General features: G+C 38.1%; 1 long non-coding RNA gene across 5 annotated transcripts; it reads left to right on the top strand.

Moving 5' to 3' along the window:
• Nucleotides 1–36,012: 36,012 nt before the first annotated feature.
• Nucleotides 36,013–126,454, top strand: LOC135416346 (uncharacterized). Of its 5 annotated transcripts, none has more exons than XR_010431560.1 (7): nt 36,013–36,622; nt 38,754–38,889; nt 46,384–46,420; nt 86,430–86,559; nt 96,746–96,820; nt 100,278–100,365; nt 104,490–108,069. It is a non-coding gene; the product is annotated as an uncharacterized LOC135416346 (long non-coding RNA). The 5 variants fall into 5 exon arrangements; XR_010431558.1 differs by having other exon boundaries at nt 38,754–39,032; XR_010431559.1 differs by lacking the exons at nt 46,384–46,420; nt 104,490–108,069 and adding an exon at nt 125,322–126,454.
• The last annotated feature ends 17,725 nt before the right edge of the window (nt 126,455–144,179 follow it).

Raw genomic sequence — 144,179 nt, 5'->3', positions numbered from 1 at the left:
TGCTGAGCAGCCTATATTAGAAACAGCATGTAGCAGTAAATATTGACTTATTATTTTTTTCTTGGGAGACTTCGGAAAGGTTTTCTGCAATTACTTTATGCGGAAAGGCAATTAATAAACTCAAGTAACCACTAATATGGTACCTCCTGTAATAAGAGTAATTCTTATATGGTTTAGTTAGTTTGAACTCAAAATAAAACCATCCAGTATTGGTACCAGGACATAATATCTAGATATCTAAACAAGAGTTGTTTACAAATTGTTAGACAGAAAATAAAATTTGCTTAAGAACACTATGTTTCATAATAAAAAAAAGAACTCTATATTATAAAACAGTACAATATATATGGGTAGAGAAAATTAAAAAAGTAAAATAAGCAATCAGAATGAATATGAATAACAACAAATATAAATAAGAAAATTACAAACTACAAACTCTTGATATCATTGCAGTGACAATTGCTTTAAGGAAAACAGAGAGGATGAAAGGGATATACCAGGGTCTGAAAAAGAGTTACAACAGCTTAAAAATAGGAAACTAGCTAATATTAGCTAATCAGTTGGTTGTTCATCCTGGAAAAAAATATGACAATATGTACTCAATAATCTGGGAATGTGAATCAGTGACATCCAAATTTTCATAGTCCCTACACAGCAGTTTCATGTCTAATCCACTGCCAATTGCCTTCCCCTTCACAGCCTTTCTTATCCCAAAGATATTACAGAGAGTTCACTGAGCAGATGCAGAATGAAAGCCGTGAATGTACTGCAGTGTGCACTAAAACCTACCATACACCCTTCATGCTGGTTGTCCAACATACACACAAGGCAGAGTGCTCTCCAGGTGCACAGTGGTGTGATGGGGAGACATCTGAGAGATTTCTGAAGCTATGGTGGCCACAAGGATGATGCATTTAGTCCCAAACTGCCCTAATAAAGTCACTGAAGCCAGGGATCAGACTGATCATCCTGGTGATGATATGCTGAACCTTGTGCACATGGAGTCAAAGGACAGAACTGGAGTTGCTAGAAATGCTGTTGGTGGATGTAAATTTTCCAGAAGATGTTTGAGTTCTGTTTTTTTTCTGAAGAGGGAAAAAAATTCAACTGATAAAAGCAACTACACTGATGTAGCACAATGTTTTCAGTAAGAAATGTTACTACGAGATTGTGACCATGTATTCCTTCACATTAAAAGTTTTCCTTTTGATATATATGTATAGAATTATGTAGGACTATTCACTGCAGGTTGATTCTTCAGCTCTGCATGGCCCATGCAATTCAATCAATTTTCTGGAAGAAAATATACTAAAAAAAAGCATATGAGATGTTTATACAAAATTTGATGATGATACTGAGACTTGTGGCTTGGTAAATTACTCAGTTTGAACTGGATAACTTGGATAACTTGGTTAACTTTGGAGCAACCAAGTAATGTGATGTATTTTAATATAAGAAGAAACAAACTAGAGACACAAATATGACTGTGTTTGCCGAAGGCTGCTTCTTCCCCATGAACAGGGCTTTGTGACATGCCTGGAACTAGTCACTCACAAAGTGGGCTTAGGGAGAAGGTGAGATCCTTTATCTTTCTCCAGTTTAACCTCGAGTTTCATCAGAATTTTGAGGTCTGAAGCAAGTTAACATTTTGTAATTTGGAGGTTTGATGCAAATAACATCTGATAAATTTCTCTCTCTTTATGCAGGTGAGTAGACAAGAAAAGAGCTGTGATAGTCTCAAAGAGCAACAGCTTCTTTTATGGCTGTAACATACATAAGATTATCAAAACTGTACCCTCTTCTAAATAACATAACCTATCAGACTTGAGTATATCACTCACATTACCTTTTCCCACCACAAACTGTGCTATAGCTCAAGCCATACAAGTTGCCACAGATATGTCAGGTGTCACAGAATATTCTGAGTTAGAAGGGACCCACAGTGATCATCAGGTCCAACTCTTGCATCAATGGCTCATCCTGGGATTGAACCCACATCCTTGGCATTATTAGCATGAAGCTCTAACTAACTGAGCTAGTTCAGTAGTTGCCATCCACTTTTTTTTTTTTTTTGACAATTGTGTAAAGTGCAAACTAATATCCATGTTTAATTGCAGGCAAACCATTTGCAGAGAATAAACACAGAATTACAGGTGCCTAATCTTGCACTGGCCAGAGTGTAGGAAATCTCTGCTTTTTCTCAATGAGTCTGTCCAGGGGCACTAAATATCTCCTGGTTCTAAAGACAGGTTTTATCAGAGAACAAAATTGCTTAACTAGAATAAGATAATTCTCTATATAGGGAGATCACGGGTCTGTCAGGTAACCCATATTAAATAAGTTCTGAAAAAAATCTCTGAATTCCTCTTTCCTGCCCATTGTATCCTTATGGGGCAAGGTCTCCCCCTCATTTGCCTTTCAGACCAGAAACAGTCAATGGCCTTTAGTTTGCTCAAATTCTTTGCTTAGGAAAGTCTTTTTCTTTCTGTCATGCCAGAGGGAGATCTGCTTCCTTCTGGACACAGGCTCCCTCCTTGTGCTAAATCCTTTCTCCCTCTGCAGACCTCCATGTCATGTCCCTCCTCCTGCTTGTGTCCTAGAAGCATTTCATGCTGGCTGTGTCCAGGAAGGGTGCTGTTTTCGTTCCTCCAGAGGGTCTCCAGAGTACAAGGACTGGGACAAATTGCTTTTCTTCCTCCTGGCAGTCCTCCTTAACAAAACATAGTAAATGGTACTCACAGAATAAATAGAATACACACTAACTACTTGCACGATTGCTCTCAATCAGGATGAGACCTTTAAATAAAATGATTCCTGGAATAATTCAGCATTTAGCACTATTTGTTGCAACAGGAAAGAGACCCTGTTCTTATACTGTATATATATATACATATATATATATATATATATATATATATATATACAGTATATTTAATAAACTTTAGTTCCCCTTTGCAGGACATGCTGCATCCTGTCTGTTTCAGAAGAAAAGATATTCTAAAGAGACTGCAGTTGCAATTTTTTCAGACATTAAACTGAAAAGGAAGAAAGGTGAAAAGTGAAAGTGCTGAGCACAATCAATCAAATAAAAAAATAAGAAGTGTTGTAAGAGAGCATAAAAAGAAAAAAAAAATAAAAAAGATTCTGCAGTATATAGATACAGGAAAATATTGCAGCCACTCTTTTAAAAGTGTTTGATGTTCTTCCTGTTCTTACTGGCTGAAAGAGTTGGCCCTGTTCAGTCTGGAGAAAGTTCCAAGGAAACCTCAGAGAACCTTCCAGTACCTAAAGGGGGCCTACCTGAAGGCTGGAGAGGTACTTTTCATAAGGGCATGGAGGCCTTGACCAATTTCATAGGTCAAGGGGGAATGGCTTCAAACTGAAAGAGGACAGGTTTGCATTAGGTGTTAGGAAGAAATTCTTTACTATAAGGTTTGTGAGGCACTGGAATGAATTGCCCAGAGAGGTTGTGGATGCCCCTTTATCTGACCCTTTACCTGGTGTTCAACACCAGGTTGGATGAGGCTTTGAGTAACCCAGTCTAGTGCAAGGCGTTCATGCCCATGGCAGGGCAGTTGGAACTAGACGATCTTTTAGGTCCCTTCCAACCCAAACCAGTCTATCATTCTATGAATTGTTCTCCACATTGCATGGAGCATTTTGTAAATGAATTCGCATTTTATTGATATTCTAAAATTTGTGTTGAACACCAGAAACACAATATATAGATTATTTGCAGAAAATAAGATTCACCATTCATAACATTTATCTTTGCCTTTTTTTGAAATATGGAGAAAGTTACATGAGAAAGGTAAATCTGTAGGGTCTCTTTAGAGTGTTTATACAAACCAGCTCCAAACCTGGCTGCTTCTTTGATGCTATGGGTAGGTCCTAAGGATACTTACCATTTTTATGGAAGGAATTACTGCTTTCTGCTGCATGCAGTCTGGTGTTCTGCAAACTATGGATGACACCTTTAGGCATTGCCCTTCTGTCACTCATTCCACTGGTTTTCAGAGTCTCATTAGTTCATGTCTGCACAGCAGCTGTAAGAGGAGAGGACCTTGCAACTTCTGCTTCTTACTTCATATCCTGCATATCATCTAGGATTATTGCACTCTATTTCTATTTTGCACTTCTGTGACTTATAATCTCCTACAAATTACTTTTGATATGTGAAATAGTTGCTACTGTTTCTTTTCAGAACAGTAAAGACCTGATAATTCAAATGTTTATTAACATTTTTCTGAAATTCATGATATTGTCTGTTCTGCTCACATTTACAGCTGATAAAAGAGTGGGATAGATTCTTACATTCTCAATGGCCATACAAGATGTGAACTTTGAATGTGGTAATCAAATATTAAACATATTTTTACCTTTAATTTGCACACACACTACATTGAGTTTAAGAATAATAGTGTTAAGGTATGGAAAACATTATTTATTCATTTTTATTTTGGTGTGTTTCTGAGCTGTGAAAAAAAACCCCCTCATTTGTGACATGAACTTCAGCTATTTCTCAGCATGGCTTTTAAACTAGTTGACAAAAGGAAAAAAAGAAATCAAAATTATCTGACTATTCATAAAATATGGATTTAATACATTAGCCATTAAATATTCTTTTAGCATTGATAGAATGCCTTGAATAATAAATACTTCTAGTTGTAAATAATGTATTTTATTTCTAAAACATCTGAACCTCTAATACCTGAAATTTAATTTGATTGGGTCTAAAAAGGCTCAGCTGGAATTCTTCTAAGTATTGTAAGGTTGATTTGTTTTCTGGCATAACTGGGAGCAAGCATGGCCTCTCTGGGTACACAAAGAGAAGATCCATCTTCCTGGGCCCTTCCTGGCTTGTTGCTGTTTAGTTTGCATCCCCACCTTTCCAGGTCCTACGGAATGAAGAGCCCAGAGCCTCCTCATAACTGCTACTAGTCTTGGAGGAGGATATTGCAGCTCCTCGAGGGTTATTCCTCTCTCTGGATATGAGCAGATGTTGCTAGAGACTAAATAAATTACAGAATGGGCCCTAACTTTGCCCATACACAATGGACAATCACAGAGGTGTCCTCCATCAGCTCACAATGGCTGCCCAAAGCAGTGGGCAACCACAGAGGTATCCCTGTTCACTTCAGTGTAGAAAGTCACTGGAAAAGCTAGTAGCCCTCACAGGTGGGAGATGGGGCATTTCTCCTGGTAGGTGGCATTTTATTTTTACCTATCAGATGGCCTGTCTTAAGTGTCACTGGATGTTTTTTTGTGGTATGACGACTCTTATGTCCTCCATAGGCAAAGGAGAGGAATGCTAGCCCCATGGATGCCAGACTCTGACAGAGATAAAGTTGGTGACAGATTGGATGGGGTGTGTGGATGCTGCCACTTTTTTGTCACAGGGAAATGGAAGGGCAGACTGGGCAGCTGCCAGCTCACAGTCAGCCCAAAGCCAGGAGCTCCTTCCTGTCCGTCTGACTACGGCAATGTAGAGCCATCTGGGGCTACAGGTAGCATGGCCATACTCAGTTTTCCAACACATCCTCCCTGCTAAAACTACCTGTATAGTCACTGGAGGAGCAGTGGTGGGTAGGATGGGTATTACATTTACATAGAAAAGTTAAAAAATATGTTTTGGGTTCCCAAAATGTTGTTGGGGAGTATAAAGCCCTTAGCCGTAATAAAGATTACTTATGGCAAAGGAGTGCAGTCTCGAAGTAGGAAAATTAACAGATAAGAATACGATTAGTTTTTACTCAGGGCCATTGAAAATGTAATGCAAAGCAAAATCACTGAAACTTTCAGCTCTTTTCGTGATGTTGACTTTGCTTAAAACCTGAATGTTAAAAGCAGACAGTAAATAATGCCTGTGTCCTGACCTTCACAGTGGTTTGGGTGAATGTTGCAGATATTATGAGGCATCAGCCATCAGAGACACTTAACAAATCCATTTGAAGTTTTTAATTTTAAACAGTGGGAGCCATGAATCAACCCTTAGCATTAACATATTGTTGTTATTTAATATAGGTCTTAATTGTTTAAAAAAGTGTGGGAAACCATTTTATTTCTAGAGATACTATCTGAATCTGAAGGCATATTTTGTGACTATTACACTCGTTTGATTGTCCATTACTGCTTTAGATACAGTGAGGTTTACTCAGAAATAGCAAATAGGCTTCATTAATCACCTCAAAGAAATGAAAAAATATTAACAAACAGTAATATCCTGGAAATATCCTGGTACAATTCAAAATCCAAGAAAATCTCCTTATCATTCTGAAATCTTTTTCTCCTTTTTGACAAATGGCATATTAGTGAGCAAAATTTTTAACTACCATCTCATGAAATCTTATTAACTGTTTTTCTTCTCACTAATGCCAAAGTGGCATATGTACAGCATCTGTAAATACTCACGAATCCCAAGTAAGTAGAAATTTATCACATCAACACTTAATCTTTCAGTAGTTTTTCTGGATGATGGCCATGTTTGAAGGGCAGGAAACAGGCCTATCTTTCTATCTTATCAACTCTTATAGCTACATTCAGAGTAATAATAATAATAATTTATTTCAGATTTAAATGTAAAGATTTTAGCTACAGTCTTGTATGAATTGAATTGTTGTGGGAAAAATAAGCAAGGATGGGATCAATGTGGCAAATTTCGTATTAGGAAAATAATACTGTGCTTCAAGGAGCATTAAAATATGTTTAGATTAATCATGGATTAACATTGTAAAAACTGAAAACCCATTGTTGCTAATCTCTTTGAACAAGACTGAGCTATTCTAAGACAACACTGAACAAAGTTTTCATGTGTGGAATGAGGTAGGAGTTTGCAACTTTCATTTTTCTAAAATCCAGACTTGAAAAAAAAATTATAGTTGATACGTTTGTGTCAGCAAAGGTTTCTTCAAGGCTTGCCTAGAGTTTTATGTGAAGAGAAACAGAAGAGAAAAGTTTTAAGCTATGGAATGATCCAGGTGAGAAACTGTACCTGGGAAATGGGCAAGAAGAATGAAATTATATGGTTTTATTCTGGGATAAAATATGGCAGGTGGTGCAATACCACACACTTAAACTGAACCTGTATCTGCAGTCTAAATTACAATAACTACAACTAAATGCAATAGAAATAGTAGTGCAGCTGATTTACAAACTATTTTTTGAATGGTGTCTATTCGCAAGGCATTTACAAATTAGAAATAATTTGCATATTTTCAAGAATCTGATATTCCACTGTTAAACAAAATTAGGTGAAAGATCAGACCAAACTGCATGCTGTAATTCTTGAAGTGCTCAGTTTTTAACTCCAACTCATTTATTTATGTAGAAAAGCCACTAAATTCAAAAGGAGAAAGATAGGAATGTAAAGATGTTTCTGTTCCCTGTCCCTTTGCTAGTGACCCTGGCCAGTAACCAGCAGGGATCCTCTGCACCTGCAAGTACTTCCAGGTTCCTACTGTATCAAAAGGAGTGCTTCAAAGCTCCTAATGTCCCACATTTCATTTTTTGTAAAAAAATTAGAGTCAGTAGTGAAATAACCATGAAGACACGCATTGCTGTGGGAAAGGATTGGCAAGCACAAATACCGGTGTTAGGAAAGTGGTTTGACAAGCCTGGAGAGTGGAAAGGGGAAGAAAAAGGCAAAATAATAATATTTTAACACTAACATACAATTAGAAACAGTGAGGGGGTTTATTTTTTTTTGTATCTTTGTTTGCTTGATTTTTGGTATCTCGCTTACTTTCTTGCCTCACTGTAGAAGGAGTTCATTAAAAGAAATTGTCCCATGTTGTTCAAAGCATACACATGCACACAGACACATAGAGAAACAGACATGTTGGAAAAGTTATTTTACTTAAAATTGAGCTACAGAAACCTGCTGTAATAGTAATTACACCTGTTTGACACACTGGGAAGTGGTCATCTTATTTGTGGATACTGAAATCTTACAGCCACTAGCTTCCCGCGAGCAGTGTCCCTAGGCTGCAGTACAGCAGTTTGCTCCAGTGCCACATATTTCTTTGCCTGTAAGCACAGGAGATAAAAGACTAACCTTAAGACGATAGTGCAAGTCAATAGTAAGGTCCTGAATGAAGTAGGAGACGCAGTGCTTACAGTCCCTGCTGGACAGCAGTCAATATCAGACATCACACTTAAACTGTCACAATTTGACCTGACAATCCTTTTTCAGAAGGACCAGAACTAGAGCTAGCCAAGTTACCTTGCATTTCTGAAGAAGGTCACGGGCAGGTCGCTGACAGATGGAAGTGTGTATTAAAGATGTCTAGTATGAGTATGAACATTTATAGCCTGCATAAACATAAATGTTAAGATGCATAAGGGATTGTTACTGTCTAGATGGAACGGGAAAGTTAAAAGATCTTTATAAGGAACAAAGAGAGATGTTTGCTCTGTTCATGTGAAAAAAGAAATTACTGGAAGAAAAAAAAAGGAGACATATAGTCAGCAATATATGTTCTAAAAATGCAATTTCCGGATTAATAACAAAGACACTGTTCTAGTTCACTAGTTCCTTTAGGACGTGTGCTTTTGACCCATGCAACATATTGTGCCCCATGGCTCTTAGCTGAACTGTGTCTTAACTGCGCCTATTTTTTTAAAAATGTGTGATGTCTATTAAAACTAGCTGGTGCTTGTACCAGGACCTCAGTGGAAATGAAAGAGATGTCTCGGTGGACTGTCCATTGGTTAAATATTAAAGGATCAAACTTTCATATTTAAGTGTGTATGTAGTATATTATATAAAACAAATTCCCATCTGAATATTTTAAGTTTTCTCTTTAATCTCGGGAAAGCCAACGTTTCCACTCCTTAACTCTAATTAAACAGATAAAACAGTATTTCAAGGATATATCTCCTATGAAAAGAGTCAGGTTTTCCTGTGATTATATATATCTTTGCTCCAAGGCACTTATTAATTTTCTTAAAAGTCCATGCATCATTTCACAGATTGTTTTAGCACTTGTCAGCTTATCAGTCCACGTCTGAGTAAGGCACACTTGAAAAAAAATGAAGTGAAAGATTAAGTATTCCAGCATGCTCTACATTATGAATATAACTGTCTTTCTTTTATAAATGAATTTCCATAAAAATGGAGCAACAGAGAAGAGTGAGAAGTGATGGAGTACAGTGAAAGATGGTGGGCCTGACAAATGCAGCTGGGGAGGGAATCAGAGGCAGGTTAGATACATCTGGAAATCTTTCATTCCCCTGCAGCTGCAATACTACTTGGCTCCACTATTTCATGTCTCACACAGCAGGGGGAAGGAGAAGCAAGTGCTCTGCAAGGGCAGCGGGTAGTGGGGGCTGAGGGTTGATGTCCTGCCCTACCCCAGCAAGGAGGTTAGAGCCACCCAATGATGGTAACTCACATTCCTCATTCCTCAACAGTCCCCATCCCCCATCATGAGGAGGCACATCCACACTCAAAGCAAGAATGTCCTGTCCTTGAAGTATCATAATAGGCTGGAAGCACAAAACAGGTTCTCCAGGTTAGTGAAATGGAGGCCCACGCACCCCCCACACCACCACCATTGAAGTGCTCAAAATCTCTGCCAAGCTACCACTGGACAGGATGGGTGTTTAAATCTTGTAGCTGGCTGACCACTGACAACCTGAGAGTTAACAGTAGCTGAGATCCCCACCTCAGCCTGCAACTGGGTTTTAGATTAGTACTAAGTCTAATTGCCAAGTCAAGGGCTTGAGTGTCACCTTCCTACATGTCAAGTGAGGTCTCTAATCATGGTCTGTCTTTTCTCTTGCAATCTACATGTAACAATTTTTAGACAGGGGATGGGCCTCAACAGGAGACCTGGTTGGTCCACAATGAATAGTTCAGCTCTGTGAACAGATGTGCAATGCCTCTGAGCAAGTTAGCTCTAAAAGTGACATACCTGCATCAGATCACCCAGGTGAACCAGCCCTGGAAGTTTGAGTCGGTGATCATTGTAGGTCCCTTCCAACTGAAAATATTCTATTCTTCTATTCTATTCTATTCTATTCTATTCTATTCTATTCTATTCTATTCTATTCTATTCTATTCTATTCTATTCTATTCTATTCTATTCTATTCTATTCTATTCCTTCCCATCCAATTCACAGAATCACACACAGAATCACAGAATCAACCAGGTTGGAAAAGACCTCTGAGATCAAGTCCAACCCATGACCTAGCACCACCATGTCAACTAGACCATGGCACTAAGTGCCACATCCAGTCTCTTCTTAAATACCTGCAGGGACGGTGAATCCACCACCTCCCTGGGCAGTCCATTCCAATATCTCATCACTCTCTCCATAAAGAATTTCTTTCTAATGTCTAACCTAAACCTCCTCTGGCATAGCTTAAGACCGGGCCCTCTTGTCCTACTGCTGGTTGCCTGGGAAAAGAGACTGACTCCCACCTCACTCCAACCTCCTTTCAGGTAGTCGTAGAGAGTGGTGAGGTCTCCCCTGAGCCTTTTCTTCCCCAGGCTAAACAGCCCCCGCTCCCTCAGCCTATCCTCATAGGGCCTCTGCTCCTTGTTGCCCTTCTTTGGACACTCTCCAGCACCTCAGTGTCCTTCCTGAACTTCCTAGAACTGGACACAGCACTCAAGATGTGGCCTAACTAGTGCTGAGTACAGGGGCAGAATCATTGCCCTGGACCTGCTGGCCACACTGTTCCTGATACAGGCCAGAATGCCATTGCCCTTCTTGACCACCTGGGCACACTGCTGCCTCATTCAGCTTCCTGTTGATTAGAAAACCTCAGGTCTTGTTAAACATGGTACCATTGGATTCAGCCCACTTATCCAGCCTGTCCAGGTCCCTCTGCAGAGCCCTCCTTCTGTCCAGCAGATCAACACTGCCCCCCAGCTTGGTGTCATCTGCAAATTTGCTGATGGTGAACTCAACCCCCTCATCCAGATCATCAATAAAGTATTAAACAGGACTGGGCCCAACACTATCCCTGGGGAATACCACTAGTGACTGGCCGCCAACTGGATGCAGCACCATTCCATTCTACCTTTTTACTTACCATTTCCTTAGGAGTCGAATTGGGCATATGTTAGCCATTGTCATACAGGTACAGCCCTTGCACACCAAAAAAATCAGAATGTAGAGACGAATGGTATTTAGGTCACTCTGAGCCTGTGCAGAGGCAGTTGACAATGTCTAGTTCCACTTCTCTGTTCTTCAGACATGGTTGATTTAGGCAGATCCTTGCTCTACTGAATTATGATTTTATTTTTTTTTACCAAAAAAAAAAAAAAAAAAAAAAAAAATCATTCTCATGATTCATTGCCTGGGAAGTTGTATTTGGGTTGAGAAATCCATGAGGTCACAGGGGGAAAAAAGTTAGCTTTGCAACATTTAAGTACCTTTGAGGATCTGGGCCCAAAGGCTTAATCCTATAGCATCAAAGTCAATAGGAACTTCCTGAAGTTAGAATGGGAAATTGAGGTAAGATTGTGAATATGTTCTTTTATCATTTCTTTCTTACTGTTACTATTGATAAAAAGCCTTGGAGTAGCAATTCTTCTTTGATGCTTCTGCTGTAAAATCAGAGTTCAAAGGGGCTGGTTTGGATCTATACAATAGTCTGACATTTTATCCCTTTTCTTCAGCTACACAATCATATAAGCAAATTAGGCAATAGAATGAATTAAAAAGAAATGCTATGAAAATGTTATTAATTTTACTGTCTGGTTGGCTTACTACAGAAACTTAGCTGAGGAATCAGAATTTGCCAGTTTGAGTGAAGAAGTAGAGGAAGTAGTTATATTATGCAGTCAGAGGAATGCAGAGGCAGAAAAGGCAAACTGGGAAAAAGAAGGAAGCAGAAAGGAAAAAATGCAATGTAAGAGCAGTTCATTTTAGTTAAGAACTTTGACCTGAAAAAGTCAAAATGAATCTTTGTGATTTTTCCTAACATAAATGAAATATGTGGATATTTCATGATTTAATATGATGCTACTTCTTTTGCTTACTATTAAATGAACCAGATTCAAGCTAATAATTTGGCATACTACCTTTTCTCTGTACTTTTTGAATGGTCAAATGGTTCATCAGGAGGTTTAGAAAGTTTTGTTATGCAAAATCATGAAATAATCTGCTGTTAGGAAAGTTTCCTCCTGGTTTGACTCTAGTAGATTAGATAATAGTCATTGAAATCTTGAACTGAAATCTGTTTGATGTAATTGGACGTTCACACCCTATGTAGAAATCACTGTATTGGTCTAAGCTCTTGGTGTCAATGTTATCTCATTCCAAGGGAAACTGCGTGTGAAATATTTTCTACACAAGAAAATATTAAGACTTAGAAATTGTTGCCTTTCAGTTTTATGGCAGTTCTATTTACTCTTGCATCGTTTTACCAGCAATTTTACCCACTTAACTACAGCTGACTTACTCTAGTGAGGGAGGGATCAGAGAGTGCTGACACTGAAACTTATCGTTTGCTGACTAAATTTGTCTGCAGGCATCTGTACCCCAAAGACATTTTGATTAAACTTTTCTGGAGGCTTTTCTAGTCTACTTTTTTTTTTTTTATATTAGTTTGAAAGGAATTTTGGTTTTGCCATGTGTCTGGACAGGAGAAATACTGAATTAGAGATCTGGAAAAAATTATTTGTCTCTGAAGGAGTAGATAGATTGGAGAGAAAGATGGAGCTGGATAGGTAGTGGAAGAAAAACATCAGATGGAGAAGAGAGGAAATGGAGAAAGCAAGGAGAATCAAGATGAAGAAGAGTAAAGGAGTCAGGATTGAGTATATTCACCCTGTGTTGAATGGAAGGCAGAGCTTCCTTGCACATCAGGGAGAAGCAGATATCCCAAAGCACTAGATAACATTGTTAATAAGGAAACTTCTAAAAATTCTTTACAGTAGGACACATTTCCCAGAAATGACACAGAGTTGTTTATTCTCATACTTAGCTGTGGGTCAGGTGCTCACATAATGTGAATGAGAAGCTGGGGAGCCATCACACTGCGAACCACAGAAATACATACTGTTGATACTCTTGAGCTTTGCCTGACTCATAGCCAAGCTTCTACACCATTTTTTTAGTGGAACAAGTTTCAAAGTAAGTGATTTTATTAAGGACTTGATACACAGTAAGAGCAATTCTTCTTGTGAAAATGCTTAAAGCTCCATATGCTTGGGAGATTATGGCTTAATTTGTGTGGCAAAAAATGCCCAGGATTTTGTGTGCTTTTCTTTTTTTCTTAGCAATGACCACGTTCTTAGAGAAGTAAAACTTTTGCAGAAAACTGGACGTGGTGGTGCTTGTATACTTCAATCCAAACCATACAGTGGTGTATATTGTAAATACTAATGGCAAGTATAAAAGGGCATAGCTCAGTCATGCTATCATCTTTAGGATTATCCTCTTAGAAGTACTGATTGGAGAAAACTCTTGTTATTAAGAGAAGATTTTAATACTTGAACTGTTCAGAGGCAGCCCCTCAACATTTATGAAAGGTCTCGTTATCTTCCAATGAGATCAGGTTGTCTCAGATATTCCCAAACTCAGTATGGACGCAATATCAGTCATTCGAAATTTTGGGGCATATTGGTTTTCCGAAGTCAGGTAGCAATCAGACCTGTAAGTATGAGACATGCTGCTTTGTCTATGAACTGAAAAGGTCCTTCCCTTAATTCAATAAAATATTGGCAATGTACTATTAATATTCAGCTTTAATGTTGCCTTCCTGGACTTGCATTAAGTTTGACATACACTAACACTGGGGATTTTAATGAGGTCTCCCAACTTCTCAACAACATGAAAAGTATCACTGGCAGCTTAATAGCTGGAATGCAGCTGGAAGTTCCCTTTGCCCGTCAGTAATTTCACTGGGATTTTTACTAATCTTTAGCAGTTTTAAACTACTATGCAGCCAATAGTATACAGTCAGAATTAGTAAAACCTATGAAGAAATTCCACACTGTGTGATACACATAATAAGCTTACACAGATTTGGCTTAGAATAAGTTGTTAATTGACAGCATATGACTGCCTAAAATCACACAGCTGCTTTGCAAACCATTCAGACAAGCAGTTCTAAATTAATACACATCTAATTCATTATTTATGTAACAAATTATCTCCTTTCACAGTTAACAATAAGGAAAAGCATTTCCAAATGGGTCATCACCGTAACTAGCCATAGACTTATGTGGGATGTGATTTTTGAGGGCTGGAGAGCTGGCAACTGCTTAGAAAAAAAATGAGTTCATATTGGGGCTGGTCCTCATCTCACATCTCAAAAGGAAAGGAGCATAAATAAATAAATATTTTTCCAACTGCTTAGCTATATTTATTTTCCACTGCCTCCCTGCCTACAGCAACGCGGATGTCCCCTGAGCTCTTGAACCTGTTTATTTCCCATCCGCTACCTGTCCAATTGAAGCAGCACTAATTATCCCAGAAGGCTTTGCTCCTGCCAGTTAAGGCAGAAAAAGCACTCAAAGCCTTCTGGAGATGCACCAGGGCCATTGCAGGCAACAGGTTGTGAAACTCCTGGTGAAACACATCTAAAACCTGGAGCCACATCCTGGAGCTGGGGAGGAGCAGGGGTAGTACTTAAGAGGCAGCAGCATTTGAGAAGCTCATTATTACAGACACATGCACTTCTGATCTAATTAAAGTCAGATTTATTTCTTTTCTGTGTATAATTTATTTTGCTTTGTTCCTGGTGTTGCTGAAAGGAGTTATCCTCCATAATTGGTATTTATCTCCCAAGATTGTTTTCTGCAGGTCCACTGATTTTCATTAGGGATTTTTTTCATAGCTCATAGGTTTTCCTTTTCTCTACAGACTCTTCCAGATTTGCAGTTTTGGAGGAGAATCCTGCAGTTCAAAAGGGATAATTCAGATGTATATGCTATGAAGTACTGACACCTCGGGGAATCCTGGCAGCCACTCCCATCCATGAGCACTCTGAGCACTAAATCAGATCATTTTATAGGACTAGGAAAAAAAAACTTCTCCCCATTTAATAATTTGTGGAAATTGTGGAAATCGTAAAAGCTATTGCACTTGCTGTCTCTGTGTTTACATAGCACCTGTATAAACCATAGCATGATGTTCAGTCAGATGTGGATGATGTGCCAGAACTTATTTTATCCATGAGAAAGGCATTAAGAAAGAACAAATCTTTCCATCTTCCCTGCTTCCCTTCAAGCACAGGTACAGGGCAAACATAAAGGAGGTATTAAAGCACTCCCAGTATAGCAGTGTCATATTTTTACCTCCTCTGGGATCTGGAAAAAAAGAGGAAGAGCAGGCATTCCTATTGGGGCAGCTACTCAGGGCCTTTGCTCTCAATCTGACAAGAGCCAAATATGGGATGAAGCGTGTGACAAACGAGAGGCACAAAAGTATTCATGCAGGAAACTTGCAACGTTCTGGGATTCACTCCCTTCATATAAATAATTCATTCTGTAGCTGGAGACTCTGTTTATGACATGTATAAGATTGGCAGTAAAAAATAAGATGGACCATGTGATTTCAACATCTAGTTGAAAAATGAGAATTCAAGTTTAGGGGAAAAAAAGAAGTGGGAGATTTTGAAATTTGTTTTCATTTCATATCGGAAAAGAACAAGAGACTTTGAAACACCTTTTTTCCTTGATGTAAAACATAAAAAAAAGCTATTCTCAGAATAGCAATACTGGAGGCACTCATGTGAAATGAAATACTTGCTCTGCAGTGAAATTCCTTCTGTGTGATACAGACAGGAACTTGCACCTGTGGCTTCCATGTCCCAGTTCAACAGCCACTTCGGGAATAGCTTCTGCTTGTCTCTCTCTCATTTGGATTAAAAATTTAATCCCAAGTCCAAGGGAAAAATGTTGCAATTAAAACACTTCTGTAAAAAAGATTTTGGGTTGATTAATTTTGTATTTTGAAATGAAAAAGTTAGAATGATTTGTTGATATGGCATGCACAGCCACACATACAATATCTTTGCTCAGTCCTCTCTTTCTAGGATAAAATTAATAATTAAGAATTTTTTGTTGGCTCCTGTTATTGGTAGTTTTTACAATGGCACCATGTTATTTTCCTTCCTCTTCTGGATGTTTTAAAAAATACTATTTCTCAGAATGAAGGTTCTTACTAAATCTGGAATACAGACTAACAGCCTTTAAGCCTTGCTTTAAATTGTTTTATTAAAGATGACTAACTGTTGGAAGGACATATGGTCTCTTCAATGGAATATTATGAATTCTTTATCATTTATAGCCCTTCTAATCAAGTTTTTTGGCATTGTCCACTCTATGATGTTGTGATTCAGTTTTAATTTTCCAATCCATAAAAAGCTGTCCTACAGACTTTCAAGAACACCTCAGCAAGAGTGCTGAATACCAAAGATGTATACAAGGAAATATTTAATGCATGACATTTAAGATGCTGTAATGCTCTCCAGTCCACTACAGACCACCCTCTTTGTCCTATACGATCTATGAAATGGGGAAATATGGTCACAGCTCAGCTGCCACCATTTACACTGAGCCTTGATACAGAGGCATCAGTGGTAAGCCTTTGGCTGTTCTCTGACTCCACTGCCTCAATGAACACCCAAAGCAGTGGGATGGACAGAAAAAAAGAGGAAGCTACCTGAAGGTGCAGGCAAAGGTGTAATAAACAAGAAATGCATTGAGTAGATCAGTAGCTGAAGGAATGACTACAGAATTCCAAATGAAGGAAAAGTTATCCTGCAGGATAAATGTATTTGTGCCAAGGGATGCCAGTCTTTCTGTAATCAAGTGATGGGAAAATACACCTCATTGCTGAATGTTAATTATTTGACTGATGCATGAGTTTGTTCTGCATTATGGTCTTGATTCACTTTTCCGCAGCCTGATAATACGTGTGTGTACTTAGATATGACCTTTTGTTACATAGAGAGGTGTATGGTGATCCACAGAGAAGTCTGTAAGGCTGTGTGTTCTTGGCTGAGCAGGCCTGTAGATTGGTTCAGTTTGCTGAAACAAACAGTTCTCTCTTGCATGAAATAAGGTAACAATGGTTGGTTAATGAGGATTTTGGACAGAAAAAAAGTGAGACCTTAACAGGCAAATAGCCCTTAAAACTTGAACAAATTTGTAATATTAGCATGGAGAGAGTTCAACAACAAAGTATACCTGTCTCCAAGACAAGGATATTTTGCATATATAATTATCTTGATATTGGGAATTATAGATGTGATTATAAAGGTAAAGCTTTTCACTCCCTCGTTGCGGAAAGAGTGAGAAACTTTTGTCAGAAATAGTGCCTGACAAACTACCACAGCTGATAAAACACTCTTCTTCCTTGACAAGCACTGAAACTCCACTGAGAATGAGAAATTAGAGAACCATTTTACTTAAGCCCAAACTAAGATGGCACAGAAACCTATATCACAAATCCGAGGCTCCCAGCACCCATATTTATCTTTGCAACCACAGACATTTGGCTAATTAGAGACAGCACCATACGTGAGACACACAATATTGTCTCCCACTGCTAGGCAGTGAGCAGTGCCAGCCAAGCAGATCCTCTTCAGTGTGAGAGAAAACCAGCTCTGTTGTCCAGGATCCTGACAGAGCATGAAATATCTTTTAGGAAGATAGGCTGTGAGTGAGGGAACTTAAAATGGAAAAAGGCCAATGAAATTTCCAAAATTCATCCTTTGTGAAGCAAGGAATTGGCAACAAGAAGCCAGCAGTTCTGCAGACATGATCCATCGCAATGTTCACAAAACTAATCTTCACATTAGCAGAAATGAGAGACAAAAAGAGGTTAGAGATAAGCTCAAGGATCTGCACTGAACCCAAACCGCTAAGCATTGTGATGGCAATAAGTTACAAAACTTTACAAATGAGTGTAGGTGGGCTACCTGATTTATTCAGGGAAAAAAAATATTTACTGTTTATTTTAAGAATAAGGTTTTCCCTGCGAACTATACAGACCAACTCTGACAACTTGCGCCACATCATTTCATAGGTACTGTTGCGCAGTTGTTTCTATGAGTAGCTCATAATGAGCTCTCTATATTATCCGTGTTATCTATGCTTTTGTGAAGAGTTATTGCCTACAGGCAATAAAAATCCTAGGAATTTTTGGATAAAGTATTTTAAAACCAATTCAACAAAATCAAACAAGGCTTTGGCAAAACATCATGTTGAAAAGCTTTCATGAGGATGAAGGCAAAGTTTCATTAAACTGATGCCTGACTTCTTAGACACTGATCGAACAAACAGCTTGTGGGTCCAAGGTGATCACTCCCTTGAGATAAGCCACCACTTCCAGACTGTACTGTTAAACCCCTTGGAGGGAAGGCAGAAAGCTTTAGAGTTTGCTGTGAATTAGAGTGTCTGCTGGGGCAGTAAAGATGCTGTACCACAGCTCTTGGGAACTTAGCCAAGGACTTCGACGTGGGAGAGCAATCCTTGTGTTTCCAGGGAACTTCCATGGCTCACCCAGCCTTGGGGATTGCCTGAGAAGCTGCCCTCAGGTTCTAGGAAAGTACAAATAGTTCCCAGGAGTTAGGATGGCTGTGCATTCTGCATTGTTCAAGAGATCAGAAAGCAAAATGTTTTAATTTTTCCTTTAGGAACAGATAATCTCTCCCTTACCCCTAACACCAGGTATTTTTCATTTGAACCCTGAACTGTAAAGTACTGTCAGTCTTGTATAAAGTACCTGGGGTGGGGAAGACCTTTCTTGTGGAAGTGCAATCCTGAGTTTTGATTGCTTTTACTCTAAGACAATATTCAGAGAATGCTTGTCTTTAAGCAGATAGCAAGAGTGCTAAATGCAAGAAAAATTAAGCCAGTAGGGCCTGAAACTGCCTCTATCAAGACCTGTTGTCTTCTGAGAGACTGATCCAGGCAGTTTAAGAGCCGCTATGGAAACGCCCATGTCAAAAGGAAGGAAGCCCATGGACTTATTAAGTTGAGCTACAATTTTGAAAATTTTATGTTGGAAGTCCTGTCCACCTCTGAGTCACCTCCACATTAATACTTGATTACAAACATTTGGAAACGCAAAGGAATGCTTAGATATTTTGCTCTTTCCAAACAGGCCCAGCTGTTCAAAGCAGCTCATGGTACAAAACCTCAAAAAAGGAGTAAGAAAGAACTGCAGGAATTGCCCTGCTGTAGAGCTGTCAACCTGTGCTTGCTAGCAAAACTCTTAACAACTATGGCAGCAAACACAATCAAAAAAGGAGCTACTGAGAGTGCTCTGGGAAGTGAAATGATGCCATCAGCTCGCCACTGGGTACAGCTTGGATGTGCAATTTATCTGAAGTCATTTATAAGTATCGTGAAGAGGCTAAGAGATTATCCAAGAGAGAATGCTGTTGACAATCCAGGTCTGTGGCACTGCTTAAGATGGGTGGAAATTCCCTAGCAAAACCTAATTTACTGAAAAATTAGAGTCACTTTTGTCTGAAACATCTCTGCTTTGACAAACATTTGCTTCCCATTGTCTTTATCAACAGCATTAGTACCAGAAGATCCGGTGGGTGCATTTCGCTTTTATTCAACTGCCTCACGTTCCTAGGAGGTCACTGTGATTGCCTCATAAGCCCAGGCATTTCTCCTTCTCTCTAAATGACCAGGTCCTAGCAGAAATGCTTTGCCTTAGTTACTAAGTGACTTGCTGTGACTCTGCACTATTGAGTTTCATCTGATTGTATTAAAATACTTCCTACAGAAAGTCCCTATTCTTCTCTTTATTTACACTTCTTCCCCATATTTTGTCATCAGTACATCTAATTAACTCACTTCTTCTTGTGACAACACAATTAACAAAAATGCTGAATAAATAGAAAACTGTCCTAGAACCAATCCATGAGAAAGCCTTACGCTAATCCTCACTCTAGCCACATACATCCTCTTTTAGTACTACTCATTGATGTCTTCCTTTTACCAACACCTTTTCTCATTTATAGTTTCTCTGGTCATCATTCTGTTTTTCCACTTAAGTAATAACTTTCCATCTTGAGCTGTACCAACCACTTTATAGCAATTTGAGTAACCTTAGTATATTTCATTCCCATTCTCTTTTTTAAAGGATCATGTTTCTGTATAAAGACTATGTGTTTGTGTGATACAGGCTACATGTGCTAAATCCATATTGCACTCTATCTCCTTTTCTATTTATTTCCATTTCATTAATTGCTTATTACTTCAAACTCTGTTCTAATGTCTTCTGTATAATGATATAATGTATGACAAGACACAGACTTATCTGAGCACTATTTTCCCCTTCATCCTCAAACATGGACATTGCACACAGTGCATGCATTGTAATTCAATCACATAGTATTATGCCAAAACTACTGCGACATTGTAAATGCCATTGTGAGTATTAATTTTATCAGAATATTGGGATGGAGATTATCAAGTTATTTTTTTTTTATTCCCCACTCTTGCCCCCATTTAAATCTTACAGTTTTTCTTCCACTCGAGATGAATTAATTTCTACTTCCGCAAACCCCATTCTCATTTACCATCCTCCTATATTGTTCATCTTCATAGTTTTTGAGAAACTAGTGTAGACTATTGATTTAGTTTGGGGGCCATATCTTAGCTATCTTTAATCTCCATCTCATTGTCACCCCATTCCTATTCCCCTTCTTCTTATTGTCTCTTGTTTTTTTGTTGACTATTTTTTTGTCATGCAGTTAGGGAATTTTGTTTTCTGACTTTCTTTGCCAAATTTAGCACACATCATATTTTTTGTCAGTGATTTTATAATTTTATCCTGATAGTTCTGACACCTAAAAGACATCTTTTTGCTTCTTGGACAGTTATTTTCTATTCTCAAAATATATTTTTAGGGGTAATTGTTCACCATTCTGCCATGAAAATCTTCCTTAGGTGTAAGATTTTACCAGTTCTGTAAGGCACAAATTCCAGGTGAATGTGTCAAACCTACTTCCTTTCCCTTGCCACTAGCAAGCAAGCCAAATGTCTCATAAAACATCACACAATTTTCAGCATCACAATTGGCATTTATTGACAGTCTCAGTGGAGATGACAATGACTAGATTGGCAAGGAAAATGAATTAATTTGTCATTCTGAGTGGATCTTCTGTAACAAGGCTAAAGGAATTTGGCAGCTCATAATTGGAAATTCTGGGGTTTTTTCTGGCACTACTCTCTCTGTACAGTGAACGATGCAAAGGTTTCAGAGTTATCGCTCTGGTGCTCACTGGTAATTAATCAGATAAAAATACTAGCCAAGAAATATCAATTCAGCTAATGAAAAACAAAAAACAGAATGTGAAACATGCTCCGACTTGGAGTTTACTGTCTCTTGAATGACTTTCTCATCTGCAGTTTGGAGACAGCCCTGTAACAGGAACAAGAGTTTTAAAATCAGCCCTTGACTTTCTCACAATCACAACGTTTGAACAAGCAGTTTTACAGGTCAGAGGGAGGTTTTGCCGAATGCACAGACTTCAGTGCTTTGTGAACAACTGCTGCACTTAGAACTGCGGCAACAGGGTTTTTCTGAGTGTCAATTAGATCTTCTATCCATGGGGTCTTGCTGAGAATGTTGTCTAACAAGCTCTGTCTATACAGCAGGCAACATGGGCAATTCCCTTTAGAGGCCATTTAGGAAAGATTGTAACAATTTTTTTTTATAGGCTGTTTACTTGCAGATTTTCTCAACCCTTACAGCACTGCTAAGCTACACACACATTTGTTCCATAGTTTCTACCAAAACCAGTGTCAGCAGATGTGAGATTTCTGTCTTAGGCTATAGCGGTAAATAGAACTGGTGATTTTATACCTGTACGACTCTACTTTATTTCTCTTACATTTTTGAAAAAAAAATTACATCCTTTAGAGTTTTGAGTGCAAAGACTGGGAATGGTTGTCCTTCAAATGAATTGCTCCTTTCCTTATCTGTATATTCTTCTACTTCTGGAGGGTGAGTTTGCTTTCTGTCTCTTGGTACTGAAGATCTTAGGGATCTGACGAACAGCTCTGTGAAAACATGGAGGCAGCAGAGTCATTCAGTAGGAGACAAAAAAAATAAAAAGAGAAAGAAGAAGAAATTGAATGTTAGGGAGTTTGTGGAAAGCAATATAAAACAGAAGAGAAGACTAACATTACTTTGCCACCGCCTGATGGTGATGAATCCCTGAGGCATGTAGAGCTTGAACACACTGTGTACTTCTAGTTGCTGCATCTCAAAAATAAGAGTCTCAGACAAGGGCAACAAGGACAATTGAAACTCTGGGACGCTTTCTGAGCTACACAGGAACCACAAAACAGACTGGAGAGATGGCTGAGCGGATACACAACAGACATCTAAATCATGAGTGCCATTAAGAGGGTAGAAGGGGAACTGCTTGTCTTCTGTTTTAATTCTCTACAAGATCTCTTCACAAGAGTGAAAACTACTAACTGATAAGCGCAAAGCAGATGACAACAGATTGTTGTTTTCGTAATGCAAAATTAAAGTGTGGAATTCTCCGATACTGAACATTGTGAGTGCTAAAAGTTCATATGGTTTGAATGGTGTTTGGACAGTATTATGGAAGAGACTGTTAAATCCCACTTTTCTTGTCCTGTACTTGCACTCTTGACTAGCAATACACCATTGGCTATTGTCAGCATCTACTGGATTAAAGTGAACACTGATCTGATCTGATGTGTCTTTAATCTAAATGATTCTGGTAATTTTTCACTATAAAAATTATTCTATTCTCAAGGAAGCAAGGGCTACAATGTTTATTTTTTTGCTTCAAAGCATGTTCATGTTTGGAAAAAAGTTTAAGTAACCAGCCAATGATGGCAACCAGAAAAGTTCTCAAAACTGGAATCCAACTTGTCAGTGCCTGTTTAGTACATCAGATTGTTTCTGGAATGGGCTGATGCTACCTGGTCCATTTCAAACTGGGTGACCTGATAGCAGGCTCGTAGCCCAGATGAAAATCAGTGAAAGAACTGCTGCCAGCTCTCCACACCAGTGGGCAGGTGAAACTGGGAACGAAGGAAAGCTGATGCTCATGCTCTTCTCTTTCATTAAGCCCTTTCCACCTGGATGGAATACCTGATATCATGGGCAGGCCTTCAACAAATATTATTACTGGGGGTAAATGGTGTATTTGACCAGTAAGTGGAAACAGGCAGATCAGAGATCTAATGGGCAAAGCTCATCAGAGATCTAATGACAAGTTCATACCTCCACATTACTGCATGGCTGGAATCTAATATTAAAGAACCTTGTCAAAGAGGAAAAGCAGCAAAAACAAGGACATGGAGGTGGAGTCCTCAGATATTATTATTTAGCACTTAAAAAACCCCCAAAAAATAATGAAACTGGGAAAAGTTAACAGATAAGTATGTCAAGACCTGATCTAGAGATTAAGCACTTCTGAAACTACTTACGAACATGAAAAATATATTGAAGAATATAAGAATGACTTATTCATCTTTAAATCAATGAGCAGATGCTGCAGTACTTAACTTTGGGACCAAAACATGGATCCTATAATGTATAACTGTGTAATTATACTGAGAAACGTTTAGCTTCCCAAATATTTGATACGACAAGATGAAGAAATACACAGTACGACTTGCTGTGAAGGTAAAATATTCTGGTTACTAATCTTTGCTTCAACAAGGACATAGTGAGCTTACACAGTTTATTCAAATGCCCTGGCAGAACCATAAAGGAGCAGTAAGTCAAAATCTCAAATCAACCAAAACATAGTGAGTCTTAATTCATATCAAGTCTTAATTATTAAAACATATTGAATCTTAATTTACAATATATCTTAGTAACATGCACCAATGAAACTCAATTTAAGTAAATTATCATGAGATAAGGTCTTACAAAAACTGTATTAAGAGTGAGCTGTGCTACTTTTCATTATTATTGCTAATCATGGAATGGTTTGGATTGGAAGGGACCTTAAAGATCATCTAGTTCCAACCTCCCTGCCATGGTCAGTGACACCTTCCACTAGATCAGGTTGCTCAAAGCCCCATCCACCCTTATCCTTGAACACTTTCAGGTATGGGACATCCACAACTTCTCTAAGAAACCTGTCCCAGTGCTTCACCACCCTCACAGTAAAGAATTTCTTCCTAATATCTAATATAAACATACTGTCTTTCAGTGTAGGTGATATTAGGCTTAGCACCAGCTACTGAAACCTTTTACAGTTTACCTCTGAAGGCATTCTCAAGTAACTGCTTTGGCTATGCACTGAAGCCAAAGAGTACATACAAAAGTGCTCCTTGTGTTTCATTGTCTCTTGCATACCTGCTTTTTTTTTTGGTCTTAGCAATACCTTGTCCGTCAATTCCCACGCTAACAGCAATGACAGATACTTTTGTTCTAGGCTATGACCAAAACACTAGAAAGTGTGAGAGTTGTGTACCAACATTAGAAGGACACTACATTTTCTACAGGATTCATCTCCCAAACAGAAATTGTACATAAATTATGTACTTGCTCATACATGCTCTTATATCAATATTTTCTGAATGAGTACATGAGGCTTCATTCACACTTGTAGTAAATGTATAAAACCATATAGCCTTGAATTATATTTCTGAGTTCATTCAAGTAAATTAAAGAAAAATAATATTAACAATTTGTAATAAACAAACAAAATAGTAAATTAGATCGTGACTGAATATCATCAAACTGATTTTTCTCTTAATGAGACCATCTGAAAGCCTGAAGTGTCTGTTAGAACCTCTTCTAACTAGAAAGGCTGACAGAAAGTTCTCTGTGAGGAGCTTCTGCTTTATAAGGTGATTTATTTCAGGACATTAGAACACAATCAAATTGACCCCTCCAATGACGCATGGCCCATTTGTTCTCTTATCCTCTACTTAGAGGAAAAATAGACATGTGGGTGTTTCTGAAAATCAAAATGCGGAGCAACTCACCATACAGAACTCAGCTAATAAGATGGATGACTTTGTAGGCTTAGGTCTATTTCTATATACCAGATTAGTGTCAAGTACCATTGAAGACAAAAAAAGGGATTTTCTATATATCTTGCAGATCTACTGCAGTTTCCAAAGACAGACTGGTTTCACACATGGTACAAGTGGTATTTAATTCTGTATTCTGACACTTTCTGTGCAATTACATGTGTCTTTTAAATAAAAAATTAAGATTCTTGCCCTACAATAAACAAAACCGTATGGTTGACCTCTTTGACATCACTGACTTAATTTGTTTGTGAAATGATGCTCATTCACCCTCCAAATTCCTTCTCACCTTTCCTCAGTACCTCCCTAATTGTCAACCATGACTGTCAATGTGCATGATATGTACCATGTTTCTTTCCATTAGCATAATTTTTTATGCATTGCCAATTCTTGAAGCTTTAAAAATGTGGCTAAAATGAGGAGGTAAAAATGAGGAAGTGAAAGTGAGCCATTTCAGGTCTTTGTCTGCCTTTCTCATTTGTAAGACACCTCTGGCTGAAATAATAATTGGCATGAAAAGAAAAGCACACCATGGTGTTGCTAAAGTTCTGTCCCATGAATAAATTATTTGGTTTCCTAATAATGTTTCACTACCTTCTTGATTCTTTGTGTTCATAAGGAATATTAGCATCCTAAATATCCTGTGGTGAGACACTGATTTTGACCACGAGATTAAGTTTTGGTGCCATGTGAGCATAGGTGTCATCATCTGGCCCCTTACTGTCCATTCTTAGAACTTCTGAATTTGGTTCTTGTTCCATTTCGTACTTTATTTAGGATGAAGGAACTCCCCTTTCTTTGGATATTTCTGAGCTTGGTTCTGAGAAGCAGTTACTTCAGATGCCACAAAATTACTTTCCTTAAACTGTGCCCCAATGTTACATTTTGCCACTTAATATGAGGATAATTTAAATCATTTGATATGAGAAACGATGTACAACTTACTGTCAGAAGGTAACACCTGGCATTAATTATGTTTCCAAGAGTCATTCATGTTCACTGACTGTGAGGCTTTGAGTGTGAAATGACTGCAGAACCAAAGGAGAAAGCACAGCAGTAGTTGCTTTCTAGCTCTTTTTTTCTTCTTTTTCTATTTTTTTTTCTTTTTGTAATTCTTGTCTCCTTGTTCTTTAAGCAATTCCTTCCACCTTCTTGAAATGTGAGCAATACCAAGAGTGAGGAGCAGGGTGTAAGGTACTGCTCTCATCCTTGTTCCTTTCCACCTTAATGGGCTGAACCATAAGGTAGGGTAGGAGGCGGTATATATAATGAGTAGTGGCCTTTTCCCATCTGACAGAATTACCTGAAAAAAAATTTCTTCCCTCTCCCCCAAGACACAATTCCTCCTTAAGATCCACCAAAGATGGGGGCAGGGATGAAGAGCACCCAGCCCAAACTATTCTTAATGGATCAACTGCAGCATATAAGCAGTTGTAAAAATACATAGATAAAATAAAGCGATGTGTAAGAAGATAGAGAGTGTTAGCGCTCCTTTTAGCTGGAAGAATGTGTGCATACACTTGGATTTTTTGGAAGATGTTCAAAGAGTTTCTCTGTTTTTAGAAACACACACATGTTGCTTCCCATTATCCAGGAATGTTTCTTTTCTTGGGCCAATTTCTTGTGTGCATGAGATGAATAAAAAAAAAAACCTCCAGGTAAGGTGTTTAAAGTAATGAAAACGTAGAACTTGAAACAATTTTTACAATGGTTTCATATATTTTTCTCCTGTTTTAATCTACTTAAGGACTAGTGTGAGTAAGAAACACTTAAAATATTTGCTTAAGACATCTTGCAAAAAATGCATCATAATGTAAAATGTTTTTTTGTGACATTTCAAGATGAGTAAGTACAAAAGTGTTCCTGTAATACATTTGCTTCTTGTTTTTTTTCACATAAAGAATAAAAGTGACTTGCAAAAACATATTTTCAGTGTAATTATGTATAATGCTTCTCCAGTATGTTTTTTTCCTGAAGGTAGATAAAAATAATCCAGCCTTATTTGACTGGCTTTTCTTTAACATACAATTCAGCCCATGGCTTTGTGTTTGCGTGTCCACCTCCACATCTCTCCTCCTCTTTCTCTTTGCTTTTCTTTTCCTTTTTTTTTGATACCTTTCCAGCTGACTCACTCCACTTTCTCCTCCAATCTCTATCTTTGACTCTTTCTCACACATCAGTATTTAACCCAGAAAAATGAAAATTTTGCTTCCTACATGCATCCATTCTTTATTGCTTTTTACTGCATCTTCCATGACCAACTTCCTCTTCCAGTAGGCATGATATATTCCTTAACAGAAAGTACTACTTCTCAACTGCTGTTGAGAATTCCCCATGTGAGTAGTGAAGCTGCTTAGTTGAGAAGTTCTCAATACATATAGAATGTTATTACGTATTTTGTAGCTTATTTTCACTTTGTATTTTCTCCACTCAGTACTCATATACACCCACTGTTTGCTTGATCTTAGCAACTATTTCTAAAAGACCAGTAAAGCCTTCATGATTTGTATCCACTTTCTTCCCTCATCTTTTCCTTAATACTTTTTTCTTACTATTATTTTCTTTATCTGTTCTGATAAACCTGTTCTCCTTTGTTTCCCAGTTTTCCTTGTTCACATTCCTGACTTTTGAATCAGATAGTGGGTGATTCATTTGACCTACTTGAGATGTGTATAGCAGAGCAAGATTAATCATCCCACAGAATTGCTTGTTTCCTTTTATTGCCATTACCTACAAAGGGCTACTGGATGACTAGTTCAGATACAAATATCTACAAAGTTAGAGGAACTCTATTACATTCTTTTGCCCAAATAAATCCACAAAGCAGAGAAAACTCAGTGTATCAGACTCCCCTCCTTCAATCTGGGCTGAATATTGAGGTACTTAAAGAATTCATCCACTCTACCCAGTGTTGAACTGGACTGGCTGGGGAGCAGAAAATAGGGTGAAATGGTTAGGAAGCAATGCCAGGTTCTCGCAAAGAAAAGCAAACACCTCACCGAGATGATAAAACATGGAAATGCCATGCCAAGATATGTAAGTAAACCTTCTGTTCCATCAACATGCTCCAAGTAATAGCAAGAGGAAAATATCCAGCCTGGGCTACTTGGAAATATCAGCTATAAGGAGAAGTTGAACAACCTGGAGTAATTTATCCTAAGGAAGAAACATCTGAAGGGGGATATGACATTAGCCTTCAAATACATAAAAGATTGATGAAAAGAGGAGAGGCACAATCTGTTCCCCCTGTCCAAGGTGCACAGGAGAAGATACAAAGAGCCTCAGTTGCAACAAGAAACATGATTTAAAGCTCATTTTTTCTATATTTCTGTAACTATCATCAGAATCAAAAATATCTTACTCTGTGCATGTGTGTGCGTGTACATATGTACATATTTTAAAAGCCTTTCACGTGAGAGCCAGCTGGTAAGTGCTAAGCTGTAAAACCGTGGCTCAGGTTTCAACTGGCTGGTGCCTAGGGAACAAGAAGAGCACTGTTTCTCTGAATCATAAAAGGGGTGTGTGCTTGTCACCATCTCTCATATCCTTTTGTCTGTAAAGAAACTGGGCACAGCTTGGGGCTATCAGCAGAGAAAACAAGCCTTTAAATCATAAGCTTCAGGTAGTTAGAATGAAAAGTATCAGTGTTTGGCTTTTTTAGAGGAGGGACAAGCACCTCCACCTTGTTGTTGTTTTAGGCTTTTATTTAATGTCATTGGCAGCTCAGATATGAGCTTTCATATGCAGTTGGTGTTTGAACACCTTCTCATCCATATGTGGCTTCCACACCATAGGGACATAAAAGTCCCACAGAAATATGAGGGAGATGGATACTATAGAGAAGTGAAAGTTTTGAAATGAGAAATGAACTTTTTCCCTTCTAACACCTTCAGCAAAGTACAGATAGAACTAGCAGGGAAGACATACTGAGGTGGATCAAAAGTGACAGAAAGACAGCTGTGCATATCTGGCACACATTTGCTGGAATAAAACAGCATCTGTATACAATAAGCCTTGCAAAATTTGGTTTTGGGAAGGATTCACTTTTCCAAGTTTTGTTGTTCATTTCTCATTGCTGGCTGTAACAAGCACTGGCTGGCAAATCAATGTATTTCTGAGTTGGCAGATGTCTTTAAAGCATATTTTTATCCTGGAGAGAACTGGACTAGGTCTTTATTTCATAAATATTATACAGTCATTTTTTTTGCATCCTCTTCAGCCTAATTCAGTGAAGCATAATTAAACGAGGCTGACAATGTGGCACAACTCACCTTGAAATAAAGAGATGGACATTTACTGACCACAGTAGGAAAAGTAATTGTTCTTTAAAATAATGAACGTAAAGGGTTGTATTCTTTGATAATGTTAATGGACATAACCCCAGTGATTCATATTATCTACTTATATGGCTGATATTCTCACCAGAGGATGGGAGAGTGTATTTTTTTAATGCAGTTTACCAAAGAGTGAAAATTGAAATTTTATTAAAACTGAAGATTCAAAAGTAGTATTTTTTATGTAGGCTCTCCATCATTATTTATGCACTATCATTGTTTATCCCTCAGCATATTTTTCACTTGAGATGGGATAAGTTTTTGGGAGCCCTTAATGGTGACAAGAGTTACTTACTGTAAAGAATGATGAAAGATATCAGCCATCTTTTGATTCCTTAACAAATTGTCTGACATAAATACACTGGTGTTCAGAATATACGTGAAAATAAATATATACACATGCATATTTTTTTCAGAATTTATGATGCTTTCCTGGTATTTCCTCCCATGGTATTATATTATTCATAGATGTAGTCTTGAAACATGCTTACCATCACCTTGACATCAAAGGAAACCGACTGTACTTACCAACTTACGGCGCAATCTTTAGTAAACAGTTTCATTTTGCAACTTAAACTGTTTGTTGCCCTGCTTCCACCATGATTTTTAGTTTCTGAATAAGAATAGGGATGCTAAGAACGAGCAGAAAAAAAGGAAAATAAATTACTAATGGATACTAAGAAGTAACAGAAGTTACATAAAATGTCAAATCAAATTTTTCCTTAGTTGACATTGATAATTTAGTTTTAATTCAAAACATTCTTTTCTCTTTACCTACTCCTATGAAATCAGTAATGGTTTATCCCTCTGCTGGCATAGGGAACCAGACTTCTTTCGATCCAATTGATTATAATGTTACATGTGGCAGAACAAGATGTTTTATTTAAATTTCCTACAGCTTCAGATGTTTCTGAATGCTGTATTAAGACATTTGTACAGTATGATTCTCTCTGCTGCGCTGCACTGACGCTGAAGAGTCATTAGGAAAGTCTGAGAAATCTGTTTATTGAAATGATGATGATGTTAAAGAGTCCATAAAGAACTGGATAGCACACTCGTGGGGAATCAGGATCCCAGTTGCTCTTTCAGTAAAGTGACTTTTTAATATAGAAATGGAACACCTACTGATGGAGTACCTGCAAGAACCCTTCATTGTTTCATCACGTGGCCTTGCTAACTATGGAAAAATGTGTGAGTACAGACTTTTTCTTTGCTCCTAATTTTTTTGAAAAAGTGACTGCTACTGTCATTTATGCAAATGTCATTCCTACTGCTGTAGTAAGTTCTGCTTTGGCCTAGAAAAATGCACTCTGAAATAATATTAGGTAGAGGGGTACAATGAGTACTCAAACTATGCAAGAGTTATGATTTGGAAAAAAAGTTGCTTTTTCAAATATACATTTTTAAACTCAAAAATCTGAAGTAGAAAAATGTCACACAATATGAGTATTTGTGTAATCAGGGAAAATGCTTTGTAGCATACTATTAGAATATTTGTAATGGAGGCTAATCACAAGACAAAGGAGAATAGACTGGCAAACAATATTAACTTCACCCAGATGACTTTGACGTAAGTTGTAAAAAGTTGAGCTGCTCTATTGGAGAAATATTTTGTGCTGAACAATTTTGGCTGAGACAGGAGAACAAACATAATAACAGTTCCACGGTGCCCTCCACCTTCCCCTGGTGTAATGAATGGCAGTAAAGCTGGGAACTCCTTAGGTAAAAAGATTGCCAATAGGACAGTGACTAAAAATTCCAGATTTACTTTATCTTTTTTAAAAATAATATTTTGTAATATACTACATATTTATTATGTATTATATGAAATTTCCATGTAAACAATACAGCAAAATTTGAAGAGAATAACACTCTTGTAGGTGTTTGTTCTGTTGTCAAAATACATGTTCAAGAGCTTTCAGCAGTATGTTAACAACTCGTCTGAAATCGGAACTATGTTTGCTCTCCTGTTGAATCTTTGTCTTGAATCTCCACTTTTAACGAAGTGCAAGGCAAAAGGATTTAAGACTGGCTGGTTGCAGAGGTCAGTAGGTGGAGAAAACAACAGAACTATAACTCACCTTCAGTCAATTTAACTGCAAGACAAACTCGGGATGATGAGAACTGTGCCAACCACGTATGTGTTGTGACATGCGGTAGAGTGTGTTTCATGATTCATCAGCTGCACCATGATTGATTGGCCCAGCATCCTGGTAGAGCCCAGAAATTTTTTACTTGTCTCCATATGTGTTCCATGATTCTTCAGGCAATCTCTGATTGACTGGCATGTGGGCTGAACCTAGATTTATTTTTTCCCCATGCTCTGAAATATTTGTTTGGTGACTCATCGTACTTACCTATTGACTGGCACATTGGCAGAGTCCAAAGTTTCTTTACAACATAAAATATTGTTTTATGATTTGTCAGATAAATTGATTGTTTCCTGCTGACACTTGTAGATAAATTCTGCTAGTGTGAACTGGAGGGAAGAATACAACCTTCGGCTTACAGGTACTTAGGGCAGTGATGGGGGAATGGGGTCATATTTTTTGGCTAGAGAGAACAACTCCTTTTACTTGAATGTATTGCACTTTTTAAACAGCTGAAAAATCCCTTACCTTGAAGAAACTGTGTTACCAAATGCAAAGTGAGGGCATTATTTTCGCACATAAATTCTTGTTAATATCAGTTTGGTAGCTATGTTGAATAGGACATCCAAGCATGACTAAAAGAAAGGAAGGCCTTATCTAAGCAAAGAGAATAGATTTTTAGTGACAATTTAAATTGTGCCATTTGCCTTGTATCACCAAATCACACCACTGTTCTCTAGCTGGCTTTTAACCATACACACATTACTTGAAAATCAAAGAAGAGATTTTAAAAGCTGTCAACAACTTTCGTGCTGGCACTTCAAAAGGGGAGTGACAACTCAGACTCTCTTTTGAATATTGTAGATAATTATTCTTAGGTCATCCTTTCCCCCACCCCACTGCCACACCTCCCCCCAGATAAATAACATTCATCCAGGGTGATGGATTCACAATTTGTAACTCAAAAAATGATTTATTTAGAATTACATGTCATTGTGTAAGAACTGACTCCGTGACAAAAATTTCTGGGAAGCTGATCTTTTCTTTTGTCTAAGAAGATGGATGCACTTTTTAAAGTTAGGTTTCCTCCCCACAGTTATTGAAACACAGAGACTGTCACCTAAAATGTATACCTTATGAACCAGGAAAACTATATACCATACATTTCTACATGGTCTGTGTATATTTCTCCAAACTCTGCCCACACTAGTGTATTTCCACATCTGCAGAAAATATTTTATAGCCTGTTTGGAGTCATTGCAGGACCTTTGTTTTCCAGGCAAAATGAAACCTGAATTGTAGTTGTAACTCTCGCTATTCCAAGAAATAAATATTAGATTTTTATGTTTGCAAGTCCTCTGCCTCATAATTAGCCTATTTTTTTATATCTACTTTAGAATTAAGGAAGGGCATAGATTGAATAAGGTGTCATGCATATCAGTTAACAAAACTGGTGTTCCCGGAATAATTGATGGAATATATGGAAAGGAAAAAGAGAAAAACAGGGCTTTTGCAAAGCAGAGAAATGGAAAAAAGGAACTTGACTCCCTTCTGAGTGGCCTGTAAAATAAAGGCGTTAAAACTTTATGTTATGAGCTGAGAAATCATAGCACCGCAATGAAAATCATGGAAGAATTGAAAAGGATGTCTTTTGATGAAAGTCACAACCTAGGTAGTATTAAGCTCTTTGCCAGGAAAAAGAGGCTAAGGGCACTTCATAACTAAGACGACTTCCTAGATTAATCCATCTAGTTTTCCTGGTTGAAGGAGAACCAGTTAATCTTCCTTCTTCTTTCTTCCCTTCCTCCTCTTTTTGTGTAGGGTTTCCTTCTCTGGGCTTGCCTTCAGGCATGTCTGTCACTGGAAAGGGCTACCTTGTTCTGCAGTTCAAATTGCAAAGAGATCAGCCAGAGAGTCAAGGTCTCTTTCCCTTGCTCCCTTTCTCCCTCCTATCCTTCCTCCCAACCTTCCTCTCTCCGAGTGAATGTTTGCATTTTCATTCCTTGTGACATCATGCAGCCGAGACATCATATGTATCATGAATTCTGCAGGTCTCTAACATTACTGTGGGGTGCCACTTTTGGTTCTTTTATAGTTTTTTTATCAAGAGAGGATTGCTATCAATACCAAGCCAAATGTTTTCTCCTAACCTTGTTTGTATCAAAGAAGTTTACCTAGGTTTTTTAAGAAAGGGGATTATTCACTATTTCCTCCTTAATTAACATACTTCTCTTTGGATTTTGGCTTACAATGACTAAACTTTTACTGACTCCTCCGTTCTAAAAAAGAGTCCTTAAATCTTAAATTCCACTGCACAAAAGATTTCATCAACTTATTTACAATTGGCTTTAAAAGTACTAGCTAAATGGAAACTGCAACTGCTTCTTTTAAATGCCTTTTTTTTTCTCTTGTAGGGAAGATCTCGAATGGTGTAAGTCTCTATTCCCCACTTCTTGGCTTATTTTAACATATAGAAATAAATTGATAAGAAATAATTAATACAATCCACATGAGAGGGAAGTTGATGGGAATGAAAGCGGAGAACTCAGTTGTGCATTTTTTAAATAACTGGGTTTCAGTTTAGTCCAAGCCATCATATTTTTTTTACCACATTAGGAACCAAAGCCTCAGATGCTATTTATGAATCTGTGGAAATTGAACAAAAAAACAGCCAGCATGTTGGGGCCCCAGGACGTGCTCATGTTGCCTACAAGAGTGGTCTAAAAAGACAATGTGTAATATCTAATGTGCACTGATTTGCATCTTGTGAAGTCACTTAAGCACTTGCCAAGAGCTAAGTACTGGTGTGTAAACACTTTAATTGTACTTGGTGTGTTTTTCTGTCATCTTGTACATTTTGTGGGCATTTATGACTGTTCAAACAGCAGAAAATTGTTTTCATAAAACCAGAGAAGATTTTGAAGCAGGACTATCGCAAAATCCAAAGTCAATAAAATTGTGGCCAATTGAGTCAGTTTAAAGATACTGTTTGCTAATAGAAGTCTCAGCAAAATTTTTCACTAAAGCCTTCTGTGAATCAGACTGACAGATGTCACCACTGAAATACTGTATTGTATATACTATTTGACTGATACAGTTTATTAAGTCTGTAGTTTAATTTTGTACTTTAGTCTTTGCCAGGTTTGAGTTAAAAAGCACAAACAGTTTAGAAATTGTGTATATTTTCATAAAATGTACTTCATACCTTTCTAAACTTCTGCATTTTAACAGAGAAGTAGAACACACAATGGAAACACATACCAAAAAAGATGTCTGTGTTTGTATGCAAAATAGAAAACAATACCAACCCCCAGCGTTATACATTACTAGTCCTGCGTATGTTCTGCTTAAAAATGGGAAAATAAAATAAGAAAATGGAAATGGAGGCAAATTAAAGCAATTTTGGGGCTTTACTTATTTCTGGTGTTGCCATAGAAGAACATTTCTTGGTTCCAGTGTACTTTCCCATCCGATGAAGAGATGGTTGTAACCTGTAACCCTCTATTTCACGAGAAGCAGCAATGGCCCCTTCAGCTGTCACTGTATGAAAGTGTCATCATGGAGACCTCCCACATTCAGTTTAGCAACTACAGTTGGGAAGGAGAAAGAGTGGCCACTCCTTCTCCAGGCACTTGCATTTCTCTACTTGCTTCTACACCTCCTGATTTCAAAGAACAGTAAGGTATCTGTGATGTGATTACATACAGATAAGGAATAACAAGTAAGATAGCTGATAACCTACAGGTCAATAATCTCCTGTTCTAGTGAAATCCAGATAAAATCATTGGTTAATTTTTAGATTCTTACAGGAATGTGGTTTGATTTGCAGTTCATTTATACCTGGCCATTCTAAGAAATATTACTCGAAAATAAACAAATCTAGCCATTTCAATGTGAAATAAAATCATGTTATTCTTATACAATAAAATGTATTGTGACATTGTGACTTGACAGCTATTGAAGAAGGATCAGACAAAATTATTTTTTGAGAGAGTCTCAGCTGTATAATACTTGGCATGCTTTGTGTTGTATGACCGCCCATGATTGATAGTCTGAGCAGTAGTGCTGGTATTTGTTTGTGTATTCACAAGCATAAAGAAAGCACAGGCCTGCAGTACTCCTCCCTTTTCTGAACCATGGATACTGTCAGGTGCATTTATGGCTTTGTGTGCCTAGAATCAGCCATTTCTGCCTCTGAGGCCTTCAGGCTGGAGTTCCTCTATTAATAACCTTCCCAAATAATTATTACTGCATTATCACAGGAACTCTGACTCCAGCCCCGCATTACACTGAACCTCCATTGAATGTAGTCTATAATTTATAGGTTAGATTTTTATGAGGAAAAAACCAGCTCTATATGCCTGCCCAGAAAGAAAATATTTCTAAACAGCAAACAAAGTAGTATTTTCGTAAAGGCAACACTTCCCAGGCCGCACACAGCAGTGTGCTTCCAGCTACATGTAATTAGTAGCAAAATCCAACAGGTGGCACAAAAGTATTTGAATTTTATATTGATTTAAATCATATGCCGTTAAATTACCAAATAAAGTGGAGAGGGTATTTTTGGTTATTAAAAAAAAAAAAAAAAGGAGGGGGGGAAAGAAGCGTTATCCCGACGATGCTCGCCTCTTCCGAGCAGCCGGGGTGAGGCCAGCGGCTCGTTGCCTCTCGGGAAGCCCCAGGCAGCCGGGCTCCGAGCCCCTCTCCCCAGCGCCCCGGGGAGGTGACATGGCACTTCCTTCGGCCCTTTCTCCCCCCGGCGGCAGCGCCTCGGCCGGCGGGACGAGGCGGAGGCGGAGGCCGTGGTCGCGGCCGGGGGGCCGGGCGCAGGATGCCCACACACCTACATAACCACCCACCCACCGTCCACGCCGCCGCCCGCGGGTCCCGGTCTCGGCTGGCGGGCGGGAAGCGGGGCGGGCGCCCTCCGCTGGCCGCCGCGGGGCCGGGAGCGGGGCCGGGAGCGGGGCCGGGAGCGGGGCCGGGAGCGGGGCCGGGAGCGGGGCCGGGAGCGGGGCCGGGAGCGGGGCCGGGAGCGGGGCCGGGAGCGGCTCCCGCCGGCGCCGCCTGCCCGCGGCAGTGCCCGGGGTAAGCGGAGAGGGGAGCGAGGGAAGCTTGCGCTGACCCGGGAGCCCACCCGCCCGCCGTGGATAAATCCACGAGTAAAAATCTTGGGCTTTCAACGCCGCCCGCCAGGCAGCACTAATGGCGGCTTTGTAGCCCTGAGAAGGTAACTGAGGTATTTTTTTTTTTTTTAGTGGACTTGTCCTCGAGATCTGTGTGGGGAGGGAGGAGACATGAAGGTTCTCGGGTACCTTTGAAAAGGAGCGTTATAAAGGCACGAGTTGCCTGGAATAGTGATATGCAGGAGTTTCAAACACAGCTCAGTTTTTCACCTTGAAGTGTAGTACACACCACTAAAAGGGGCTTAAAAAAAGAGGGAGGGTGACTTCTTACACAGTGAAATAGTGATAGGACAAGGAGGAAGAGTTTTACATTAAATATGAGGAAGAAATTCTTTACTGTGAGGGTGATGAGGCACTGGAACAAGTTGTCCAAAGAAGCTGTGGATGCCCTATGCTTTGGAGTCTTTGTGGCCAGGTCAGATGAGGCTTTGAGCAGCCTCGTTTAGTGGAAGGTGACCCAGCCCCTATTGGGAATAGGAATTGGAACTAGATGCTCTTTAAGGTCACTTCCAATGCAAGCCACTCTGTGGTTGCCACTATGAACATCAGTTATAGAAATATTAAAATGTTAGTCTGGGCCTTACGAATAGATTCACAACGTAACGTAACGTAAGTTAGGTAGTTGCTGTCTTTTTTTGCTACTAAAGGACTGTAGTGCATCAGGTGGAGCTTTACTGACATTTTTGTTTCCAAACGTGAATGTAGGAGACATATCAATGGCTTATTCTTATGCAATGGCACCCCTAAACCTGAAATTTAAGTGCAAGTGAAAGGCCAAGAAGAAGTTGGCCAAGATACTTGGCTTGCTGAATTGTCTGAGAGTGAGGCAAAGAAAAAGAGGTGAAAGAGAAGTTGGGCAATTGCCATAAACTAGAAAGGGAGCACTAGTTTTGCATAAATATTTGCAGCAAAGGTCTGTAAGAGACTTACACCTGCGATAAAAGATTTTAATTCATACCATTTTACTTTACATATTTATTCCTAATTAAACAAAGAAATTGTTTCAGCTTCTTAGTAAAAAGTTCCTCTGCAGGTGCTTGAAACAGATTCAGTTTCCAAGGAGCAAACTGATGATCTCTATTTCTGTGGGACCAAGCTGGAGCAAATCGTGATAGCAAATGGCAAATGTAGTGCCATTAAACAGAAGGGAGCTTCAATTTGAACTTAGAGAGCAATCAAGTCACACCACTAAGCAAATGAAGGAGCTACAGGCCTTAGAAGAAACTAGTTCTTAGGATGTGAGACTGGGCAAGTGCTGTGCCCAGGTTACAAAAGACACCTGTAATATCCGTGTTACTGGGTTTGCAGGCCATGAAAAGTTCAGAAAAAGATCAGCCTAGTAAAAGTTTGAGGAAAATATCCCATTTTGAAAGAAAGTCAGAACAAGTGAATGTAAAGACTGGAGCTGGAAAAATTAGGTGTTTTCCTATCAAATAGCTTGTCCAGCCGAGCAGATCATAACCTTTGAAAGGTAGTGGGCTACCCAGATCTTGTAAAAGTCTGTGAGGTACCCTTCTGAAACAGGCCCAAGAAAAGCATGACCAAGTACTGTTGCTGATGTTTTTGTAGTAATGAAAAATCAAGGGGAACGCCCCAGATTCAGTTATTTGGTCTTTATGTGGAAAACAAAACAAAAAAGAAAATTATCTGGACACAAAAAACATGCCTATAAATTTGGGTAGAGCTGACAATCACAAGTCATGACTTTTCAGATATGAAAAGTCATTCAGTTGTTGGAGAAATTGAAAGATATAAAATAGAAGCAGCAAATAAACTGCAAGAGCAACCCTAAAATTTTAGTTTTGGTCTGGCCAGCTGGAGAGCAGTAACAGAGGTCTGACTGTGAAGTGCACTGGCGTGGTGACTCTAGTCAAGGAAAACTGTTAATAGATGTTGTAAAAATAAAATCCAAGGAGTAAACATGTAGGTAATAAATAGATACTGCAAAATATCAGGTCTCTGAGAGCACCAATAGGCTTTAACTGCTCTAACCAGCCTCACATGGGGGCTCTGTCCACAACCCTGCCCATAGACCCAGAAGCGCCATTTCAGCTCCAGCTTAGGACTTCTGGTGTGCCTCTAACTCCTGGAGAGACCTCAGACCTGGGTTATAGGTAGCTTGTGTTCTTTAGATGTACTTTATTGCCTGTCTTCTGCTTTGTCTTTGTTTTCTAGGTTGATTTTGGACCTGTGTTGTAACCTTATTTCCTTCTCCTTTTGTTCCTGGCTGGAGAGCCTATGTGATCTCTGGACCTAGCTCATCATTTTGCCTTCTCTGGGACTATTGGAGGGCCCTGTTACCAGACTACCAGTAAGTAGTGTGATCTATGTACTGTGTTCAGATGTGGGACTGTGCCTTGGTCAGCACAGGCACTGCCTGCACTGAGTCATCCTCGGCCTGTGGCTTTCCCTCCCTTAGGGGAGCAGCTGGCCCTTACTGCTTCTTGGCACAAGGTAAATCCTTCCAACTCATTAAAATCAACTGGGTTGTGGTTGATAATGTGCATTTATCCAAAAGTGAGGTGACTGAGCAGGGGTATTTGACCTCTGAAATTTGACAAAGAAAGCTGGAAAGAAAAAATAAAAGGGTTGAAATAATAGTTGGCTTGGATTCCTATATGATAAATAACATTTAATAAGTGTCAGGGAAAACATCCTCAAATTTTATCCATCTAAGTTCCTCATGCAGGTGTGGGCTAGGTGAGGCAAATTGCAAGAAAGCAGTAAACTTTCACAGTTGTTTTTTTTAGTGAACTGTTTCCTGGCTCCAGGGATAGAAACCGTAATGGCAACTAGATATAATGAGTAGGAACTCACTGAAGAGGAGGGATTTGTTGAGTCTTGTCTTGAAACTTTCTTAATGGGATGAAATTAGCAGAATTCCTTGAAACTGAAACAACTCCCTGACAGTTTTGCCAAATAACCCTCAAAACCAGCAAATACTCAACAAAGGGGAGGGTTGCTTCATAGCATGAAACCATGGACCTGTTAGAAGTGCGACTAGAAAAAAAGCATAAAGGGGAATGAGAAACTCTTGTTCTAGAGCATTGCTAGAATTTTTTAAAAGAACAAAAAAACCATAATAGATGTAATGGATGGGAGTAGCATAAGCTGTTTTCTGAAGAACACTGAACCGCTTGGTAGTCATCTGACCAAGTAACCCCATCAGAGAAGAGAGAGTTATTGGAGGTTATTGAAAATCTATCAAGAAGTGTGAATGTTCACTGTCCCTGACTACTCACTGCAGTTTGTTTCTTTAGCAAGAGCTGAAACAGGTAGGATAATAAAGAATACAGTGTGGCATATGTCTCTGTATTTGTAGCATGGTATGATGATTGTGTTTCATAGTAGAAACATCCAGAACTGAAACATTAGTAATAATCTGTGATAAGGATATGGCAAAAAGCCTGAAATTAAGCCCAAATAAACCAGAGCTACTTCAAAAAGAAGTTGTATTCTTTTGGCCTGTGGTCAAGGAAGAGGGAATTCCTGCTAGTGATGTCAATATATACTATATAGGGATTACTAGTACTGTAAGAGTTCCCAGATGTGTGCAGTTTTACAGTTTTTAAAAATAGCTGCTTTTGTGCATGGAGGAGGAAATCCATTTGAATGTGACTTGACATTGACACGGTTAAAAACAGCTGTGTTGGCCTCCTCGGGTTTCAAAACGGATTCTTGCATGCTTGAGCTTGGATGGTCTTGAAACAAACAAAAAGACTTACAAGATCAATGGCTTATACAGAAAATCTGAGCTTCATAAAAATAGAAGAAAATGCGTCACTGAGTGTTGGGTAAGTCTAAGAAGTATTTTCACTTTTTAGGGCTATAAGGAATCTCTGTGACTTAAGACACTGTCTGTATTTGGCAGGTTGCTCAGAGAAGCTGTGGATCCCTCATCTCTGAAAGTGTTCAAGGCTGGGTTGGATGGGACTATGGCAGGAGGGTTGGAACTCGGTGATCTTTAAGGTTCCTTCCAACCCAAACCATTCTGTGAGATATGTTCTCAGTTTTGGGAGGCAATCTGTTCAAATTACAGTCCGGGGCATGTGTTGTCTCTTTAGATCCCAAGTCAGATACAATACTTAAAGATTTCTGAGATTCATTGAGGCCATACAGTGTGACCCACCTATGTAGCTATGTGTGCTAGAAATGCTCCTGAATGGATCAAAAGTGACTCTTGGCATTTAAGAGTAGAGTGAGTGAATTAGGTTTTCCAATTAAAGTTCACGCCAACACAGATATCCTGGGGATAATCCTATGGTCACAGAATGGACAATTTCATGACCATAGGATAGAACACTCCTAAGGAAAAATGGAAAATGTGTGTTGTTACCATTGAACTTACTACTTCACTAATGTAGTAATAAGATAGTTTTCTATAAAACTGAAGGATGATAAAGAAAGCCTAATCTCATATATAGCAGTCTTGGATTAGGACAAGAGCTAGAAGGTACAGGGTTATTCAAGACTGTGTAGATGGTTGGCTCAGTCTGATGGAACTCTTGTATGACCATGATAAAAAGGAATAAGCGAAAGAAAATGTGAAGTCTTAATACGTGTTCAAAATAATGATTTAGTGGAAACAGAAGAGAGTGACATGATGTGACATGATGGAGAAATTAATAGGGAGTTTTGTCTGGTGAAACAGGAATCATCATCATGGCTAGATTTGGGAAGGGCTTTACCCACGTTTGTTACAAGCGCGCTGGTGGCTAAAACGGCTAATACGAGACAGGCATGTCCGATTGCAAAAGGCACAGCAGAAAGACTCCTTAGGAGGTACATTCTGCAAGGCACGAATCTTTCTGCGTTGTCTTTTCTCCTCGAGAGTGATCCTGCGTGCTTTCTCAAAAGCATCAGCAGCGTTATAGATGGTGTGTCTCCAGACCTCCCGATTGGAGGCCAGAGTAGACCAGTTATGTTGATCAATATGGCCAAGGCTGAGATGTTGTTTCAGGGAGTCCTTGTATCTTCTCTTCGGGGCTCCTCTCATGTGGCAGCTGGTGGCGAGTTCACCATAAAGCAAGAACTTAGGGAGGTGGTGGTCCTTCATCCTTGAGACGTGCCCTGCCCAGCGCAGCTGTGTTCCCAGCAACATGGCCTCAATACTTGTGATTGCTGCTTGTTCTAGAACAGATGTATTGGTCACATAATCTGACCAGTGGATGTTTAGGATTGTACGGAGGCAGCGTTGATGGAAGCGTTCTAAGAGTCGCAGGTGGTGGCGGCAGATGACCCATGATTCAGATCCCTGTAAGAGAGTAGACAGCACAATGGCTCTGTAAACACTGATCTTTGTACTTTTCTTCAAGTGTTTATTTCACCAAACTCTTTTATGAAGCTTTCCGAAGGCACTGTATGTCTTTGCTAACCTGTTGTCTATCTCTCCGTCAATCTTACCATCCGAGGAGATGAGGCTCCCTAGGAAATTAAACTGCTGGACTGATCTGAGGTCTGATTGGCCAATGGTGATATGGGGATGATGGAAGACTTCCTGAGGTGCCAGTTGATAGAGAACTTCTGCCTTCTTTAAGCTGACTCCCAGCCCAAAGAGCTCAGCAGCATCTGCAAAGCAGGATGTTAAATGCTGCAGAGCTGCTTCTGCGTGGGTGACAAGGGCGGCGTCATCAGCATAAAGCAGCTCCCGGACAAGATGGTTTTAGGTCTTGGTGTGGGCCTTCAGTTGCCTTAGGTTGAAAAGGCTTCCATCAGTACGGTATCGAATGTAGATACCATCCTGATCATTGAGGTCTGCCGTGACCCTTTGGAACATCATGCTAAAAAAGACTGTGAATAGGGTTGGTGCGAGAACGCAGCCTTGTTTCACACCATTGGTTATTGGAAAGGGGTCAGAAAGTGCATTGCCATATCTGACTTGGCCGTGTTGATCCTCATGGAGTGAGATGATCATTTTAAGGAGCTTGAGGGGACAACCTAAGCATTCCAAAATCTGCCATAGACCTTTTCTGCTCACAGTATCGAAAGCCTTGGTGAGGTCAACAAAGGTTACATAGAGACCTTTGTTCTGTTCCCTACACTTCTCTTACAGTTGTCTGAGAACAAACACGATGTCTGTGGTGCTCCTGTTGGCTCTGAAACCACACTGACTTTCAGGAAGGATTCCTTCTGCTATAGTGGGTATTAGTCTGTTCAAGAGTATTCTTGCCAGGATTTTGCCAGCAATGGAGAACAGAGTGATACCACGGTAATTTGAACAGTCTGATTTAATTCCTTTCTTCTTATATAAGGTGATGATGACTGCATCACAAAGGTCTGATGGTAGTTCGCCTAGTTCCCAACAGCGCACCACAAACTTGTGAAATTTAGCGTGGAGTGCCAGGCCCCCATGTTTCCAGACTTTGGGTGGAATTCCATCAACCCCAGCTACCTTGCCGATTTTCACCTGCTGTATGGCCTCAAGGGTTTCTCCTAAAGTGGGGGCAGTATCCAATTCATACTTCACTGGTTGTTGTGTGATGGACTGAATTGCTGAGTCTTGAACTACACGACTAGTACTGAAGAGAGTCTGAAAGTGTTCAGACCAACGATTCAGAATGGAGGTTTTATCTGTCAGAAGTGTTTGACCATCAGCGCTGAGTAGAGGACTTTGGGCTTGGTATGTAGGCCCGTATGCTGTTTTCAGGGCTTCGTAGGATCCTCTGTGATCACCCGTGTCTGCTTGTGTTTTTTCAGCTAGATTGATCCACCACTTGTTCTGGATGTCACAGAGTTTCTGTTGGAGCTTGCTGCATGCAAGGCGAAAAGCTGTTTTTCTTGCATGACAGGAAGGCAGTGCAAGGTGTGCTTGGTGGGCGGTTCTCTTCTTCCTCAACAATTCCTGGATCTCTTGATTGTTTTCATCGAACCAGTCCTTGTTCTTCTTGAGGGAGAACCCTAAAAATTCTTCAGAGAACTGCAGGATGCCGTTTTCAATATGGTGCCAAAGTGTTTTAGGAGAGGTATCTGTAGAATCCATGGAATGGTTTTCGAGCCTAGTTTGAAGATTAACCTGGAATTTGTTTCTCACTGGCTGATTGGAGATTGTTAACTTGGAGTCTCCTCCTTGGGATACTACCCCTTTTAGGTTTGAATTTAAGATTAAATTTACAGTGCACCAGTCGATGGCCTGTTTGGCATTCTGCACTGGGCATCACACGAGTGTGGTGGACATCGGGGACATCTCTCCGTCGCACCAAGACATAATCGATGAGGTGCCAATGCTTGGATCTGGGATGCATCCAGGTTGTCTTCAGACTATTTTTCTGCTGAAAGATAGTGTTAGTAATGGTGAGCTGTTGTTCCACACAGAATTCTAGCAGAAGTCGACCATTATCGTTGCAGCTTCCAACACCATGCTTGCCTAACATTCCTTTCCAGGCTTCGAAATTCTTTCCTACTCTGGCATTGAAATCACCGAGGATAATGATCTTATCATCTGCAGGAACCTTTTGGGTAAGGCAGTGCAGGTCAGTGTAAAATTTATCTTTTTCAGCAGGGTCAGCTTGGAGAGTTGGGGCATATATACTAAAGAGGACAACGTGTTGGTTGTTGTGTAGTGGAAGGCGTAGGGAGATAATGCGGTCAGAATGACCTGTCGGCAGATTTTTGAGTTTAGGAACAATAGAGTTTTTGATCATGAAGCCGACTCCTGAGAGATGCTTTTCGGTTCTGGGTTTACCTGACCAAAGGAGTGTGTAACTGGCACCATATTCTCTGAGGCTGCCTTACTCGTGAAGGCGACCTTCACTGAGAGCAGCAATGTCAATGTTGAGACGAGCCAGTTCATGGGCAGTCAGGGCAGACCGACGCTCAGGACATCCGCTGTCTGCAGAATCGAGCATGGTTCTGATGTTCCAGCATGCTAGAGTTAATTTGGGTACACCTTTGGAGGCAGGTGTATATGCCTTTGTCTTTTGATCCTTGTGTGACTACATTTGTAGAAGATGTTACTACGGGGCTTTGCAAATGTGGGTAAAGCCTTCAAGCCTGTGCAATGGATTTTTTAGGTGAGACACAGTGTGCGCGGAACCGAACCCACCCTTTAATCCTAAGGTTCATCTGCCAGGGCAGATGGCAGCGAGGTGGCAGCGAGGTCCTCAGGACATAGGTTTAATTAGGGTGACCTTCTCTTAGATGGATGGCCTTACAGCTCCTTTACGAGCTCCCTCTGCCCAGGTTTAGAGTTGTCTTTCTCCTCTGTGTGCTCTGGGGCTCCCCCTCTCATCTCCCACGAGGGCACAGTCCGCGCTGGCGAAGCTCCCCCTCTGTCTCTCCTTTCCGTGCCTGGGGCCGGGCGACGCCGAGCGCCCGGGGCCAGGCAGGGGCCGTGCCGAGCACCCACGTGCCAAGCTCCCACGTGCCAGGCTGGGGGAAACAGGAGTACAAATATTAAAAACTCCCATTTAAGCCCACTCAGATTTTCTTAGTGATGGGGTGGGGGGGAACTAAAGACCACTATAATAATGAGAGTTTATGACAAGCTACCAAACCAGGATGATCAGCTGCATGGGGCTTTTTGCTAGTGAATTGCAGAATGATGCCATGTAGAATCTGCCAAAGGGGGGCAGATATTCCATAAATACTTGAGTAGTAAGGACATGCATAATTTTCCATTCTGCATGAAAGATAAGAAACAGTAAGATAGCAGCTTTTTGAAATTGTTCTTCATTTACTACAGGTGAAAGAAGGGCATAGAAAGGAAGAGAAAAGATCAGGTTACTCTGTTCTGAGAAGCACAGCAAAACTGGGAAGATAATGGCACAAAATAGAAACAAGTTGCACAGGTAGCAGGAAATAATTGTCTGCATGCTCTAGCATTAAGAGGAAAGTCAAATTGCCATTCTGTGGAGAGGCAAATTTGGTTAGTTTGGACAAATAACACCTAGGAGGTGGATGTCATTAATGTGTTTTTTGTTATTGGTCTTCAATAAAATGACCATCTGCAAGAGGTAGCTAATTCAATGCAGTCCAGTGAGAAAGAAATGGGAATCTCAGCGTGGAATGAGACACAGTTTAGAGACAGTTAAGATAAGGTAGATACTGCCAAATTGGCTGAGCCCGAGGTACCTCCTCCCAGGGTAACTGCAGAATTACCTGCTGTAATCAACAGCCAGACCTGGGATGGGATGATTACTCGTGGCGTTGTAGCGTGTGAACTCTGTGTTGGCAACTGAAGTGAAATTTGTATTGATATTTGAAGTCATTTTGTCTTCTGCTGTTCTGTCACTGGAGAGTGACATAGCTTCCTGTCCTACAAAGTTATTCCAGTTTCCCACCTGTAATTAAATTCTGTGAAGCTTGCTCTCCTGCCTCTAAAGATATACAGCTGCCACACCAGACGATTTTAGACTGCAGGAGGCGAGGGTGTGCATGCAGGGATGGCAAGGGTTTATGAAGGCTTTTGCTGTTTCTACCTGGGGAAGAAAAATAAAATAATTCTTACAGTGGGGGCGAAAAGGGATGTGGATATTCAAGTAAATTCTTGAGCCATTTTATGCAGCCTGTTTCCACCAACATGTTATTTTTCTGAGTTTACATGTGCATTGATTTAAATAAGGTATCTCTTGATAAGTTTGCTTCTAATAGTTGCTGGTCTAAATAATAGTTATTGAGTTATAGGCTTTACTTGGGCTGTTTGTTTAACTTGCATCCTTGAAAGCTAGGCAAAATGTCAGCGTCTGTAAATTCACTCCTGTACTAGGCTTAGGGCAATACAGTAATTCTAATTCTAGTCTGAAACTGCTGATCTGTTTAGTTAAAATCATATCAAATGTAGTAGTCAATAATCTTTTTTTTTTTCTAGGCAACGTTGCCCACTATTGTTACCACCCACCCCGAAGGTGAGAGTAACTGAAGTTCTTGTTAATAGGTCCCTTGGGGTGGATTAGAGTGAAACGACACTGAATGACTGGTGTGTGTGTGTGGGGGGTGTGTGTGTGTATATATACGCACATATATATATATATATATACAGTTTATTTTAGCACAGTCTGGTTGTAATGGAAACGAGGTATGTAGCTGTTTCGGTTATTATGAACTATAGTAATATAGCAATATAAACGTATAAATATATCACTTAAGAAAGTATATAAGGAAAAGAAAGAAAGATAAATAAAGGATAAGATTAGATAGTGGAGAGGAAAGTTGTCACCACCCATGAACCCAGCGACGAGACCTGGTTGGACAAAATGATCCATCAGGGGTTGGGGAAGCCCCAAAACACAGAATTCAATGGGTTCAATATACATTCAGTTCAGGTGTGAATGCCCAGATACCTCTCCTGGGGGGAAGTTTTACGTTGGGTGTTGCAACACTGTAGATCATGCGCAGTCCTCTGTTGATAGGCCCTAGAAATGAGTCTGGGACCGCTTCGAGGGTCTTTGATGGTTTATGACCCCTTCTAAGATATAACAGCTGCCTCTCACTTCAGCATAGTTGAGCCAGTTATGCCTCATCAGAAGTGATGAATACCTTCAGGCCTATGTGTGAATGTCCTGGTACTTCTCTGTGTGGGGGGCAGTTTGACTCCTGAGCCAGTAGTGTAAAGGAGAACATTGGCATGATAAAAATCATTATCCCACCTATCAGGATTTGCTTCTTATAGGTCTTCTCCCTTGTCTGGCTCAAAATAAAGCTTGTTGCTTAAACAAAGGTTGGTTTGTTGTGGTCATTCTCCAGTGGTGAGCGTGCACCACTGCTGTCCTATGCAAATCAGAGGTTTGTGTTACTCTAACTGGTGATACAGATAAAAAAGTCACTCTGAAAACTGACTGCAGAAATGGTCATTCTCTCTTTCAGGATAAAATATAACTCAAATAAATATTTATCACTGACTGATGTGCCTGTTTTACCTGGTTTGTCTTCCTGGCAGAATCAAGATCTAAAACAAAAAAAACACATCATTGTAAGTAATTTGTAACATACCCATCATACATAAAAATCAAACATACTACTTTTAAAGAGCTGCCTGAAGATCACTGCTAAGTGATAGTGCAGATTGTAGTAAATTAATTTCTCAGCAATCTGACTTAGATTTGAAGCATGCATGGATCAAAGCATGAGTGAAAGGTGACACTGAAAGCTGCTGAATTCTCAAGATCCCCAGGATTTTCACGCCCCTCTTTTCATGTGGTGGTGGAGAGACGAAGCTAGCGTGGGCTGGCATGTCCCATTCCTCTTTGAGTTTATGGAATGGCAAAAAAAGCTGTCAGAACTATCTTCATGCAAAGACAAGGATCTGAGAAACTCTGCTGCCTTGAAAGTCAAAGATCAACCTCTTGAGTCTTTTTCCAACTTTTTCTTGTGCATTGTCAACAATATTGTCCTCTGATGAGGAAACGAGGGGAGAGGTTGCAGTCTCCTTATTATCATATTTGCTGGTAACACTGGAAAGAAGTTTTACTCTTTCTCATTTAAGAGTACATAGTGATTTGAATTTTTGGTACTTCTACCTCATTTGTGATAGTTTCTGTTCTGTGTTCCTCTTGTTATCCATGCTGATTTTCATACTTAGTCATCAAAGTCTGTTTGAAAACAGATGCAAAAGTCCTAATTCAGCTTCTGACCCAGTTTAGACCATCGTTCTTTGTTCAAACTCACCAAATCTTACCTTTATTAATTAATTAGTTAATTTTTTATTTTTGGCTCTGTTTTGTTGTACTGTGCCAGGAAAAAACTTGGTAAGTTCCATTCAATTTCCATGTTGTTGTTGAGGTTAAATGACCCTCATAATCCTTGCTGCACTTTTTTGCTCTTCACTTGTAGGTAGTAGCCTACTTTGTGACATTTCTTAATTGAATCAGACCTGGAGTCTGCTCCAGATGTCTGGAATTCAGTTTCCTAGATGTGCTACTGTCTTTGATGTAAAGACATTCTAGTCTCTGAATTCCTTCATTTGGGTCCCTTGAAGTTTATGCTTATGATGTTGATAATTGAGTTATGAAAACATTATTCCAGTTCTTTGTTTTAATTTATATTGACTCAGCTTTCAATGTTAAACTATTTAAGTCTTCATTACATGGCAGAATAAAATTTAAATGATGCAAGTTTTTGTTAGCTCTGGATATTTGCTATGCAGGTTTGTTGGCTGTAACATGCTTGCACCTATATCACTAGCTGTTGTTACTATAGTTAGTTGTAATATTTGTCAGGAAGTTTGTGTCCTGTCACAATAGATACTGTCACAATAGCCAATAGTATTTCTCTTTCCAATGATGTTGCAGTGATCAATATCCCAGTTTATATCTTATCATGGATCTCATAAACTTTCATCTTGATTCCAGTGGAAACTCTTTAAACATGGGCTTTTATAAAAAAAGGTATGCATAATAACTTGTTGCATATCCCAGTACTGTCATCTTTAGAATTATATTTCCGGAGTGGTATTTGTTCTTCCCTATCTATACTCCAGTTTTGAATTTTATGTTATCAAACTTCTGTTTTCTCCTTAACATTAATTTTCACATCCTATAAATGTAATTCAAGATCTTCCATTGTACTGAGAAAGCTCTTGAGAGTTGTTTACACATCAGAGTTGTTTCCTACTCTGTTGCTTATATGGAGCAGACTCAGGCATGTCATCTTCTGTTACCTGATTGCTGTTCACAGTCTTAATTCTTTTTATTTGCCATATGTTCTCCTGCTACCGCAGGTATTTTTAATCCATGTCTGGATTCTTATTTACTCTATGTTTTGTCTTTCCACTTGTGTTTGGAGATCTATAATTTTTCAGTTTAAAGCTGTTCTTATCTGTTATGTCAGCTTTGATCCTAGGTAGCTATTCTCTCGGGCGTTCAAGTCAAATTTACCTCTTGAAAAATGACGTCCTTCAATAAATGTACCTCAACAGGCAAATACTACAGAGACTTCTTACACCACTCATCATTTAGGTATTGCTTAGTCTATTCTCTTATTAGTCGTTTTACTCCTTCTCTGGTGACTTGATGTCCTTGAAGTTCATACAAATATCTACTCATTTGCAAGTATTCCCTGAAACAGTTAGTCCTTGATATTTTTTTTTTCTGGCGGGAATTGAGCAGTATTGGTTTTGGGGGGTTGTAATTGTTTTTCAGCTTCCTTGTGATGTTTCTCAATTCTAGGTCCACCTGCCAGTTGCACCTAACAGACATGATTCCATTTTGGATTTTTTGATCCCCTTTCATGAGTAGACTGTCAGTAACTAGTAAGGAGCTGTGGTCACATAGACATGATGCTGTGAATCTCCAGCCTTTTCTTATGAGTGCCATTTTTGTTTCTGTCTGGAACTCTGTCCCTTCTATTTTTTTTCAGCGTTTCTGTGTACTTCCTTGGTTCTCCTTCAGTTTCCAGTGCCTGATATTCTTGTTGTCTTATTTCAGAGCTAGCATCCATTTTCGTCCTTCCTGCTACCCTTATTTTTTACTTTTTTTTCTTCTCTGGGGCATCAAACCTCCCCTCCCTCTCTATTCTGTTTCATCTTCAAAAGTTAGTCTAGTCCTTTGATTTCACCTTGTCTTTTTCTTTTGTGGGCAGATATGCTCAGCTAGCAGTTTTCCACCTTCTCTTGTTGTACCATACAACTGAAAGTTTCATAGAGAGGCTACTCTCTTTTCCTCTGTTACAAACGACAAGTTGGCTCTAACATCATCAATTGAATTCTGAGCCTTTATGAGCCCATTGCACGTACATTTACCAGGTATCCACTAAAGGATAATGGAGATCCCAGTGTTTCATAACCTTGTATCCTTACCCTAGTACACTTCAGGGATAACCATCATCCTTTGTTGAAATATAATTGCCTTTACCTAACCATCCCTTCTTGGAGTTGTGACCAGAAGACTTGGTCACTCATCTGGCACGCACTCTTTTTTTTTTTTTTTTTTTTTTTAAACGTTTGTTTATTGAACTACTTGATTAGGTTGAATTGACCCCAACTTATTTGCTGTTCTCAAAGATGACATAGTCATTGCCCTGTATGTTACTAGTTGCGCCTTGAAACTTCATAATGCCTCTTGGTAAAGATACTACATATTGCGTATGCTGTTGTACTATTAAATGAGGTAGGGACAAGTTGTGTTGGTCTTGCTGTACGAGATTTTTTGTTTAATACATATATGACTACATGGTAATGTATTTAAAAACTCAAAACATATTGATAACTTGGAGCAAATGCATATTGCCTGTATGTGTTGCAGAGGGAAGTTATTGAATACCAAAAGAAGGATGCCGTGGGTAAAGAACCTGAGTAAAAAAAAAAAAAAAAAAAAAGAAAAAAATGTGTTCAGGAAAGAATTGAAAGCATAGACATGAATAACAAATAATTTTTCTGTGTGTGTTCAAAAAGTAAGCGTTCTGGAGAACTGTAAGTCCAAGAGGTGATTAACTTATGAAAAAGGAGACAATGTAGCTGAAAAATTAAACTTTTTTTGTAATTCTTTTGAATGTATGTACATTTAAGAAGAACTGGGGGAGATTTTTCAAATGGTAAAGCTTTTTGAGGGGGGAAAATGTTAGAGGATCTTTATCACATCTATTTCTTGATGTATCTTTCTCAAATCTAGTTATTGATGGATGAGGTCTCTGAGCAAATGGACCAAAAGGACAAGAACAAATCTACAGACAGAGATGACATGCACTCAGGAGCTCTGAAGAAACTTGGAGATGAAACAGCTCAAACATTACTATATGCCAGTAAATGCAGTGTTAGATGAGCTAGAACAAACTTTTTTGAAGAATATCAGTATTAGATGGACAAGTAGAAAACATATCCTTGTGATAAGCCTTCATCTTCTGTTTAACAAAAAAAAAAAAAAAATCAAGTCTGTCAGTGTTTTCTGGATTTAGTAAATGTATTTCCCAAAACAATATATCAAGGTTTCTTGCGAAAATCTAAGAATTAAGAGACCATGGGATAACAGGGAAGATTCTCATATGGACTAATAGTGGCTTACAAACTAGGATAAAGGATGGCATGGGTAAAACATAATCTGTCACAGTGGAAGGAATTCGCCAACGTAGTCTACTATTCTGTGCTGCAATATGCTCTTTAGCATATTAATAAATTATCAGAAAAAGGAAGAATACTTAGGCAACAAAGTTTGCTGATGATACCATCTACTGATGATAAAGAGCTGCAAAGCAATCCAAGAATGCTATGATAAAACAGCTGATTAAATTCAATGTAGATTAATAGATAATAATGCCCTTGGTGGGGGGGGGGGCAAGGAAAGAATGGTCCTAATTTTACATATTCTTGGATGGGTTGTGAGTTGACGATTACAACCCTAAATCTCATTCTAAATGGTAATAGATAGCCTTATGGAAAGAGGAGAGCAGCGCTGACTGGCAGTCAAAAATCAGATGGAATATTATGAATTATTGTGAAAGGAACAGAGAACAAATCAGAACCTCATTATACCACTTTGCGAATTCATCATGTACAATCATTGTGAATATAGTATGGAATGCTCGTTTTTCAAATTAAAAAGAATATTATCAAATGAGAAAAAGCATTTGAAAGGAAGAAAAAAGGAGATAGGGATGATGTAAGAATGAAGTAGCTGAGTTTCATTTTTGAACAGAAAATAAAAGAAAATAAAAAAATATGAACTTGTTTGCCCATATGATGTGGCTGAAGAGCCATTCTCCTCTCCTCCCCTCTTCCTCTTCCTCGTCCTCTTCCTCCCCTCCTCACCTCTCCTCTTTGTTATGGTAAAATAATGGCAAACCCTTTTCAACAGGAGAGGGCAATTGCTGGAAGAATGAGGGAATTTGAAGAAATATTTGAGGATTTCATCCTGGAGAAAGAAAGGAAGTTGCAGAAATAGCTACATTCCCTCAATTCTTTCATAATTTGTGTCAAGCAGCAGGTTGTGATATGCCTGTTGCTCTGCGGGGCTTGGGGAAGTGATCCGTAGAGTGGATGCAGTTGCTGTTCTCAGTAAGGGTGGAAAAAAATCCCTCACACAATAAAATGTTTTTTGAATTCATACATCCTTAATAAGTATTTATGTAAAAAGAGGAACATTTTCAGTACTGCTGGTGAGCATGGGGGGGGGGGGGGGGGGAATATCCCATGCAGTAAAGTGAACAGAGTTGCTTGCCTTGACTGCCCATCTGTTCTTTCACTCCTCTGAGAAAGTGCTCCCCGAACATGCTGTCACTAAAAAGGTCACCATAATCAAATCCATTTGGGCTAGCCCTTGTTTAATTTAATAATAGTTTCTATTGGGAGATTAGGCTGTTTGAAGTGTGGGTACAGCTATTCCACCATAGGGTTGTGAAGATAGTAAAGCCCCTCCTTGAGCTGAAGAGGAACTCAGGGTCTAATCAACAGTATTCCAGCTAAAGATGGACAAAGTAAAGCTTGGTTTGCTGTCTGCTAGCATCTTTTTGTTTAGCTCAGAAAACTGAAAATATGCATGTCTGCAGAGTTAGAAAGCTATAATCCAACTGCAGATGTATATAGGCAGAGCAAAATGAAATCCTCACTATTTTGGTGTTCAGGAGAGACCCATAATTCATAAAAACAGTGCTGTGCTATGATGGTAAAGACCTGAATGATTCAACTAGTAGTGGAGAAACGGAAATAATCTGAAATATTGTGTTGGAAAAGATAGCATTTCCTATATATCTGCATGTACCACAGAGAATTTGATGTTATCTGCTATGCATTCAATAGGAGATGAATTAGTGGTCACTCAACCAGCCATTTTGATCAACAAAAATGTTAGAAATTAACTGTAGTGGGTAGGGTGTTTTTGGGGTAAGGATGGACCTGCTGGTTAGAAACAAGTCTTATAGACTACAACTATTTTGAAGTGTCATTTTCCGAAAATGAAATGGAACAATGACTTACCACTGTGTGATATCGCAGGAAATCTCAGACTGTTAGGTAGTGGGTTATTTAATTTTTTTATTGGGAAATGAAGATACAGGAAAAATACTTCAAAGTGCCTTTGCAAAAGGGATTTGGAAATGGTTGTTGGATAGCTTTAGAAACCCATGTAAGCTATAGCCAATCAGTTAGATCTCATACATTAAATGAAACATGCTTTTGCCAGGCTGCTCAGAACATTAGAAACGGAAGATACAGAATGCTTTTCTCTCATTGTCCCAATGAATATTTCAGATCGGAATAGCTTAAACAGAAAAAGTTACAGAGCATCTCAGCAGAATTACCAAGGACTTTGTGTTGCAGGAATTCTGCAAGGAGTGGTTCGTGAGTTCAGATCTCCTCAGGTGGAGAGCTATTAAGTAGGCTTGTGCATGTAATGAGTTGGCTTTTGTAAATCCAGGGTTTCTGTAGAAAAAAGAGTCATCTCCTTGGTTTTGTGCCTAACTCTAGCTCTCTGATCCATTGCTTTGCTGCTTTAGCAACTCTTGTGGTAAAAATAAAATGTTTCTTGTCAGAGAAAATGAAATATTTTATTTTGTCCCAAAATGAAACTAGCTTTGCTTTCCCATATTATTGAGGAGAAAACAAACATGTTCCTATCTGCTACTGTCATGATGACTTTTTCATTTTGCTTGGTCAGGTTTTTATATTCATTCTTCAAGCAGAAATCCGTTGTTCTCACAGCCCTGCTCTTTGTCTCTTAGTGATCAGCTGGTCCCCACTCGTTTGCAGAATGAGGGGCTGAGCTTTAATATGCGCCCTTAGCTCTTACATGCCAGGGGGGAAGGGACTGTGGCCATCTGCATGCTGCTGAACTCAGTGCACTGTAAAACAGTGTCTACCTCTGCACAGACACTTTCGTATACTAGAGACAAGGTAGAGCGTAAAAGTAATTACGTGGTACTTTCACTGAAATGTAATTAGACCTGCTAAATTGGAATAAGAAACATATAAATTGAAATAAGTGTATTGATGGGATTTTTATTACTAGTTAATAGCATTAATGTCTTTGTTAAAATTGCATGATTCTGATTGGAATCAGAGTCTATAAATGTTCTTCAGATCAGTAAAACTGCAAAATGTATATTAGCAAATTCTGACTGAGCAGTCAGGAAAGGTAGAAAAAATACAGAAAAAGTTTTATACTACAATAGATGGCTGGTCAGTATTCAGCTTCTGTCAGCAGATATGCCTTAAAATGTGGCTACTGAAACATGGGGATACTGATTACCTGCTTTTTTTTTTCCTCAGATTTAACCTATGTCGCACAGGTGACTTCAGAATGAACCTAAGCTTTGACATTGCACTTTAATTAAATGTGACTGTTTTGATATTTCCGCCAAGTAATTGATTTTGTGTTAGAAAGGACCATTAGATCATTTAGTTCAAGATAGCAAGGTAGCACAACCCTTAGATCATTACATGTATAGAGCTTAACAACTCATAATTTATTATACTCTTTCAGAAGTGTAGGCAACCTACATTTCAAATCTGTAAGAGGTGATTCAATATTTTATCTTGTTAAAAAATGATGACTTAATTCTATTTGAATTTATTTAGAGTTAGCGATCACTTATGGGTTCTGCTTTTACTCTTCTGCACTAAACAGCCTTTTAAAGAGTTTGTTTTACTTCATATAGTTGTTCACCCTAATGAAATCACTACTTAATCTTCTTTCAGTAAACTAAACCGATGGAGCTTCTGAATTAATTTAATGTGATTCTTAGTTCAGTCTAAATCACTTTTGCTTTTCCTATGTATATATATAATAATCTATATATTATTTCATAGACTAGAATTATAGTATCTTCATTGTAGTTCTCATCAAGGACACAAAGAGGTAAAGTGTATCTTGGTATTCTTACATACTGCTATTCTGTTGGCATATATTCACAGTAGCCTTTTTTGTGGCAGAACTGAGCTATGTGACAGTTATTTAGGTGTCATAAAGGATGAAGTCACTGTTTTCCTGAATACAGTCTTTGTGTCAGGTGATCAGCAGGGTATTCCTTGCTTCTATATCCATGAACATGCATTTGACTCTATTAAGGTATGTGCTATAAGAATGGGCTTAAATTTACTAAATTAATTTTCAGATCACTCTGCACAATTGCCCTCTCTACCTTATTTAATATTCTGCAGACTTTGGTGGATTTACAAATCCAATAATGAATCAGTTTTTACTTAATTCCAGATCATTCGCAAAATATTGAAAGGTATCAAGCTGTATAACATACAAAATCATTACCGCTTGATGGTTATTAGTTACTACTTAAGTCACTAAATAGTTACTATTAAAACTCCATTAGTTATTCAGATCTTTATACCTTAATGTGATTTTGAGTGGCAGAACAGAATGCTAGATCCTTTTACCCCTTTGAAAAAAATATTTTAGAGATCTCTCTGGATTCCCAAGACCCCTCAAAAATCATCGAGAGGTTTTGCTATGACATCAGTCAGCTCCTTGATGATTCTTGATGAGTCCCATCAGGCCCCATAGATTTGTAGGGATGCAGCTGGAGCAGCAGATCCTGTACAAGTTCAACTGATCATCCTTGGAGTCATGTTCCTCCAGCTCAGGGCACTGAGACCCCCTTGTTCTGTCATCCATGTTGAAGCCAGAGACAAAGAAAGCATTAAACACTACTGCCATGTCTCTATTACTGTTTGTGAGGTGACCATCCTCATCCTTGGATGGGCTGATGTTATTTCTAGATTGTCTTTTGCCATTAATATATTTGAAAAAACTCTTTTTACTGTCCCTCACATTTCAGTGAAGTTTGAGGTGATATTAGTACCTTTTCCCATGTCTATTGTTACCAGGTTCCCTGCCTCATTCAGTGTCAGGCCTACTTTTTTCCCCTTCTACTTCTTTTGCTGTTGCTAGGCCTGTGGAACCCTCCTTACTGCCCTTCATGTCCCTCAGTAGATTTGACCTTAGGTGGCCTTTGTCTTTCCGAATCACATCCTCGTGTACTCAGTACTTATATATTTCTCCTGTATGATCTGACCCCGCATCCCTCTCTTGCACATTTCCTTTTTATATTTAAGTTTAGTCAGGAGCTCCTTGTTTATCTGCATGGGTCTCCTGCCACATTTGCCTGACTTCCTGCAAGTGGGGATGGACCGTTCTTCAAACTGGAAGTTATGATATGTTCCTTGAAGGACAACGAAAAGCATTTGTAAATTTGGTTGCAAACAATAAAGGAGAGACTTGGAACTGCAAATAGTGGAGGATTAGAACTGTTTTAAAGTTAGGTGTTGTCAATTTTTGGGTTAAGGGTAAATACAACAGAATTATTATTTCCTTTCGGTTCTGTGTGCACATAGAAATATAGAGGTATGTGGAAAAACATAAACTGAAAGAATTTGGAGAAGCAGATCCAAATTTGTCTGTGAAGTTTTGTCTTTGAACAAAGAGCATGAAAGTAGGGTAGCTGGAAATTTAAATGTACTGTAGAAAATAATCTTTGATCTTACTGAATTTCTCTAGGTATGATGTAATTCCTGACAGGCCTCCAGGTCAATTAATATGCTTTCAACTCCAAAAAATGCAGCTATCTAAAATACAAGATAACTTCCATGTTGTATAATAACATAGTTGATTCTTCTGATTGCCATTGTCCCCATCAAGCAATCATTTCCTGTTTTGCAGATCTATATAAGACAGCATGCAAAACTGCATTTCACTTTGCATTAATAGGAAAGATAACACATTTTACATGTTGTTGCATTTTCAGAGATAGCAAGGGAAGAATAACCTTTAACATTTTGCCTTCCTATGATGGTCCTCAGTGCTCAGCTGCTAAAGTTTGGGAAGGGAGATTTTCTATAATTTTTCTTTTTTAAAATTAGGCTGCACTATACTTTGACATTAGTTCCACGGAGACAGATTAGAAGTATCAAATATTCCAGTCCAGTAAAACAGCAAGGGTAAAAAAGAGCGCTTGTTGAAGGAAAAAAAAAAGTACACCTTTTATGTTAGGATTTCATTTTAATAAGTAATTAATTCAGTAAAGAAACTTGAAAATTGAAAACCTTCTGTAAGTGTATTTTAGATACTGTATAGCTGAGAAGTGTGTATGCTTCAGTGAAAATGTTAGGACTTTAGAGAAAGTTGCATGAGAAAGTTCGTTTTGGATGTGCTGTTTCAGCTCAGGCTCCCTCTTTGGTTAAAGGTTTATGCTTATTCAAGATATTTTCTATTTCTCTTTTCCATTTAATTCCATTCTTGTAAGTGCATTTGCTTTATAATAGCGATGGCTAGAATACAGCCAACTCTATCATTATTCAAATATGAAAATTCCATGAGGAGACCAGAATATGCCAGTAAGAGGAGGTAATGGTCTGTTTTGTTTTATCTGATTGTTTTAGCACCTTGCAATTTACTCAGCCATCAGACTAGCCAAAAAAAATGTGAGTCTGAAAATCAAAAAGAGGGGGAAGTAATTTGATGCTGTTGGTCTTACATATTTTGGCAACCGACTGTGAAAATGTGAAAGAATGTTTGCAAGTGGTTTGAATGAGTATGTGGAAAGATGAGGATCTGAGGTACCTTTTTAAAAGGAAAATAAAACACTCTTAACACAAGGAGAGCTTCTTATTTTTTCCTGGTGTTAAAATTATTAGCAGCTCCAGGCAGTCCTCATCTGGGAATTTGGAACCTACTGTCTGGTCTTTCAATCAGATTAGTTGGTGATATTAGAAGGAACAAATGATACTTGGAGGAACTGTGTGCAGCTTATGACAACAAAAGGCTGAACTGGCAACATGTGGCTAACAGCTCGTAGGCATCTGGTATAAGCTGTTTTCCTGAGGAATTAATTTTTATTGAATATATATTCCAAATCTTTCCTTCTCCAATGTAGACACTTGCTAGAAATTAAATAAGGAAAAAATAAATACTGTATCAAAGTTTCAGCGTTAACTTGACAGGAAAGGAAAAATTCTAGGTTTCACCTTTTTAATTTTTCTTTTGTAATGTCTTAAGAGGGACTGATGATCTGTGGGTTCTGGGTTTTTTATGGGGCCAGCAGAGATGAGAAGGATTAAATTTTTTTCCTATACTATTTTTATCCTTAAAGTATTGGGTATATTGTGGCATGGTTAATTGATGGCTGTGATCCAGTGGGTTTGTGTTGCTCCTGGGGAATGAAACACCTCTAAGTATGGTAAAAAATAAATAAGTAAAAATCCTGGTGGACAATTTTCCATGCGTAGTGGATTTCTTCAGTGGTGTGGAGCTGACAGAGTATTTCCAGTTTTGACTTCTTTCCAACCAGGGCTTGAAGAAGTGAATATGAATAGACAGAATGTAGGTGCAGGCATTGACTATTGCAACTCATGAAGAAAGCTGAAAATTATAGTGTATTGAATTTCACTTCTCTCCTTTGTTTTCCTAGTGCTCACTCTACAAGGAAGTGATATGGGAGGCTGGTTTTTTTTTCCAATCTGTAATTGAATGGATGAGAAAGAATTTTGTTTTGTGTACCAGTAGTAGACTTGTTCTTACTGAGCAACTGTGTTCAATTTGTATGTAGCTCAAAAATTGATGCTTCAATTTCAGGTTGTCTGTTTGACAGGTTTTTTTGACTTTGAAATCATCGTATGGTGTAAGAAATAATACAATTTCTTATGTATTTTACCTTTAATATTGATTATTCCACAAATACACAAATGAGAAATAGTTTTGAGACAACCTAGATAATATATTAGAACCTACCCACATGTCCCTTTTTGGCTACAGTTGTGCTAACCCAACTGTTCTTTCAGCAAGTGACCATTCACCAGGGAAGAAACTGTGAGATTGCATGGGCCACCTAGGAGTTATATGTGCAGTTTCCGTTTGGAGTGCAGCCTGGTGTTTGTTTTGTCCATGCCATTACCAAGGTTTCTAAAGCATACTGTTCTTGCCTTCCTGATAAAAGCAGTTCTCTCTTGATATATATTCAGTATTACAAAGTGCCTACTCAAAATATGGTGTCACATATCTTTTTAATCCTTCTAAGTGTTTAATATGGTATTACCTTAGCAACTTGCATTATGTTGTTGTTCCACTGTGAAATGAGTAGGTTAGGCTCCTAGCTGGTGATGTTTCATTTGAAGAAGTATTGGGCAGGAACCAGCTGCCCAAACATGAGCATTGCCAGTTCTGATGCCTTTACAGCTGCACTGGTCTCCAGACAGGTACAGATCTCTTCCAGTCCCTGGGCCATATCTACCATGCTGATGTCTCAGGTACCTAAGGTGTTTGAAACAGCACTTGTTGCCTCTGTTCAGCAGCAGACATTCACCTCTAATGTCAGTGACTTCAAATCTAGTTGGTAATCTCAATTTTCAATAAAATGGATGTCCTGAACAAGGAAAAGGACTTTAGGAATATCTTCTTGAGAGTCTGAAGTAATTTATTTATGTTTACTTCAATGCAATGTAGGAATGAACTAATATTATTGTAGAAAGTAAGTAATAAAATAAGACAAGAAAAGAAAAATTGAAATGGGCAAAGAATGTAAGTAAAAGATTGAAGAAAATTTAAAAGATCATTCATAAACTTTAAGGCAAACCCCAATTCTGCAGGAGTTCTATTATCAATCAGTAAAATGATTAAATTAATGAAGACTCATCAATTACTTAAATTTGGAAACTTTTTAAAACTCTCCCTTTTATAAGAAAAATAAAAAGCAATCCTCAGAAATTTGTTACTTGAGGTTTTCTTTGGAGAATAACATTAATATTATTCAAACAAGCAGAAGATAGACTGTACAATTTTAACTGACCTTTTCTATCTCTTAATTCTATAGCCTTTTGATTAGAAAATAATTGATAAAGGGCAAGACAATGCCAGGAGGTATATACGTGTATAATCTGCTGCTCTAGATACTCATCTTAAAGAGTTAGAATTTAAAACTTATCACATAATCCTCTGACAGTTATTTGGGAAGCCCTGCAAACTACAGATACACTGCCTCTGTTTTCGGTGTAATGATAGTCTTTAGGAGAGTGCCATCCCCAGGAATCTCATCAGTGGTGTCGAAAATGCTGAGGCTTGCACAGCTACAGCAAACTGTTCAGACATCTCTGGTTCCCACAGATGGTCCATTATAGAGGATGTAGCTGGCTTGTAGCCTGTGCTGCTGCAGAGAGCCATCCCCGTTCACGCCTTCCACACCGCTTGTCTCCCCCTCAGTGTAGACAGGGACACCATTGTTTGCAGGCAGTTACAGAAGCAGAGAACACCAAAGACATGGGACTGATCTCCTTCGCTGGAGACAGGGACTCACCGTGGCAGAAACTACCCAAGAGCACTGATGTGAGGTAGTAGTGATCTGCAGCAGGTTTAAAAGTCTGCACTGGTAGAGAGCTGCTCTGGGGACTCGAAGGTGTTTCTGTCTTGGATTTCAGGAGTTCCAGGAGATGTGAGGTAATGTTTACAGTGGTAAATGGACTGAAAGCAATATTGAAGTAAAACTGCAAAACATGTAATTGCCAGGGTCAGGGAACACAAAAATCTGTTTTGCTGCTTCCTGGTTAGTGATACTGTGCAGCTTCAGATATTGCAGGCACGTGTGTAGCTTCTTCAGAATGCTCACTGGCATCTTGTGAGCTCTTTTACAGAGATTCCATATTTTTCACTTTGAAGTTGCATTTCTTGATGCTTCTTTAGGAGTTGGCAGGTCCAACTTCACAGCCCATTCTCCTGTATTGTTACCATGATTCATGATTTCTTCCTGGTAGCAAAATTTCAGCTCAGCTCCCTGAAGATGTTTATCAAGCCTGCAGTCTCCACCATTCCACAGACTGCTTTGGTTTACCATTTGACATGGTTATAAATTTTTTTGTTTGTTTGTTGTTGCGTTTTGGTGTTTTTTTTGTTAATAAATTGTATTAGTCAACTCATCAGAAGGCTGCTTTGCAGCCCACAGGCTGGGGTTTTACACCAAGCCAACAAAGGGATATTCTGTTTTTATGGAGTATTTTTGGGTTCATGAAGGTGCAAGAACAATCCTGAAAGACCATCTTAGATACAGCATTGTAATGTAACATAGTTCATAATCATATTGTCTGTGTCTCTTATGGATCTCTGTCTTTCAAGGGAACAGTTCAGTTTATTCCACATTGGAGCTGAGGAATAAATTATTTTGTGTGTGTTAAAGTTGCTCATGGGATTAGGCCAGTCCAACAAACCAGGGAGTGAACCAAACTGACAGACTTTGTTAAGCTTACCTGTGAACTTCTGTCTATTTTTGCATAAATGACAAGGGCAACAGTTCCCCTGCTGTCCATGATGTACACGGAAATAGGATTAAAGGGAAGAAAAGAAACTCGCTCCTTTGACAATGAATTAAGGATGCTGATTAACTCCATTTTGTACAAAAGCTGAGCACTCTAAATGTAATGATGTGATGATGAGTTTTGAAAGTGATAGATTCTCCTATGTTTATATAGAAAAATGTTTCTTGGGCAATATAAAAGTAAACTCCATCACAAGTCTACATTATGATGCATGATTTTTATGGATTATAACACATTTTTAGTTTTGTGGAATCGATCTTTAATTACTGTCTTCTACAGCAAACAATTAAATGGGAGATGTCAAGCAGCATTCTTTCTAAATATTATAATTTTATGGGAGCCCTTATAAAATATTTTTGAGAACAATTGTTACTTAAGAACTTAATGGGAAAGGTAAATAGCAGAGATAAATAGCTTCAGCAGGGATGTGTAAATGTGCACTTGCAATTAGGCTGATCAGTGTCTGTTATTAATGAGCATATAAGTAAGCAAACAACTTCTGTGGCTTTATATAATGTGACCATAGAGAGCAAAAGTAACTAAAACTAATTTTCAACCTTATCTGTGTAGAAAGTAATTGGTCTGAAATTGCAGTGCTTATGGTAATCGCACCCTTCCCCAATGATGTTTGTGCTTTTATCTTCATGAACATTGGTTTGGTTTTTTTTTCCATTTGAATAAACAAAGGAAACAAGATGAAAAATGTCACTACCTAATCCATTGAGTTTGTTTGTCTACTAACAAGTGCTTCTTCTAGAAAGAACTTCGTATGAAGGGATAACACGAATCAGTTACTCTTGCAATCTATCCAATGTCTCTTTTCCTGTCTTTGAGGGGATTTTTTGTTTTCTTTAGTGGCCTACTGTACTTATTCAAAGTCTGTGAGCTTTTATGTGCCAAGGATGTATGTGTGATGTGTGCGTGTCAGTGCCTGACAGTGTGAGTCAAGAGTTTACAGCTAGGGGAGTGGACAATAGTAGCAGAAACAAATAGTGCCGAGTGGTTGGTTGGCCTAGATGATCTTGAAGGTCTCTTCAAATGCTGATGATTCTGTGATTCTCTATCATGAAGCTTGAAATATTTTTTTATTTATGCTGATTTCACAAGATGACCTAAAAATCTCATTTGTTCCCACCAAGTAAGACTAATAGGTCATCACATTCTTTGCAAAAGCTCCTGATCATTAGAGGTGTAACTACAAGGATGTACGCTGTCCAGGGATCGTAAGCATATCATCACTAATCTCATCCTTGTCTATGTTGTGCTATGTGAAATGCGTACCTGTCTCGCCAATTCTTCTCTTTCTCTGTGTGTGTGTGTGGTGTGTTACATGCATGGGTGAACTAGCTATTTCTCTCTCACTCTGCATTTATCTCAGCAAAATAGTACAGGATCCAAGGGTTGCTGGCCTTTCCTATACAATACACTAAAAGTGATGCAAGCAATTGCTGCATTAACTGTCTGGCTAAAGTTATTAAGAATCAGCCTTAGGATGAGAAAAATACATATAAACTATAATGTACTTTACATGTGATAAAATTGCAGCTACAGCTTAATAAAATTCTCATGTTTTGAATAGTTCCTGACCTGAGAGCATAACACAACAATTAGGTGCTAGAGCCGTGCTGGCGGAAGCATATGCAGCTAACCAGACAAAAACATTTCAGCAGAATGTAAATACAACCTTAGTACTAACAAGGATAGAATGGAAAGAGCTCATGGTGATATAAATACAGCCTACAGATGATATATTTAAAAAAAAAAAAGAGAAAAAAAAAAGTTATGCCTTCGGAAGGCTAAGCCATCAATACAAATGCTTTGCACACTCACCAAAAGCCTGTGCAAAATCTGGTTGCAATAACTTCAATGAGGAGAAGCAGGGAGCGACTTTTAAGCAATTGAAGGGAAGTAAAAACTTAACTGAAATTATTTTCTTATATTTTGGAAAAAATCAAGCAACAGTTGAATGAATGACTTTCTGCCTTTTTCTCATTCAGATAACTAGATAAAATGACCATTCATTCCTTAGTTCTTGAGCAGTTTTGCACTTGAAGTTTTACACCTCTACGGAAAAAAAATATCCTGCTTGAAAAATAGACGAGAATGTCATTCAATCCGAGTCTAAATTTCCAATAAATAATTAAAAAATAAAATGTTTGGAATCTGTTAAGTACCCAGAATATGATTTTGACTGTGTTTCAGTATCCCACAGTTCATAAAAATACAGAATCCTGTAACTTTTTTTTTTTCAAAATTTAAATGTTTAATAAAAAAAATAAAATAATTTTTAGTATTGTCATTTAAAAATGCAGCATTAAGAAGAAATACTCCTGAAGAAAAATGTCACTGTTTAATAATATGTCACATCTGGACTTTAATGAAATATTAATGCTAAGTTATGATAGGAAGAGTACCTCTTTTCCATCTTTCTTTTATCTAAATTGTTTAATATTTAATACTTTATAATAGAGAGATAGAGTAGACCAAAGTAGAGTTTGATACTGTTTTATTATGTATGATTTTATTACCAGATAAGAGTATTTAAAAATGTTTAGAATATTATAGGATGAGATACAGAATATTTAAAGCTATATAATGCATTCTGTTACAGATGCAGAAATCCGTGATGGTCCTTGCCAAAGGAGACTGGACATTTAGACTCAAAATGTGTAGAAATGTCTATATCGATGGTCCTTATGGGTCCCTTCTAACTTGAAATATTCTTTGATTCTATTTCATTGTTGCCAGAAATATAGCAAGGTAGTTTTCTTTTTCTTTTGATTTTTTTTAGGAAAAGTGGTGCATTGAATAACGTGTCAGATACAGAGTATAGCATAAAGAAGCCTTAAGTTAAGCCTTATCAAAATGTTAGAAGAACATAGTATCTAAAACTGGATGAAGGGTATGATTGACAGTTGCATAGAGACAGCTTTACATGTGGAGTGATCTTACTAACTATACTGTCAACTGAAAAGAGTAATCAAATACTGAGACAAAAAGTTTATTTAGTTGATGCTATATAATTTCATTTTAATGATGTATCCTGTTGGACTTTGCTGACTTTATTCTTCACTGCAAAACAAAACTGCGTAACTTCTAATCAAGGGCAGTACTAAAATATCACAGAGGGGTTATGTAGACATTGTTTTCCACATCAAATGGAGATTTAGAGATTTTGAAAAATAGTGAGAGAGAACACAGCTTGGAAACGAGCTTGAAAATATGTCAGGTGGCCACAGGCACACATCAAGGAAACAGAAAAGTTCTTCTGAATTAGATCACTAAATGGAATCTAGCCACTGAATGCTTGGCAGTTTCTCTTCCAACATATTTTAAGTACTCCGACACAACGTCAGGTAGTAGTATGCAAATCTATGAACTTTTAAGTTCTTGGAATAGGAATCAAAAGTAATCATGCAAAGCCAAATTGTAGTCATGTGAAAGCAAATTTATGATAAACCAGTGACCTCATGGTCACCTTTGAATTAGTGGAGGATACATAACTTGCATACAGTTTGGACACTGCAGATCCTTGATAAAAGCAAGTATTTCTTTTACTTAGTTCACATCTGCCTTTCCACACTGTTTTGTGGTTTAACTCTGATATATCACACAAACCAATATTTTATTGTCTTCCTGTATTTCTCTGTGTATCTAATCCCTCTGTTTTCTGCTGCTGAGTCTTAAATTGTATCCTTTTGGGACCATGGACCATCTTCTTGTTCTGGCTTTAGTCCATGTTTGAAGCACATCAGCAATATCTGACATAAGAGTTGACAGTGATTTGGGCTCAAAACCCCACCAATTCCCACTTTAAGTGAATCTTCAGAGCTGAGATGCGTGTTCTGTGCTTGCAGTGAAGTAATTTCTCTAAATAGAGAGTCATTTTTAAAACCAGAAAGAGGCAGAAGTACACTTCAGTTAACACCTTAAAAGTATGGTTTTTCTGTTACCAAAACCAAATGTTGCAAGTCTGAAACTGAATTGGGGAAAGATTCTGTCCATGTGTTACTTACATCAATAAAATTATGCGATAAAACCATTTTTATAAGTGGATTCTAGTAACTCTACTGACAAATTATTTCAAGTTACTGTTTTCTCCAAGGTACCTATTCATTAAACACATAATGAAGCCCAGTCACCTGTACACTTCATTAAAAGACAGATTTAAAACACCAAAAAATATATTTCGTAGATGGATAAATGCCTAGTGAGACTTTTCAGAAGTGCTAAAACAGGATGCTTGAAACATCTTGAGTCATCTGGATAACCCTACTGTACAACCAGAGGTGAATAGGTAATTGAGAATAGAGTTAGAGAAACTCAAGACTGTAAGCTTAATAGTATTTTAACAGAAAATTTTACTGATGTAGTCAGAAGAATAGCTAAGAAATCCACCATCTTGCAAGGATTAGCATTAAATGGTGTGAATGAGTCTAGAATTTCTGTTATGATCAAAAGAAAATGACAACTTCTTTGGATAAAAGGAGGAAGAACCTTTTAGCTATTTCCTAAGCTAGTATTTCTGCCCTTATTTTAAACATTTGGTTTCCGCAGTCTAAGATCTTACTCTCTGGGCAGCCTTAAGCTCCCTGAGAAGCCAGAAATGGCTAAACGTGCTCTGAGCATACCTCAACCGCTCCCACAACTACCTTGAGTTTAGCAACAAGGGAACAAAAAAACACCCTTAAGCTGACATTAACTTTTGCTATGCCTGCTGAGTAATAAAGTGCCTTTCTCAGAAGAAGAAAGGGTTCTGTTATTCTCAGCTTGTGGGAGTTTGAATTCGGTGGTGAGACTGATACTGATTTTAATAGTGAAAAATACCTAAATGTATTATACAATTTCTAGTAAAAATATATCTAAATGGGCGGTAGGTTTGCTTTGGTGCATTTTTTTTGTGGTGGTTGTTGTTAGTGTTGTTGTGTTTTTTTTTCTCAGTAATGTTTCATAGTCAAGAATTGCTATTTAAATAGTCTTGACCTAATGTGCCTACCAAATAAAGAACCAGAAATCCTTAAGAAAAAGCAGCCTGACTACAATGCTAAAACCCGAGACCTCAGAATTTTAGTGTTAAGGAAGCAGGCAATGGAGGAGAGGAAAATCATTGCTTCCTTGCAGCAGGTTGCAGTGTTGGGTCATTCAGTAATCAATAATGAAATGGGTAGCACCCTCAATTGCACATATTTCATTCTTAGTGTAAGCTCTGTTGTCCTCCTTAGGGATTAATAGTTGTACGGAGTGGCTCCTTCAGCAGTCAAGTGCTTTTTCACATGAACCTTTCCTCTGCCGCCTTCTGGCTGATTTAAGTTTTCGGGAGCTGGACACAGGAAAAGAACTTATTCCACTAAAGACTAAAATCCTTAAGTTATTCTTTGTCTTTAATACAGAGTTTTTCTGGTGTATATATCCAAGATTAATATCTTTCTAGTGATTTGACCATTTCCAAGTCTGTATGGTAGTCCTACTAGAATAAGTATTACTTGAAACCATAACAGGATGTAACATTCTGAAAGATTAAATATTTATCTTCTTATGGAAATAAAGATGTATGTAAAACATTGAAAGGCTGTGACTGAAAGAAAGACTTGCATTCCCTCCTGTGTATGCTTTCATCTCCTAGCTTCTGTATCTCCAGTTAATTCTGGGCTGGGATATTGGAAGAGGAATGTGATATTTTTGACATTCATATTATAGGTGAAAATTTTTAGCTATAAACTGTGTCATACAGGAACAGTAACAGCATTTTTGCAGCATTTTTTTCAACTACTGAATTTGGTGCTATGCTGACAAAATGGCTAATGTGATCCTTAGGCACGAGCACAGAGGATCAATAAGTAGGTGATTTTTACCTCTTTAAACCAAGTCAGTGAGACAGATATTGAGAAGCTAAATATGGTTCTGTTCCTCACAGTCTGACTGTGGTCATATTTTAAAAGTGGGGCCAGGGCGTAAATGAGCTGCGAAAATGATGTAATGGCTTTTGGAGGGCAGACCTAGAAACCTCCAGCTGTTCAGCTGAGAGAAGGGAAAACAAAAGGTTGCAGTAACTTGATTACTGCATGTAAGTATTTCTGAGGTGAAAAAAATGCTGGCTGTTGAACAGATCATCATTCTGGCTGGAAAGGCACAATTAGAGTGACTCCCTGGGAGCTGCTCCGTGCAGTGAGAGGGGGTAAGCCCTGAAATGTACTACAGGTTGGACAGGGTTCTTCACCTCATGCATCTTGGCAAGTCCTAGGGCAAATAACTCTACAATTGTTGGGCAAAGGTTACTTTAGCCAAGATGAAGTTTTTCAGTTCAGCATAGGATAGCTGGAAGATACATAGTGCATGTTAAAATAAGTCAGGCTGAGTGGTTAAGAGATCCCTTCAGGGCGTAAACTCTCTGATTATTTCTTTGAGAACATTTTAAATTTAAGATTCACCCTTGGCTCCTCAAAAGACAGTCACAGATCCTGGTTCTATTTCTGTCTTTACCTTTTATCAGTAGTTTAAGAAGTGGAGGTTATTGCCTTTAGATCCAGGATACCCTATTTATTTCTTTATATTTTTTGAAGATATGTTTTCCTAAAATACCCCTTTGAGATCAACGTTCCTATCCTTTGCTCATTTGACTGTGAAAGGAAGGTCATTCTTCTTTATACTACTGTTTTCTGCTTTTGCGACATAGAATCTTTTTCATAGAGAAGTGCACGCTTTTGTTTAGCAGACTCTGCTGAGGCATCTTTCTCTTCTTAAAATAATCCCATATATACCACTGTTCTTTTGCTCAATGATTTTATGATGAAATGAAATGAAAAAATGTGGAATATGTTTTATTGGTTAGGTTGTCATATCTTATGATTAAGAGATTTAGAATAATGGAAAGCAATTGTCCTAGAAGTTGGAAAACTTTTACCAAAATTCTAGAATGGATAGTTGAAACTGAAAGAGAAGCCCTGCTTGGAGAGAGAGAGAGAGAGAGAGACTTGTTTTATAAAGCTTGTGGGATTTAAAGAAGTCTAACATGATGATGGGACTTTTTAAAAGAACAGCCTTGCAGAGGAAAGTGTCCAGAACAGTTCTATCAGGAATGTTTGACAGTGCTAAGACCATTTATTTTCTTTCAACCAGTTCTTGAACCCTCTGGAGAAGTAAGAAGTCTCACCTCTGTAGGGCAGAATGGCTGAGCCTGGAACCTAAAATTGTGAGCCTCTCCCTAAGGGGTCACCTCTAAAGGCTGTGCAGATGTTGTGCACTACACAGTGGCAGAAATAAAAGTCTCTCACTGACTTTCAGCAGTAGCTATTGCATCTTACAACTGGGAAGAGCAAAAGGAAAACATGAAATAAATGGATAATTGTCAGGTATTACCAAACAGTATTGTCTTTGTCAATCACTGCTGCCAGTAGGTGACAGTGATACAGTCTTTTACCTATCAGCCTTCTCTCCCCTTACAGTTGACTTTCTCCAATTCCTGACTCCTGACCTTTCACCTCAGTCCATGGTTAGTGCAGATGATGGATGAGCCTTGTTATGCACATAAGATGTGATGGTGCAAAGGAAAAATGCCAGCAGGCATGTTGTGTTCTTCTTAGATTTTCATAAGAATAACTTGTCTTTAAAACAGACAAATAGCTTAGCTGCACAGGCTGAGCAAAATAAGTTTGTCATGAATGTTTTGGTCCTTGCCACTCAATACTGATGTCATATCAGCAGATAGGGAAAAGCGAGCAAGGCAGGAGACTCTGAAGGAGGGAAGTATTGGATGAGTTGGAATAGGCACTCAGTTTTACTGCCAGAATCTGAGCTCGGGAAATATAGAACAGCCTGATTTAACCCCAGCTGGCAACTAAGCCCCACGCAGCCACTTGCTCACTTCCCCCCCATGGGAAGGGGGAGAGAATTGGAAAAGTGAGAAAACTCATGGGTTGAGATAAGGACAGTTTAACAGGTAAAGCAAGAGGAATGCGTGTAAGCAGAGCAAAACGCAGCCACTTGCTCACTTCCCCCCCATGGGAAGGGGGAGAGAATTGGAAAAGTGAGAAAACTCATGGGTTGAGATAAGGACAGTTTAACAGGTAAAGCAAGAGGAATGCGTGTAAGCAGAGCAAAACAAGGAATTAATTCTCTGCTTCCCATGGGGCAGGCAGGTATTCCTCAGGAAAGCCAGGCTCCATCAAACGTAACAGTAACTTGGGAAGACATATGGCATCCCTCCAAATGTGTCCCCCCTTCCTTCTTCTCCCCCCCAACTCTATATGCTGAGCATGACACCATATGATATGGAATATCCCTTTGCTTAGCTGTCTTTGGGGTCAACTGTCTCAGCTGTGTCTCTCCTAAACTTCCTGTGCCCCTCTCAGCCTCCTCTCACCTCCTGGTGAGGTGGGGTGAGAAGCAGAAAAGGTCTTGAATTAGTGTAAGCACTTCTTAGCAAAACTAAAACATCATAGTGTTATCAGCATTATTTTAATTCTAAGTCCAAAACACAGAACTGCACCAGCTACTGGGAAGAAAATTAACACTATCCCAGCAGAAACCAGGACATTCAGGAAGAGAATAAAGATTTAGTCCCCAGTGAAATATTCTGTATAGCCTCCCACATTGTGAATCACACACTTGAAATTGAAAAATAAAGCATTAAAATGATGAAACCAGTATAGTGTGATTTTTTTTCCAAGGCGTTTGAACATAAATTTAATTTTAAATTGTTTTGGGTTAGACAAGTCATATGAAGTTGTCATATAAAAAACTTGAATTACACCTACATGGTTGAGGCTTTTCTACCTCTTTAAGATTGATTAGGGATTTTTTATTTGGGTTTTGTTCAAAGAGAATTCTTTTAATTTTTGCAGGAAAGTAGAATAAAGGAAAGCATTCACTTTAATCATTAGATAAGAGAGTGGGAAAGAGATTTCTAAGGAAAGAGTAATAGGAAGGACAATTTCTTGCTAAAATACTAGATATGACTTTTATTTATGTCTAAGAAGTATGGTTCCATGAGATGTTTTCATAAAAATACATAGATAAGTACAATGAATCCAGTGTTAGAGATCTTGGCGGAATTTTTGCAAGACTCCATAGGCTTGAACTGTGGGCTAGAATTCAGAAGTCCAGATAGTAAATAGCCCATAAAATATTCAAATAAACAAATTTTTTTTCCCTAATATTTGACAGGCCTGATGAACAAGAAAAAAACGGTGTATTTTGGAAAAAGGATATTTTTTGGCAGTAATTGTTATTTTCTGTTTGTAATCATTTATCACATGTAGGTGTTTATACATAAGTGTTTCTCTCTTAATCCAGTGGCTTTTATTTCTCCTGATCATGGTACATTTAGCACTATCACCCTTTTTCCTAAAGGTTCTAGTGAGTTTCAGTGTGTTTAAGTTGCTACTTTAATAGCCCTCACTTCAACTTGGCTCAAAAACTATTAACAGGAAAGACACATTCTGCTTCTGAAATTTTGTTTACCACTGACTGCTGTTTTGTGAAGAGATCAGGGAAAGGCAGTTGCTTTCATTCTGTGATTCTGTGCCAAGCAAACAAAATTAGCTGTAAGCCTTCTCAAATACTGGCATTTTTATCAGCCGATGTTTCAAATGGTGTGCTGTGTCCTCGTCATGAAGAGGTTCTAATTGAGTGGTGGGACCAGTGACTGTCCATGCTATGTGAAGAATTCACAGCACAGAGAGCTGCTTCACTGTGCTGAAAGCTATGAAAACTTTGGATATGATGCACTTCACTTTTCTTTAGTAATTGGAAGTGTCCCTATGAGAAGGGAACCTCAGGGACAAGTGTTTTAATGTGTGTCTAATGGCATGTGTGTGTTTTAAATTTGGGAAGCTTGCAAAGGGGAAAACTACTGTCAGAAAAGGATTTTCATTACAGCCACTGTTTGAATAGGTTTGTTGACTATGCAGAGATATAGTATCAAATACCTGGGGATAAATTAAATTTTAAATATTTTTGTGCATTACATTTCTGGGTTTGGAATAACCATTTCAGAGACTGAAAAGATGGGAAAAGAAAACAAAAATCCCATCACAGAAAAGAATATAAATATAAAATGCAAGAATATTTGAAAGATAATAATTCTTTTAGCATGTTGGCAACTGGTAAAGAGGAGGTGTTGAAAATCAAGAACTGGTCTGCTACTTCTACAATACTTTCTTCCCTAAACAATATTTTTGTGGCCATCCTGCAAAGATGAAACACGAAGTTTACTGTCTACTTTTTTAGCATTGCTTCTCATTTAATGGAAATAAAAGCACGGTAATAAAAGCAAGGCGAAGCAAATGAAAACATCGTGTCCAATTTAAAGAGTATCAACAGTTGCTAAAGTATAGTGATTTTACAGTGCCTTGATTTGTGGTTCAGTATTAGTTCATACCTTGCACACGTTCAGTGACATGTAGCCATCAGTATGGCTGGTACCTTACTGGCGGTAGCATGAAAGGAGCTGAATTCCTGAGTCCTGCAGCTCCAGAATTGCAAGGGATTAGAAGGGCTGAGCAAAGAAACCACAAAAATAACTTTTGTGCTGAGAAATATGAGTTATAATGAGAGTGTTAAAAAATTCAATCTATACATTTTTCTAAAAAGAAGATTTACAAGTGCTATGATTATAATGCCCAAATACCTTCAAGTTGAGAAAATCTTGCCTCAGTAGTTTAAGAGAGAAAAGATTAATGGCAGGAAGTTAAAGGCATACAAATTTTAATAAGAAATTAGTTGTAATTTGTAACAGTGAAGGCACTGAAATATTAGCACAGATTCCCAGTGGAACTGATGATTTCTACACCTTATAAAGTCTTCAAATCAGTGTTGAATGTATTTCTAAAATAATTCATTTAGTCAAACAGGTTTTGTGAATACAAATAAGAGGAACTGCATGAAATTTAAGGACTTCTGATCCACAGGACACAATCATTGAAGTAATTGTCCTTTTGACCTTAGTTTCTCTGAATTTATTACAGATAAGTGCTAGATAGCAAATGAATCACTGTTCTGAACTGCTAGTTATTTCTATTCTTGGCATTTCATACAACTACTTTTTTTCTATGCTCCTCAGTGAAAGAATCAAAGTTTATGATGTCATCTAGTATATTTATTTTAACAGGTTATATAATTTTAATACTTCACTTCTTCAGTGGAATAGAATATAAATGTTTTCTCTTTCCAATACAGTCTTGCCTGCTTGACCTCCCCTGACCAATCCCCTATTATCCAGGAGCATAACATGGCCATTTCAGAAAGAAAGCTCCTCTAAGTCGCTGAAGAGAAGCAAGATAATTTGCTGTCACCTGGGGAGGTGGTGACCAGTAAGTCACCTCCCTTAGGTGAGGAGTGAAGCATCATTTGTTCACTGGGCCAGAGGCACTTTCCTTTTGCAGTGGACTCCCCTTCTGCTTGACTCTACTTAGATGTCTTATTGTAAAATCAGCATGGGACTGCTAAATACAGATCATATAAATATTTTCTTTAAGTTTTCTGAGTATGATAAAATACATTCATCTTCCTGATAAACATCACTATGCACACATTCTCGCATTTTGTAGGTAGTGGAGTTGTTTTTCTCTTAATATTAGTGTGTTTGATTCTGTGGGTTTTGACATCTCTATTCTTTTGTCTGACAAATCTGTGCGCTGACTTGTAAAAAAAAATCAATATTGTTTTCCCTGGCACTTTCTCTGCAGTTGAGTTGATTTATTATCACAGTTCCCTTTCCCCTCTTTTATCAGTGTGTTTCTATTGCTTTAGGGTTGAGTACCTGATAACATCACAGGGTAGAAGACACACAGAGAGTTTCCGTGACCTTATCCCCTCTGTGATCTTGTCCAGTGTGACGGTGAACCATGGCTATAAAGTGAACAATGACATTATCCAAGCTGTGTGATCAGATTTATATTCTATTACATTGGAAATAGAGATGAATTAGAACCAATGAACAAAATTTAGATTTATGTTTAAACTGTACTTGTCCAGGATCTCAGTGGCTAAAGGAAGAGTAGACATCCAATGAGCAAAACTTAATTCATCTGCAAAGTGGTACATGCTGGAAGAGTCATACAGCCCATAGTACTTGAGGGTTTTAAACCAACCATAATGGTGAGCTAGTTGTTGCTCCTTAGAAATACAGTCTTACTACTACTGTTTCTGTTAGTCACTTATGTCAAGGTAGTGTTTAAGAACTTCTTTAAAAGATCAGAGTTAGCTTGCCCTAGACAGTGTGTGGACACGTGAGAAAAGACAAAATTCACAGGAAATATTTCAGAACAGATGCAACTGAAGGCTGCAATAGCTAAGGTGCCATGAGCACATTGACAAGCATGAGCGTGGTAATGCAGGCAGGGACCATGTTCACACAGGGTTTTCAGGGAAAATTAGTCAACTAAGTTTATTAAACCTGTGCCTAATGTGGCTACGGTGTATTAAAGCCACTATATTCTTGGAAGAGACTATTCTTGTGCAATGACTTCTGCCTGTTGACTTTCTTTCTCTGGTAACCTCCTTAGTAATCTCAGACCACTCCTTGCCATGCTGCTGGGGACTGCTGTTTATCTGCAGGCACTGTGAGAGAAATGAGCTTGAAGGTAGGCTGCAAAGCAGGATTTTGTGAAGGGTTTTTTCTTGTTGGCAGGAAGCAGCAATGATGCTTGGCAGAGAGGTGTGTGTGTATATATGTGTGTGTATGTGTGTCTCTGCTTGGGGCTGAAGGTTTTGGGAGTGAAACTGAATGAATAGGTCTCTCTGCTACCTTTGCACCTCAGATCTCCCGAGGAAGTTATGATGTGGGAAAAAGTATTACATGACTGTGTATCAAAAGGAAGATCCTTCCTGTCTTCCACAGGAATATGACATTTTCCAGTTCCTTCTGAGATACCTCAGTGAGAATGGGGACAACTGGAGGCCATGTGCCATCAGAGAATCACAGAATATGCTGAGTCTGAAGGGATCCACAAGGATCATTAAGTCCAGCCCTTAGCTCTGAACAGGACCATGCCCAAGAGCCACACCATGTGACTGAGAGTATCATTCAAATGCTTCTTAACTTTGGCAGGATAGGTGCTGTGACCACTTCTCTGGGGAGTGTGTTCCAGTGCCTGACCACTCTCTGAGTGAAGAATCTTTTCCTAATATCCAACCTAAACCTCCCCTGACACAACTTCAGGCCAGCCCCTCGGGTCGTGTCACTGGTCACCACAGAGAAGATCAGTGCCTGCCCCTCCTTTTCCCCTCACGAGGAAGTTGTAGACTGCAATGAGGTCTCCCCTCAGTCTCCTCCAGGCTGAACAGACCAAGTGACCTCAGCTGCTCCTCATATGGCTTCCCCTCAAAGCCCTTCACCATTTTTGTTGCCCTCATTTGAACACTCTCTAAGAGTCTAATATCTTTCTTATATTGCAGTGCCTGAAACTGCACATAATATTCATGGTGAGGATGCACCAGTGCAGACCAGAGTGGACAATCTCCTCCCTCGACTGGCTGGCAATGCTTTGCCTGATGCCCCCCAGGACACGGTTGGCCCTCCTGGCTGCCAGGGGGCACTGCTGACTCATACTCAACCTGCCATCAACCTGGATCCTCAAGTCCCTTTCTGTGGCACTGCTCTCCAGCATCTCATTCCCCAGTCTGTACGAACATCTGTGGTTGTCCCATCCCAGTGCAGAATATAGCACTTTCCCATGTTGAACTTCATGTGGTTGGTGATTGCCCAGTCCTCTAATTTTTTGAGGTCTCTCTGCAGGGTCTCCCTACCTTTGAGGGAGTCAACAGCTCCTCCCAGTTTTGTGTCATCTGCAAACTTTCTTAGTATCCCTTCCAGTCCTGCATTCAAGTAATTTACAAAGACGTTGAAGAGCACAGGGCCTGTGGAACCCCCACTAGTGACAGGTCGCCAGTCTGATGTTCGCTATTACCCTCTGTGCTCGACCCATGAGCCAATTGCTCACCCACCACACAATGTGTTTATCCAGCTGTGTGCTGGACATTTTGTCCAGAAGGATCTTGTGACAAACAGTATCCAAAGCTTTACTGAAATGTGCCATGTTTGAAATCTGAGCCAGGAGGGAGGCAAGGATTGTCACCTATGTCAGCTCTATTACACACTCTTGTTAACCCATGTATCCCATCCATTATTTACAGATGTGGCTGAGATAGATAGTTGAGGCAACATCAGAAGGGGCTGTAAACATTCATGTTGTTGCTTGGCAGGCTGTCAGCTTTTTCCTGAGGGGTGAAAGCAGAAGATGGTGGTTTTTACATGTGTCTCGTTCTTTGGGAGGCAGCATGAGTTGCACAGAACAAGAAGAAGGTAAGCCTGTAACCAGAGGGCTGCTGGGTATAAAAGCCCTCTACAAGTTATGAAGATGAGAGACCATGCAAAACCTAAGGTCATAACTACCTTTTCCGGGAGATGATTGCAGAGAACCTTCCCGTAGGTTTTACTTAATACATGATTGTGTCTCTGTGTATGCTGGGCAGGGATACTGCTTGTCTGGATTTATCTATCCAAACAAGAAGAGTTATTGATAATAATCTGAAGTCTTGTTTAATATTAGGAGCTACATTGCCCAGTAGTTTAGATCACTGATATTGGTTGAATTAAGATGCTACTCAGTCTGATTTCGTATGTCCATGTGTATGCCTTAGCATTATTAGGATAATGTGAACACTCTGTCTTTGCAGTTTTAAATACCAATACTTTAGTTTGTTCACAAGTAGGTGTAATTTTTTTAGTTTGATTTGATACTAAACAAAATAAATCTAAACACATGGCTTAATTGGTGAATGTAAGTGACAGCTGCAAAACCATAAGAATGTGCGACAATTTTCATGCTTTTCTGAAAACAAACACAACTTTTGACTGTGCAATTGAAATCTGGGGGTGTCATTTACCTTTCATTGTCACAACTTTCCTCTCCTGCAAGAATGAAAATAAATATCTTCCTCTTTTATAGCCTACAAAAGATGAATTCTTGTCTGCTCTTGCCGGTGCTATAATTTTTCAGATAGCTTCACTGATTGAAGTCTTGAGTGTATGAATAGAAAATTCAAATTGTTTAGTTGAAAGAGAGTCCTAGGAAATTTGCAAGCATGCAGCAAAAGCAGACTGTGGAGATAAAAATAAGATCAATTTCGGTTATAATAAATGCCAAATCTAATAAAGGAAGAAACAAAACCAGACCATCCTGAACCTGCAAGGCTTTCACAAACAGACTGTTCCAAATTTTGAGAACATCACAAAAGATATAGTTTTGTAACACTTCTGATGTTTTTCCAAAAAATCTGCTCTGACTACTGACTTATAATAAATCTGCCAGATTGCTTCTGTCACATTTGAAACTCATACTACAAGATCTTTTACAAGATCTCTTTGTTCTTACTGATTTTTTTTTCCCATACAGACAAATACAATAATATTTTCAAATAAAAAGACAAAGATTTTAATTACTGCTGTCCATCTGAGGGTGAAGAACTCTTTTTTTAAATTGGACTTGGTCTTTTCCAATCTAAGTGATCCTATGTTTCTATGAAACACTCCCAGTGTCTTCTAGGTAGTGATTTTCTGTCCTGTTTGTGTAAATAAGGTCATCATTATGATTTTTTAGTTTGGCTTTGTATGCATTTTGTGACAATGGATTCTCAATTTTCTTAATAAATCTGGAAGTTGAGATAATGTACCGTTTTGTGAAAGAGTGATGTTAGGTAAAAGGTTCAGACTTTGTCTGAGTTTTATCTGAGTTCAGTTTATAAAATTTAAAAGAGCAGTATATTTGTTACAAAAGTGATTTTAATTTTAAGTAACTACTGATGTTATGGGCTGCTCTGCAGTACCATTCCTTTCAAGTACTTTGGTGGAGAAGCTGTCAGCTGAATAGTATGGTTACATTAGGACCTATGGGTGCACATTGGTGGCATGTCCCTTTCTCCTGAAATAGGGTTTGTCTCTACACTGAGTGTGCCTGAGGTCAAAAAGGACACTCAGAGAATAAAGTGGTAACCAGCAGCTGTATGTGTTTGAGAACTGAGCTTTCAGTATTTACCTGATCTGGGTTTTGTAGCTTGTACTGAGACACAATTGTCCATTAGTTGATCATACCATGAGAAAATTATTTAGTTTAGCAATGAATTTATTTAAAGTTTTAATTCTCAGAGATGAGTGATTATGTTATCCTCTTAGTTTTCATTCAGAAATGTGAGAATCTCTTCAGTCTTTCTAGTGCTGGAAAGAAGTTTAGAACAGTTTGAGTGCACCAAATCAAAAAGTCAAATTAAAAGACCCTAGTATTTCCTTATTTTTTCTATCTTTATATATTTCATTTGTTTATTTGGTTGGTGGGTTTTTTTGTTGTTGTTTTTTAGCAGCCTCATGATGTTTTGGGGTCACAGCAATGATTTCTTGTTTAATGTTTGATGTTAGCCCCACTGCACACTCAGCAAATGTTAAGTTGCTATGAGTACTAAGCAAGCTCCTGGATATCACCCCCAACTTCCCCAGTCTATTGAAAGGTAACACCTAGCAACTGTTTTCTGCTAATTACTCATATGTGTTCTTAAAATAAAATTTCAAATTAGATGCTTATTAGTATTGCACTTATGTTTTAGCAAAACTGTTGATGAGCCATGAGTGAGCTATAAGCCACACAACTCTTCTATACATTATATAATGTATTGCTGCCTTTATTGCTACTTCTTGGGTAGTCTTGGTGACAGAGAGAGATGCAATGAAAAGAGAACTCGTTACAGCTGTATCAAAAATAAAAGGCAAGCCAGACCATATTTTCTAGTTTGATTTTAATTTTTTATATTTGCTTTTTGTGCTAAACATTGAGAACGAAGGTTAAAAGTACTAGGTAAAGGGTTGTTGTTGTGAATTGCTACTGGGAATAACCCTTTTAAAATACGACTCTTTGGAATATAACTTTTTGGAATAACTAACATTATTGCCTTTTGGTCTTTAATTACAAGATCAATTGCCTGAGATTCTGTATGTTCAACTGACAGCCCATGTATTTAGAGGTAGCTCTTGCAATAGGGCTTTTCTCTAGCATCCCATCCTAAAGGTTTCCACATGCAGTGGCAGAAGCGAAGGGAGGATGAACTAGACATGGGTAATAGGTTAGATATTTGAATGTCCCTTAAGTGTGAATGCAAGCCTAGGCGTGATTACAGATCTCTTGTAGTGTCAGTGTGTTTATTTGCTACTGGTGTCATGAGCTTCTTTGCAAGAGGGATCCATATAGACAGTAACAGAGATGATAGCTGAAGTAGAAGACAGTGGTGATGTGGGAGAAATTGATTTTAAACCTTCTGAGACACCCTGCAAGGCCAAAGGATAAAGCTTGACATAATAAAAATTATCCTAAGTGCTCTGTACTGAAATATCATGAAATTTGAATGCAGTGCCTCTGTGTGCTTTACCATCTGTGCTTTGGTCTGTGGGACTGACCAAAGCAAAGAGAGGGTCTGACCTGAGGAAGAGGGATGTTTTGCCTGTGAATCAAGACAAGAGAAAAGTCTATCTGGGAAATTTCTGAAGGCTGGAAAAATTGCATTGTCAGGAAACAAGACTGATTTTTTTTTCCTTTTGCAAGCAGAGGGACTAAACCTCTCAAGTCATTGCTAATTAACATTTTTCATGTGAGCAGTGTGCATCCTGTGTAGATCAGCCAGGATTGAAAGGGGACCCATCTAGTGAAGACTTAGTAGCTACACCATGAAATGAGTTTAATGAGTCTCTGCTCTTTCCCTCATGACATTGATTATAATGCATCTCTCCCTAGGGCTGTTCACAATACCCAACACACAGAACCATGACTTTTCTGGGTCCTTCGAACTCTTGTTTTGATTGTGGACTGCAATCAACAGTCCTAGCAACAGGTTTTTAAAAGCTCTCAAAGCTCACTATATCACAGGGATGTTGAGGGAATTCTTAGAAAGTCTGATGATAGTGAATAATTGAGACTTAACATTTACCAAAAAAAAAAAAAAGACATTTCTCATAATCTCATGACTTTTGACTTCGGAACTTTTTCTCTGGAAGTACTCTGAAGATACTTAATTTTACATAGTTCTGCATGTACTTTATATTCCATAGTTTTCCATATCTTTTTTTTTAAGAAGTGGGGGTGAGGGAAATGAACAATGTTACTTTTTTATTTATGCCATGTATTCAACAATGATGGTTTGTGTCATTCCTGAAATTTCATGATGAAACTCTGGTAAAAGTGCAACGTGGTGGCTGTGATATAAAATAGGACCTCCATTCTATTAATTAAATTTGTATTAGTAAATATGCTAGCACAAGCTAAAATACTTTTTGATAAAAGATCACAAATACTGTGTGATTCATTTTCCATTTCTGTTGTGATTCAGAGATGCAGTCTTAAAGTGGGCTATTGAGACTATCCATTCTATCCTCTGGAATAAAGCATTTATAGCCAGAGTGTGGTATTCTATACTTAAATGGATTTAGAAACAATAACACGTTTTATATTTAACAGAAATAAGGGTTCTTGAATGAACAGAGTAGGTACAAGAAACCAGAGATGTAATCAACTGTACTCTATGGGCTCATAAGAAAATGAAGAAGCAAACCCCCATGATTCGTAAAAAAACCCAACTCCTGAACATATAAAGGTTGCTGGATGATTTAAGGCCAGATTAACAAATCACTGCAATGCAATTTATGGCTTTAGATAATGGGAGGTCAAACGTGTATTACCAGCTGACTTAAATTTGATTTGACTGAAAGATAAAACTCCACTACATGAACCATATTAACTGAAAGCCTCTGCTTTACATTTCTCACTGATGGCACCCTGGGGAGGCAACTTTCTTGGCGTTTCACATCCAATTTAAGCACATCATTGATGAAAAGATGGCTAAATTGGTGCGTCATTTTGTAATAAAATATCTCACGAATTGTTTATCTGATCAATGGAGAATGCAGTCTCAAGCCGTTCAGGGCTAATGTGCTCATTGCACTAAAATAGTAAGTTATTGACTGTCAGAGGGACCTGGGAATTCCTAAACTCAGTTCAGATTTCCTGAATGAGAGCAACATATTGCATCAGAATAGTAGGTTGTAAGAGATTAACTCTTCTAGCTGAACTCTCACTGAAACCAAATAGATGTGAGCAGAGGGCATCAAGCGCTTAGAGGGAAATGTTCAGCTTCTCATATGATCAGGCTGTAGAGGGCAGAAAGGAGTCTTATTTTTACCTTAATTATGCAGACTTTACATCACTGTAATTCCACTAACTTTATTTGGCAAAGTCCTGCAGCATAAGTGGAGTTATGCCATATGTGTATGATATATGAAATGTTATTTTCAGAGCTGTAGTGAGATATTTTGGTGCCTGGGGTAGGATGGGACCACTCCTTCCAGACAGGAAGCATCTGGGGCCTCCTCAGGACCAGCCACTGGAGAGTCCCTGGGGAAATGCCTTCTCTTCAGACATGGGCTGAGCTAGCCCTGAAGGGAGCTGGGTGGACGTGGTGTAGAGGGAACAAGGTAGGAAGATAAGGCAGATATTCCTTTACCGCTTCATAGTCTGATATCTATTTTCCCTGGAGCTGATGCCCACTTTCCATTATAAGGATGGGGAAACACCACCCTGACAGTCCCCATATTCAGCTGGACTCAGTCCTGGCTTCACAGGAATGCAGAGTTATATTACTTATGCACCCTTCCTAGCCTCCCATTTGTCATGCTTTGTTATTTCTTTTTTTCGCTATCATTTTCTCACAAAATGAAGGGGACAGGAATGATTAAGAATGGTTTTCACTAGAAGCAAACCCCAGGAGTTCTGTGTTTAACAAGCAAGCATCCTGATTCCTCAAGGCTGGCCTCGTTCTGTGTGGATAAGGGAGAGAATGACTTATGTGATATAAGTTCATTATTTATTTATTTATTTTCTTAGAAATGTTTAGTCCACCATAGAAATGATTCACAGACAGAAGGAAACAAAACACTGCAGTGGTTGGTGGATATTTTTAGCAGAAGGAAAGTGTTCTTTTCCCAAGGTTGAGGGAGAAAAAAACTTCTTTCTTTGCAGCCCATGGACGTAGGACCCTGCAAAGCTGGGCATATATATTCCTTCTGCATAGGAGTTGGTAAAAGAGTGGAAAAGAGGTGTAAAGTGCATGTAATAGGAAATCACCTTCACTGGTGGTATGTAGGATATTTCAAGGTGAGTGCTCCCTGGTCCCTTGTTGAAGCTGCTCTGCTGTGCACAATAGATTTCAACATTGTTATGCCTACAGGGGAGCGCAGCACTGCAGGCTGCTGACTTATGTGTTTATCTGAGAGAAAGAAACAAGAGGTTCCCTTACCCTTCCCCCCAGTAACTACTATAATTAAGTAATAGAAAATTATTGTGATTAGTTTATTCAACCAAAATACTAGATTCTATTCTATATTGTGATTTCATTTTGTTTGACTGAAACTGGTAATTTTGTTAATGGAATAGAAATCATACTTCCATGAGGAGATAGAGTGCTCTTATGCTAAAAGCAGGTATCAATGACATAGAAAGCTCAATTTGGTCACCACCAATGATCTGCAGTACTGCAGAAGCCAGCTGGCCAAACTGCAGTCCTATTTTCTTTTCTGTCTTCTGGAAGTTAAAAAGTCCTAGGCTGCTCAGTCCTTGAATGAGATACTGAGGAAATCACAGAAAGCAGAGGAACAAACTAAAGAGTATTGCTTTGTTGCTTAGATCAAAGACTCTGAACAAGGAGATGGACTTAATTTTGACACCCTACTATGGCTTGTGGAAAGCTGGTGGGGAGAGAGGTGTTGCCTAAGTACTGACTCTAATTCTAAGCATGTCTTCCAAATCGTTTTTTTTGGGAAGAATTTATCACTAATTTTATCCTCCTCTACACCTCCCCTGCCCCCTCCACGATGGTGTTTATCTTCAGGAGAACATGGGGGTTTAGAAGTCTGAAGGGCTTCTGATTGTGTCTGAACACCAATGGTTTCTTTGAGATCACAGTTGTCAAAGCTAGTAGGCAAACAAATGTTAGAAAATGTATTTGAGGAACTTGCTCTCTGGAAATATCTGACTTAAAAAAATGTGTTAAAGGAATGCCTTTTTCTTAAAATAAGAAACAACAGTGGTTTCGATTTATTTCTTTCTTGATCTCAGAGATTGTTAGCATGATGAGTCTTATTGGCATTTACTGTCAGCAGAGAAATTATATTAATGAAAAATTGCAATAGGTGAAATAGAACAAGGACAATGAAAGAAAATACTCCTGATGAGCAAACTCTTTGTTTGTTCTGTGCTGTTATAATAATGCTTGAAGTAATAATCTCCTATTGTTTAAAAAAATGTATAGATTTGTAAATAATGGCAAAAGCAGCAGAAACCTGAGTTTACCAGTTTTTACTTAAAAATAATTTCTTTGTGTCCTGGTGTGTTCCTGACATTTGCTCATTTTAGTTTTGTGCAAATGAAGATAGAGATCTTTTTATGTTACACAAAATTATTCTAATGTCATATTAATATTGTGAGTTGAGTTGTTCATGTGAAGTGACTCCTAAGAACTCTCGAGCATTCATTACCAGTATTACAGGCTTTATTTAAAATACTATTTTTACATGCACAAGCAAGAATACCAATTTTTTACCTAAGTGATAGTAAATGACTAATTAATATTACTGCTACATTTCAATCAGTGTGTTAATCATGTCCTCATAATCAGGTGAAGGAATGTGCCTGTAAGAAATAAAATATTTCTTATGTTTTACTAGACTGTAGAAAAAGAACCCCCACATTCTTAAAAATACATAGATCCAGAGCAGTATTTTCTCATTCAGCAACCAGGAAGTTTTGCCAGTCTGACAGATGACATCTTCAGTCTTTTCCTCCCCCAGAGTAATTAAAGCAAAGCCTAAAACACATGCATGGGGTAGATCAGAGGACTGATGATTGTGTCACTGTCATTATTACAAGACAAGGTAGTGCCCAAATGCCCAACCAGTTCATGAATCCCTTATCTGATTCCTTTCTTGTCCTAGTTAGGATGCTTTTCCTGTCCATTAGCAAAGTCATTACCAGGCAGACGTGGAGTTAACAAGTGGGACAGCAGTGACTCTTGAACTACCACTCTGTCCTTCCCAAATATTATATCTGTTTTTTTTAGTTATAAAGCATAGTAAGTGATAACAAAAATATTCGATCTTATCACCAAAAGAAGGCCATGAGGATGATCAAAGGGCTGTAAAACACCAGAGAAGAAAACACCTGGAGAAGAAAAGGCTCACCAGGACTTCATCATCATCTTCCAGTACTTAAAGGGTGGCTTTGGAGGACGGAGGCTTTCTCTTCATGAGGAGCCACATGGAGATAACAAAGGACAACAGGTACAAATTGTACCATGATGGGTTTCATCTTGATATGAGAAAGAAAATTTTCAAAGTGAGATCAATCACTGAAACAACTTCCCTAAGAATGGGATAAGAGTCCCCATCACTGAAGGTTTTCAAGACACAATTAGACAGGGTACTAGCAAATCTCATCTTTTCCACAAAAGGTCGAACCAGGTGATCTTTCAAAGACCTGAGCTGTCATATGGTTTCATTTCACACAGTAACAGTTTTTCGCTATGTCTGCTTTTATAGAGTTGTTGAGAGACAATCTGGTACTCCACACGCCTTCACAGTTTGATATCTTCCTAAACCCATTCAATAAACATGCCTTTTCAGTAAGTTTCCTTAGAGGTATTAACAGACATCCTGGTTTGGTGGTGTCTTCAGCCCAGCTCATGCTATTCTATGTTCTGCTTTAAAGAACCCTTCAACCCACATTTACTAGAAAGAAAACTGATTTTTAATTCAGCTTTTCTTCAGAATTTATTTCTAATGAGATAAGAGAGAATGTGTGTATGGTAGGTAGCAGTTTTGTGGTCAGCTTTTGGATCTGATCTTTAATCACAGGTTACCATGGCTACATTGTTTGATTCCTTCTTTTCCTGGCAAATGTCTTTTCTGAGTTGTGGACATATTCAATTTGTGAAATGCTTCATATCTTAGTGCATGTAGATTAGATTGAGTATGAATTTGTAAAAGAGTAAAACAGTTCTTTCAAAAATATCTCGGCGCATATGCTATTCTCATGAAAGTTAGTGGAAATGCTGGCACTGGTATTGAAATAACACCAACCAGCCAACTGGCACTGAACATCTATTTGTTCCATTTGTACAGTCGAGTCATAGTGAATATTTATAAATTAAAAAAACCCTAAATTACTCAATAAGACTTGACTGAACAGACTTCATAATGAGATAATGTAGACCTTCAGGTAAACTACTAGAGGTGCAGTGTTATCTCATTACAACACACGTTTACTAAAGAATAGCATGCTCCAAGGCATGTATATATACTGCAATACATTCCTGCCTCAGGCCACTTTTGAGGTATAAGGTGGAAGGACAAGTAGCTTAAAAACTTGAAAAGTAGATGCCTTTTGCTCTAGTTGCATATATAACAGACAGCTGTATTCAGTGGTTTATTGAGTGTGTTAATTGTGAGCAATAAGGCTGAAAAATGTGTGTTCTAATGAATAGCTTCCCCTGCAGTTCAAAATATTTTCAGAAAGCAGGCAAAAACTCCAAAGAAAGAAATTCAAAATTATGTTGTTCTAAAGTTGCTGCTATAGTAGTAATAGTATTACGGGATACTCATTTGGTCAGAGCAGCAGCTTAAATGTTGCTACCTTTCTGCTAGTGACATGAGAGCTTAGAAAATAAAAGTGCCCAATCTATTTCATCTCCACTAAGGAGATGTGGCAAAGGAAGAGTCTCTTCTACAAATAACCATTTTATTGATAGTTCTTTGCTTCTAGTGTAGTGTAAATCTAGAGAGACCCAGTAAAATTATTGGAGTGACATCAGTAAAATCAAGTGCTGTGACAGAGCATCAGATCTGCATCATGGAACTCTCTCGCCATTGAAATCAAGGAGAATTAGAGAATGATTTTGGTGCTGGAGTGATTTCATCCCCAGATATGTTGCTAGAAATTATAATGGACTGCAATGATGTGATATATAGAAGTAACTTTCAAAGTCAGTGATCAGGGATTCGTGGTGCTCCATCGATCAGAAAAAATAACAGAATAATTTCCAGACTTTAAATGGTGTAAAGAAGGTAAATAATAATAATATAAAAAAGAGTGACTAATAGTGGTTCAGAGAAATGAAATCTGATAGAAAGGGGATGGAAAACTAAAGATAATTTGTTATTATTTTATGCTTGTATTACACTGACATGGAGTGTCCCAAAAAATGTTGGAAGAAAAAGTTTCGTGTCCTAAGGAACTTCAGGCCAACACTAAAAAGGTCTGGTTGGAGGCCTGACAAACTAATTAATGAGGACAGATGCATGGGAGAAATCACAATACCAATTTTGCAATTGCTGTATTGGGCTTCCTATGTGTCAGCTCTGTGTAGTTCATGGCTGGCCTGACCACAGAGCACTTACTTGGAGCCAGATCCAGATTGCTCTTAATTGTTGTGTCAATATCATTGTTATCAGACTTTACTTTTCGTTTATGTGGCTGAAAAGTCTTTTGCTATTTGTTCTCATTATTCTTGCAGGATATTGCTAATTTTGCAAGTTCTAGGGAAACTCCTTTTGATCTGTGAGACACATTGACCAATTATCTTTTTCTCTTTCCTTACAGACTTTCCATAGTGGACAAATAATGAACGCCAAAAACCAGTGAAATCATCAAGGCTGATGCTCATCCCTCAGAAGGATACTGGGAGGAACGTGAATGTCAGAGAACAGCATGACAAGCCATAACAATCACAGTTAAGTTGCTGTTGGCATTCTTCCACTATTAAAAATAAACTGTCATGAAGAAAAGAGAAAACCAACAGAGGGTGGTTGGAAAAATTATTTATTTGAATTGGGAAAAAGGGGATATGTCACACTTCTCTTTTAGTCTTTTTCAAAGCAAAATTCCAATCAAGGTATATTCAGTTCAAATTTTGAAATTTAAGGTTATTATCACAGAAGCGAAGAATCACAGAATGGGTCAGGTTGGAAGGGACCACAGGAGGTCATCTGGTCCAACCTCCCTGCTCAAGCAGGGTCATCCTAGAGCACATGGCACAGGATTGTTTCCAGATGGTTCTTGAATGCCTCCAGTGAGGGAGACTCCACAACATCTCTGGACAACCTGTTCCAGGGTGCGGTCACCCACACAGTAAAGAAGTTCCTGCTTATATTCAGGTGGAACTTCCTGTGCATCAGTTTCTGCCTATTACCTCTTGTCCTCTTGTTTGGCACCACTGAGAAGAGCCTGGGTCCATCCTCTTGGCACGGTCCTTTCAGGTACTTGTAGACATTGGTGAGGTTCCCTCTCAGTCATCTCTTCTCGAGGCTGAACAGGGCCAGCTCCCTGAGCCTTTCATCGTAAGAGAGGTGCTCCAGTCCCTCAATCTTCTTTGTCACCCACCAGAACTGGACACAGCACTCCAGATGCAGCCTCACCAGGCCTGAGTAGAGGGGCAGGATCATCTCCCTCAACCCACTGGCAACGCTCTTCCTAATGCCTTCCAAGGTACTGTTGACCTTCTTTGCCCCAAGGTCAAACTGCTGGCTCATGGACAGCTTGACCTTCAGGTCCTTCTGTGCAGATCTGTGTTCCAGCAAGTCAGCCCCCAGCTTGTACTGGTGCCTGGGGTTTCCATTATAAGAAAAGATATTAGTTGTCGAATTCAAAACTTTCTAATTTACACAGCATTTTTTCCTTAAAATTTTTAGCTTCCTACATTGCCTGTATTTTGACCTTTTCCCTCATTTTCAATGCATTCTGTCACTGGTTCCAGATATTAAGCCTCTACTTTCTTCCAGCTGGAAGGAGTGAGTGGAAGAAAAAGTGGATGGAAAATATGATGTCAAGGTTTCTTTAATTCACAGGTTTTCTCTCACAGAATATTTTCTGTTACTGCACCAAATAGCAGGAATCTAAGTTTTAAGATAGATGCCTGGAGAAAAAAAAAGAAAAAAAGAAATGAGAAAATTGAAATTATTGTTTTTTGTCAATCTTGGTGAAAAATGGGGTAATTGAGAAAAAATCTAACAGACTGAACAGTCTTGATGGTCTTATTTTTGTGGAAGAGTCTCTTATATTGACTTAATGATATCTGCTGGAATTGAAACAACAGTGTCTACACAAGGGACTTATCCTGTTTAATTGCATCAGTTGAAAGTGATTCAATTTTTTTGGCAGAAACAAGCATAGGGAGATGGAAAAAATAAATGGCTATTTTTTTATAGTGAAATAAAGGGGAGGAAGCAAAGCAAACAACTTATGGCCCTGAAATACCATTATTATATCTAGGAAACCATGACCAAAAGATGCTAATTTGTTTCAACTCACTCACCGTGAGGGCTCCCTTTGATCCTCCTGCCTTTCTTAGAGTGTGATATTCTCACATTGTAATGCAGTATCATTTGACATTGAGATGCAGGGAAAATTGTCCAGTAAACAGCTTTCTTGTACTGATTTGGAGCTTGTGGGAAAGATTATAGTATGAGTTGGAGCCTGCCACAAGAGAAATGGATTATTACTCTGGGAACACTTACATCAAGGAGGACCCTTTTACAGCTGAAAGAGGCAACCTTTTACAAAGAGCTGTGTTCAGTGAACTCCTTGTCAGCTTGCTGAAAGTGCTAACTCACAGCATACAGGTCATTCCTTCCCAGAAACATGAGAGAAAAGCTTTAGCATGCTATTTGTGACTTTTTCTCCTTGAATGTAATGGTGTTTTTTACAAAATGACACCACATAAAAGAAAAAAACTAAAAATCAGATTTAATGAGACAGATGGTTTAGAGAGGAAGGAGAAAAGGAGTGCCTTAAAAGACGTCAATGCTCTGTTCACAGCGGCGTAAGCTTTCGACAAACCAGCCTGTGTGCTTCGGATAAAAATAGGGGTGGAGGTATTTTCTAAACAAAATCTACTTGTAATAAAACTCAGAGCTGGGTAACAAAGTCTCCCTGAGTTTCCCTACCCCTGAAATTCTGCTTTTCTTCCTATCAGTTTCAGTGTTACAATAAAATTAGAAGCCTCACAAGGGAAGATTTTTAATTTTGTTTTTGAAAGACTTTTTTTTTTTAGTCAAAGAGAACTATAGAATAAATTATTACAAGGACATTAAAAGGATTTCATTTCCTTGAGCATACATATGCATTCTGCTGCACCATGTCCTCTCCCTCCCAGTGTAGCCATTGATCCACAGCTTTTATAATGAACTCTAATAACAACTCTATTACTGTGAGGCTTCCGATTGGCTCAGGCACCCACAAAATTAGCTACAAAGAAGCCAGCTTGTCAATATTAATTCCACCACAGAGATTACTTGTTATGGTAGAACAAAGGTGTTTTGGCTTGAGCTGAACGACTTAACTCCTTGTCTCATAAAATTTAAGCTGCTATTGATCTCCTTCTTCTATTGTGCTGAAAGAATAAAAAAAAAAGGGCTGTGCGCGCGCAGACACACAGACAGACTGGTGTGCTGAATCACTCCGATGCATTCTCCTAAACCACAGCCGCCCCCTTCCTTCCTTCCCTTCTTCCCTTCCCTTTCCATCCCCTCCCTGTCTGCTAAGAATCATTCAGTAACATGAAGCAAATTAAATCAATGAATTCATCCTAGCAGATGGGTGCTTTAACAGTCAGTTAGCCTTTAGATAATTGAGGCGTTGACTCCGGAATCATAAAATGGATGGCTCGTTTGTACATTTTACTGAAATAGATCACCGAGGTTAAATAAATGAAATCCCATTTGTCAGGCGGTAATAAATGGCCTCCCCTTCTGCAAACAGCTCTGTTTGGCCTAATAAATACAGGGATGTTACAGTGCTCCTCCCTTGATAGGGTTATGGCTTAATGAAATGGTCTTTCCTCTGCTTGTTTTTGCCTCCTCCTGCACTGTGTGATAAGTAGCGAACCAACGAAGCTTGTAATTACAATCTTACAGAGAACCCAGCCAATCTGTATATAAATCTCACCATCCAATTACAAGATGTAATAATTTTGCAGTCAAGCTGGTAATGAGGTCTAATACTCATGCATGTGATAATCCCCCCTGGATGCTGACTCTATCAGATGTTAGCTTTGTAATTATACTGGCAGAAAATCATTATTTCATGTTCAGCAGAAAAATGAGGTTGGTGGGAAGTTAATTTTCTCTATGCTCTGTGAAGCATAGACAAAATTTTAATGATTTAATCATTATGGTTATCCCTTTTGCAATTGACCCGCGTTACTTCTGTAGAAACATTGGCACATTTAAAAGTCCCTGTTACCCGATAAAGCTTGCCAGGTATGCAGCTTTTAATGTAAGAATAACCGTATACAATTAAACTATTAACCTCCTTGATAGGGGAAAAATCCATAGTTTTTATGTTTTCATTATTTACACACAGGATCCAAAGGAATGTTTATGTCCAGTCTGCACTGCGATAAAAAAAGACTCTTAAATAAAGAAAAAAGAAAAATGCTATAATTAGGATGTAAGCTCTCAGAACAAAACAGCAGGTTCACAATGGTATTTTAGCAGCTCAGTAATCTTTTGTTCCTTTCCAGTGTAGGAGACATTCATGAGATGTTATACCTCTACACAAAGATCTTATTATGCATAATCAGCATTTTCACAAGAACTAGTTTAAAGGAATCACTTGTGATACATATTTTTAATTATTCTTTTCTGCTCTCAGAATTTGCTTGTTATTTCTGTTTGTCTGGCCTGCCAGGAGAAGGATACAGAATAAGAGAGAAGTTACAACATTGAAATGGGAGAGTGAGAAAAAAACAGTAGTGCAAAATCAAAACTATAGGGAAGTAGATAGGCAGGACAAAATAACAAAGTGTATTGCAAATTGCAACTAAGATATTTAAGGATAAATTACTTCAAAAAATTCAAGTTGATGAAAATGTCATCAAATTCTTTTGTGCTAGGATTTCATTGGAAGACATGTATCCAAATAGTACTTAAGCATCCCGATGTCACTTAGATTTGCAAGCTTAATTCTGCTATTTCTAACTTTTGATCCTGTGCCGATAATGTTCCTTTATTGGCTTATTTCAAATATATATGGGCATATATATATGTGTGTGTGTGTGTGTGTGTATGTATGTGTATATAAATATTTTTGTGTATACATGCTGTGTTTCTGTAAGACAGACATTATAGAAAACCTAACTGAATCTTGTCTTTTGGAAATATTTTTATATTTTCTTTAGAATGAGTAGCAGGATTAGGACCTGTACGGTACTTCAGTTGATGACTTTCAAGAAGGCTTGATCTGGTATGTCCAAAGGCTTACCAAAGCAGAACTCAATTAGTATATGAAATCTGTAAAAGATAACCTCATAGTTGATTCCTGTTAGGCTTAGACGGTAGACATTGCTGTTGTCTCAAGACAAAAGCAGTTATGGATAATGTCCAGAGAATGACCTGCAGGTAGGCACTTCTTCTGAGCCCTTGGGGTGGGGCTTATTCCACCTCACTTCAGATTTGTCCTTCCAGACCTGGTGGAGTAATCTAGAGCCCCTTTACAGCCCATGAACACATCAGGGCTGCCCTTCTCTTACCCAGCTGATGCATCTACCTTTTGAAAGGTGATCTGTATCCCAGAAGCGCCTTTTCATCCATTGGCCATAAAAAAATAACAAATGTATAGTTCAGATGTTGGTAACTACTCTGTAGGCCTCAAAGATTAGTTGAAATAAATTCTACCCTTACCTCCTTTGTGGATCCAACCCAAAGTGGCTCTGGAGAAGGCCTGGGGTCTATTATGTATTAAATTCCTAATCTAGTGATATAAAAAAGACAACTTGACAGACACGAATCCTGATCTAATTATGGTTCTCAGCCTTAAAAAAGGATTATTTTTTAATGAGTCCTGTAACTCAAAGCACATATTTAGACAATTTATCAAACCTCTTAAGAAGAAAATCCTGACATTAGTTATGGTGGTTCTACTGGTAGTCCATACATCTTATTCCTGTAGAAGAAGCAGGATTGAGATGAGGAATGCAGATGACCTAAAATTAATTAGGATATTAAGAAACAGTGAAAGGGACTTGAAGAAGGACATCATGCACAAGCCAAACGGACAGTCCTTTGCTGACAAACCTATTGTGTCTAACATGCATTGAATGGAGTAATTGGAAATACCTAATGCATTACTAGATACAAAATAAATTTTTCTGAGCTGATAGAAAGATGAGGGTGTTACTATAGACAGTTGAGTCCAAAGTAATAAAAAAATGCAAAGAAATTCAGAGTATTATGGAAAATAAAATAAGAAATGCTATTTAAGTGAAAGACACTACTTTCTTTAGAACAGTGCATTCCTTTCATGCCATGTCAGTCAGGGTTGCCATCTTTTACAAATTTTATTATGAGTTTGCCATGTATGTGGGGGAGGGTTGGGTTTAGATGTGTTCTTGAAGTCACAGTTTTGGGTAACATTTTTATGTTTCCTTTAAAAAAGAGAGAGGTATAATTCCATAAATTTGTTCCATAAAGTTTAGCTTGGTGCCCCTGGGAAAGGGCATTAAGCATGAAATGGAGTGTGCAAAATTGATACAATTGGCTTTTCTGTCTGAAAAGTATTTTTAATCTTACGTACATACTTTTGCAAAACACTGGGAGATGTGGAGATAAACCTGTTGTTCTGAACTTGTGTCATGAAAAGATCTTAACTCTTTATTTAGCCAGCTAGACATTTTTCTCACTGAGGCAGAACTAGGGTTAAAATCCAAGTGAGTTTTGCTTCTGGCTAGAGCATAACTGGACAAGATCGTATTTTTGTACCATAAATAAGGTTACAGACTTCAGGCAGAGCGAGACTGGGAACTCTTGGATTAAAACATTGGATTTCAATCCAGTAGAATACTTCAGGTGTTGCATATGTACGACAGTCTTCTAGATGGGTGAATGTTGATTATACTTTCCTCATTTTCCACATAAGGTATTGAAAACATGAATTTGTCTAACAAGACTAAGTAAATCCTTGCTACACAGCAAGTGGTGAGAAGCAAAAAAGGTAACAGCTTCTCACCCAACTTCAGCAAAATGTTTCTCTCTCGGTCTCTCTCAAGATAAAAGGGGAAGTGTGCAAGTAGTGGCTGTGTCTAAAAAGATGCACATTTGTAGTTTTTGATACAGCCTTCAATAATGGTTGTTCTGTGAAGCTTTCTGATGCTTCTTCTGGTGTGTCATAGCATAGAGGGATGTGTCTGGAAGAATCCTTGTTCCTCAGGTTGCATATGCCAGTAGGTAGGTGAACTGTGTATAAAATTGGGAACTAGTTTGTTAACCTAGAGGTACTTCATTGATAGAGAGCAAACCTAGAAAAACGATGGACCATGAATGAGTCCTAGGATGTGGGAAAATAATCAGGTAGAGAGGTTGTCCCCTTCTTAGTTACTCTTAGCACAGTCTCTGCCTTCATTCCCTAACACTGACTCATGTTTCCCCTACTTGACAGCTCTGGCATTTGCCTTGAGCACCATAATCCGCACAATGTCAGCTATTTGGGATCCTTGAGCCAAAGAGCTTCTCTTGTTTAAATCCACTCGTGTTCATCTCCTATTTCCATATGGAATTTACATTCAAAGCAGAAAGCAAATCAGTAAGACTTCATACTCGCCTTGCAGCAGGAGCAGTGTCTGTGGCTGCTCTGTGGACTTTGCCTTGCACATCCACTGTGGCTGTGTTTTATGATTCTCCCATTCTGGGACCTAGCTGCAGCCAAACCACGGAGGTGGCAACTTGGCATAAAAAATTCTGGAAACTCTCTGTGAAGCAGTCTTTGATTTTTGTATGGGTTTACAAGAGATCAGCATAATTCTATTTGAGCATCGTTAGGATTATATATTCCAGTGAACAAATCCAATCCTTAAAAGAATTTCTGGTCCAGCAATGATTTCATCAGGCAGCTTTTGCCAGCTGAACCCATTGAAAATGAAAATAAAATGTCTAGTGTGTTCTGTGGAGAAAATAGGAAGTCCTTTTGTGATGTGAGATCTTACCGAAGCTCATGTGAAGGGGTTAATTTATTAAAAGGCACTGGCTTTTAGTAGTTGCTAGGTAACATTGACCTTTTTCCAAAGGCTGTACTCCTCCAAGGAGGGTGTTTCAGCAGAGGTAATAATTCTGTGTGGGGTTTCCTCAATGAGTTGGTGGTAACCTATCCTTCAGGAAAGTTGGGAGGATATGGTTTTGGAACAAACTGTTATCTTCCCCCTCTCCTCTTCCATTCATGTTTCTCTCTCTGTTTAAAAAACAAAATGAATCAAACAAATAAACAAAAACGCCCCGCCCAAACCAAACAAACAAATGACCAAAAAATGGAGGAAAAACACACTTTCTCTAATTTGCTGGTGGAACTACATCACTACAGTTGAAAGAACTCCCTGTCCTCCCCTACAAACTGGGCACTAGAAATGTGAATGACTATTTTGTGCCTGCAACTATAAGAAGTTCCACATTGAGAGTTGCGAAGCCTTCTCTTCAGAGTAGTTAAAAAAGAAAAAGAAATATGTCCTTTTTCAAGGTGTTTATTGTAATATCTTTTCTCTAGAATGAGAAAGGAGTTAATAAATTCATTTTTAAGTAAGATTTATTTTTGTCTCAGATTATACAATAGCATTTTATCTTCTGCATTAGGATCACTGCTTAGACTTATTTCTTTACTGGTTCTGTATTTTGTTGTATTTTTAAGAGAAAAGGGAAAAAAAATCTTGAAAATCCACATGCACACCCAAATGATTCGTAAGTTGATGAGACTAACCTAATGACAAGCAGTGTATTTAGCTCAGTGACTAAAAAAATTACAATTAGTGCTCTTTCAAAAAGAAACATTTTTATATAGAAAAAGGTGCATAGTCTTCATCCTTATGGGCCAGGGTAACTTACATGACAACTTGTTAAATCGATTTTATGCTTCTTTTAGATCTGCTATTCAATTTTTTAAAGTGCAGATACCATGGCAACCCCCTCTCTCATATGGAACGTATGCTGCTTTAGAGATAAAGAGCAAGTACATGCAAAGATGGAACAGGATGACATGTAAACTTTTTTTTTAATATTCACACTTTGGAAGAAAAAATATGCCACGGAGACACATTTTCTCTTAGCTGCAATATATTTTCTGAAAGAATCACATTTTGTACAATGCAATTAATCAGTCTTTAGATATTTTCATAAATATTATAGAAGGAAATTGCACCCTGTGCTTTTCTAATGTATATGTGCATTTATTTGTATATATGCATATATATAGCCAAAGAATTATTCATATCTGCATTTGTTTTAGTGTAAAATGACTCCTTAAAGTCTGACACTAACAACTATATTTTTACTGATTTTCTTACTGTTCCTTAATGGCAAGAATGTAGCACAGTTTTTTGGTTTTGTTTTAATGTTATGAAGGAGCTGCATAGCTGCTATGACTGATTATTTTTTAAAAGACAAAACACATCTGAAGTATCAGTTCTGAGAAAAAGCAGGAGGAACTATATGTACTTGACTATCTTGGCAGTTATTTACATTGTCTGGATCAGAATTTTCAAAAGCATAATAGTCTACTGGATTCCTCAATTAACTTTCTAAATACTTGACTTCAGAGAAGTCTGCTGGGGCACAGCATTTTTGAAAATATGTTCTCTTGCTCGAGTTGTAGAAGAAGTTGGATTTAGGTTATGAGATATTATTTATATCCAAAACAAGAAAATTGATCAAGGAAACTGCCATTTCTTATTATCAAAACCCTGTTTCTTCCTGTATTCTATACCTTGGTTAGAGACAGGATATATGTGAAATTTCAGCATCTTGCTGCTCTTTTTATTTTCATATTCAAGCCTGGTTCTGTGATTAAAGACAGACCTGAAATATTAGTTTGTGGTAGTTTCTACCAATACAAGCTGAGCACTCATTTCAGGTTTCTGAATGAGTTAAAGAAGGAAAAAAAATATTTTTTTTTTCAGGATTTAAAAGCACACTACTTAATGAGAAACCCTTGTTGGTCTGCACCTCAGTTTTGTCATTCCCACCCATAAACCCCAACAAATTACTCTCTTATGTGATCTTGGTTTTGATTATACAGATGACTTTCACGTGCTTGGAGCACTGGAGGAAGGCAGGATGTAGAGTCCATTGTTCCTTTTCTTCGTCATTCTTCATCTCACATCATTAGTCCTGGGATCTGAGTGTTTTTTAATATGTCATTATTTAAATCAAGTAAACCGCCATGCATCATCTTTCTTATGTTTTGCTGCATTTTTGACACATGCACTAGTGTTTGGCTGTTTGTTTCCTGGTCACTCTTTTCACTTGTTGGTATTAAGTTTTGTCAACTTTCATTTCTTTTTGCAAACTTTAATAGGTTTGAAAGTTTAGTTTGATTTTGATAAGCTTGCGCAAGTCCCAGGCTGGTATATCAAATATGCTTGTGGCTGCAAATCTCACAGGGAAAGACTCCCATAAGAGACTGACTACAAATAATAAAAGGAAATTACTGTAAACTATAAATGAAAATATAGGCTTTTCTTTTTCTTTACACCTTTCTGCCAGCAGTGTCTGAACCAACTTCCATTAAAATAGGAAATCCCATTGATGGTGTTAGGATGTTTGCCAGACATCCAAACATAAGAGGCATTCACAGTGGAAACTCCAATAATAAGAAAAAATTGCTATTAGAAAATTAATTCCGCATCTTTGAATTATAAATAAATCTCTGTTCCTGTTTAGGGGGATTGGATGCTGGAGTTCATGTTCACAATGGTTTTCCTTTGTTGAAATCAATTTGCCTGTACCAACCATTTATGCTTTAACAAGAAAGTAATGTGATGGTGAGAAAAAGCATGGCATATTGGGATGTTCCTCTGAGTGCTATTCCCTGAGGCAGCTGCTGGAGAGTATTGAAGGGCGGCTAAATCAACATTGCCTACTTTTTTTTTTTTTCTTCCCCAGAGACCAAATGTGTAGCCTCTGTGATGCAAATTATATTTAACCAGCTCTGGGGACTGAATATGGATTGGTGTTTTGGTGAGTCTGGGTCTTTCTATGTGGTCACAGAACAGTTTTTCTCTATGTTACAAGGCTGACTGTGGTACACATTTGTGTATAAATAGAGCAATGAGTTTGTTTTATAATTATTAATCACAGATCTGAATTAATTTGTTCTTTATTTCAGTTTAGTTTTTAGGAAATGAGTACTTTCAAAGTGAGTAGCAGTGTTGAAAACTAAGATAACTGTAAAGAGTATTGCCCAACTGGATCTAATAAATGCAAATTGAAGGAGTAACTTCAGTCAAAATACATTCTTAACAATACATTCCAAACAAGCACATTTATTAATGTAGATAGCGCATCTTGTACCTTCCCGGCTCTGAGTTCATTGCTGACTAGAAATCTTAATAAGTGTGTTTTACAAATGCTTTTAAATAATGATACCTTCAGGACAATAAATGACTTACAAAAAAAATTAAGGACTCTAAGGTCTGTTTTTTAGGTATCAGCAATCATTATGAAGTGAATTTTGTAATTCATGTATTAATGAGTGCTAAATAGACTGTAAATGGTACGGAAAATGTATTCTTTATTTATAGATTGTAGCAAATACTCAAGAAATAACAGTAAAATTAAGCTATATAGAGAGATTGATAGATGCATTTTTATTATACTTTTTGCTGACTTAAGTTTTCACTTGTGGAAAATAATCTTGCCTATATTTAAAAAAAAAGGATTAAAAAAATTCCCCAAATTAAATTTTTTACTATCTTTAGTAGTCATTTCTGTGACAGTATTTTATTAATTGTAGTTGTTAGTAAATTATTTGTGTTCAAAAAACTAATTTATGCCTTAAATACTTTCTCAAATTATATCTTTTTTTTCTCCTCATACAGAAATCCCAGATAACAAACTAAATAAGCTCCTAGATTCAGTTTTGAGGTAAACAATTAAAAACATAAGTTTAAAGTGAAAAACAGTTCAGGAAATTGCCTGATGGGCTTGGCTTATTTTCATCTTGGCACTACTACTAAACATCATATGATTATACTTTATTTTAAGGAAAGACCCAGAAGTAAAAAAATAAAACCAAACCACAAACAGAAAACCACCACCACCACAAAAAATGCCGTTGAAGAAGTTTTGTGTTAAGATGCTCACATCACATACATAAAACAGTGCAATTTTTTCCCTTATTTGACTGAGGCTTTGAGGCAGGGGCGCAGGAAGGTGTAGGGAGGCGACTACAAAAAATAAAGAAACAGTACTTACCATAAAAGATAGACTTTCTCTTACAATAATTACCAAAGAAAGTAAATCTTGTCACAACTTGCCAAATGAAAGGTTGTTATAACTCTTTTTAAAATGTAAAATGTTTTAACTGAAAATAGAATATCTTAATAATTTAGTTACCCAATACAAAAAATATTTTTATAGCAGTAAAACCCCCAGCAATTCAGAGTACTTCTTCTTCCAAGATAAGCATTGTTTTTAAATAAAAACTTGAACTAGTGTCAGATTTAGGACCTAAGCATGAAAAACCATCCAAAAATTGTAGACGTTCCCATTAACTGTTATTTAAATGTTGTCAATCAAATCTGTTTGCATCTGGTACTGATGCCATGTGAAATTTATTTATTTAAACTTTCAGTCACACATGGAAAGTTTTGCAGATGGTGCCTCTTCTCATCTGTTTTTTTCCAATTTCCCCCCAAACTCCGGTTCCTACTCTCTCGACCCCCCAATTTGATTCCTCCTTCTTCTAAAAAAATAGATCTAATCAGTAGCATGTTAAACAAGAGGGGATCTTTTATGTATTCTGTGTTAGGACAAGGAAAGCATCGCTGTAGATCACTAGAATAAACAACTCAGGCTGATTCAATTACAATGCCTGGGCCAGGCTTTTATCTGCCGGTGACATCATTTCAATCAAAATGTAAAATAATACAATCCAATAGATGCAAGAGGGAGAGATAGGACACAGACTGCTGCACTTAGTCATTTAATAAAAAAAAGTGGAAGAAAGCTCTTTCTGACAGGCTGCTAGGACTTCCATTTCCAAAACTCTATTACCTTGTATAATAGTATTCAAAAGAATTGAATGCAGGAAATTGTCTATTACTTTTTATTAGTAGAAGCTGTTATGTAGGATACAGCCTACTGCACTGTTTTTTCTTTGTTCCTTTAATTAACAAGAGCATGAAATCCTTCTATTGGCAAGCACTTTTTCCAAAGCTTCTGTTGCCTTCTGTTTTTACTGAAAAGGTAGGTTTTTGTTCTTTTCTTTTCTCTGAATGTCTTCTTTTTTTTTTTTAATACTAAAAAAGTAATTTTTTTCAAGTCACTGTAATCTAAAGTCTATCAGTCACCTTAATGGGCTAGGAGAGGGCAGAATGAGGATACATTTCCATAGCTGTAGAACAATTTTATAAGAAAGTTTCACGTCTGAGGAGTGAGGGAGATTCAGATTGCAACCATGTATAGCCTGGTGCCAGTCTTTCGACCATTTCACTTGCCAGCTGAAACTTCGTTTCATTGCTTAATTTATTATTTTGCTCTATGAGCAAAAGATAAATTGATACATATTGATTTGATAAATGCACGATGCAGAGAAACAGATTCTTTCATCAGACTATATCCTCGATCCCATAAGATTGTCTGTGACAGCATATGACAGGGTGTCATGAACCTGGACATCCTACATAATTCTCTCAAATTTTACTGAGAGTAAAAGTAGTAGTCCTGATTCCAATGTGGTGTACTTCCACTGACTTCTACATTCATATGTAAAATATATCAGAAAGCAGATATGAGGGGTAGAACTCTTGGTCTTTGGAGAGAACGTATTTAATTGATTTTAATGATTAATTACGTATATAATTCGGCTTCACTGTTATTAGATTCATAAAGGTCTTAGTAACTTTATTTAATAGTAACTTCTCTAGCTAAATTGTGACATTGGGTAATGAACAGAATCTTGCCAAGAGCGAACAATGACTATTGCAGCTGTCACTGAAACACTCTTCTACCATGCTTACCATTTGAGGGTGCATTATGAGGAAGTGGATTGAATCAAATGGCTAATTGCAGATGATGTCAAAGGAGATGTAACTCCTTAAAGGAATTTTATCAACATTTTCTTTACTAATGCAATGATTTGCAAAAAGACCTGAAGAGAGCTGAGGTCTGTGGTAGTCTTGAAAGACGTTGACTTATGTCTTCTCTTACTAAGAAAGAGATTGCTACCATTCTGGATAGCATTATTGTTCCAAGCATGTGGTAAGGTTTTTTTGATTATTTATGAAAAGGATACATTGAGGATGAAGTAATAACCTATGCTGGGAATGAACTAGCAACTACTGTAATCACTGAACAATTTTAATCCTCCCTTTCACAACCATCAGATGTGTTTTATAGTTTTTCAAATTCATATTTGATATACTATCTTTTTTTTACAATGCCTGTGATGCTAACCAGTATTCTCCTGTTGCAGTGGGCTTGGACCCTAGCAGGCTGTAATCGTTGTCAGGATTAGACAACCCATGTTAGACACACAGCACCTGAATGAACACAGACCTAAGGTACTAACAAGAATAGTTTAAACATGTAAACTAGTTATCTAAACTCCCTATCTATCTAGGCAGTGAAGAGATAAGAACTCAAAAGGTAAAGAATGCTTAAACCTGGATCTTGGTCTACATGGGACAAGGGCACATGGAGCATTACTGCTGCTGTAATTTGGGTGCCTGAGCTGAAGCTGCATAAGCTGAAGTTGCATATGAAATTATTCAGCTCATCTTTTATTTTCTGACAGTACCCTCACATCCTCAGGTAAGATGAAAGGTGGACCAGTCCTAGGCCGTATCAATACTCCAGAGGTAAAGGGCCCTTTCCGGGAAAGTGAGAGCTATGGATTTCGACTCCTGCAGGCTGCAGGAGTGTCTAGCACTTTGGTCCCTTAGCTTTTGGCTGAGTTGTCTGGTAGGCTGTTTCTGGAAAAGAAAGGTATTTTACCATGTCTATGACTGAGCACTGGAATAGGCTGAATTCATCATTGTCCAAGTATCTTGAGGAAAGGTCCATATGTGCATGATGAAACCGAGACAGTTACATGTGTCTTCAACCATCTCCCAGTCCCATCACAGATTAGAGAATGTGTTAGGTTAGAGAAGGGTAATGCATTTGCAAGACTATCTCAGTGCTTAGGAAACACTGTCATTCAAAATGGAGATATGAGTTGATTGTAGACACCCCTGGACATAGTGCTGGAGAGCAGACACTTGTCAGAGATTCACTGAGTTTTCATCTCAGTTCAAGTGTAACTCATATGATCTGCATCTTACAGCAGAGTTTTAACCTAAAAAATGCATGTATGTCAAATTCCATGAGTTGGAACTGGACCTTTTCCCACAATATGTCTGCCATATTCAACCACAAATTGCTTTTCTTACCTTATGTAAACGTCAAAACTCTCTTTATTCTGACCAAAGTCCTCCCTTAAACATATGTAGTTGAGACCCTTCTGAGTCATCTTTCTTCACAGGAAAATAAGCCAGGAAGGATAGCAAATGGCAGAATGTAACAACTTAAATCCAGAACTGGCCTACTGTAAAATGTTTTTGTAAATGCTGGGGATATAGTCCCCTCTGCATGAAAGTAGAATGTCTCATGTGCCTTTAGAGTTGAGCCATGTAGGCTTTTTGGAAACATATCTTCAGTGAGTATCCATGAATGTTCAGTTTATAACATAAAAATTGTTTTCCTAGAGTTTCCAAAAACTCTAATACATTTGGAACATGGATTTTTAAAAAAGATAAATAAAGCAGTACTTGCTGTTCCTGATTCTCCAGACAGTCTCATAGAACCAAGGAATTCAAAGGTTACCTTTTCTGCTGGATGCTTCTCTCACTTCTCCTGCTGTGCTGCTGTGCTTTCCACTTTGCACATCTCTGCCTAACTTTTATGAATTTTAGTCCCATTTTCTAGCCCCACTTGATCTACTCCTTCCTCCCTGGAGTCAGCACTTGATTTACTGCTTTTAGCCTGATGTCTTTGTTCTCCTGCAATTTCTTGACTCCCCAAGCTCTGTTCCATTTTAATTACAGGGATATTCTCTCCTGAAATCTGAAGGTTATGGAGTCCTGTCCTAGCTGACGATTATTTCAAGGTCTACTCAGAAATTAGTGTGGTTTGGTTTTTTTTTTAGTAGACCTTACTTTTCCATACTAGATGTCAGTATGTTTTGAATATATTTGATGTAATTCATATAGCTTAAAAATCTAGACATATTGTAAACAATGTTTTTTTATCTAAGAAAATTTTGTATTTTAGCTCTTAATAGGTCTGAATAGCTCTGTAGTTCTTATTAGATGCATCTGATGTAGCAAAAATATAAAGAAATGGGGATAATTAACTGTTACCTTTGTATCTTTGTACCCTGGTTTTTTATTTTTCCATCATTAAAAATAATATTTTTCCAAATAATAAAATAATGAATAATAAAATTGCAATGTTTTAAAAATAAAAATAATAAAAATGTTTGGTGAGCGGGCTGTGTGGTCAAAAAGATTTATCCGAGAAAGCTTATACAGGAATGTACTTTATTTTGTGAGCATCTTGTGACATGCTGTTAGTGCTATATAAAGTGCACATATTAGACCTATACCTGAAAGTATAGGTCTGCTGTTTAATGTGAGTACTGCAACTGATGAGATTTCCATGAAACTTCATGCTGCCCATACATGAATGGACTTATGCACCTAAAGAAACAGAATGAATTTAAGCCTGTGGATCTAAATCTGAGATTGTAAATCGCATCTCGTCTGCTGAATGTTGGCTCCCAGACATCTTGGCTTTTTTAGTCAACCAGAATTGTCCCAGGCTTGATCAATCAGAGCAGTTTAGACCATCTAGAAGCAAAAGAGTAGATTTTCTATCTAATTCTGAATCCTTTAAAAATCTGACTCCAGGAAGTGTTTGGAGATGGTACTGGATTAGTGGCTGCTGGGATGGGACTCACCTGAAAATACAGGGACAGCTAATAACTTTGTTGGCAATTTGTCTGGAGAAGTTCAGTGTTAGAAAAGCAGTTTCCGGACATGCTCAAGTCATCAGAAGATCGGATTGAAAGCCCTTCCCTGCTAACAGGGCTATCTCCAGAAACAGGCAAAGCAAGGAGTTGTATAGAGCAGCAACATAACTGTAACTGGGTTGGCTGCAGTTGCTGCTGTACAGAAAGGGTAAGTGTGTATGGGGAAGCCTCTGCTTCTGGATGGGATCCATACCCAGTCAGTGCTGTGATGTCTCACATCAGTGCAGACAGGAGAGGATCTGTGAGCTTTATTCAGTCAGGGTGCCAATCCTCCTCCCTGCACTTTCCTTACCCATGGGAAGAGTGTCTCACTCTTATGGTAGTGTTCAGAAGGCAAAATTCAATTTTGCTGGCATTACTGAGAAGTCTGAGCCAGCTCCAGCTGCCTGAAAGACTTCAAATCAGTATCTCCTACAATGCTGCCTGCTGAGGGGCTGAGCTGGAATCACTTTTCTCCCTTCCTATTAAAACTGCACTGCTGTGCGTAGAGTAGCTTGAGAGAGAGAAATTTTACAGCCTAGTGGTTACAGTATTCACCTGGGAGGTGAAGATGGGGAATCCATTTGTTGTGTAAAGGTCTGTTTATTAAGTGGCCAAAGGAAACGAAAAAACAAAGAAGGAAAGAGGAGATAAAATGAAAGAGATAATAACAAACAGCAAAACAGCTCATAGTGAAAGGAGAATTTGATTCAGCAAGTTCTGTTGAAATGGTTAGTTTTTGATAATTCACTATGAAAAGGCAGCTTTAAAGAGATTTTGACGACTAACACAGTCTCTTCCTGTTTTCCATCATCATCATAAATTTCTTTTAAAGACAACTGGTCTTAAATATGCATTCTTCCTTCTCTAAGCTGTTCCAGATGGGAAATGGCATAGTTTAGAGAGGAGCTGGATCAATAATCTTCCTAAATTGAAGATTACCTAGGCCGAGAGCCACGTTTTGCTTTTGCAGTCATTGAAGCTGCCCAGTATTAGAACACGGTCTTGGGTTCAGGGTGTTAGCGGGAAGCCCACCTAAAACACTGCTGTGTCTGAGTTATTTTTAACATGGGATAAAAGCATTGTGGCAGCAATGGAAGTGTCTGGTATTAGTGTCTTTGCATTTGAAATGTACCTATCCGTATTTAACAAATATCTTGATTATGACATTAATTTCCAGTATGTTGAGCTTATTGAAATTATTTTAAGCAGCATCCAGGTAAATGCTTAAGAATTTTAAATCAATTGAAACATGTATAAAGTCTATATTAAGATGACTTTGATTTGGTAAGACTAATGCCAGAGTGATCAATAATGGCATGACTAAAGGACATTTATCCTACCGTTCCACATACGGAGAGATCTGTGAACACCCTAAAATAAACTGCTTGCCACTTTGTCTGCTGGTGCTGTTAAGGGGGACTGCAACCCTGCATGAAACTGGATCTGTCCCTTGGCAGTGATCCCAGTTAAGTAGGCATGTCATTTATCAATGTACCAATAACATAATTTCTGTGATATTTTTTCGTCCATGAATTTTGCATTGATAAGAGACTTCTTCGGCCAATAATCTTGCTTATTATCTCATACAAAGAAACTACTTGTCCTTTATTCTCCTCTTCTTTCTTTGTACAGCTGCAAATACTAGAACAGATCAGTGAAGAATCGACCAAGAATTTTCTTGACCAAGTTTTTTAAAGGATAAACTACTAAATACATATTATCTATGCTGTAAGCAAAATCTAATTTCTGTTTTGCATAGACTGTTTTGTGATGTCTTAGAAGAAGAAAGTCCTCAGCTCTAACTCCTGGTGCACAGTCGGACTCAAACTTCTTTAAAAGCAAATGTGAGATCTTTGTTTCAGCTTTGACCAGCAGATGGGTCTGAGTTTACAAAGTTAATTTAAGTCAGTTTGGATTCCATATTCTTATTTGGTTTCATTACTCTATTGCTAATTATAATAAATTATAAATAGGAGCTTTCTAGGACTTGATTTAGATCTACAGGTTTGGGGTTTTTTTTCCACATTGTTTTTCTTAGTGAAGATGGTAAAAGCATGCTAGTTTTTCTCATTCCACTTCTTCACTGAAGCTTCTTAAGAAAATGAGATACAATAAATCCATTTAGGATTATGTTGAAAAAGCATTTCTGCTTTTAATATTAGCCATATTTTTACTGCTAAGTTTTGCTGGCAAATCTCTGAAAGTTTCAGCTTGCAACTTATCCGGATCACTTAAATCTACAACACTGGCTTTGCAGCCTTGCAAGAACATCTGTTTTGATTTCCAGTGCTATCTTTTTTAGTCCTAGAACACTCTTCTTTAGTGTGAGTGAGATTTTTTCAGAATCTTAAAGGGCCTTAGTTTTAACTCCAAAACATAATGAATATCAGGAGGAAGTACCTCAGTGTAATGTTTCTTGTGTTAGTACTTTCACTGAATATATTGTGTAAATGGATAAAGAAATAGCTGGATGTTCAAGTCACACTTTTCTATGGCTTTAGTGAAACCTGGCAATACAGTAGCATTATGCACTACATCTCTTATTATGCTCTTATTGAAGCATAGTTTATGTTTATATATCTTTATATATATATCTTTATATGTTGTAAAGAACTACTTAAACAAGTAGTGGCTATTAATGGGTTTAATAGCATGCTGCTGCTTTTCTTTGGTGGTAAATGGAAGCACTTGGTGGGGAAGTATTGGTCTGAAACTGAATTTACAAAAATTGTTCAAAATTAAATGCCTGAAAAAAGCCGATGTATTGCAACCAATGACTATCATGTAGAGAAAGGACTAGTTAGATATCTGTTCCTTAAATTGATTCTGCTTTATAAATGCAAGAATTAATAATGGTGTTGTGTACATCTGCAAATGGAAACCAAAACAGGTTATGATTTGATAGCTCTGGTTATCACTAGAATTTGGAACAAGTGCTCCAACTGGAAAAACAGCTCATTAGCTGCTAACTTGTGCTCTCACAAGCTTCATAGCTTAGCAGAAAAAAAATTGATTACCTGGCATTCAAGATCAGTTCCAAATAACTATTCCTTAAATATGCTATTTTATACTTCAAATAATCTGTATACATTAATTTCTTAATTTCTTAGTCCATGTATGTACAGATAATGTCACTCTATTGGCTAAAACCTTTATCCTGTGATAGATATCTCTTATATATTAACACAAATACCATACTATTGTTAATAGGATTGTATCCCAACCTTCCATCAAATTGTTTACCAAAATAAATCTGTCATTTTTTCTATACACACTCCCACCTAAAAAAAAAATGGTGTTTTTATTCTGTAGTTTATACCAGACTGATATGTAGTGCCCTAAATCTCAAAGGTATTTATGGGTAAAAAGCAAGTTAATATATGCATAGTTTTACTTGTACATTTAATACAAAACTTCTAATTAAATTCTAATTGAATTTGACTTGTCATACTTACACTGCTAGATACTACGAACATATTATGATTTTTTTTTTAGTACAACTTATGAAAAATAAGTGCTTTATTTCATTTCTTCTAAATTTCTTTTTCATTTTTTTCTGGGTAGGTTAATTTTTAAACAAAAACACTATTTTGAAAACAAACAGTTGAATCAATTTCCCCCCTCGAAATATAGAAATAAACCATTTTTATGGTCACATTAAGACATTAATATGTTAAAAATGTTGGCATGAAAAAAATGGTGTTTTAAAAAATCTCCCTTCTTCCTTTTTTTACAGTATTTACCAAATTTTCCTAGAGCTTTTGAAAAGCTTTCTTCCTGAGAAGACTTTTCTATGGAAAAATATATGTTTTAATATTTTCCCAGTTCTAATTCCAAGAGTCCACAGGAAATACAAGTTGTTTTTAGTTCGTATCAGGTTCTACAATGGTATTGGGAGTTGATGAATGTATAAATTATTATGATAAACTTTAGCCCTTCTTTAATGTAAAACATTCCTGTAACAATTTGATAGTTTTCAAATATACTCATAAGGTGTAATTATCTACTGACATATTTGAAAGGATAGTCATTCTTTGTAACATCATGTGTTTGCTATTTCCTACTCATAGTGGACATAGGTTTGTTAATTTAAGTCACAAGAAATCACTGTCCACTTCCCACCTTCTAATCAGGGAAAAAACCTGAACATGTTGATCAAATCCAGATAAGGGAGACTAATTTTTTTTTAATTGAATACACAGAATTTTCAGATTGTGCAGGAAAACTTGTTGAATTCATGAACATTTGAAAAAGAAACCCACCCCAATCCTTCTATGAATTGCATGAATTTTGCATTTTAATTTTCCCACTATTTTCTAAACAGTCCCTGTGCTGGTTTATCAGCTTCTGATAGCTGTGTGAATTTTGTAATGCACCTTATGAATCTTTGTTATTATGAGGTGGAAAAAAATTTGTTAAAAATTATTTATGTAGATCATTGACCACTCCATAATTCTATCCAATTCCATGAGCATTTAAATGTGCTCTGCTGCTCATGTATTTAAATCTTTCACACTATGTCTCTTTTATTTTGGATAATGTTTATTTATATGACTAACTGCAAAGTTAGATGGGTAAAATGAAAAAGAAAGGTGGGATCGTGTTTTCCTCTTCTGTCTCTCTTTCTCTTTCTGTCTCTCACTCTCCCCCTCTCTTTTCTAAACAAGCTAAGAGTTTTTATAATTCATCACCTGGCTGACAGATGAGTTCTGCTGGAGAATATTAGAAAATGTCTCAAATCTCATATATATGCTAATGGTATGCTGAGACTGGTTGGTGGTATGCCGGAGTTTTTAATCTGTCTCGACCAGTGTGGAAAGTGGAGGAGACAAGTCATTGCACTCGACAATTTATGATCAAACAACTGAATTGTAAAGGAAGAAGGACATGCAGAAAAGGAGAGTAATTTTCTGATTTAACAGCGTTGTTACTACAAATAAAGAAATCTTGATTTTGACTGCACTCGACATTAAATGAGTTTCCTGTGCCCTGCTCTGAATTTTTCATTTTCAGATTTGTATAAAGCACCCTGCTTAGATACAAGTGACAGATAAGGAGACGATTGCATATGGAAATCAAATGTGTATAATAAAGCCATCTTCTGTTTATTAAATAAACACATGTAGATGACTTCCGTGGAGAATGCACTGATAATTCTTCATTGTGTTCTATTTTTTTTCCAAGTCACAAAGAATCTTATTTAACAACCACGAGTGACTAGATGCAAGCTTTTCTGTTTATTACCTTGTAACAAACCGGGCAGTCTAATATATGGTGTTTATAAACATATTATTTTGATTCTTTAGTCCAAGTTTTTGCTGTATCAGTACAATATATTAGTGTTCATGCCATTAGAGTTCTGGAAGCTGAATTGATGCATTAGTATTTTCTGAATATTATATTTTCATGATAGAAATTGTAAAGATTATCAAGAAAATATGTACATTATTGTTAACTGAAATTCTGAGAGAAGGGAAGTATAGCATACAGCACTTCGGTGTCCATATTTAAAAAAGACTAAAGAACTAAGAATTAAGACTGTAGAGCCTGCAGTCAGCTTGACAGATATTTCTGATCCAGTGATTTAAGAGTCTAAGTTTCACATATAAAAAACACTTGAAGTTCATCAAGGGATGTCTTTTCAGTTCTATTTCTCACTCTTGGGTTTTTTTTGGAGATATAACCTTCCTATAAATTATTATAATCTATTGCAGTGTTGGGTACCATCATGATACTGGTTGTTTTTTTTCCAGAAAGAGTTTTTATATTGCAACCAAAATGCTTGTAGGCCTTTTTAATAAAGCGAAATACTCTCTTTTCACCTTCTACCTCTGGAGAATTAAGTTGAAATTTAGATTTTGGTTCACATTTTTATTTTGAGAAGAAGAAGATGTGAAGGGTGAATCAGTGATGTCTAGACACTAATGAACTATATTTAGTGAAAATAATTAGCCGTGTCAGAGGAGATCTACAATTGGTAGTTCGCCCTACCTGGACTGAGAGGTCCATAATATTAAGCCTTTCCCTGTATTTATCATGTATATATCAGCAGCTGCATTATGAAGGTTTTGGACCCTCAGCATTTTTTTCTCAAATTGTCATCAGCATCACCCTGTACTTTTGGTTGTGCTTGAACTCTATTTTGGTGTTTTACTTTTGAAAAAGAAGAAAACTCCACCAAATTAACACCCCAAAAGCAAAGCATACTCACCTCCTGACAGGTATTTAGTGCTGAATGAGGGTGGAGTTGTGAAATTCTGGTTCAGGCTTCCAAAGCACCAGGCAGCTTCTCTGCCCGGGGTAACTGTAATGTGAGCTTTGGCATAAGTGCATCAGAAAATTCACATGGATTTCTTACTATGATTGGAAGTGATTGCTGTGCATAGAAGTGCACAACCAGTTCAAACAAGACTAGATAAGCTGTGTTGCAAAGCCATATGGCTTAGTTTAAACAGCACAAAGAGGAAGTCTTTGATCATGGCCTTTGATCATAGTTAACCCTAAATGAAGTGGTGGGCTAATGTAGGTAAGAAGGTGTCAGAATCAAAGCAACTAGAGGCTGGTATGAGTCTAGTAAAAGAAGAATTTTGGAGAGGACCCTGGTATGCAGATGGTTTGTTTGATTTTAAACCTAGGGTAAGGGAGAAAAAAACAGCATCTTGGGCACCAGTGGAGAAGACCAAAATATGGCAGAAAGATGAAGATGACTGGATGCAGAAGCTGTAAGGTGTATGTTATCCTTCAGTGAGTTTCTGACAGAATTTACATATGCATGAAGGGTCATCTCATAATGTTCAGGAAAATAAAGAGGTGTGAGAGACATAAATGCTGCTAGAAATGAGGGTAGAATATAGAAATGCATTTGAGTATGACAGATAAGATGAAAGGAAAGAGCATGAGCATAACTGTAGTTGCAGATGGGTTGATTGGCAGATCCCCAGATGAAAAGGAGACCTCTAGAAATATATTAAAATGATGACAGGGCAGAGGAAAATACCAGAATGTGAAGGAAATCTGTGGAAGAAGTTTTCTCTGTGGAAGGAGTTTGTTCTGTGGAAGGAGTGATGAGGTGCAACCTGTAGAGACAGAATATTGAGCAGCATGAAAGAAGAGACTGAGTAAATGGTAACAGCAGGGGCTAGTGGCTGAAGAAAAAGAGAAGACAAAGATAAGTGGAAAGCAAAAAGGAAGCAAGAAGGCCAAAGTTTCATAGGAACCTAAGGCTGCTCTGAAAGATCACTTTTTTTCATAAGAAATATTAACAGACTGGCCATCAAAGTGGATGGAAATGGAAAACAGTCTTGTGTGAAGTCTGTCCAAGCATAATGCTGTGAGGGGCTGGCAGAGTGTGAAAGTCATTCTAAATAGGCTGGGGAAGAATCCTTTTGCTGTCATTCTACCATTTGACTGTAAGAATAAGAAACTTGCTTGAGCTGCTCAAAGAGAGTTGTGCTAGATGGGGGAAGATGTTCAAAGATCTTTGCTGGAATTCTTCTATTTCATAGACCTAGAGAGCAAATATTTGGGAAGATAATATCATCAGGACTGGTGAAAGCACCAATCCAGAGTTTGAGATATTTGCCTGGTTAAGTACCTGGAGAAGTAGCCCTCTTGAATTTTTGCTAATCTGACTAATAAGAGAATGGACAGTAGAGAGGAAGTAAATGCTTTGAGGATAATAGCGAAATGGGTAGTTAAAAATAGGAATGCTTAATTTGGATAGTGAGATTTAACTGGAAACTGCCTCAATAATTTATAGGAACTGCACAACAAAGTGGAGGAAGTCAAACGAAGAGTCAGATGTGAAACAACATTATAAGAAAAGCAAAATGGAAAAGCTGTTATCATTAGAAAAGAGATATGGAAGGAGCTTAACTATTCAGGAATTGGTCTGGTACACTTTGTCATGTAATGACCTCAAAAAAAGTAAGAGGAGGGAGTGTGAGTTAGTCATAATCTGAATGATAATTTTTCAGGGAAGACTATAAAGTATCTTTTACTGTGAACCTGCTGGAAATCAGAAATTGAACTCCAGTGTTTCAGAACAATAAAAATCTTATTATCCTTGCAGTGAATGTGGACTTTCTAAGATTTTTTTTTTTTTACTTCACCAATACAACATGAAGTGCAAATGTTGCTAATAATGGTAACACCCAAATGCAAAGTAGACTTCTTCAGTAAGTAGTCATTGAGCTAGCAAAGGGCAATGTTACTTTAACTTCGGTTTTTGACAAATGAGTTTTTTGTAAGGTAGCACACTGCCTCCCTCTTTCCTCCATCCTCATCCCCTCTACTTATCCTCACTGTTCAGCTTGTTGTTGGCACAGGCCAGGACCTGGGACAACTGCAAGCAACATACTTTTTATCCTAGTTATGGAGGAGGCAGTACTTTTAAAGGGTATTTAAGTAACATTTTATGAGTCAGGAAGGCTTGATCCACACGCCTTTGTAGAAGATTCACATGACCAAGAAGGTATACAACAGTATTTTATCAATAATGTGCTTCTAAGCCCGAGACTTGCAAGTTGGATTTTTGAAGCTGTTTGACAATTATGTAAATATGTTTGGTATGAGGTAGAGTGGAAAGCAGGTACTTTTAAAAGTCTCACCCACAGTATTTTAGAAAATCTCTTACAGTTTTAATTTTCAGGTTCTCAAAAATATTTTTTTAAAAATCTATTAATGATGAAAAAATAAAAATAGACAAAGAAATCCCAAATCAACAAAGACACCCTGTGAATATAAAAATGTGAATTAATAAATGATGCTTTTCCCCACCATGTTCACACAACAAGAGCTGTCTACACCACTGTGCTTGACTGCACTTTTATTCTGTAAAAGGCAGTACCATGAATAAGTAAAATTGAAAGTGTGAAATAGCTTAGAGTTGAAATGTGCCCTTAACAGGGCCTAGCAAAACTTTATTGAACCTCGATGCCTATGAACAATGCCTCACTTCAATCGTGCCAGCAGATGGCACTCTTTATATTAAGTAGCTTTTATGGGAAAATTTAATTTGTTTCTTTTTTTTTCTTTGTTTATTAAGTATGGGGAGGTACTATCCCATGTAATGCTTCTTCCTGAAATGAAAAATTGATCTACACAAAACTTCAAATAACTGTATTTCTGATGGTGTGTATAAACTGAGATTTTCTAATACGTACCCTTCTCCATACCTGGGGAAAATTAGGAGAAGAAATTCAGTATGACTGGAGAGTTGTAACTCCTGAATGTTGGAAAATTTAAGTGTAGGAACAGGTTTCTGGGAATGTTTTGCAACTGCTCTGTGTTTCTAGTGGTTAGGCATTTCCAGGCTGAATGTTGGATGCTTAACAATGGTTAACAATCCAGTTAATTCTGGACATTTGTAATCTGTCATTAGGTGCCTTTTTCACTTCCAACAGAGAAGATACCAGAGGAGATACATGCACAGGTATCAAAACAGGGATGACTGGAAGGAGAAGGTCTTCAAATTATGCTGGTCTGATCCTGCAGGAGAAATTCAGGACTAAAGGAAGAAGCCCCTTTGTGAAACCAGCGTGTGGTGGTGGCAAGGAGGTGCCTCACCCTGTCTGAGCTGAGGAAGCATTGCCTGGACAGGGAAAACACCAGAAGCAGAACACCAGTCCACCACAAAAGAGTTGCTTTTCCTCAGGTGCCTCCCAACTTCCTGCAGAGCTGCCAGCCACCTCCAGTGCTCGTAGCTGCACCCACAGGCACTTGACAGAAGCGTGTGTTTACAAAAGGATGTAGTGTATATTCAATCTGTGAACAGTGATATAAAATCCTGTGTTTTGTAAATGAAGGGGAAGAAGAAAAGCAGGTTCCCATAATCAGTAAATGCTTCTGTAGCTAATAATGTGCGAGGTTACTGATGGACACAAGCCGCATAGGCCCTAGGGGAAAATAGAAAGCCTTCAATTTTTCCAGCTACTGCAAATACTTCAGCTGAAGTGAAGCCTCTTTTTTGGAGAAAGTCACTGGAAATAGCTTCTGCTGAGCTGGAAAGATACTCTTGATTACTTGCTGTGCACTTAGATAATCAAGGACACAGTGGAAATACCACATAGCATGTGACCAGCTTTGATTTATCCCAGGAAACCTCTCTCAACCTCAGAATGCACTGTAAACAGCTGCTTCACAAACTTCGGACAGAAAAACCTCTTCATTTTTTATCTCTTAGTTAATATATAAAAAAATGCTTATTTGACATTGCACAACTGCATAATTTCCGGTCCTTGCATAAAATTAGAAGATGAAACAAGGATGACTTCAAATAAATTTGTTTCTTGGGTACATTCTTTTGCAAGGTTTCAATTACTAACTCAAACCTGTTAAAAATATTTGCCTCATTAATCACAATATTTAGTACTCTGGCTATTTCTGTCCTCTAGCATGGAATTATTTATCTCTCTGCCATCTAGAAACTCCTGATAGTGTTTAATTATTATGCCATTTTACCTCACCATAAAGATGTTTACAGCTGCTACCCCAATGTTCATATCCTTAACTTTTGTCAGGTTTGTAGTTCTGGCAACTTTTAGTAACAACATCAAGCCTTGATAAAACTAATTTCTGGCTACCTCAGTACCCAAAGCTTCAAAATAAAAAAAAAATTACTATATCTAATCCCTCTTTTCTTCTAGCTATACTCACTCTTTTTTTCCCCTTTGCCTTAATTTTTGAATTACTCTGTTCTGCTCTGGTCTGTGTTTGCTGCTATGGGTAACAAAAGGTGTAACCTAGAAAGCTGTGAACACTGCTGTGTTCAAATGCTCCCTCTTCTTCTAGTTCTCCCTTCTCATTACTTGTTCCTATATATAGCGTGCTTGTTTTCCTTCCTGTTTAACATCTTTGAATCCCCTTGATGCCCTTCATTACACAGCTTTTGTTCAGGCACTTGAGACTTCTTAAATTGCTTATTAGAAACCTCCTAGCAACACTTACCTTATTGCCTTAAATCTACCAAAAATGCTGTCACATCAAAATAAGCTATTTCACTTACACTTCTGCTTCTGCACAGTCACCTCCAAACTCTTGTATTGACACGTTTCCCCTTTACCAAATACAAACCTCCTCTGGCTTGCTGCTTGTTTCTTTCCTTTCATTTCTTTTGGCTGACCTCTCAGCAACTTTATCAAGAAACAAAGCCCTGGAAGTAAGCATTTAACTTTTGGTTTTCATCTGTTGCTCATTCCAGTGCTTCTTCCTGTGTCTCCATCCTGCATGGATGCATTCACAACCTGGCAGCCCAGATGAGGTACTGCAAAGCCGTGCATTTGAGTAGTGCTAATATAAGGGACCATGACACCTTAATTCACTGCACCACTTTCCTTGTTTACTCTTGTTTGAATGTGTTTGCAACTTTTTTTTAGTATTTCAAAATGGACTGTAGTATTCAGATGAAAACCGAAGCAGTTAGGTCTTTTATTTTGCTAGTGTATAATAATGTGTGCAAAAGCATTTGTGGGAAGAAAAAAGTATAATAAGAATTGCTATGAGTCCCTACTTCCTACAAATAGGTAAAGGTATAAATATTCATCCTTGAAATATTTTTGCTGTCGTCTTGGAACCTCTCGGGGTGTAGCAGTCACCCAGATACATGGCAAAAAGGAGACAAATTACATCAATTTTTTTGAAAACTTTAGCAGTTATTCATACTTCTGAAGAAAACTGCATCAGTAATTAAACAACTGAATTAATAATTTCCAGTATATATGAAAAAATCCTTGATATGCTCCAGCCTTAACATCATTTAGATGCATATATCATTTGGTCTTTTAAGATTTTTGGGGAAAGGAGGGGAAACTGCCATTTTTTTCCAATGAATGTCATTTGCTGTTGTTTTAATACAGAGTTGAACTACTTTCTTAAAAATATATTCACAGTTGTTGATTTTGGTGTGCTGTTCATAGTCTCTGTCCCTCTCCTGAGCACTACCCATCACCCCCACCACCCCCTGTTGGTATTTTGTTTCATTAAATCTTTGTGTTTATGTAAGATGCACTTCTCTCTTCAGTAGCTCTTATTAGAAGGTGCTGGTTTGGGGGGATGGCACATGGGAAGGGGGCCAAAAGGTTTCATAGTATTCTGCAAAGGAGATGAAATCCCATAACCCATATCCACTTTTTCCCCATAGCAGTTCTATATTGCAATCAAAGGCATAGCTGCAAGACCTTTACAATGTACTTCGACAAGCTCCAAGGTAGCTTTTGTGGATAACAGCAGCGCTGTGAGCAGTTCGGCATGAACTCCAGTACCAAGCTCGAGGCAAGAGCAAAGGGGTGGAGTGGTTCCCAGTATAAGCTGTTGGCCATTTTTAGTGATCCACAATGTCTGGGTCAAACCAAAGATCTGTCTAACCTCTCTTGGACAGTGGAAAAAAAAGGAGCTTGTATTAAGGAGAAGAAAAACATACAGTGATAATCCTTTTGACTTAACCTGTGATCTTCTACCATTTACAGGTTTAACGTATTTATGAGCCAGGTATTGCATCCAGAGAATCATCTGTTACAGGTCTTGGGTTTAATAAAGTCATCTGCCATTAACTTCCAGGATTTAGTTGTGCATTGTATTAAAAAAATGTCCCGTTTGTTTCAGGCTTTCAAAGTGTTAATTGTTTTTTGTATTCCTAGTTCTTTTGTCAGGAGTAAACATGAAACATGGTTCCCTACTTACCTTGTCAACAACATTTATTATTTTACAGATCTTTATTGCATCCTTCTTGAGCAGCTTATTTTGCAAGCCAAAAAATCCTAGTCTTGTTTGTCTTTCCTTGCATTATTCCATACCCTTTATAACTCTACCTCTTTCTGCTTTTTTTTTTTTTTTGTCTTTACTATTTGGAGTGTTTTGGGGTAAGGTCAGTTTATGAACTAAGACAACTGGAGACACATAAGTATTCAGGGTATGAACTAATAAAAAAATAATGGTAGCATAATGAATTTATTTTTTTTACTGCTTTTCCTTCCTGATAGCGTTATTGCTTTGTTTGCCTGCTACAGAACAGTGAACTGTGAACGAGTCCCTTTGCAAGGGGTAAGGATAATAGTTCAAAACTGTATAGTTAAGAATATCTTTCTGTGTATGCCTTCTGTTTTCTTGTGTTGGCATTGCATCTCTACTGACATTCTGTCATGTGATCAGTCATTAAGTTGCATGTTCCCCTGCAATGCTTTTTATACAGTGTTAGTTTTGACTATTGTAAATAACTTTCCATCTCAGCAAAGTTTGTTGTCTCCATATTTTCCTTCTTTCCAACATTTTTTTTTGGCAGATGCTGAAGGGCATAAATGCCATTGTAGAGTCTCATGGCACACCCTGGTAACTTTCCTTTCACACTCTTTATTTTCTAGCTTTGTATATTATTCCAAAACAGCTTGCCTTCTTTAGAAGGCAATGGTAAGGGACTCTGGGTGTGACACTTAGAAATTCAAGTATATGTATCATTTAGTTCAAGCTTATTCATATAATTGCTGGCACCTTCAAAAGCTTCGAGCAGATCTTTAAGGCATAGCTTTCTTACAAAAGCTGCATTAAACCCTTCTCTAGTTTTATTAGGTTTCATTGGAGATTTTAACGATTTGACGGTGACTCCTGTTTGCAGTTGTCTACCACATCTGTAAAAGCAAGGATATTTTGTATCTTTTATTCTTGCAAATTTCTTTAGGTTATAGTCTATGTGTCATAGTCTATGTGTCTCCAGTAATAGTTCACACACTCAATACCTGAGTTCCTTTAAGTGTTGTGTGGTCCTGGTGCCTTTTACTGCTTTTACTGTCCTCTGTAAGGGTCTTTGTTATAGATTTTTATGAAAAAAAGGTTTTTCTTTAGTTATTTTCCTCAAGGAAGTTTCTTCTCAGTGGAAACCTTATTATCTAGCTAACATAAAATTAGTTCTTTTGTGTTCCCAAGACTCATAACTGAGGTCTTAAACACACTGCATTCTGTTCTGAAAAACTATTTTATTAGCCAAAGTACTAACACCGAATATGTAACTGCAAAATATTAATAAAAATTCAAATTCACGTAAAGTTGTAAAATTTTTCAATAGAAAATGCTTCAGTTATTTTAGAATTCTAATTTCTGGCAAAAAAGTGGTTTACCCCATGTACCTCAACTTTACTATTCTCAGAACAGATCTCATCTTTTTCAGTTCTAGGAAAGAGTTGTGACGGGGAAATATCACCTTTGAGTAGCTGATATATGAAAAGTCGATGGATTCCTTGGTATTTATGTAAAAGCAGCAAGATGCTTTTAAAAAAGAACATCTAAAAAAGCTGTCTAAATTTCTAGTTTTAGCCAGGAAGCACTTTACCATTTTTGATTAGCAGACAAAATTTAAATTAGGAACTCAGGATGAGAAAATATGAACTTCTCAATTACTGCAAAAGCAGAAGATGCTTTAGAGCAAGCTGCCAATGGCAAGCATGATCTGATTGTGTTTTAGCTCTATGTCTCTCAACCATTTTTAATGGAGCAACTTAATCTGTTGGATTTGGGAAAAAAACCCCAACCACCTTGTGTCATGTTGCTTCTGTTTCTCACTTAAAATCAAATGTGTGTGAATCTAGGAACTATTATTATTTATCTTCTTGGCAATTGTTTCATGTGTTGTTTTCCTTTAAACTGGTGGCAGTTCATAGACCAATGGATGAGAAACAAGTCAAGTGTATGAAAAGTGACACCAAGATGCAGCATAATTTTTTGCAATTGTCAAACTTCTTGTGATTCTTTTCAAAGATGGGCAAAGTGAACGTGTTACTGTCCCCAAGGTTCTCTTTCCAGATCTGCCTGAAGGAATATCATACAACTTCATAGTTACAGGAAGAAATGATAGATTATGTTGTCTTCTGTGCTATATCCTCTCATTTGTATAATGACTTCCCCTATCAGTGCAGGATTAGATGAGTAGAGTGAGGCACCACATAAACAAAGGGGAACATGAATAGTTGGGAGAATTACTAGGGGGGATGCAGCTGTTGCCAGCAGTTCAAATCCTAGGTAGGAGTGAATTAATGATCAAGACTGTCTCCCACATGTTGGGAGATCTCTATCTTCCACCTCAGTGTTAATTCCTCACTAGTGTAATGTTGCCACTCCAGTCAAAAGATCAAAGTAGGTTGCTAGTGTGTGGTCAAGGATTACATAGTCTGTACTTTGAGGTTGTTTTCCTGACTTGTCCTTTATGTGTCAGATGATGCCAAAGGAGCAAAAGGGCACCTAGCCCCTGTCCTTGGAGGACCCCTGTCAGAGGTGGAGCTAGTTATCAAGCTGTGATGGCTCTCTTCTCTCCTCACATAAGGCAGGGTGCACGGGAGAGTGGCATTTATTGTTAGTCACTAGGAGGGGTGGAATGCCGGTTGTTGGTTAATTTACAGGCTTTTCTGGGTGGTTCATGTGCTGCCATACCTGCAAATGAACTTTTGCCGAGTTACTGCTTGCTGTTATCTTCCTCACACCACAGTGTACTAACAGGTAATTTCATGGATAGAGGAAATCAGGGAAGGGAGACCTTTGGGGCCAAACTCTCAGTTTGGATTGGGCTGTTGCTGCCCCCTCACAACTGCACCCCAGGGCCACTGCGCAGAGACTGACGCCCACCCATATATTGCACACCACTAATTTAAAGTACTCTTGTATGCTATGGAGTTAATGTTCTTTTACACCGAGAGAAATCCAGAATAGGCAGTACCTTATTACTTAGTCATAGATCTGTACAGGAAAAATTCAGAGAGCTATGCAGATCTTTATTTATATGTGATAATCTATATCATACACACAGATATGCAAATTGTGGCTGTACATCAGAAATTCACAGGAAAGCTTCAGGCTGATGTTAATTCCATTATTTAAATAAAGAATTTCCCATTGTTACGGAAGCCTTGGAGTGCTTCTGTGCTCTTTCTATTTACATAGTGATTTTCCCAACTGTATAGGGATACAGACTAGTGACACTCTTACCAGTTATATATTGAATTATTCATCATTACAGGAGATTTCAACCAATACTGATTAATCATTTCTCTTCTAAATACCATTTTTGTTATAAAGCTTCCACTAATTCTGTTCTCTTGCCATTATATATGATTTCTATCTGTTATCTGACTTGGCTTTCAATCTGCTATTTAAAAGCTACCAGAACTGTCTAAAGACTATTCAGTGAAACAGACTTTGGAAAGATATACTGTCAAGGGCAGAGTATTGAACAAGGCAGTAAGAGAGAAAAGAAAAATCCAGACAACACAATGATTCAGTTACAGTGATTACACTTGTAGTAAGCATTACTTTCCTGGAGAAGTGGATAGATGGCCTACTTCCAGAATAAAAATAGACAGTTCTTATTCTGCATCCCCCACAACCTTCTTCCAGTGTCTTTTATGTTAAGGCATGTGATTTTTTTCATGTCTTCTTAAAGAACAGGTAGTGAAGGAGGTGCTGAGTTTCTTTCATTTGTCCTTGGAGCTATCAATCCAAAATTAAGACAAAAATATATCTATACTATGATGTGGTCCATGTCAGGAGTAACTTCTGACTTTTAGGCCAGCTGGACTGGGAGGCTGTTTGTCATTGTGTTCAAGGCAGACATTACATAGAGGTGTCCTCAGGGTGTATCAGTTGTCCTCATGGCCGGGCTCAGATGCTCTTGCATTTACTCAGCCACAAATCTGTCTAGTGTGCCCTGCTTCATACATAGCATATGACCACATGGAGAGGCTTCAAATTTGGAAACCATGGGGGAACCATGTTGACAGCCTTCTTTGAGACATTATGTTGTCTTCTGTTACCAGCTGCTTGTCATTTCTGCCATCCCTGCCTCTACTGCATATGCTTGAGAAGGCCATAGCAGCAGTGCTATGGAAGTCTGCATAGGTGTCACCCACCTGGGGGAGCTGGTCCTTCAGAATGTAGGAGGGATACAGTACTGTATTATTCTGTGCGCATGAGTCCTTGATTTTCCACCAATTGATACCAGTTTATGTTGATTCAGTAGGTCTCATAGCTGACACTGTGTGCCCTAAGACTCTCTGTAAGGCGTGTATCCCATTGCAAAGTGTCCTCTTAGCCCAATTGAGTTTTCTCCTGGTTGTTTAGTGCTCAGTTCCAATTTGGGCATGGAGTAAGAGTTATGCAGTGAGAATGACTGGGTTCCTGTAGTTGAACAGGGACTGAACCACACTAACTTCAAAGGTTTGGGAAAGCACCAGACTAGACTGTTTAGTCATACCTCTAATTGTCACTTGCATCTACTTTTACAAAGCTGTAGATCTACATGGATCTACCTGTGATTCTAATTTCAGTCTCTAGGCCCATTCTTCAGGAGACTTTGTCACCTTGGATGTTGAGAAGATTAAAGTTTTGTTAAAATGCTAGGGCTTCATTTTGTTGGGGTTCTAACAACTTGTTTTCCTGTTATAGGTCTAATTTCTGATGTGCATGCTAAAACTCATTTCTTCTTCTTCTGTCACAAATATTCCTCTACTTTTGTGGATTTTTATTCCTGCCATACGTCCTGTCTCTTTATTTGGATCTATATATATGTAAAATACTCTTAAGTGCAAGTAGTAGTCCACAGATATAAATGACAGCACTCTGAGAGAGGCAATATGCAGCTATCAAACCTGTTATTTTTCACCTAAATTCTCTTTTCATTCCCCCTTGAACTTGGAAATTCTATTATTGCACTGATATCCAAAAAGAATCAGAAAAGAAGTAGTATTAGTAGTACTTCATGAAACACTTTTTCTTCTAAAATTACAGAAAACTAACCAGTAGTGTTAAAATTAATATTGACTGTAATAGTAAGGAATAATAATATACTGGAAGATGCTTGGCTTTTCTTTTTGGTAATTGTTATCTGATTTTTGGAAGCCTCATTTAAGACCACTTTGAAGACTGAAGTCAGACATCGTTTCTGAAAAGGTGACTATTGAAAGTCATAAGAGTATACAAAACTAAATTTAAATATGAATTTATGCAGGGACACGCAGTTTGAATGTGATCCTGAGTACTGAATTTGAATTACTGTTCTGCTTTATTATCTAGATTTCATTTATTGCTGACAAGGAAAACATTTGGCTTAAAATGTGTGCTCCCATTTTATGCTTTTAGAGCATGATGCTAGTGTTTTTGACAAAGAGGTTTCTAAAGATGGTTTATAAAAGAGCTAAGACATTCTCTTTTCTCAGACAAGTCATTTTATTGAGACAATTTAGAACACATCACACATTCCTTTCTGATTTTGGTCAATAAAGTTATCATGTAATTATCATCAACCAGTATTTAATAATTAATTCCTACCTCTAGGGCTGTCTGTGGACAAAGTACGATATCTCATCTGAAAGCAGTGGCTGAATTTGTCAGTGAGGTATGGGGGTAGATAATCAGTGTCATCATGAATAATAAAGCTTTCATAATTTTAACTGCATTTAGAAACCATTTCTATACTTGTACCTTGGCCAAAGTGCCTGCAGCTCAGGACTTCATCATACTTTTTGCATAGACCCTGAAATTCCAAGTAAAATTCTGAGCTTTACACAGAGTCTTTAAAACAGAAGTAACACAGCTGTGGGCAGATTAAACAGAACTGACCTTGTACACTATTAAATGAGACCAGAAGTTTCTGAATTTGCAGTCATCTGAGAGGTGAACCTAGGAGCAGGTAATTGCACCTTAGACATACTGCAATGGTCAGAGCAGTCTCACTACCACACCATGCTGGCACTCAGTTAGAAAATCGCGGCTAACAGTATAGTGTGCAGTTTTAGAGGAGGCTAAAACGATTTTCAAATGTCTTTTTTTCGATGTGGACATATCCAGCAGTGAGTCTAACCCACTGTTTTGCCTGTAGCTGCATACTTTGGTGTTGGGGCAGATTTCCTTCAGGAAGATGGGCAAGGATGCAGGAGGTACTGTGTGAAGCTAAATGGCATTAAGGTCTCACTGTCACACTCCATGGTGTCACAGGCACCTCTGGGGAGCAGAGGTTGGTTTTAGCTCTACTACTTCCCCATAGCTTACTGCAAGGGGGGTTTTAGTTAAAGCACACTGAAGGGAAGAACGCTGCACATGGAAACACAGCCTCCACTGGACCAATATGGCCAAAATTGTCTGCATTTTATTTTATGACATTTGGCCTTTGTATAACTGAACATTTACCTAGATTATAAGGCTGCTTAAAGGCATGGCAAAAGAACATGCAGCTGTCCAGAAAGGTTGTTGAGTCTCTGTCTTTGGCAATATTTAAAATATACCTGGACATGATCCTGTGCAACCTGCTCTACATGAACGTGCGTTAGCAGAGGGGTGGGATGAAGTGATCTCCAGAGGTCTCTTCCAATTTTGGCTGTTCTGTGATTCTGATATGGGTAGTCATCACCCTTATGCAGAATGGTAATGGCTCCATAGACTTCACTAATCCTCCTGTCCAAGGTCAGGTGTATCTCTCAGAGGTCTGTCCTGTGTGATTCATTTGAGCATTTGAATTAACCTTTCACCTTGACCATGCATGAGTTTTGGACCTTGTTATAGATCCTTGATTGTTTGAAATGGCTATGTGATTTAGGGTATAGAGAGCATTTGGTATTCCCTATGGCATGAACTGGAATCCTGACTTTTTGGAGGCCAGTCTATTCTGAAGAAAGAAGATGTTGATCTATTCCCTTCTTGAAACTCTAAGATACAAATAAAATGGGTGCCACAAAATCACTAGGATATCTAGTCATGATGTCCACCATTTCAATAGTTTTAAGATCGATGTGAGGGTCATGTGAATCCTGTCAGTTGTGTTTCCACAGCCAGAAAATTCAAGATGAGTAAAGATCCACATGACATTGAGAGATACCATACTAAGGACTGTACAGGAGCAAAATATCTTCAGAGAGGCACAGCAGACCTCAGCCATTCCATATTTCTGGCAGACTTCCGTGCCCCAGACTTTTTGTCCAAGTTGAGGTGCATCAAAAGAGAAATGGCAAATTTCAGATTGCTGTAGCTGTAGAAGACATTATGCTGGTGCTGGAGAAAAGGTATAAACCCTCAAAGCAAAGGGTTTGGAGTTCTAAAACTACAACTCCACTGCTGGTTACCCCATGTCTGGGGGACAAGGCAGTTCCTTCAGTGTGTTTAACCTCCTTCACTCAAAGCCTCTTTGTGGTGGAGGACATCCTTGCTTGGAATATGGTTATGCCTCAAGCCGCCAAGAGGGGGTGAAAGAATCTGTAACAGCCCTGACAAGCATCTGCTCAGTTTCCTGTCAGTCCAGGGCAATTCACAGACCAGTGCACACCATGTGTCCTAGCTCACTCCATAACAAAGGCAAGGATCAGGGTATCTGTCAAGACTGCATGCTCCTTATTTCCATGTGTGGCAGAAGTGATCTTTATGGGAAAGAAAGATTTGTAAGCCTAGTCCATGTTTGATCTCTCTTTTGCAAACAGTGATTACTTCCACCACATTTAAGTTAAAACACTTTAAAGTTTCATTGTTTAGATATTCTTAGAAATGAAAACAATATGAAACACAATGATCATTAATATGCACTTCCAAACACCTGCCTTGGTATCTGAAGAGTGCCTATGATATGGCAAATTCTAATTAGAGTCACAACGTAATGAGAACCACAGCATTTACAATAGCAATATTCAAAGGAGAGAAATTGAGGAATGACAGAAAACACTAATAATTTGCTAGTTTCTCCATATATCTCCATATATCTGTGATTTGGATTTGTATTTTGATGGCATTATATCTTTTAAATTGAAATAATGATTTTTATAAACCCCATTTATACTTAGTTTTACTTTAAGAATATCTAATAATGTATGTTATTAGCCTAATTTGCAATGATGGCCACTTTGGAGACATGAAGGTGAAGTTTTTCAAACCCTTTAATTTGTGATTACAGCAGTGGAAACTTCAGACAGTTAAATATTGTTTTGTTTGTTTAGCTCTGTATCGATTAAAGGGAGGTTCTGTAAAAGAACAAAAAGGATATGGAAGAATTAGTTTTCACCAAGTTCTAGCTAAAGAAGATCAGGACTTATAAATAAGATCAGGACTTATAAATAATGTTTGGAGCTTTTCTTGCATTTGTTTGAAATAAATTCTGTGAACTGTGGAAGAACATAACCTTCAAAACACATACCATGTCTTCAAACTCTTTTTCTGTGCAGCTTAGGGAGACAAACTAATAAGAAGCATGTACTTTTTTGCTGGACTGCTCCTCAGTCCACTATGAGCATATGTGAGTCGTATGGCGTTAGCTGCTTTTAGAATTATTCTCTACAGTAAAGAGAAATACTTCTGAATTGACCCCAGGCTCTTTGAGAAAACAGAGACAGGCCATGATACCCACTAAGTATGTAAAAACAGACAATAATTTAGCAGAAACCAAAGAGAGTCTCAAAGCTATTAGTTAAATTTTAATCTATACCATATTTTATAAATACTTGGGATCTAAGGGCTAGAAAGAGCCATTAGGTCATATAGATTTATTTCCTGAGCTTAGTGATTTATGTTTGACGAAAGCATATCTTCCAGGCAGACTTCCAGACCATTCTTTGGATATATTAAGTAGTGGAGAATCTACCACTTCCCTTGGTAGTTAGTGTCACTGTAAAAGCATACCTTAGTGCTAATATGAATTTATCTGTCTTCTTCAGCTTATAGCTGTTGCTTCTATTTATGCTCTCTTTACTAGATGAGAAACCACTTCACTGCACAATACTTATGCTATAATTAAGTCATCTTGATCTTTTTTCTTTCTTTCTTCTGATAAGCCAAATCACTTGATTTCCTTTAATGTTTTACCACATGGCAGTTTATACAGCATATGGATCATTTCTATTCCTAGTTTCTGTAACCTCACAGTTTTCTTCCACATCCTTTCAAAAGGAAGTACATGATTCAGCACCACACTGTTAAAGCTTTTTATAGAAGTAAAATAGACTCCTGGCTCCTGTTTGTGCATACACAAAACCACTCCCCCCCACCCCCTCCACCAATTTATATGCAGTTTACCATCACATTTAGGTGGTAGTTCATGTTTGGTTTCTTCTTAATCCAGATCCCACCATGCTTCTCAGAATTGTTCCTGAGTGGAATATGATGTCTCATTCTGGAGGTTTAACTTCCATGTCTTATGCCTAACAGCAGGACATATAGCTTTGCATTGTAACATTTTAAAAGACATTTGGGTTGAGTAACCAAAGAGTTATTGCTAGAATTCTGTAGAATCTGACCTGAAATGATGATTCTTGAAGAACCTCACAGAAAAACCCTCATGTAAAAGCTGTTCCTCATTGAAACTAAGACTTGAGAGCTATTACTTGTGTTGTCACATTTGAAATATGTTTTCATTTGTTATGATGTGCAACATTAGGACAGTTCTAATTATTTTGTGTCTATGTTGTTTTCAACCTTTATTTAAAAAAAGCTTTCTCTGGTTTGGTTTTTTTTTCCCAGATGATTATTGTTGAATATGAGGAAGGGAAAGGAAAGGTACAGTCTGAGGAGACTACTTCAGTGGCACACCTTGAAGATAAATAAGACTTATCACACTCTTCCAGCTGTCTGGCATGTGTTTGCATTCATAGCATAAGTATTCCAATGCAATCAGTTTCAAAATTAGTGGTGACAAATACACTGTCACACAATTAAAATACGTCAGGTTCTTTCTCTAAGTCAGCATGCGGCAATAGGCTGAGTGGTTCTGTACTCAGCCCCAAGATATTACTACCCTTGGATCTTCTTAAACATTAGAAAATAAAATAAAGAAATTTATGTGAAATTTCCATTCAAACCTATTTGCAGGTAAAAGCTGTGCATGTGTTATGGAGAAAAAAACCCAAACAACCCAAACTAAAACCACCAAACCCAGAGCATTTTAATACCTGTTTTACAAAGTGGCATACCTTAAAAAAAAAAGACTTGCTTACCTTGCTGGATAACCAGCTGAATAACTTTTCTGTTTTAACCTGTGAATTCAACATTTGATGTGTAGAAGAATTTTTTCTAAGGCGCATCTAAGGCCAGAAGTACTCTATGCTATAAAAGCTTAAATTTCAGTGAGTAGTGGAAGTTGTGCAAGACCACTGTTAAAACAAGAGTAAAAAGAGAAATAGACTGCTAGGAAAATGGTGCCACTTGGTATATTCAATACTAAAGTAGCTTCTCTAAGAAAAATGGTCTCTCTTACACCTCTTCCACCACCAAAAATGAAGAAACGGTAGAAACAATCCTGCTTAAGATAAGGAAATTGGTCTGGAAAACTGTATGTACTGAAGAGGGGAAATCATCGTCTGTCAAGAAGGAGGGATGGATAATGTAAGATTTACATGCCAAGGGTCAAATTTGCTTTACTTTTGCAGCAATGTAAATCAGTAATAAGCATCATGAGGTCAGCAGACTACCTATAGGTGCATATGTGTATAATGGAGACTGGAAATTTGATTCAACCATGGCTGGATTAAAGTAAATATTATGCTCCTGACAGAATTGCCAGCATGATAAAACAACAAAATTAATAAATAATAAATCTCAGACAATACTGTCTTTAAGATAAAAATGAGAAGAAGGAGTGAAGCAGTGTGAAAATAACTGGCTCATTCATCTTAGGTTGATCTATAAGCCATGGCATTTACTGATCTCTACCGCACTGTGCATTTTCAAAGACAAGAGCAGGCAGTCAAATACATCCCAACTCTTTCTTTTTCTTTTTTTTTCCCCCCCCAGATTTGTTTGGGGCTTTTTCCCTTTCTCAGAGAGACTGAGCGAAGAATTGTTTTTATGCATTATGATACAGATGCCTTTTGCAGGACAAGAAAAGGAAATTTTCCTGATCATTTATTTTCTGATTTCTGAGCCATTTCCCATCCTACTAAATTGCTTAATACTCCCTGTAGCTGGACCTGTGACCTGGAATCTTTATGCAAGATTAATGGGAAAGCAAATGGGAATTAGTATCTGGCCGGGTTGCTGCACAGCTCTTGCTTTTATCTAGCACTCCACCTGTTTTTTTTGTTTGTTTGTTTGTTTTTTTACAATTATGTTTTCATTAGTTTCTGAAGCCAGCAATGCTAAAAGACCTTCCCATTTCTTCTCTCTGTATTTCCTCCCCTTCATGCTCAGTTCTTTCCATCTCCTATCCCAAAATTATCAAACTCACTTTGCTTGTAACTGACATGCTGACAGGAAATTATTACACGTCATTACACTTCTTAAAACACAATTTACCCAGCCTTTGCAAATTATTCTTCAGTAACTGTGAGGGGGTAATGGAAACTGTCTATTCCACTTACAGTTGTCACTCATGCTTTCTTCTGTACAATGAACGATTTGTGTTTTCTCTCTCTCCAAAAAAGGATGTGCTCAAAATATGTAAAAGCAACTTATCACAGAATAGGAATATAAACCTCCTGTTCAAGTTGCTTTACTCTGCCTTATTACAGAGCAGATCGGTTTTCTATCATAACCTCATTAGTCCACATGCAAGCACAGTGCAAGCTGATGTTTATTTAGTAGGAGCAGGTCTCCTTGTGACTTCTGGCCTGCCAATTGCACTTGACACTGCTGTAAAAGAAAAGCTATCTTGTGTGACTATAGTAGCCAAAACTGATAATCCACAATCATAATAGTCCTATTCCTTGCCTGACACTTTTATTCTGCTTCATGGATAGCTACTGCAAAAAGGTGTCTGCAGTGTTTTTTTACCCTGTTCTTGTATCTTGGTGTTGGTTTGCACTTCTTTGTCTTTTGGTTTTGTCTTTCGTAAATTCAAACTACCGAATCTTAAAGCGAATAGGTTGTGTTTATTTAAAAGACTTAGAAACCAAAAAAGAAAAATTTTATGTTCTCTCCCTCTCACGTTGATTATATTGATTAGCTTTCAGGCATTTTTCTGTCAGGCTCATTCTGCCTCAATGGGAGAAGGATGATGAATTGTCTGACGACTAGAGGCAGGGAGAGAGAAATGCTAAGCCTGGGTCTGGGAATTGGCTAAGTACTTCTGCGGAGCCTCACCCTCTCAATTGCTCTCAGCAACTTGGCCTCCTTGATTTATAAACTGGAGTGGTGATTAATGGTCTTTTAAGTGGACAAGGCAGGCCAAATCTGCACAAATCGGGCCACTCAAACATGACTACTACTTGTAGGAGAAGAATAACAGCCTTTACATAGAGGTAATTGAGACAGCTTCAGAGGATCTGGTAGTCTGCTTTAGCAGAAATAAATCAGCCACACAGGCCATCTATTTTTGAAATCAGTCCTTCTCATCAAACCTCCTCAGGTCAGCACGTGGAGCTGGGAATGTGGCAGGTTAGCAGATGTAGTTCAGGTCAGAAACAAGGCAGATTGAACTGCCACTGTTCTCAGAGAGGACAGAGAATCCCACCCGGGCATCTCGCTGCAGTTTCTCAATGCCAGTGCACGTAATCCCACCTTTGTTTGTGCCTCCATATCAGATAAATGGGGTCTAGCCTGTGGGTTAGAGGCTTAATTCCTCTCCCTTTCATACTTGTCCCATAGGTGTCTTGCTATAACCTTTACCTGGGCTGCCTGCAACCGGCCTGTCAGCTTGGGCTTCCTGCGATGGCATGTGACCATACTTGCTGTGCTTACAGGCCAAATCGGGCTTTCTACATCCTGGGGGGAAATAAGCTCAAAAGGTTTTAACCAAGGCTCAAAACCTGTGGGTCTCGACTCCTCCTGAAATCACAATGCCCGATGGTGATTAATTTATACAGACAGAAACACTGGCAGCAAGTGCTCAGTGTGCAGCAGCTTGTGTGAGCCACTCCTTTGTCCAAAATTTGGCTCCTCAGGCAGGTACTTAATTTGCCTACCCTTAGGGCCAGCTCTGCAGACAAATGATCTCTTGTAAAGCAACTAGTGAACTTGAAAGCTACCATAGTGTCTGCAGCTCAGGACAAAAGCCTTTTTACTGTGCTGGTAAGATGGAGAACAGAAATCATGGGGCATAGTAAATATTTATCAAGGAAATGATACCTGGAATCAGGAAAGCTGACAAGCAGTAAATAAAAGGGGCAGCTAGAGCAATTGAGTGGCATGGGGCAGCAGGATAGGTACATAGGAAAAAGGTAACTTGTGGTCAGAAAGGAGACCACACTCTTCCCCAGAGGGAGATTCCAAACTAGTTTCCATCTAGCGTCCCCTCCAGGGAAAGCTCCCTCTATCTGAGACAGAGGGGAATAATCAGAAGCCTAATTTTTGAAATGCACTTCCAATGAACATAGACATTTGCTGTGAAGTTGGTAATATCTTTTCCACTAGCCCTCCTCAAGCGGAGGAGCCACAACTAAACTCAGGCTTTGACAACAAACATCATTAGGCTGTTTCCATGAGTGCTGTGGGCTTCTATAAAACCTAACCCCAAACTGCAGTTTCTCCAGAGGACTGGAGAGGTTAAAAACCATAGCACTACAAAATCCTCTCTAGAGGAATTTTCTTGTCTGTCTTGTTGCTTTTAATAGAAGGGGGGTGGGAATCACAAGACTCAGAGCTCTGCACCCTGTTATCTCCTTGAAGGTGACTTCCCTGCCTTGCTGCATTTTAGTTTGTTCCTGCATAAACTGTATTGGAAAATATCTGACTCACAGAGGTCTTGTGAAAACAAGTTGAAAATCTGTACCATCAGATGCCAAAGCACAGGATCATATGTATGCACAAATATACATGTACACATAATACACAGACACATTGTCAGATGCTCCAAGAATCTCCTGTGCCATACTTGAGCTTGCTTTTTGACAGCAACTTCTTTGAGGCTAGTGGCATAGACATTATTTTTAGTGTCAGCTTTTTAAGAAAATTGAATTATGATTACTGCTATCCTATTATTTTTAAGACCATAAGGGGAGAATGGGATGAGAAAGATAATTCAGTGCAGAGATCTTTTGCCCTGGAAACTCCTAGGTCTCATTGGTCCTTTCTGTGATATCTATTCTGCTATAAATGGACACAGCAGTTTCTGATGGCGAGAATAAATATCAGTAGAGATGCACTCGTTGGGTTTTGTTCTATAGCATTCCCATATATATTTATATTCTTCTCTAGGCATTTTTTTTAGTTATTATTTTTATGTGGAAAACTCTTGAGGAGATTTCCTCTAGTACCCTGCTAATATTTTGTATCCTGCGGCATACCCAACTTTATGTGCCAAGCAGACATTTTTTTTATGTCATTATTATTTTTAATTGTACTTGTTTATCTGTTCAGGTTCTTTTTACTCTTAAAATTATCCTATTTGCATATCACTAGTCAGTTTCAAAGTTTATGTGTAAAAAACCATTAGCCAACTCATATGAAATTCTCATATGCAATTGATAGCAAAGCTTTGTGCAAAATCCTAATACAGATGTCCTGTTCCAGTGCACTGAGTTATATCTTAAAATAAAACTAGAATATACGTTTGTGTGTGTTGTGATATATGTTGATGTGGACCTTGAAGACAATTTTTCTGTCAGTCATTGACTAATTGCTCCATGTGGGGGTCATATCTGCCAGAAGCAAAGAAGCTTTCACAGTAACCACAAGTTTTGGGATTTGATTGGATCTTAGTTTTTATCAATAGCAACTTCTATATGCAAAGGTGCTATTTCACCCTTCCGTGCCTGAAAAGCTCAGCTGTACTCGCTCCAGAGATCAAAAATCTTGCAACTAGAAGCATAGTGAAGATCGAAAAGTTAGGTTTAGCACATATCATAATGGGATGTTGATGTGAAACTGAAACTTCACTGACAACCAAAGCAGACTAGCCTTCATCAGTGATACTTGTCTTCCAGCCTGTTGCATGGCTTGTGGTAAGGACTCTTCTGGTTTGATAGACTGAAAAAAAATCTCTCCCTGGGCTGATGAGAGAATGGAGCACCCTATGACAAAATGTCTGTATAAAGAAAAAGGATAACTGTACACCTCCAAATGGCTTACAGAAATATTTTCTGACTTATAATTCTGGCTGGGCAGTGATCATAGTATGGCTCTCATCGAAAAGCAAAACTATATTACTTGCTCATTCTCAGGAAAAAAAAAGCCCCAATCCATTTTTTGTAACATTCCTGCCTTATTTTCAGAGTCAGACAAATGATTTAATGATTTTGCCCAATCATTTTTTACTCCTTTCTCATTTTCTTAGAACCTGCTGCAGTATGGAGACAAGATTCTCTCTGCTGCTGAAAGAAGATATGGAGCTGGTTGTTCTGAGTGTGTAACTGCCTTGGGCCACCCATGCAACTCCTTGTGCAGGCAAGGAAGACTTAGGATGAGGCTAGCAGAGCCTACTGGAAATGTCAGACTTAAATAAAATTACACCATATATGTATGTGCATGCATGTTTCCATGTTGCACTACTGTGTGTATATGTAGGTGTGAAGACATTAAGCCTAACAGAATGTTCTTGGTTGAACTTTTGGAAATTAAAATATTATTCTCTCTACACTGAAGAATTTACAGACACTGGTAGGTAACTCTGTTTTGAAATTCTTTATGGCAATGTAATCTTTGAGATGGAAGGGGATAGTTACTTGGATATCAAAGACCTATTTAGGTTCAATACAGACAAGTAGAAGAATGGCCCGGCCAGCATAAAGTGGTGGTCAAAAAAAAAAAAAGATAACCCCAACATAATGGTTTGGTCTAGGCCTTCCTGGCAACCAGGTCGAAACTAGGGAAGTGGCCATATCCCAGTATTCCATTCTATTTCTTTACGTAAGCAAAAGTATTAATACAAGGGGGAAGGAAGTTAGAGGTCAGACCTTTTCTGTTGGGATTGGAGAGAAGAGGTAGCCCCTCTGAGCTCCTGGTGTCAAAGTGTAGGCCTTGGGAGGCAGCGGCGGCGGTGGCAGTGGTGGCGCAGTTCTGCTTTCTTAAGGAAAGCGTTAAGATTCTTTTGTTTGCATATAGCTCTCTAGATGCTGTGTATATCTGCGTATACCAGTTTTTCTGTTTTGGTTTTGGGGTGTTGGGGTTTTTTTTCTTATATGTAAATAGGGTAATTGTATATAAGTTTAGATATATATATACTGTTTCAGTTCAGTTTATTTTGGGTCTTTTGGTTCCTTTCCCCCCCTCTTCGTGGATTTTCGGGGACTTGGCGGGTAGCCAGGTCCAAACTGACGCACCAAAGCAGAACAAAAAAAGCCAAACAAAATACCCAACAAACCGCCAAAATGAAAACAATCAAAACAAACCCACAAAGTTTTTCAGAGAGGATAAATTGATGAGTTATATTTGGGGTTATCTGCATTATATTTTCAAAATTTGATTAATATAAAGAATAACATAAAAAGCTGTTAAAATAATATTGTCAGTCAAGGTATGTGCCTTATTTAGTTCTGCCCAAATTCAGTTGCAGTCCAATTAGAAGGACCCTAATCCCCATGGATAAGTAGATAAAATGGTTACAGCAAACAGTGTAGACCAGACATTATGATAAGGAGGCTGGTAAAGGAAATGAGAGAGTGCTGTGGAACATCCTAAATATCCCAAAGCCAATGTCTAGAAATTGAAATCAGGTACATATTTTTTTACTGTTGATAAAAGCTGTCAAAGGAAATAGCAGGCAACGCCTCTCTGGCTGCCTTCTGGAAGATATGCTTCAGCTAAATCAACCTGTTTGGTCCATACTGGGGATAAAGTGCAAGAGCCTTTTGTACAAAGGAACATGAATAATTCTGTGTTCACCTACCCCCGTGCTGAGACGACAGGATGAAATGTTAGCCTTTTGGCCCTAGAGTCTGGGCACTTCTGATGGCCCATTGAAAGACTTCCGGAGGAAGGCTGCTAGGAGAAAACATCAGTGGATTGTCATTGACTGTCATGGTATTTCCTGCTAAATGCTACTCCCAAAACAGCTATAGGCTTGATTTCCACCTGTGATGCTGTGGAGATTGTTATTGTTTTTATTGATTTTATCTAAGTGGTTTGATTTCAATCAAGAGTCTATATTAAAACAACCACTACTCCATTCTTTGAAATTGTAATCCATACCTAAACTCTTTTCTGCAGTTTTGTCCTTCAACTGCGAGTTGAAATGAATATGTCTGTAAATGTTGACCAGTTCACTCAAATTCTTGAGTTTCATAACAAAATCTAACTTTCTGTATGGCAGTCTAGTTCCAGAAATGGTACAAGCAGAATGCGATACAATACTGGTATTTTTTCTTATAGTCAGTTCCCACTATTGGCCATTTGCAAGCTGTCCTGTCTTCCTTCTCTTTCTTTCAAAACATTTTCAGTCTTTATAAATAAAGGGCCATTACTATGTCTTGAAAAGCAAGTCAGCACATGCAAGAACAATAACTGCATTTTATAGCCCAAAATCCAACTTTTTGCTACAACTGGCATCTAGTTTTTTGCAACCATTTATTAAGATTCCACATCTGCCCACAGACAGAATCTGCTTTGAAGAACTGCTGCACTGTCATGGCTAAAGTTTATTTTGCTATGGTTTGTTTCATCTCCAACCAGTTGCAATATTGATTTCTCTCAGTGGATTAATTATCAGTGGCAGTTTCAGTCTTCCTTGCAATGGGCAGAAGGAAAAATGATGTTTTTATTTCAAGGAGGTCTATTGACAATTGTGCCTAGGCTTCCCTTGGGTCCTAAAGTCAATGAAGTTAGAAGACCCATGTCATGAAAGTACTGTGCATGAAATTATTTATTTTTTCTGTAGAATAGTATCATGTGAATGCCATGATGATCATTTGTTTGAAAAAAAAAAAAAAAGCTGGCTTCATATGGTTTTCATAATATATTGTAATTGTAAAAGTAACACTGAAATTGGACAAATATCGAATGATAGCATAATATACAAAAAGTAGCAGGAGTTATTCATACTAGCAACAAACCTATCAAAATATTTAGTTTGAAGAAAGAGGCTGCATTCTTCTGGAATAGAACCTTTTCAGTTTAAAGCTCTCTGCAGAATTTGGAGGGAAAATCTGAGCTTGTGTTGTTGCCAAAAAAGCTCTGTGCATAATATATTAGGGGTCTGTAAAAACTAAAGCCATAATGGATTGAATTTTGCATTTTATTGCTTTCTTTTCTCCCAAATATACATATATATCCTCTGCAAATATACATATACAATACACGTCAGTATACGTACCTACTGATAAAATATATATCTTTTATCTCTCTATAACTGTTCAAACTTTGATTCAAACTTATGGTATTGTCACAATGTAGGGATTATGTACTCATTATTATTTTTAAAAAGTATAATGAAAATATTATTCTACTAAATGATTTATTAAAATGTGAGGTTTTTTTCTTCAAATCTTAATTCAGTTGCTAAATAAACTAGATGTGAAAAGACTGCAAATTAAAAATTAGAGGTAGTGTCAGTAAGAATGCTGGTATTCTTTTCATCGCATCGTTTTGTCTTCAGATATGCTTTCAGCTGCTCTACAAGTTTCCACTGCACCGTACAAGATCGATGATGTGAATTTTCACAAAACAATGTAAGATTTTGTATTGGCATACAGTGTTGTGAAGAAAATGAGATACCTTGGATTCAATATCTGATTCTTTTAAACTGGAGACCACTCATTTTACTGAGATTATGTTGTAGCTATGTAGGCTAATTGGTTTGCATACCTGGAACATACTCCATCAGTTTTGTTACTTTCAGGACATAGGCTGATTTTGTAAGAGTGCAACTGAGAAGGATGTATTTACTTGCAGAGGAGTTAATTTAGGGAAGAATCAAGCACGAATACAAATCTCAGTGATAATGTTCACAGCAACGCTGTTGAATTTACTCTGTAAATTTGAAAAGGTCGCAAAATGTTTCCCTTAGCTGCTTGGTCCCTGGCCTTCTGCAGAGGTAAACAAAGACACAAGCCACTATTTAAATATCTTCCTTATCTCCAGCACTTTACAAGATGATTATTTCCCTAATCACCACAGCCCAAGGCACCAGGAAAGCCCAAGAAGACATTCTGTAAGGCTCAAAAGTAAAACCCCTTTTAAACAGAAAGGGAAATGGATTGGTGGGATGATAGTGAGGGTAACTCCTGTGGATTTTTAAATCCACCTGCATCCTCCTGCCTGTTTTCCAGTCAGAGACTCTGGATTCATTAGCTAGAGCTTAACTGCACTGTACTTACAATGTTGTTACACTGCAATTCTCATTTTTGCTGTACAGCTTGGTCAGTTTTTCCCAACAACTGTGTAAGTAGTCATATAGTTTTATTTATGTTCAACACAAATATAATGGGGTAATTTGTTGAGAATCAGGCTATAGCAGAAGCTCCAAGCTTTTTTTTTTTTAACTAGATGTGAAATATTTTTACACTTCAGAAGAATCCATTTCTTGTTCTCTAACCAGGCACACTGACTATTTGGAGAAGAGGTAGAACACCAACTGAGAGAGCTTCATTTGTAGCAAAGTTTTGCATCAGGGAGCTAATGACATCATTTCCTCATCACCCCAATAATAATGGAAAAACATTGGTTGTTGAAAGATAGTATAAATAGGAAGTGTCTGCAGTTTTTAGGCTTCCTCTTGGGACACATGATTTTTGAAGACATTCTTTGAGGACTGTAAGTAACTTTTCAACTGATCTAAAAATTGAAAGATTTGGATAATGAAAAGTACAAATTTGTATTGTCCTTGTACTTGTGTCTTTTTACAATAAATTCAAGGACAATACTATTAATTTAATAAACATATGTATTTTAAAAAATTATGAAAAGCCGCATAAGAAAATTAAAATCAGTGTGTTGTAGCAAACAAAACAAAAAGCAAAGAAACCACAATAAAGTTAAAAAAATGAGTGAAGCAGATGTGCGTTTGTTTTCATGCTTGACCATGTCAGTACCATGGCAGTACTGAGACTGGTTTAAGCCATCACAGATGAAACATATCAGGGATTCCTCAAAAACCTGTAGTGTGCACGTTCATTTAGATATTACTATTCAGCATCCTGTTCCTTCCCTTGCAATTAAAATACTTGATTTAGAAATTAATCATATATTTACCACAAAAGTGGTTCAAAAAAAGGCTTCTTTGGAGTTCTAAACACAATCCACATGGGCACATGTGCTTGTTTGATGTGCTGGCTGGAAAACAAAAATGTAGAGTTCCGGCATTGTCATTTCTCTCTATTAGGGGTCTATCCTTTATCCTTGGAAGCCAAGATATAAATGCCTTTGGGATATTTATTTAGTTATTTATAAACTTATTTTCAGATGAGGCTTGATAATTCTCAGATAAAGTTCCCAGAAGTCATCACTCACTGTTCAGTCCTGAGGAAGCTATGTAGCTGCATAATTTTTAGACTTTCATACTAAAATTATTCACTTTCATATGTAGTGGCACACATATAAGTGTGTGAGATAAAAAAATACAGCTTCATTCCCCAAAGTACCAACATAAAAGGGGAGAAAGAAAACAAATTATCTTGTTTCCTACTGAAGTTTGTAGTTTGATTCTATCAACATAGTTTTACATAGACACAGAAGTTTGCTTGGAAACAAAGTTGGCCGTAAAACAAAGCACAGATAAGTGTGCAAACCAGAAGCATAACAAAGCAGTGGAAAGGAACTGAAAAGTATGAATTAAAACAAACTCAGCCTGATACCTAAACATCTGATTTTAGGATTTTGTGAAAAGTTCTTGTATCAAATCCAATAAAACAATTAAAATGTTAATGTGATTATCTGAGATTAAAAAAGACAGATTTTTCCAGTTATATTCATGAGTGGAAATTATATGTATATATTTATATTACATATTTATCAACAATTAGTTCAGAAATTTACACTATATTTACAGTATAATTGCACTATAGTTATGCAGATGTATCCTTGAATTCAGTACTTCAATACAAATGTCTGATACTTAAATGTCTAAAACAGGAATTACAAAATATGTGAGTCTCTATTCTTTTAAAGACTTGAAAACAAAGCTACATGCAAACACACATGCAATACGAATACATGAACATATCTTTTAAAAATTCAATGATTCAAAAGCAAAGAATCTGGAGGTTTCTCAGTATCCTAGCAAGAACAAATAGAATAAAGGTTACATACCAACAATTTTTAAATACCTACACTCCCTTTACAGATAATATTGAGGGACAAACGCACTGATATTGTGTGATAAATCTTAGATGCAGGTGGGTGAATGTGGATCATAATGGAAATCTTTTCCCTTCCCCTCCCCTCTCCTCCCCTTCCCTGGCATTATTTATGTTTGTTGAATTTAGCTCATGAATTGGAATTTTTGTGAAGGGCCATATGATGCATCCTGACCCTAAGGTAGCAAGATGAATTTCCCTTCCTTAAAGTTCTTGTATGTAAAGAACAATTATGCAGATGATGAGAATTTCACCCAAAATAAATTGCATGCTCCATCTGATTACGGATAATAGATTATTCCAGACCTATACTGTCCTCAGGTGGAATTGAAGGATCCTTTAAACATCAAGGAGTATATTCATAACCATTATCCTCTTAACCCTTTGATGTGAAAAGATTGCTATAAAATTTACTAAATTCATCTAAAATGACTTTTGAATCTCCAATCACTTTGTTCTCTGCATTAATAATACTAGGACTAATCCTGCATGACTTGTGAGATTTAAGATGAGTAGCTAATAGCTTTTGAATCAAGGGTGCCTTTCAAGGGTGCCTCTAAGCAGTATCTAAAACTGTGTGTGTGCAATTTGTCTTATCCAAATTGGTGCATATTCAGAAAGCTGTGTAACCTATATACAAACTGCATTTTCATTCAAGATGTATGTAACTCATATATGCAAATATAATCTGAGGATTAACAGTGGATTTTTTACACAGAGGACAGAAAAGAGCTATACATGAATACTTACAGTTGCTTCTGGAAATTTAGTTCTATTTATCCAACTAGGAACTGTGGGAGCTTGATTGGTCTTAGTCTGATTTTGGATCCCAGGTATTTTTTGTGCTTCTCCCTGGTTCCAGGGTTTCATCACCATGGCACTGGATTAAGGCTAACAGACTGAGACTAGTATTTTCCTCTTCTGTTCTCCACCCCTCATTTGTCCCTCAGATGAAAAAATAGAGTCAGAAACACTAGTCAGTGGGACAAGCTGCAGACACATCCAAAGCCTGAGCCTTGCTGCAATCAGAGACTGTTTACAATCTGACCATTTTTTTGTCTCTCTACTTTGTTTGACTTTCCTCTTCCTTCATAGTCACTGCATCCAATGTTTATTCTTACCCAGTTCTTTTGCCCTTTTTCTCCTCTAACTACCACAAATTCAATATTCTTTCTTCCTTTGTTTTTTTCATGTATTTCCAGGTAACCTCCTAGTTCTTTCTTTGACCTCCCTCCATCCATACCCCAAAGATATAATGGAACATACATACTATTTCCTGCTGCTTCTACTTTCTTGTCTCTTTTAACAATAAATTTCTCAGAACAAGGATTCTATGCCACTCTTTATGCTTACTGTGCTTAGCACAGAAGGTCCCCAAAAAAAGTTTACCCACAAATCTTAGGTATGAAATCCTGAATTTTTTTTCTCAGATTCGATGTAATTTGAGAATATTCATGTTCTATTGCAAATCAAATAAAGACATTTTTATAAACGGAAACAAAAAAAATTTCCAGAAAATATTTTTTCACCTATCAAAAGTAATAAAATCACAGCTTATTCAAGATAGCATAGTCTATGCGTGACCTTGGATAGCATTGCAGGATATCCTGTTTTTGAAAGTGCAGTTTAGGCATTTAAATGATTCAACCTGTTTGCAAAACTGTTACTTCAGAAATTGGTTAGGCTATCATCACTAATGATGTGTCCTATCTCCATTTTGAGATGAAAGCTGGGGGTTGTCACTTCCCTGTCTTTCTTCCTTTTCTGTTCTCCCTTCTCTTCTCCCCCCACAGTATGTGAGAAGATATTTGTGTGGATAGTTCTAAAGGTTGCATAGGCTGGGTAGATCTCTGGTGTGGATGTTCAGGAAACCAGGTTATAAGATGGATGATCAGGAGACTTAGGAGACTATGGTGCCTGCAGCTTGGCTATTATGGCTTTCAGGTGTGTGGTTGAGCCTACATCAACTGAGGGAAGGAGAGCTAATCTCACTTAAGACGTGGAAAATATATAACATCTCACAACTGATCTTCAGAGGGTGCTGAAGAGCAGAAAAGTCACCGATACCTGTGGGACTCAGCCTGTGAAGACTATTAAGAAAGAAACTATTTTCTGAGCCCTTTCTTAGGCCAACTTGTATCCAGTGTGAACATTTGAATACTGCATAACTGCAATAAAATGTGCCACAAAGCTAAGCAGCAATCAGCAAGCTGCACCCTAAGAAAATCTGGAAGAGTAGAGTTTACAGGTTGCAAAAAACCAGATAATAAACTAACATTTTATTGAAAACATATAATCCTTCCTAACTGGGAAATTCCAATGCTGGAAAATCCATACAGACACACAATATCATATCACAGCATGTTGTAAGATCAATGGTGCACAGTATATTCTGCTATTTTTTCCTAAGAAATCATGATTTCTTTTGAAAACTGTTATTAGCTTTTGCTTTTCTGTAGCCTTCCTTTGTCCCTGATTTACACCCTCCTTCATTTTGTAACTGTCTTTGTCATGATTAGAGTGGGGTTTTTTTGCAGTTTTGCAATTGTTTGCCTGTGTTCAAAATCCTACTATTTTCTGAATGGAAGTATGTGATGATATCTGTTAATTAATGTTGACTTTGTAATATTTTTACTCTACCTGATGGATACAAGCTAAAAATCTATCACTGTCTCTTAATTTTCAAATCAATCCAAGAATATATGAAATGAAACATCACAAAAGGCACTTATGTAGAAGATATAAATTAATGGGGAGCTGTTTGATTTATTATACAACAGATAAGATCTGCATGATACAGCTTCCTGATGGTTTGTGTGTCTATTAAATCTTTCTAATGAAGGTTATTCCTGAACTCATAAAATTTCATATTCCAGTCAGTACTTAATCATCAACTTATAATGCTGGATTTGAATTGATAAACTTATTAATAATAAAAAAATTCTTCTGTTGATCTAATGAAGACATGCTCTTTGGGTGGAAGATATAAAAAATGAATTAACTTCTGCCCCAACACATCCACAAGGGAGTAGCAAAAATGTCCACTTGTTTCCTATTATATTTCCACTTGGAAGAGAGGGGGAAGACTTCACAGAAGTTAAGTCTTTTACATATGTAGTGAAGTAATTATCTTTTCCGTTTTTATTTCTCAGGATACTGTATTCTGTAGAAGGTACGTATAACTTTGAATTTCCGAGTTACCTGGAAATTAGTTTCGTCTATAAACTTTTGTTTGTTTCCTTGTAAGCTAGGTTTGAATAAATATTGACAGTTAAGCAAGGAGATAATAGGCATTGATACATCAGGCAGCACTGCATTGACAAAAACTACTCTGAAAAAGACCAGCACCATTCACATACTCATGTCTTTCTCAGAGGTGAGAGGTACTAACAACTTGCTGAGGAATAGGTATGTTCAAGCAACCCATCAGCTGTAGCTGATTTGTTCATTGACTCAGCAGAAAAATCCCTAGGTAATGTCAGAAGACACTTGCCCTTTTATAGTTACCTGGTGATGATTGTTCGTTATAAATATTAGTTATGAAGATACTATCCTCATTTTTAATATTCTTCATTTTCAAAATCAAATCCAAGTAACAGAGTTAGACTTGTATTTCCACAGTGCGTCCCATTTAAAGAAACCATTTGCGCATGTGTTTAAATTCAACACATATACACGTTTTTGACATTAATATAAAAGTGTCCCAATAGGAATGATTTCCTGAGTGGGAGCTTTAATCTCTACCAAGTATTTGGTGGAGCTCAAAACAGGATGAACATGTGGCACTTTTATTTTGCATCAAACATTTGCATAATAAAGGATAAACTGACAAAAGAAGTTACTTAAATAAAAAATGGGTTAGCCAAATAACTGAAATTTATCCTTAATGTGCATAGGAGAGAAAGTACACATGAAAGGTCTTTTGGGATTTCTCTGAAAAACAAAGACCACATGAAAAGTTCATTGATGTTTTGGGGTTTTTTTACCCTGTATTTCTATGAGTCCACTCACATGCGTTCACAAGCTTTATTTGTCTTTCTATGAAGCAATTAGAAAGCTTCCAAAATGGAAAAGAAGGTACTTTATTAATTAGGTATCAATTTCCATTTTCTTATTTATGATCCTGCCGCTAGTAAGCAGCAATAATTTCTGCTTTGCTACAGTGTCACCAGGAAGATTGATTGTGCCTGTCACCTCAATATGAGAGACTTAAATGGAAAACATATACTTGCAAGAGCACCAAATTCACTTTTGCAAAGGAGAGCAACTCAAACACATTTTTAAAAATATAAGTTTTAAGATGCATCACATCTTTGTTCTGATGAAAGCTCTGTATTTTTCTTCTGCATTTTTATTGACATTGTTGCATACGTTTAACTATGCACAGGGCAATCATCATAGTAAAAAAAATTTTGTTAGAAATGAAGCACCCAGAAAATAGGAAATGCCAAGGTCAAGGCTGCACAGGAAAAAATTTAAATCATCTGCCTGTGCATATAAATTATGATACAGTTAATTTGATGATCACTGTAAGATTACTTGAATACAGTAAGGTCTTTGTTTTATTCACTAGATGGAGGAGATAGGCGTTAGGGAACTTATCAACAATTGTTTTTCAAATTTTTTCCAAATTCTCCTCCTAAAGAAGCCATGCCCATTTTGATGAGAAAGGTGCTTACATATTTCTGAGGTATTTCGGTCTCACACTTTAGGCGCTCACTTTCCACATGTTTACAGAGATGCAGCACTGGTGTTTTCTTGGGCTGGCATGTGAAGAACTGTTCAGGTTTTAGTGCTGCCAGGGGATTCACAGAATCATAGAATCATTAGGCTTGGAAAAGACCTCCAAGATCATCAAGTCTGACCTCTGTCCGAACACCACCATGTCAACTTAAATCACAGCACTAAGTGTCACATCCACTGAATATGAGCCAGAAGTGTGCCCAGGTGGCCAAGAAGGCCAATGGCATCCTGGCCTGGATCAGGAACAATGTGGCCAACAGGTCCAGGGAAGTGATTCTTCCCCTGTACTCAGCACTGGTGAGGCCACACCTGGAATGCTGTGTCCAGTTCTGGGCCCCTCAGTTCAGGAAGGATATTGAAGTGCTGGAGCAGGTCCAGAGAAGAGCAACAAGGCTGGTGAAGGGACTTGAACACAAGTCCTGTGAGGAGAGGCTGAGGGAGCTGGGGTTGTTTAGCCTAGAAAAGAGGAGGCTCAGGGGAGACCTCATCACTCTCTACAACCACTCAAAAGGAGGCTGCAGCCAGGTGGGGGTTGGTCTCTTCTCTCAGGCAGCTATCAGTAAGACAAGAGGGCATGGTCTTAAGCTCTGCCAGAGGAAGTTTAGGTTAGATATTATAAAGAAATTCTTTATAGAGAGGGTAATCAGGCACTGGAATGGGCTGGCTAGGGAAGTGGTGGATTCACCATCCCTGGAGGTTTTTAAGATGAGACTGGATGTGGCACTTAGTGCCATGGTCTAATAACCACGGTGGTCGTGGATCAAGAGTTGGACTCGATGATCTTGGAGGTCTTTTCCAACCCAGCTGATTCTATGATTCTATGATTTCTTGAACACTTTCAGGGGTGGTGACTCCAACCACTTCCCTGGATAGCCTGTTCCAATGCCTGACCACCCTTTCAGTGAAGAAATTTTTCCTGATGTCCAACTTGAACCTCTCCTGGGGAAGCTTGAGGCCATTTCCTCCTGTCCTTTTGCAAGTTGCCTGGGAGAAGAGGCCGACCCTCACCTTGCTACAACCTTCTTTCCAGGTAGTTGTAGAGAATTATGAGGTCTTCTCTGAGCCTCCTTGTCTCCAGGCTAAACAAACCCAGCTCCCTAAGCTGCTCCTCATATGTTTTATTCTCCAGACCCTTCACCAGCTCCCTCGATCTTCTCTGAACATGTTCCAGCACCTCAATGGCTGCCTTGAAGTGAAGGGCCCAGGGACAATCACTTCCCTGGTCCTGCTGGCCACACTGTTTCTAAAATAAGCCAGGGTGCCATTGCCCTTCTTGGCCACCTGGGCACACTGATGTCTCTTGTTCAGCCAGCTGTTGACCAGCACCCCCAGGTCCTTTTCTGCTGGGCAGCTTTCCAGACCTGCTCCCAGCCTGTAGGGCTGCATGGGGCTGTTGTGGCCCAAGCACAGGACCCGGTGCTTCACTTATTGAATCTCATAGCATTGGGATTCAACCCTGAAGCAGGATTTTTGTATTATTTAGGGGAATGGCTCTCTGACCAGTGGAGTATTGCACTTTGGGTGTATTCAAGGCACCACGACAAGAAAGAACTGGCACAGTTCAGAGCAAGTCACCTGCTTCATGGAGTTGTGATATTGAAGTCTAGAAATGAATGCCTGCTTCAGGAAGGATGTGAGCTCCAGTTTCTAGAACAGTGTGCTATGGATGACAGTTGCTCCTCTTCTGGCCCATAAACATTTCTATTACACAAAGATGTGCAGAAGAGACTAAGGAAGTAAAGGCTGACGGATACTCAAAGGACATAAGTTCACATCCCTGTCCCAAATTGATAAAAGCATAGAGAATTTGAAAATGAAGACCCTACATCCCAGCTAAGGACCTCAAGTATTCTGGCTTTGTCCCCTGTCTCTGCAGTATAATTGCAAATGGAAGAGACCTGAAACACTGAAGAAGCTGTCTGTCGTCAGTGTCTCACAACCGGATGGCACTGATACTTGCTTAAGTAAATACTTTCTGGAAATGTCTTTGCAGGATTCTCAGTCACCTGTGTGTATCTAGGAGAAACAGATACCAAGTGCAGAGCTCACAGAGTGTGCAAAAGCACCATGTCTTGCAGGATCTTATTTATTATTCCTGTCTCGGGTTCCTCAGTGTATCATTATCTTCGTGGACTACCCTGCATTTTCACAACTATTGTGGCTGCCTCACAAATATGAGTGAATTTGTCACTACACTTTCTGGATGAGTAATTTCCAAACAGGGAATATTGGCACAGAGAGATAAAGATGTCCCATTTTCAGCAGTGTCAGGTTCCCCATCCTTTGCTTGCAGAGGGCTACTTGCAAAGGTCAAGGAAGGTTGAAAAAAGATCTGCAATCATCTAGGTTCCCATCTCAGCATTAAAAATGACTTTTAGTGAAGGGATGACTACATGAGGAGCAAGGCAGAGTCTGTGGCACACTTCTTCCAGCCTGCCTTCTTCAGTTCACTTGCAACCCAGAACAGAATTGCTCT

The sequence above is a fragment of the Pseudopipra pipra genome, chromosome 1 (assembly GCF_036250125.1).
Source record: "Pseudopipra pipra isolate bDixPip1 chromosome 1, bDixPip1.hap1, whole genome shotgun sequence".
Lineage (NCBI taxonomy): Eukaryota > Metazoa > Chordata > Aves > Passeriformes > Pipridae > Pseudopipra > Pseudopipra pipra.
This window is presented reverse-complemented; position numbering and strand designations above follow the sequence as displayed.